The sequence below is a fragment of the Phyllostomus hastatus genome, unplaced genomic scaffold (assembly GCF_019186645.2).
Source record: "Phyllostomus hastatus isolate PE091 unplaced genomic scaffold, TTU_PhHast_1.1 phas_scaffold_21, whole genome shotgun sequence".
NCBI classification, from domain to species: Eukaryota; Metazoa; Chordata; class Mammalia; order Chiroptera; family Phyllostomidae; genus Phyllostomus; species Phyllostomus hastatus.
In genome coordinates this window covers 44,253,173-44,372,373 of record NW_025334017.1, presented here as the reverse complement: position 1 = coordinate 44,372,373, position 119,201 = coordinate 44,253,173, and the positions used below count along the sequence as shown (strand labels likewise).

At 46.8% G+C, this 119,201-nt stretch overlaps 2 protein-coding genes across 12 annotated transcripts; one reads left to right on the top strand and one right to left on the bottom strand.

Moving 5' to 3' along the window:
* Window positions 1–3,218: 3,218 nt before the first annotated feature.
* On the bottom strand, window positions 3,219–68,777 carry PHF20L1 (PHD finger protein 20 like 1). 7 transcript variants are annotated; one of them, XM_045861009.1, is made up of 21 exons: window positions 68,484–68,777; window positions 66,307–66,426; window positions 48,579–48,750; window positions 48,352–48,436; window positions 44,861–44,949; window positions 44,559–44,648; window positions 40,087–40,300; window positions 39,394–39,522; window positions 34,298–34,380; window positions 30,573–30,825; window positions 28,440–28,628; window positions 27,965–28,171; window positions 18,989–19,045; window positions 17,729–17,836; window positions 15,241–15,405; window positions 12,824–13,005; window positions 11,738–11,837; window positions 10,158–10,353; window positions 7,911–8,295; window positions 6,497–6,659; window positions 3,219–4,990 (listed from the first exon to the last, which is right to left on the bottom strand). In XM_045861009.1, exons 2-21 carry the CDS (start codon window positions 66,387–66,389, stop codon window positions 4,848–4,850), a joined length of 3,093 nt encoding a protein of 1,030 aa, XP_045716965.1. In that variant the 5' UTR covers window positions 66,390–66,426; window positions 68,484–68,777; the 3' UTR covers window positions 3,219–4,847. The 7 variants fall into 7 exon arrangements, with proteins under 7 accessions (XP_045716965.1, XP_045716968.1, XP_045716969.1 ...); XM_045861012.1 differs by having other exon boundaries at window positions 39,394–39,519; XM_045861013.1 differs by having other exon boundaries at window positions 44,559–44,636.
* Window positions 68,778–78,119: 9,342 nt separating this feature from the next.
* Window positions 78,120–109,560, top strand: TMEM71 (transmembrane protein 71). Of its 5 annotated transcripts, XR_006788173.1 has the most exons (11): window positions 78,120–78,231; window positions 78,322–78,446; window positions 79,820–79,902; window positions 81,149–81,209; window positions 82,960–83,172; window positions 84,661–84,833; window positions 92,135–92,320; window positions 95,953–96,028; window positions 99,269–99,330; window positions 99,421–100,825; window positions 101,280–101,533. XR_006788173.1 is itself a non-coding variant. In XM_045861211.1 (10 exons), exons 3-10 carry the CDS (start codon window positions 79,857–79,859, stop codon window positions 108,779–108,781), a joined length of 846 nt encoding a protein of 281 aa, XP_045717167.1. In that variant the 5' UTR covers window positions 78,120–78,231; window positions 78,322–78,446; window positions 79,820–79,856; the 3' UTR covers window positions 108,782–109,560. The 5 variants fall into 5 exon arrangements, 4 of the variants coding, with proteins under 4 accessions (XP_045717167.1, XP_045717166.1, XP_045717164.1 ...); XM_045861211.1 differs by lacking the exons at window positions 99,421–100,825; window positions 101,280–101,533 and adding an exon at window positions 108,753–109,560; XM_045861210.1 differs by lacking the exon at window positions 101,280–101,533 and having other exon boundaries at window positions 78,322–78,385; window positions 99,421–101,152.
* Window positions 109,561–119,201: the final 9,641 nt, after the last annotated feature.

Genomic DNA, 119,201 nt, shown 5'->3' with positions numbered 1-119,201 from the left:
AGAGGAAGATAGGCGGGGGATTTAAACCAAGCCTCAGCAGCCATTGGAAGGAGAACCTGCGGTTTTGGCTGAGTGGAGACTCCCGCAGCCATTGTGCAGAGAGGACCACATGGCTGGGGCAGTGGAGAACCTCGTGGCTTTGCCAGAGCGGGGACCCCCACAGCTTTAGGAGGGGAACAGCCACCCGGCTTTAGCAGAGATCCTGGAGACACAGCTGATGGTGCTGGGAACCGAGGGAGGCCTACCAGCCAAGACGGATTACTGGGAAGAACCAGGGTCTGCCTGAGCCACGGACTTCTGTTTCTTCTCCTGAGACACGGTACCCCAGACTGGGCAAACAGGGGAAGGAAGGATTGTGTGTGTTTGTGGGTGTTTTAAGGGACTTTGGGATTTTGATGAAGACATTAGGTCACCACTTTAAGTCTGTACAGCATTAAATAAACATTTTTCCTTTCCTTGTCATGAATCTCTGGCATTGACAGACGTCTTTCCTCTGGCAGCAGACATAACAGACCTGGGGGTTCCTTTTGGATAATAGTATGTTGCTCTCGGCCCTTTGGCCCCCCTTGGCCCCTTGTTGTTCTGGAACAACTTGGGGAGCAAGAGGGAGGCACCGCACACCCGCCAGCCAGCACAGGCCTAGTGGGGCGCCGAGAACCCCACCCCACCAGCAGGAACCTGGGTTTCTGTCCCCACCTGGTGGCGGAGGCGGTGCACCTCTGTCCCCACCACAGCGAGGCCAGTTGAGTTCTAACAAGAGAAGTTTAAAGGCGACCCACAGTGTTTTTCCACGACACCCACTGTCCCAGTTCTGGCCAGAAATCACTCATCACACCAAGAACCACCAAAACACCAACTTGCAAGGTCAGCTGCTTCAGACCGCGGTCGGCGGGCACCATACCTGGTACCGAGCAGACCCCCGGGCAGGGAACCCTCTGGCCAGGAGGGACGTGACCGTTTTGATGACTAGGACGCACACGAGGCTAGAACCCCAGCAGCGATAGTGCCGCGACACGGTCTCTATGAGAAGCGGTGCACTGCCCGTGGGAGAAGCAGGAAGCGGACCGTCCATCCCGAGGACCCTGCACGTGGACCGGCGGAAAGATGCGGGAACACGGCGGGTTGCAGGGCGGGCTCTCGGAGCGCTGCTGTCCCTGAAGAGGAAGCCCCCGGGAGACTGGAGGGGCAGCGGGGACCCTGCTTTCAACGTGTGGAGTACGAACGTGTGGAAGTCTGTCCATAGGAACGGGTGTCAGGGACGCAGGCTCTACCTGGAATGATGAGAATAACCATGTCCCCGAAAAGAGAGAGGGCTTTACCCTTATGTTTGAGAATCATAATCCACTGGTGTGGCTCAGTGGATTGAGCACAGGCCTGCAAACCAAAGGGTCACTGGTTCGAGTCCTAGTCAGGGCACATGCCGGGGTCGCAGGCCAGGTCCCCAGTAGGGGGCGCGTGAGAGGCAACCACACATTGATGTTTCTCTCCCTTCTTCCCTTCCCCTCTAAAAAATAATCTTTAAAAACACACACACACAAAAGAAAATAACTCAGTAGAACCACACACCAGTATGAGGAAGTGCAAATTCCATGTATCAGTAACACACTGAGAATGATCGCTTCTCACCAATGTCTGGATAGCAATAAAGTTATCTTTTCAAGAAACACCCTCTTCTAGTTTATTGTTTATATTTAAATGTATATCCTTGCGGGGTTTTAAAATTTTTTTAATTTTTTAATCCTCACCCAAGGATATATTGATTGATTTGAGAGGAACTTCAATGTGAGAAACATCAACTGGTTTCCTTGCGTACCCACCCCGACCAGGGATCGAACCTTTAACCTTTTGGTGCACAGGATGATACTCCAACCAACCGAGCCACTTGGCCAGGGCGCCTGTGGTTTTTTAAAGTAAGACTACGTGGAAGAAAAGCAGCTCATCTGAAACCTCTCATAGTACTGGACTTACACTCTCCTAAATAAGGAATGCTTAGCCCACTGGTTGGTCCAAGCCTTCAATCCTTGATACAGTCTTGATGCAGACGCCGGCCCACAGCATCCGTGTCACTATGGATGAAATGAGACATTCGCATGGACTGCTGAGTCTGGTGGAGGAAAAGGGACAGCATGGCTTTTCTCTCAAGGGGGCCCTTGCTGTGACCGGCCTTTATTGGGTTTCTCCGCCCATTACAGGATGGTCCTCATTGACTATGCCCAGGTTCACTTTAGGTGGTTACCTTTTACAGAAAACAAAGGAGCCAATGCTGCTAATCACATCACAGATGACGGGTATTTGCAAAGGAAAAGGCAAAAGTGGTTGAACTGGTTACACTCATTCTTGGAAGGTTTAGCATGGATTTTAGGAAGCTGCTCTGCAGTAAATGTCCTCAATTCAGGGTGGGGGAGGTTTTTTGTTTTTTTGTTTTGTTTTGTTTTGTTTTGTTTTTAGCAAGAGCAAGACTCAAAGCCGTCTAGGCACATTGCAGGCCTGATTCCCCACGGGAGAACCTATCCGTGGGCGTAAGTCCTGTGCATCTCTGAGTGGGAGCTGGGCCCACGCCATGCAAAACGGTCTCCTACACATTCTATATTAAATGGATATGTACATATAAATCATTTGACTTTGATTTGTTTTTAAAACCGAAATTTAAGAACTCATAGACTTCCAATTCATATACGTAGGAGCGGAGTAAAAACCTCAGCAATCTAACCCTCGGGAACTCCCAGGGTGCTGCCTGCTAACGAACAGCGTGACCTCACCGGAAGAGCACACGGGCCCTCGCCTGACCTCGGTGGCCGGGGGCTGAGAGGGTGAGGGCTCCCAGGTACAGAGGGGCTTCCTCAGGTGTGCCGAAGAGTCTAGGCACTGCCACTGTCAGGTTATAAAGTCAATGTCTAGGATTTAAGTGCAAGAGGGAAAAGCGTAGAGCTACTATTGTAACACGCGAAGGAAAGACACAGCATCGACCCTGAGACAGATACGTTAGCAAGTCTACTCCACACGTGGGGTACAGGCACTCTTTCTACTTTAATGTGAGAACTGAAGCAGCCATCCCAGAGTACCACCTCGACTAAAGCGTTTTATTCCTCAGTGATTGAGGTCTTTGACAAAGGTAACGCATCCCAGGGAGACACGCAGGACCGTGCTCTGTGTCCACTGCTCTTTGGCACATCGGTCAAATTAAAGAATCCCAAAAGGCAAGAAAAACTTTTCATGACTGTTTTGCACATTCTTTTAATCATGTTTACATCAAAATATAAGGCCGCAAAAAGGCAAGCTGAAATTTTAAGATATGTGGAATAGTTTTAATAAAGAGTTTTACATACAGTACCTTACATATAGAACAGTGTGTTTGCAAATTTAAATAACATCTGCATGTACAGTGGCGTGTGTTCTTATCAAAGATAAATCCGCGTCTACTGCCCATCAGTTCCCAAACGCGCTCAGGCAGACCGCCAGAACCGACGCACAGGACGAGGCGTGGAGTATTCGAGTGGGATGTGCCATCCAACAGCCTCCTCGGGAGTCTCTTCCCCCCTTTTTAAAAGAGTTTCAAAACCTGTACATACGTTGTTTTTAAAAACGGTCTGTTAAAAGGTAACATTTCATGTTAACCGCCAGTTCCCCTAGTCTACAGTAAGAAAACTAGATATGTGTGGGTATGAATACGCAGAGGCCAAGCGCGAATGCACGCCGAGCGTGGGTCTCCAGCACGCGCCCGCACGTCCGCCCGAGGAGGGCGGGCCTGGGCTCCGAGTCCAGCAAGAGCTAACGCAGCAACTTAGTTGCCTTTGGTTTCAGAAATGTGTCCATTTGTGATCAAAGCTAAAAGTTTTGAGTGCGCATGTATTTTTTAAAAATAAAATTCATCTTCAGAAATGAAGCTTTTCCAGTACTCCACCAACAGCAGTTTAGAAACCCACCGCCACGGACCCTTCTGACAGTGCCGCCCCCTCCTCCCGGCAGGGGCTCTGGGCACTCGCTCCTGAAGGCAAACGCTCAGCACACTCAGGGCCCAACGAGCGCCGCGAGCAACCCCACGCGTCACGTGCGGCGTCTGCGACACCCACGTCGGAGGGACCGGCGGCACCGTGTGGGACCTGAGGGAGACCCCCTCCCACCTAAAACCCTCGCCCTGGCGCTGTCGTCCCTGTTTGGCACACTGACCCTCTGCAACCCATTTTGTTTGCCATGAGCTCAATGCCCGCAGCAAACTCCCCTTGTCTGGTGCTTGTCTTTAGAACGTATTCGTGGTGAAGTGAGAACTCCAAACAGTGCCCCCAGGAGTGAGACTGCTACGGTCAGTTTTCTGATTAAGGACATCGGTCACCTAGGAAACAGCTCATGATCCTACGGGAGTTTCACTCTCCCGGAGCAGCCGCAGAGAAGACAGTTCTTACGCCACCTGTGGGCCCCTCCACAATTCCGGTTTCCTCCACGACTGTGTGTCTGGCCACGTGCTGGTGTGTCAGCGAGGGTTGATGGGTCTCCCTGTGACAAACTACGCAAATGCGCCCTCCGTCTTCCTGCAGGCGTCTCGAGCTTCACGGAATCACCTACTCAAGAACCCCGCCAGTTCCACCGCCTTCACACAGACTATATTCTACTCTCACCCTGGGCATATAATACAGTATCGTTTGTGGCTTGCTCATGAATTCTTTTTCCTCTTCACTTCCTTGATAAAGTTGTCCTTCACTTCCTTTTCCAAGGTACCACCCTACTGATGTCGCAAGTCAGGAAGCGACCGAACACCACTATGCTCGTGAGCCACCCACCCAGCAGGCACAAGGGTCGCAGGAGCGACGTGGCTGCCGAGAGCCAGCCCTCCCCGCGGGTGTCCGCAGCCGTCATACGGAGCAGAGGGTTGCTATCTGCTGCACTTTGCCCATGTCCATCAGAAGCTGCTTGATGTGGCGTTTCAGTTGGGGCAATCTTGTGAGAGGGTCAGGTGGCTCCAGCTCCCCCGTGAAATCCAGCCAGCTTTCCAGAACTGAAAGAGAGAACACACAAATTTAAGTGGGCACTAGAAGAACAGTCACAAAGTGGCGTAATTAGAAGGCTGGGCCCTGGCCGGTGTGGCTCAGTGGACTGAGTGCTGGCCTGCGAACCAAAGGGTCACCAGTTTGATTCCCATTCAGGGCGCAGGCCTGGGTTGTGAGCCAGGTCCCTGTTGCAGGGCATGCGAGAGGCAACCACATACTGTTTCTCTCTCTCTTTCGTCCTCCCTTCCCCTCTCTAACAAAAATAAATATATATTTTTTTAAACTTGGAAAAGTGATGGCGACCGAGTTCCCTTCCCGTCTTCTAGAAAGCCAGCATGTGCAGCCCTGGAGCTCCCTGCACAGCTGCTTATCCCACGAGGGCTCTACTCCCTCTTGGTAACCTCCACTTGCTGTTACTCTAGGTGATTTCCCCCGTGCAAATATGTAAATCAGCCTCATTTCGAACGTCCCCTTTTCCGCTCTTCCAGACTGGAAAGCCACAGCACCCTGAGCCGGCTCGCGCTTCTGCTGATTTAGGCTTAAACCATCTCTACTGCACTTTAAATGAACCTTAGCTACTCGAACTATTTTTACTTTAAATCCAGAAGTTCGTTTTAACAGAGGAAAGGAGGTGGCAATTTCTCAGTGTCCTTTTCAACTCTATGATTATCATTACTTTTTTAAAACATGCAAGCATATTAGAAGTCTGCAATGAATTTGCATTCTATACTTTTTACTAATAACAGAGGATGTCAAGTTGCATTTTTTTCTTTACAAAGCAACTCAAATCATTAATTCTACGGTTAGCTTATAACCAAATGGAAGATGCTTCTGAAATGAGTTTCCACTTCTCTTCTCCCAGGAAAAGCAAAGCGGTGGGAGCGCTAGCTTCGTCTGAGGTGAAGGTGTCACAGCCTTCTGCCAGTGGAAACGAGGGGGCGTGCGATCTGTGCGGTGCGGCGGGGAGAGGGTCGGCAGGCAGCGGGAAACAGTGCGTCAGGACCCGAGTCGCCGTGCTCTCGGTTACGGCGTGAGGACGCCGTCTTTCCTGTCTACTCCGCAGGCATCCGGGGCCGTGTACTTAAAGATACACGTTTTTTAAAAAACTACCTGAAAATCTGTTTGCAGACTTAGGTTGACCTACTCAACCTTGCAGGAGTATTTTGCTGTCGTTAGTCTCACCTAACAAATGTGACCAGTGTGAGAACAAAACTTCAAACTGCGCACTCCCAGACTTCACACAGGCCCGAAGACCTTAGTCTAACTACAACAAAAATACCCCGTATGTGCTCTACGTTGAGCCTGGCAGACGGGCAGTATTTAATAACTATCTACCTTAAAAAACAACTAAGACTATCCAGCAGTACGGCCACGAACTTCAAAGACCCCCACGCCCCGCCAGCCGCTGTGTGTCGAGCACTGAGTCCCCGTGGTCCCCACCCCGCACCGCCCGAGAACGCATCCAGCGACGGCACACGGCGGAGCAGCCGCGTGCCAGCCCTCCCGCAGATTACCGTCGACTTCCTTCTCTATCAGGTCCATCCTGCTGGTCACTTCGTTCTGCACGTCCTCTATGTGTGTCAGGAGGTTGAGCTGCCACTGGAGGTGCGAGTCCCCCGGGTCCTCAGCGCCCTTGTTGTCATGACACCCGGACACAGCACTCCTCTCGGCTGGGCTCTTTCCAGGAAACCGTCGGAGAAAACAGAGTGGGATGAAACGCGCCATCATAAAGAGAAAGATACACCAACGTCTCATCACCCGTAAGGATCGGAGAAATCCAACCAAACTCCTGGGATCCTTTTAAAGGAAGTTGAGCCCAGACTCCAACTACGTCTGATGGTTCAAGAGCAAACCTCCCCACCAGCTCTCCCTACAGTGCCAAGCAGCAGAGTGCTACACAGGGTCAAGTGCAGTGACTAAAGCACGCTGAATAAATGAAGTCACCAGCGATGCTCGATGATTAGGACGCCCAGCCAATGGAGACCGAGCCCCCCCCTCAGTTCATCTAAACCGGTGACATGCGCAGATGAAAGGGAAAGGCGATGATGCAAAAAAATCAGGACAGTCGGCAAAGACCAGTAACAAAGTCCAACCAACTGCAGACCGTCCCACGCTGATGCAGTTACATCAACGAGGCAAGAGGAAGATACAAATCTTTCAAAAATACAGAAAGTGCAAACTGCTTAATGCACACACACCAAACCTTAACTCAGAAATTACCCATTTCATAAAAAGGATATTAACCGGCAACATAATTTGCCACAAGTTTTATGAAATGCAAGCTTCCCAAATTCAAATACTTATTTATAGTGATTACTTGATAAAGGAAGCCAGACAAGTAAATAACTGATTTTAAAGTCGCACTGCTAATTGAAACTCGATTTTTAAAATCGAAGGCACATCTCTAAGACAAGCCCAGTGAACAGGAAATAAGCTCATAAACAGTCCTTGTACACAGAGCTCTGAGAACTCCACTTACTGCACAATGATGGGACTGATATGTGTATACAAACATGCTAACATTTTTTAAAGGACTGAGGCGCCACCTTTCATCTCAAGTGCATGAAGAAAGGAAGACAGGCTGTATCACAATACAGACGCACCCCCACGCACGTTCACGTTCTCAGACATTTTCATCTGCAATGAAGTGCGGCTCGTGTTTCTACGGGCATCTGGGTAGGCTAAGAAAACTGAAACTTCTGTTAGGACCCAAGTTTACTGAGTTACCACAGTTCTGAATTAGGGAAAAACTAAATGTCCAAACTGCCAGTGCTTTCTTGTAGAGAAAGCAAACCCCTCCTTATGCTAACGAGACCCCCGTGGACTCGGATGCAGAAGCGAGGCCTGGAAACGCAGCGGGTGTTATTTTGCAGCTCCCCCCGCTGAGCTGCCATACTTCCCGCACACAGACAGACAGAGCAGGCACACCTTGGCAGGCACCCCGTCGTGTCTCCCCGGCGGGCACTGGAAGCGGCTCTTCTTCCTCACGCAGAACTCGCGCTCCCCTTCAGAGCCGCTACCCTCGTCGTCGTCGTCGTCGTCGTCGTCCGAGCTCCCGGGGTCCACCGGGGGCCTGCGGTCCTGGCCGCAGCCCTGCGGCTTCTGGTAGCTGTGCTCGCTGGTGATGTAGGTCCCTTCCGCCTTCGGGGGCGCGCGCGGTGCTTCCTTGTGGTTCTGCACCTGGCACCTGCTCTCTGCCAGACTCACTGCGTCTTGCACAGAGGCTCTCTTCTCCGCCCCAGCAATGACCTGATCTTGTCTTTTCCGCTTCCCAGAACAGGCCCAGAGGTGAAGGTCAGGGTGGTGTTTATTCCTTCAAACAAAGTTGGAGAAACAGCAATTCAAAAAACATCTCGCAACACATTTACACCGAGGTTCTCAGCAGTACAGTTCTGCAGTTGGCCCTCGGCGCCGCCTGCCCTCTGTTCACGGAGCGTGCCTGCCGCAGGCCCCGGCCCGGCTCCCCGGCGAGGACCCGGCCTGCCGCCAGGGGAGCCAGGCTGGCAGGAGAGCGGAGACTCCAGACAGAAGGGAAGACAGCCCTTAGGTTAACCTGCCTCAGAATTTCACCCAGAATTTGAATTCTCACAATTTTATGGAAATAGTTCTCAAGGGAAGAGCAATAATAAATTCTGTTGATATTTTTCATCATTGAATATATGCACTTTTTCTACTGAATTTTCACTGTATTTTTAAATTGTACAACGTGAAAAACCTTTACGTGAGCATACTTTACAATCTTCAATCAGAAAGCGATACTCACGCATGACAGAAAGTCCCAACCACAACTCGTCCCGCGGGAAAAGCTCTCTGCCACGGCAACCCTAACACCTGAGCGTGACCTTCGAGACTCGCCTACACACGCGAAATTCTCTTCGCAATGGGCAGGCACACACTTTCCTCTGCACACAGAGTGCTCACGCGGTCTGCGTTCTTCCCGCGGGACGCGTGTGGGCGTCTCGCCGTGTCAGTGCACACAGCAACAAGATCCCCCTCAGGCGCCCCGGTCTAAGCACCCCGCCGACTCCCCGCGGACGGACGTGTGCGTCTCTGCACACAAGTGAGAACGGGTCAGACACATTTCTAAGGTGGGACTGCGGAATCCTGCAGGCAGTTTTACTCTGATGGGGGGGCCTACATGACCCCCAGGAAGGCTACTCTGGGGGCGAACGAAGGCCTGGAGCCAGGGGGCGGTGCTCTGGCCGGGCCGGGCCTCCGGGGCAGGAGGCCAGGGAGCCGCGGCAGTGGCCCGGCAGGGGGCGCGGAGCCCTGTCCCCGGAGCCCGGGGAGGCTCCGCGGCACCTCTAGCTGGAGAGAGACAAGCTCCCAGATGTCCTTTACCGAGACCACCGCAGCCACCGCGTGGGAACCGGACTGGAGAGGACAAGCCTGGCACTGCGGAGGCTGGGGGAGGAACGGCGCCCTGCCCCAGGAGGCGGGCACCCCACACACAGTGAGTCCGCGGGACGGGGCGCCGCAGGCACCAAGCCCACGCTGGACGCCGGGCGCCGGGCTGGGGACAAAGAACAGGGGACGGGCGAGTGGGCCCAAGTCAAGGAAATCCTGTGGAAGCCAGAGCTGCATCCTGCTTTTATACAAATACGTGTTTTTTCACTAGGTGCTGAAAGCTGAAAAGGACATGGAGAACATTCTGATGCGCTGTTTAGGGGGGCAAACCTGTTTTTATGGGATAATTGTCTGGGAAGACTAAACCACGCTTGGTGCACAGCGGCGGGACGGCTCACACGACCCATCAGCAACCGTCCAAGTCAACTGATGGTAAGGTGACTGGACAACACACTCCAGAGCCTGTTCACCGGGCAGCAGCAGCAGCAGCACCCCAGGCGGAGGACCGAGAACACAGCGCTCCCGGCAGCCAGTGCTCTGACTCTGGGCCAGCGCGACGCACCACGCGCCCGCGGGGACAGGGACGGGACTAGCGTCTGCTGAGACCCCAGACACTGCCCCTCCCCCCAGCCTCAGGCACCCACCCTAGTGCCCCAGGCGCGAAGCAGCCGGCCGTCCAGAAAGTTATTAATCTTTCCTCTGTTTTAGTTAAAACTTATTCAAAGAACGCTTCTGCCTCCCTAGCTGCCAGTCCGGGTCTTGGAAAGGCCGGGTGATCTAGCTCGCACGGGAATCTGGACGAGAGTGGCCGCCGCCCGCCCGACTTACTTGAGGATGCCGATCTTCAGCTGCAGGCCGTGCAGGACTTCGGTGACGCCACAGACGTCGGCGAGCAGGTGATGTGTGGAAACGATCTTTTTGGCATTTAAATGAGAATAATTCTCTTTTAAAAACGACAACCCACACATTCTCCCATTATTCAACCAGTCCTTATCATAGCGGTATTTTGCACTCCACCTCTGACCTGGGGAGGAAGTTGACATGAAAGTCACAAAGGAGCCCCTCATCCAGGGCGCCTCTCAGCCCCTCCTAACGTTCCTCGGGAAGCAAGGCGAGCCCCACGCGAAGCCACACTCTACAGAAGGGCGGGAGCCGGCTCGGGGAGGAGACTTCCTGCCCGCGGAGGACAGGCTCCATGAAGGAGAGTCTGCTGCAGACGGCACCTGCGAAGGGAACCTTGAGTCGCTGCTTCCCATTTTTCGTGCAGCTGTCATCTGTCCTCCAAAAGGGCTGAAAGGACTGGAAAGAAACTAGACAGGGGCAGCTGCTTCTCTCACTGACCTCTGTTTTGACCGGGATGACACAGTTCTAGGTAAGTGACAAGCGCCCCTCCCCACGGCCGAAACCTCTGAGCATCCCCTGCTGCACTCTGAGCCAGTGGAGGTGTCATCAGAAGGAACCACCTCACCCGTTACCAGGTTCAGCAAACAGAGGCATCAGTGAATGCTGCTGCGTGAACCAATGTCTCTGTGCACAGAGATCTGAGTAACGCCCCCTTCTTAACGTCACTCCATTTCTTTAATCCTCACCTGAGGACAGGCTCACTGACTCTTTATTTTTATAGAAGAGAAGGGAGGGAGGGGGGAGAGAAACACGGATCAGTTGCCTCCCATTCCCGACCTGACCGAGGATCAAGCCACAGCCCAGGTATGTGCCCTGATGAGGGATCAGGCCAGAGACCTTCCGCTCTGGAGACAGAACAGTTCATGAGCCTCCTAACTGAGACATCTGGCTGTCTTCTGCCTCCGGGGCTGAAAGTGCGCACACCACGCAGAGCCCTGCTGCCATGAGAGCCGGCGGCGAGGCGGCGCTGCGTGCACCACAGAGTGGTGATCGGGGAGCCCCCCCCCCACCCCGTGCGGGTGCTCCTCCTGGTCCTGCCACGCCCACTACCATCCTAGTCACCGGGTGCTCGGCCGGCTCTGTGCGCCCCAGGTGCCTCATCAGTGAAACAAAGGAACCACAGGTGACAATCTGAGACCCTCTGGGCTCTAAAATTCACTGGACACACAGCACTATCAGAAACTTTGTAAGACCACGCCAGGAACGTAAGTTCAAACCAGAGTTCCATTCGAACAGCTGTGCACGAACCTACCTAGAAATCAGCGCACAGGAGCACACTAAGGGGCTAATTCTTCTTCGGCAAAAAGCCTGAGCTCTGTCCTTCCAGTAAGGTGGTGACTCTGCTGATGGACTTACAGGAATGCTTTTGCCCAAGTTATTAGTATGAAAAATAAAACTGTCCCAGTGGGAAATACTTGGAAGTTTCAAGGTGGAAGCAGGGCCTCCCCGGCAAGGGCGGGGCGGCGTCTGGGGCAGCGGCACCATGGGCAGTGGGGGAACCTTACCGGGAGGGTCTCGGCAGACGTAGCAGGTGTACTGCTCCGGGATGCTCTCCTCCAGCAGCCCCAGGCACACGCTGTGCTGCCAGCACAGACACTCGTCACACTGCGGAGACACCAGCCCACAGTCACCATCCCACAGTCACCGTCGAGTCCCTGTGCGCGTGCGCCACCGCAACTCCCTGCACACACGCCCGTGTGCACGCTCCCTCCCGCCATGTCCCTCCGCACAACTAGAGCAAGTGCTGCGTGAGGAGGAAGTCTATTTTGGGGAGCTTCCTCTTGTTGCACCTATTAAACTGTGCTTTGATAGGTTATTTGATCCATAAACTCATGAAACTGCTTCTCTCATTTATTTCCCACTGAGTTTTTTAGGCAATTACATATTTTAAACTTTAAGAAGTAGCTTAGCAAAGTGTGCAGAAATTTTCTTTAAAAAGGCAAGTTTGTAGCAGTACCTGTAACAACAATCTCTTAAATTTTTAGTTCCCTTATTTGAGAAAACTAGTAAAAAGGGGGAGGAAAAAGGAGATCACTATTTTTTCATTCCTATAACACCTCCAAATCTTCCAAATGCCATCACAAAAATATGTGTTATACTTCCCTTTTTCTTAAACATACCCTCTCCACAGGGAGAGGCTGTTTGCAGTGGTTCACCCCTGCGGCAAGGCGTCCCTTTAACCTTTGAGAGCAGGGGGGACTTGCACGGTTCCGCGGCTGCCTGTTGGAGGGGGCCGACCAGCGTGACTAATCACACAGGGGCCCAGACCAGGAAGAGCAGGGCTGGGGCCTCCCTGTCGGGGCGGGCAGGCGCTGGCCCACCTTCGCGGCTCCTGAAACGCACTTCAGCCCGACGCCCTCCCTCGAGCGGAACAGCCCAGCAGAGGCAGAGGGCCCAGGAACTAGGGAGCGTCTCCCTCTGGGATGCAGAGATGCCCAGTCCCCACTGCTGTGCTGTGAGCCTTGCGGCCAGTTAGAAGCCTCCACCCCCGACAGGACGGTGAGTTAGAGGGGGCAACGGAAGCCCGCCAGGGCGTGCTCGCCGGGGGCCTGCGATCTCGGAGTCTGCCCCATGGGGAGGGGGGAGAGTACCTGGATCATGAAGCCGTTCTCCTCGTCCATCTCACAAATGCACCGCACGATTTCATTCAGCGCATCGTCTTCATCCTGAGATTCCTCGAAGTTGGTTGAGTCGAAGTCCTGATTGTATTCGTCCCCACTGAGAAGCAAACTCTCTGTTGAAGAGTCGTCTAGGAATTCCACATCTGTTAGGTCTGGAATATACATTAAAGTCCACTCAGCATATTTCCCCATTGTATGGGAAGTGATTACAAGCTATTACGTATCTAGCAACCAAGGGCAAAGAAATGGATAAATAGGTTATTTATCTCTGGACAGGGAAACAAATGATTTTTAAAGTTTAGGTAATTACAACTGCTTTACATCTTAATGCATACACACTATTACTCAGAAAGCATCCCCTAGTCCTGGAGTTTAGAGCTTATAGCTAAGGTTGACACTGGGTTGGCCAAAAAGTTCATTTGATTTTTTCTGTAAGATGGCTGTAGTAGCACTTTATTAACTTCGTCTGAAACAATTCTGTTAGACTGAATTGTGACAGCTGTCGTATCAACGTGCATTTAAACAACTTACAAAAATTAGTGAATTTTTGTGTAGCCATTTTAATATTGAATATAAGAAAATAGGCAACATTTCTGGCATATTATGCTTCATCATGTCAAGAAAGGTAAAAACGCAGCTGAAACGCAAAGAAAAGACGTGTGCAGCGTGCGGAGAAGGGGCCGTGACGGACCGAACGCGTCAGAGGTGGTGTGCGAGCGCCCGTGCCGCAGCTCTCTCCTCGCTGGACGGTGCTCCGCAGCCAGGCAGCCCGGCTGGAGTTGGTCGTGGTCCCACGGGGACACTGAGAACCACCAGTGTTCTGCCATGGGGCAGGCAGCTGGTGTACTCAAAACATCCAAAGCAATAGAGTTATTGGTGAAAATGAAAAACGCACATTTTATTTTGCAGAAAAAACCCTGCGGACTCACCGGCCAGCCCAGTAACAGCAATTTAAACCCGCATAGGCCCCAAGTGCGTCCGCACGCCGTCCCTTTGGCCCTCGCAGAGAAAGCGGGTTCGTTATCTGAGCTGCGACGGCACTCGGGGGTGGAGGGCTCGCCTGCCGGGGGTCTAATAGCCGTGTTCTTCTCCCTAGCAACGTCAGTGTTACCGACCACCAGCGCGCTTCACACGGCACTCCGCTGCTCCGTGACGCGGCCGGCTGGTGACGCGGCCGGCTGAACGCCAGGTGGGCCTGACAAAAGCCTGAGCCCCTAATGGCCCCCCCAGGATCTCGTCAGCTGGGATCATGAGTTCCCCCAGGAATCTAAAATGTTCATTTTGACAATAATCCTTAAAAAGTGAATACGTATATTCTAGAAATCAGATTACATGAAGGACCACTACATACGACCTGATTTAAATGTCAGGTTTCTTTCAGGTTTGTATTTACAAATGGGAAAAGGGTGGGAAAGGAGCATGACTTTTTCCTAATATGCCTCCCTCCATTTTTTTTTTTAATTAAAAACCTCCAGAGTGCAGAGTGCTTATTCAGGGCACAGAACATGCTCTTCTCCAGTGTGCGAGAGGAGTCGGTCCTGGGCGGTGGCGGGCAGCAGCAGCGCAGAGGAACCCACGGCCCGTCTCTGCCCTGGGCGCACCCGAAGGGAGAGAGAGCCGGGAAGCCGGCTCGCCAGGTCTCACGGGTCCTGCTCTGCTGGGACTCTAGTCTCAAGCCGCTGCCATCAAGGCCTGGACTTGGGGGATTCTCCGCTCCCACGCTGAGAACCTGAAAGGTCAGGGCGCACCACCACCCATGCGAGGACTCGCAGGAAAAGCTGCGAGTCCAACTGCGGGACTCGGTCACCCCCGAGGCGGCCTTCTGCCCATGTAAGGGCGCCCGGCACCTGACTGGGCTCCGGTCACTGCTCTGACCGCAGCCCCGGACCTTCGGTTATGGATGGACCCGCGAGCACGAATTCAAAGTTCATCTTTAATACTAGACAAATATTTAGATAAAAAGCATGATCTTTGGAGTTAAGATCGACCTTGGTTTGAGTTTTGCCTCTAACCAGCCCCAAAAGTTACTTAAATTATAATCCTCTGCTTTTTAATCTTACAGTGTGGATAAGAATATCTACTGTATAAGCTGGTAGTGAAGAATATGAAACATATGTACAAACACCCATGGAAAACCGGAATATGGTAGAAACCAAGAGTGTCCTCCTACCATCTGTCCTATAGCTAAGTATACAGCCATTTTACTTAATATAAATTAAATAGTAACTCAAAGTTCTGATGATGACCTTTCCTGGTAGTTGATAAAATAACTTTTCAAACGTTTGTGTGCACTGTCGTCAGGTAGGCCCTCAATGAAGTATGGTTTACACTCAGTTCTACATTTAAGAATCTTCAGACTTGTTTTAAACGTTACATGGCACACGTACTTTCCCCACTGAGATCAACCGACAGGATCGCCCTTGGGTACTGATACGCTGTGTTCTTCTCTGTGAACATGCTCCGCAGGGCCAGAGAACTCCCGGAGGGCCGCGTCAGTGGAGAGCAGCACCTCTCCAAAAATTCCAAGGAGCTGTCTTCGTAGTCTGAATAGTCTGCAATGTAAGACACGTACAGAAATATTAATAAAACGTCAGGGAACCAAGAAGAGTGACCACAAAAACAGTGAAAAAGTCAGTTTTAGGACTCATATGCCCAGACAGCACACAGGCAGCAGAGACCACGGTGCCCTAACGGTCCCATCGGGTTCTGGCTGAGTAGCCCGGAGTGAGCAATGCCGGCGTCAGCCTGCGCTGCAGCAAGGGGAGATTACCAGGGCTGCAGACGGGATTAAGATTGCTACTCGGCTGACCTTACAGCAGGGAGAGGACCCTGGCTATCTGGGTGGGCCCAGTGCAGTCTCAAGGGTCCCGAAGTTCAGGGAGGGGCACGAGAGTCAGTGCTGGAGTGACGTGAAGTGAGAAGGGCTTGCGGGGCCCCTGAGCTGGCTTGGAAGATGGCAGGGGACACGTCCAAGACACGCAGCAGCCTTGAGAAGCCAGACAAGGCAAAATGGATGCCCCCCTAGAGCCTCCAGAAAGACACGCCATCCAACTGACGCCTTGGCCGTAGCCCAGTGAGACCTGTCTCAGGCTGCTGACCGGCAGAACTCAAAGGTAACACATCTGTGAGGTCGTAGGTGGCTGATGTGCAGCAACCTGTGACGGCAGGCAGCACTGATACAGTGGTCGTCACCACAGAGACCACATGAGAGCCGCACTGGCTGGGCGTGCTGTGTGCCACGCAGGCTCCGAGTGCTTTAAGTGTAGTGACTAAAGGCAGTAACTCCCTCAACCCTCGCGACCAACCAAGAAGGGTGCCACAACAGCTGGAGCTCTTACACATGAAAGAAGGGAGAAGGAAAGACTAAATAAATTGCCCCCAAATACAGAGCTATCAACAGCAGAGCCAACATTCAAACCCAGACAGCCTAGCTACAGAAGCCTTATTCTTAACCAAAAAGAGTGGCCACTGGGTTTCCACACATAGAGTGCACACGAAGCAGAGGGTTTGTCCGAGCGGACTCCTGGGGCCCGCCCCCTCCCCTGCAGGCCCACAGGTTGGGAGTGGGGGTGCTCCCGGAGGATGCCGGTGCTGTCAGGCCGCAGGGCAACCTTCGGGCGCCCCGTACCAGCCCGCCTCCCTCGGCCTCACAGCAACCGCTCAGATGGCCCCACGCTGCGGGTTCAGGCGCAGACTCCGGGAGGGCACTCGCCGGCCAGGCACTGCGCTAGCCAAGGACTTCACCCAGCCACCTCCCTGCACGTCAGCGATAAACCTACGAAGCAGAAACTGTCACTTATCGCTTCAGAAGTGAGAAAACCGAGGCTGGCAGAGTTTAAGCATTGTGTCCAAGGTCACCCAACTATTAAATGCTGCAACAGGATCCGAACTCCCACACTCCACTTTCAACGCTGGCTTGGTTAGTTTCGCTCACCAGTTTCTATACTTTTATTTTCAACACTCCTCTGTCCTCTCTATCCTTATGTGTATATTTGCCTCTTAAAAATGACATATAAGTGGATTTTTAAAAAATAAAACTATTATGATAATGTCTCTCATACAGTTATAATCACTGATCTATTCAGATTATTTTCAAATATTATTTTGTAATTTCTAATTTTCTTCTTTTCTGTTTTTCTCTTATTGTCTTCTTTCTTTTGGATTTTTTCCATTACACACCCCCCTTGGATATTATACCCCATGTCTCCATTCTTTCAGTGTTCATGTCAGAAATTGTAAAATGCAGATTTGACTTATTTAACAATAAATTTCTTTTACTCTTCCAAAAAAATAGAAACACTGATATCTCAATTCACATGCTGTTATTTCGGTTACACAGCTCTGTTCTCCACCCTTCGTTTCTGTCTCCCCCACACAGGACGTGCGCACGTAACTGGTGTTTAGACGCACCCACAGACTCGCGCTCTCTGCTCGTGGCTTCTCCTGGCTTCCCAGCCCTCCTCTGTCATCGTGTTCCTTAGGCCTTTCAAGTACACGCGCTACCCAATAGGCTATCACTTCCTTTTCTCAAGTTTTTCTGAAAGGTGATTCAAGGCACTACACCAAATTCTAGATTAAGAACAATCCTTCAGTCCGCTAAAGGGTGCTGGGGCAGAGCATCTAGTCCACCATAAGGATGGAAAAGAAAGTCTCCAATTGTCGCAAAGATTCACGTACAGACTGCTTAATTTATAGATCTAGTAAAACATAGCCCCGTACTTTCAAAATTAGCAAGACGGAGGAAAGCCACAGGAACTTCTCAGTTCTCATCCATGTGGGAATCTCGCCCTACCTCCATTTGCTACAAGATGAGAGGAAAGTTGAAAACATCTTACAATGTTTAATCATTGGGAATCACCATTTTAACGTGCTTACCATGCTGCTTAGATTTCTTTTTCTTTTTCTTCTTCTTCTTCTGTTTTGGTTTGTAGTGATCTTTGTCTTTCTTCTCTTTTCTTTCCTTATCCTTTTCTTTTCTCTTACCTACACGACAAGAATAAGTCAGTCAGCCGTGTGGCTGACCCCGAGTCGCTCCTGTGCGGTCAACCTAAAAGCAGCATTTACGTTGTAATCAGCTATTCCAGTCACCTGCCCAGAGCGGACGGATTCAGTTAAACTGTTTCTGTCCTGAGTCTGGAGCTCCTGCTTAGCTTACTGGGCTATAAGAGGGGATCTTCATTAGCAGTGCTGAGAAATCCCAACTCCTGACACCTTGAAGTTAACACAGACAGCAGTTAAAACCTTTAAACGAGTAATGTAACTCCGCTTCCTGACACGGCAAGAAATAAGCTGCACAATTTAAGACCTGTCTGAGGAGGCTCAGCATTTCCACATTTAATTTAATAAAATGTCTGAGAAAATTTTGAAAAATCTTGATCTTTTTTCTTTGGAGAAATAAAAGACATCAAACCAACACATAAATTCATTCAGTCTTTCAATATTTTCCCCGTGTGTACAAGAATGAAGACTAAAAACACAAAGAAAAACCTTATTTCATTAAATGTATTCTTTCCAAAATTTTAGAATATTCCTTTTTCCAAATTATAATGCACTTTTAAAAAATAAATGGGTGTTAAAGGAGCACCCTGGAACGTTTTACTTTAAATTGATCCATCACACACATTCACTGCTGCCCCAGCCCAGGGTGAGTGAGCCTGCAGCTCATCGCCCGCATCTGATCGGCTCTCAGTGACCCCAGCTCCAGTTAGCTGGTCTGTAGAGTAAGGAGGACTATCATCCATTACTCCAAAAGGTTTAGGCATCATACCACAAAACTAGGAAACAATAGCAGAAAACTTAGTCACTTTTTTATACGGTAGGTTAAAGAAGACAGTCTGGAAAAAAACCTTTTTGTTTAACATCCCTTCTCGAAGCTTCAACAATATTAAATGGCAGCTTATTTTTAAATAGCTACAATTTTAAAGACGTTTAAAAACACGCGGCTCTCAGAGAAAGCCTGAAACTCCACGACAAAAATACAAACGACACGCTAGGGTGCGCCTCCCGGGACCCACGGGCCTGCAGGGCGGCACCGCCACCGCCGCCCTCCAGGCGCTGCCAGGGAAACAGGAGACCACGTCCTCCCACTGCCAAGCCAGCCACCGTCCGTGCGTAAAGAGTACTTTCCGTTCATACCCAATGCCGTGGAGCTTTTGTCTTCCAATTTCACTTTTTTTTCTGTTTTCGATATTCCTGCAGGTTTAGGGGGAAAATATGTAAGTTTAGTCAGGAGGGTTAAAAGTACGGAACCACGTTTCGCATTGCAATCGATCACGAAACTCTACAGAAGACTCTCCCCGCCTCCCAAGGCCTCCATTGTTTCATCGCCTGAGCCGGTAACAAAGACATGCGATTTCTGACTTCAAAAACGTGGTACGTGAAGGGTGATTTTTGTTCCTTCGCACCGCCAGCGTGAGACCCACCCCTACTAGCTGTGCGGCCTTGAGTAATTCCTTCAACCTCTGAGCGCTGGCTCCCTTGTCTGCCGCACAGGACTGAGACCATCTCCCTGCGTGGTTACCACAACTGTGACCAAGTCTGTACACCTAAGTGCTTTTTTTCACTTCTCTTCGGGGTGGGGGGACAGTCATTTGAGACGACAGCATTTCTAGAACGAATACGGGCCTGAACGTAAGACGACGAAACGTTAGGCTACGCACTCCGGGCAGCAGAGAGGATCCCCCGCGGCGCCACAGCAGCGGCCAGCCCCGAGACGCTGGCGTGCACCGGGCGCAGGCCCGGGCACCGGGCGCAGGCCCGGGCACCATCCCGGCTTCTGTGACGGCCCCCACGCGAAAGCTGTTCGGGCAGTGCACAGAAGTACTGAGCCTCCCCTTACAGCACACTGGCCTTCCACCACCTGTACAAACTTCTGAGCCCTGGATGGCGTAGCTCAGTGGATTGAGCGCGGGCTGCGAACCAAAGCATCGCAGGTTTGATTCCCAGTCAGGGCATATGCCTGGGTTGCAGGCCACGGCCCCCAGCAACCGCACATTGATGTTTCTCTCTCTCTCTCTCTCTCTCTCTCCCTCCATTCCCTCTCTAAAAATAAATAAATAAAATCTTTAAAAAAAAAAAAAAAACACTTCTGAAGTGACATTTAGCCTCTGTTGCCTAAAACAAACGTGTACCTTTGAGGGCCATCATGAATGTGGTGTCATATGATAATGAGCACCAAACAAGAAATACTTTACACACTTCTGGTCTTTATATAAATGTAAAATACAAAGGCTTATTTACACATGAAAATGTTCGACCTTAATGACATTTGGGTATTACTATCTAATTGTCCAAAATCCATTTTTAAACCAAGAGTGCACCTCGATAACTGTGCAGCTGACCCAGATACATTTAATGAAGCTTCTCGGCTCGCACTCAACTATCCCCAATGCTAGTGTCTTACTCGTGTCTAGGGTTAGTGTAAGAAAAATACTGTAACACATTTAAAATACAATTTCAGTCCACTAAATTATGCTTCAATATCACCATTTACGAGTTCTTTAATTTTTAGGTCATTTCAACACAGTACCAAAAAAGCTACCATTTTATTGTCTGCAAATATTGCATCTAATTTTATATAGTTTAACTTAAATGCAATAAAAATATTAAAATGCAGTTCAACTTGAATGAAGTTACTAACTTCTAATAAGTAGGTTTTATATTAAGTAAGAATACTGATAATCTCCATAAAGAAAAAGGACAGCAAAGAGAAATACAATTAAATTTGTTCATCAGGACTGTTGAAGAAACGTATCACTTCCTTTTACTAGTGTTTACTGACTAGTAGTAAGCATACCATGAAAATTCTACAACTCTGATGCCATTTTCATAAATGTGAGAAGGCACTTACAGTGCCAGCCATAAGAACTGGGCTTTCTTTTATTTTCTTTTAAGACTGTACTTATGTATTTCTACAGAGGGAAAGGGAGAGAGAGAAACATCAGTGTGTGCCTGCCTGGAACCCAGCATGCGCCCTGAGTGGGAATTGAACCGGCCACCCTTTGGTTCACAGGCCAGTGCTCAGTCCACTGAGCCACACCAGCCAGGGCTGAACTGGGCTTTCTAAATCCCAAGTGATATGTTTGGAAGCTGATCACAGTGTGCTGGGTAGGCCTCCAATCCCTGAAGCTCTGATGCTCCAGGGAGAAAGGTGGAGCAAGGCAGGGATCGCCTGGGGCGATTCTGATGAGGGAGCGGCCTTAGTGGGTTGCCTCCAGCGACTGCGACCGTGGAGTCCCTGGGGTGCTTGGAAGACAAATACAGTGGTCGGGAACCACTGCGCAAACACAGGTCAGCACCGCAGAACAGATATATCAGCCACTCCCAGAGTGCTTTCACCTCCAGACCGGGTTTTTCCAAACCTTTTTATTTCTCGATAAAATTTTCAGAAGTAAAATTGGGGGGCTGACAGACAAAGTGTTTGTCAACATTGTACACAAATAAGGACCTTAAAATAAATATTCACATACACAACGGCAGGACTTTATAAAACACTCATGCCCAAATACAAAAACAAGAGAGACCCATTCAAGAATTCAACAAAATAAACTTACTTTTATGAGAGGTTCACTACATTGTCCTCATTTCACCACGTGGCAGAATTGAGGAACCAAAGTACTAACTACTTTATAGAAGAGTGATTTTTAAACTAAGTTGTACCAACAAAACATTTTCTTCAAAAGAATAGTACACAACATCCAGTACGTAACACCCCCCCCCAAAAAAAAAAAATGAACAACAGGCTGAAAAAACAGGAGCTGTTCAGATCAGAGCAAGATCTCTGGAGTGGCCTGCGTGCACTCAGTTTAAAACCCAGTAACACAGTGAGTCTCCACCCGCTTCCTGCGTGCCAACACCTGATTCTTCCGGGGAGATGAGGCTCTCCCTGAGACTCCATGGAAACCCCGGGCTCTGCACAAGCCAGAACAGTTGGTGTGGGGGTGGAGGTAGATCACGGAGTCCCCGAGCGCGGTTTGGTTTGGTTTGGTTTGGTTTGGTACGATTCTGGGGGAGAAACTGAGAAACACTCTGAAACAAACAGGCTTTGAGAAGGCTGTGGGAAGTGGAGGGCGCCGTCAGACCGCAAGCTGTGGACCTGGGGTGCTAGCGCAGCACGGGGCACCCCAGCAGTTCACAGGTCAGAGCCTCTGGGGTTCCCTGCTCGCCCTGCACGCTTGGGCTTCCGTCTCTTTTAAACTCCTTCAAGAGCTTCGAGTAATTCCGTGTTTGTTACGCATACACTCAGTAGAAAAATAAGACAAGGTAACAGTCCCATGTAATAACAGGGTTCCGTGTTAACACTAACAGTAACAGAACTGAGACCGTCTCCTAACCTAAAACTGGTTGGCTCTGTTAGATAAAGCACTGATAGTAAAATGGACATACAGTCATCGGTTTTTATGAGGATACCAATGACGTAATGGTAATGCGGGCAGCGATTACATTCCTAACCTTCGTTAGTCATAATGTGGTATGCAGTGCAAGGTCATTATCTCCACTGGAAAAACAACTGAAAGCAAACCTTACCCTCTTAAGAGGTGTGTGTAACTGGGTAATTTGCATAACCTCATCAACCCTTTACCACGACAGCTAAACTCAGCAGTGGGCACATGCCCCTCACATTAAAAAAATGAGAATAATCCAACTCTGTTAAACTATTTCACAGGCAATTAAAACATCCTCCTAGTTCTAAAACCTAAGAGTTTCAATTTCACGAACAAAATCCACAAAATATCTTTGACACACGTTGTAGTAAATAACTACTAATGTTTTGTACAGAAGTTTTAAAACTCAACAGTAACAAAGTGCCCTTTTGTCATGAAGGTGGAACACCAAGCTACCAGGCACGCAAGCGCATTCAGAAAAACAGCGGCGGCAGACACAAGCGCCTGGGGCTGTGACTGTGCAGGAAGACAACCTGGGAGCCAGGGAAGTGCGATAAGCCCGCACGCAGGCCAGCTTCCAGGCCAGCTTCCAGGCGGCAAAGAAACAGGAGGGCGAGGGCAGTGGTGGGGCGGAAAGGGAGACAAATGTACTGGAACGACAATAAAGAAAAGTAGGGGAAAAAGAACTTGGGGAGGATCCCACAGAGGTAGAGTTCAAGAAACCTACCTAGGCTGAACGCCTCGAGAGCAGAGGCAACTCAGCTCAGTGAAAAGGAAAGACACGCAAGGACACCCACTGCCCCCGGGACTCGGGCAGACGGCGCAGACCGGAGGAGTGGACACTGCGTGACAGGTTGGGGATGGAAAGAACTCCCCCCTTGTTCAGCCTGTGAAGGCCTTGGATTTGGTGGGGAGGTAGTGGTGGGAAGACTGTCAGGGAGACTGGAGAGAGAGGACTACTAAACAGTGCTTCTGCTAACATGTTTAAAAGTCAAGACAGTTTAAGGACGAGTAAAATTATGCCAAGCCACGGTGGTGGCGGGCTTATTCTCAGCCATCTCTCTGGCCCTGAGTGCCCCTATCAGGGCTAAATTCCACCCTGTTGCACTTGAAGGGCCAGGGAAGGGATACGGAAGAGGAGGAGGGAGAGAGGACAGTGGGAAAGGAAAGGTGACAGTAATTACCAGGGGCACACTTTGGAGCCTGCTCAGGAGAGCAGCAGAGCCTGGGGTTACAAGTGCCGGCTCTGCGGTCGGCCCCCGGTCCCAGCGCTGTCTGCATACAGGCTGGGCAACCCTCCCTTTCTGGCTGCGGTGTCCTCTCTGGAATGGAAGCCCCATGAGGGCAGGGACTCAGCCTTATTCACTGTAATGCCCCTATGGCCTCACAGAGCACCTGGCAATACATATTTCCTTAAAAACAAACAAACAAACAAACAAACAAAAAAAACCGCCGAGAGAGGAAAGCATGCAGATCATTGGGGTTTCAATGCAAGTCACAGAGGTTCACAAGGTTGTCAATCAAAAGGAGCCCAATCAGAATACAACCTGAATTTTAATACTTCCATCAAAAAATAAAAATGAAAGGAGTAACGGAAATAAATTAGCGTTCCTCCCACCCTGCACTCAAACATTGTGACTGTGCTCAGCCCTCTAAAAAATTAACTTTCAATAAATTAACACTTAAAACCACACATTTCCCTGATTTCAACAATTAAACCGCCAGCCCTCGTCATGCCTACATGACCCCGACTCGATAAATCCATATCACAAACCTACGCGCCTGTCGACCTTTCCCTTTTCTAGAAAACTGTCTCACTGCTGTGACTTTCTCAAATGGTTACCTGTAATACTTACAAAGCGTTATCATGCCTTTCCTGTACCCTAGTACATTTTAACCATTGCGGAAATAAGAACCACATTCCAATGGTAATTAGCCATTATTTCTGTAAATATGCAAGATTCTGGAAAAAAAGACTTCAGTTAATGCTCCAATTGGAAGCAGAACCATCTAAACCAGGCGTGTCCGTGCACAGTCGCCACTGTGACGGTTTAGGACATAGAAGCTGGCTAACATCACTCTCCAGTTATGATACAGCTACTGATACGGGTATTTCAGTCTTGTCACTAGTATGTACATGTATAAAGAAAATAAAGATATCTTCAAGTGCACATCTAAAAATAATCTCCCCAATGGACACAGGACAGTTTAACTTTAACACCTTTTTCATATATTCAGTATGGCAACAAATTCCAGATTGGGAAAGACCACTAGGAGACCTTCAACAGGAAAAGTATCTCAAAGGGTCCATGTGGTAACTCCAAAATCTCATGGGAAGAGGGAAAAGCAAAATGAACTACCCTAGCATAGGAGGGGCTTAGAGAGGGAGTCCAAAGACAGTGGGTCAGACTTAGAAAATGACAAGCAATGCTTCAAAACCTAGGAATCCTCAGATACGGGTACTGACTTCTTAAAAAATAAACTATAGTAACACTACCAATCATTACTAATAATACGGAATTGTAGAAAACTATATATTTAATATTAATTAGTTTTTACTTTGAAAAAAGGAATAAGAATGTAAAAGCAGTAATTTAAAAAGTGTATGTTTATTTTAATATATACCACCACCAGAAAATAAGTGATTTCAGGGAAGATACTACTAAAGCAATTATCCTCAATATTCTTAGTTGCAAATCTTACTTTTTCTCCATTTCAATCTAGACTGCATTCATCCATCTAATATCAAGTTAGTAATTTACTGGAAAAACACTTGAAATCAGTGTTTGCCTTCTTTTTATTATATATACTCTTTAATTGAGGTTAAAAATCCATAACATTTCTAAATAAAACAATGTAACCTTATGAAAGAAGTATAAATTAATATCCTATTAGATTGAAATATCAATTTGATAAAACACCCCTGAATGGTTTATTACAGTATCATAAAATCATTCCCAAAATGTGCTGAGCGTGGCTGACTGTACATATAAGACTCCCAAAATAACATTATAACAAATTATACTTAAATTTGAGATTCTGCCCCAAAACATGGGGTTATATTTACGATACAGGTATAGTTAAATTTAAGGTGTTTTTAAAGCATTAAATCCTATTAAAATCCTTAAACATAGTTGCTGATCCCATTAAGTACTTTCTGTCTTGGACACCAAAAACTTTCGTGATAAATTTAACTTCAATTCCTTTTTTGTGAAAACAGGATGTGACAAACAAGCAGGGAGGGGACTTCCGGTCGGGATGACGGTCAGGTCGTGATGGCGGACAGGAAAAAACGCTCCGCCAACCTTCCTCCCCAAACCGCAGCAAAATCCCGACGGAGGTACACAACGACCGGCTTCGAGGACCACCCAGGAGCCGCGCAGAAGGCCTACAGTGGGGCAGAAGGCAGCCGCCCGCGGAGGCCGGTAGGACGGGCGGATATGGACGGTGCTGGCTCCGCACCGCACCGCACCGTGCGGGAGGAGGGGTGTCTGGCCTGCGGAGGCCCCCGCGGACGAGCCCGGTTCCCGGGCCCGACCCTCGCTCCCCGGGCCCGACCCTCGCTCCCCGGGCCGGGCGGTCCCCACTGATCGGGCGGGCGGTAAGCAGCAGCGGGGGTCCGGTCCAGCACGCGGCCGGCCGAGGGCTGCTGGAGCCCCAGGTGTTGCCCTCCGAGGACCCACGCCAGACTTACTGGCTGCGAAGCCGCACCCGGTGTGAGCCCCAGTGCCGCACAGCAGCTAGGAAGGAGTCAAGGGCTCCAGGGTAGGAACCCAACGTTCTGCCTTCGAGGCAGGGCGGGACGGGCGGCTTCCTCCGCCATCTTGTGCCTTGGCCCGGCCCTCCCCAAACCCAGCCCTCCGGCACCCAGAGCCAAATCGGAGCCAAATCGGAGTCTCCATCGAAGTCACCCGCCCGCCCGCCTAGTGCAGATGCGGGCACCCCTTTCGGGGGCTGACGCAAACAAGCGGTGCCTGCAGCCCTTGCTGTGGGCTCCTGTTAACCCTCTTAAAGGCCCACAGATACCAGACAAGCAGCAGCAGGCCTCAGCGTACACTGTATTTCCTGCTAACCGGCCCCAAGCCGGACACTAGTAGCCGCCGGCCTCAGGTCACAGCACAGCCTCTCCCAGGCACCTCCAAGCCCCGAACAGGCAACTACTGACCTGCGATCGCGTGGCAGCTCCCAGCGGGCAGCCTGGCCTGAGCCTGAGCAGCAGCTGATCTGGGCCTACACGGGAACCCCACCCTAGAACCAACACACGCAGCTTCCGGCTTCCGAACACCACCCATGCAGTTCCACAAAGGACACGCCCAAAGGGCAGACCCGGCAGGCACCAGAGGACTGCTCAAGGGAACCTACTTCATGGACTCAGCCCTCGCCGCCCCCCACCAGCTGCTCAGCTACAGTCAGGGACAGTTCTCACAGGCAGCCTGAGGGTCCAGCCCACTCACCGACGTGCCACTAGCAATCAAGGCTCAACACAACAGGAGGGCACACAAAACCCACACCAGGAACACCCAGGCGCACCTGGCCCAGGTGACCAGGGATTCTACCCTACCGAACCCAAAGGGGCCCATACAAAATACATCACAATTAAAATGCTAAAGACAAAGCCACAAGAGGAAAGCAGTCAGTTATACAGAAGGGAGTTCTCATAAGACTGTCAACTGATTTCTCAACAGAAACTTCACAGGTAGAAGGGATTGGCAATAAATACTCAAAGTGATGAAAACCAAGGATCTACAACCAAAATTACTCTACTCAGCAAAGCTATGTTTTATAACTTAAGGGGAAAAAAGGTTCCCAGACAAGAAAAAGCTAATGAAGTTCATTACCACCAAACCGGTATTATAGGCTTTATTTAAGAAGAAAATTAAAAATACTAAACTGAAAAAACTACATACCTATCAGTAATTACTTTAAACGTAAATGTTCAAAATGCTCTAATCAAAAGACACGGACTGGGTGGCTGAATGGGTAGGAAAACAAGACCCAGTGTCCACCGACAGACAACCATGTAAAGAAGATACAGTGCGCACCTAAAAACTAAACTCTTACTACATGCAACGACATGAACAGACCTAATGGTATTATGCTAAGTAAAATACATCAAAGATAAATACCATATGGTTTCACTTATATGTGGAAATCTAAAAAAAAAAAAAACAAACCCCAAAATAAATAAAACAGAAATAAACTCAGATACAGCGAACAAACTGATGGCTGCCTGGCGGCAGGGGGCCTGGGAGTGGGGTGGAAAAAGTGAAGGGATAAGAAGTACAGACGGGCAGCTCCAGAACAGTCCTGCGGCTGTGAAGTACAGCGCGGGGAACACAGTCTAACAACACAGTGGTAAGTGTGCGCGGTGCCAGGTGAGTACGGGGCCTATGGGGGGGTCACTTCCTAAGTAACTATAAATGTCCCACCAGTATTCTGTACACCTGAAACTCATATAATACTGAATGTCAACTGTTACCAAAATTCTTTTCTAACCTAAAAAATTAGAGAGAAACAATCAGATTAAAGTGAAAAGAGATATGTCCAGGGCATACGATAGCAAATGATGGCACAACAGAGCTTTACACAGAGAAACCCCATCTCCCACAGAGGTTACATAAAAGTATTTCCCAAGAGCAAGTACATACTAAAATAATGTAGTTAAACATCAACATGTTTGAAGCCTATAAATGAAAGCCTAGCTACTTGTAAAATCGAGCTTGTTTACCTGGTGCTGCCGGAGCGCCCCTTCCGTCAGCTAGTGCTTTGGAAGAAGGGTTTGTAAGCGTCTGCGTGTCTTCCTTTTCTGCCCTGGGACACTCATTGTGGTAAGAGGGAGCTGGGGGTAGCGGTGCTGTAACTTCCAAACCACGACTTAAGTCAAGAGGGAGACAGGGTCTCAGCTTCTCAAGTGACAAATGTGCAACATCAGGCACTACACAAAATAAAGAATGTAATACAATATTAACATAGATAAACCGGCTCAGTTAATATCCATGTGGGTTTAAATGTTGCATAAGCTCAACAGTGCCTGGCACAAAGCAGCAGTCAAGAACTATTTGTAGAACAAGTGAGGGTTTCTAAGTCTAAAAGGTGTAAGATGGAAAAAGCAGAAATTTCTTAATATTTTAATAGTCTTTGTCTCTTAGTATTTTCTTTATCTTCTCTTATGTTTGGTTCTATAGGAAATCAGTATACATTACCCTCTGGTCCTGAACGCTCTTGCAGATTTTGAGAACTGATGGAGAACACTTTCCCATCAGTGGCTGCACAGGGAGGAGGAACCTTTTCTACACAATCATCAGGCATAGGCAGGGTGGCTAAACGCTGGGATCTTCTTCTCCGTTCGCTATGCTTGAAAGGTCTAGGGGGGTTCACAGGCTGTGGAGGACCTAGAAAAAGATCTCCAATGTTCACGAAGCAGACACATTCTGGGGTCATCTTATAATATTTAAGAAGATAAATGGGAAAAATGATTTAAATACTACCCTCTGAATTTGTAAGGTATCCACAAGGAATGGCATGTTCCAAAAGTAAGCAAAGGCAAAAACAGTGCCCTCATTCGCAAAAAGTTAATCAAAACTTCTAGAATCAAAGCCTACTAGCATCAAAGGAAAGTATCAGGGAACATTCATTTCAGGTAGTTTCCCCATGTGACACTACAGTTCATTCTCTGACTGCAGCTGGTTGTGTTAGTTGCCATTTTTCCTTTGGGAAAATAGTCTCTGCATAGCCAAAAATTAAAATATATATAAATATAGTTCCTTTTGCTACATTACAAATATAGAAATTCTAAGGGGGAAAAAAGGCAGGGGCACAGGTGACAAAAACCTGTGACATGCATTGTAGAGTTAGTGCTCTCCTTGCCAAGTTTTATCCCACCCTCATTCCCCAAAATGGACTTTTAGAAGCATATGTTTTGGGCCTGATTCATTAAAAAAAATTGAACACCACTTTAAGTACCTCTTATGGGCAAGTGATCAGGATTTTAGAAGAGAATGACATTGTTCTTGGTGAAGCATTTAAGCATCTTCTAGCTATGTAACACAAAGTTTGAAAATCCCTGTTTGTTTTTTTTTCTTTAGTTCATTGGTTTTCTTCTTTCTGCCTGGCATGTAAATGATCATTTAGAACAGGCAGGATTACATGAGGCCCATACAGTCATATTAACTTAGAAGAAGAGTATTGGTGGTCATTTTACAAAAATCAAAATTCAAAAACATGGTGATAATTTTAAATAATAAAAGAATAAAGCTGCTCCAACACTGTGGTTATAATAACAAAATACAAAACAATTTCAAAATAATGTCATGTGACATTGTTGTGAGTCCTGACATCGTTTCATGATAATGCCATGAGGAAACATCTGAGTTTCTCTGTTCTCATCCTTCTATCCGTTTATTAAAAGAGAACCAAAAGAAAAAGCATCAAAACCTAATAAAAAATGGATAAATGCGGCTTAGTAGAAAATATGGCAACTGAATGGAAGAGATTAATACATTTGATGAAAAAGGCTTCTCGATGCCACCATTTTCGTTTTGTGGAAGGTGCGCCGCCGGCAGGGCCGTAAGGAAACACGTCCTATTTGTGACCGATCAGGGTGCTGATTCATGTATCAATAGCCAAAGAAAGGTAGCTTTTACCAAGGGCTTTTCCAGACTCACTCTTTTTCGCATTTTTCTAATTGAAAAGCACTGAACTAGCATGAGTAACAGCCAATAAAAATCTTGTCATATATATCTAAACCCATGAGGAAAGGCTGTTTTTAAAAAGGCTAAATTAACTCTGGAATAATTAGTGGTACTGAAACTGTAAAATCTTTAAAAACATATCAAGGAATCCTCCTTCTTCTTTCACTAATTAATAAGCTTAACTGAAGTCTGCGTTCTAAACCCTAGAATATGAACGAGTAAGAGGAACTGCAGGGAGGAAGGAATAAGAAAGTGGGAACAGTAAGTGCATCTATCCAGAACAGTCTCAGGACTTGAGGGACAATATCCACCACAGGTCATGTATGTGTATTCATCATTATCATTATTTTTTGTAATGAATCAGGCCCCGTGCTGTGCTCGGACCGAGGTAGCAGAGAAGCACCCTGCAGCGGGACGCGCGGCGCTTGGCAAGGCTTCTCACCGGCCGCCGTCCCTGCACAGTCCACCACCAGACAGGTACAGGGATTTTGCCCCGGAATAGTTGCCGGCCTTCCCTAGCAGAGCCACGTAAGTTTGAATTCTTAAAAAACAACTTTATAAAAATACAATATAACTACAATCAAACTGTTTTTCAAAAATGTATCTTACAGGATAAGGAACTATTTTTTAAAAATCTGTGCTCACTAGTTTTATTTATCACTGAAGAAGAAAGCTGAGACACAAGCGTCAAATCCTCGACTTGTATTAATTCTGGGGGAAGTGGTGATTTAGGGGGCTTTAGACACCCGGAAGAATCTCCAGATTCATGTTTGCATTTCTTGCTGCGAGCCTTCCCTGAAGACAAAGTTGAGGATAACAGTGCAGGTTTCTGAGTGTTGGCAGAACTGCTAATGTCAGCTTCATTTTTTTTCTGACTTTGAGGTTTAGGTGAAATCGCCTGAATAAATAATAAAAAATTGATATTTTTATTTTGGTTTCTTCATTTTTGTTCTTGTATTCTATTTTGACTGTTAAGCAACTTTAGTATCCAAAAACATTGTTAAGCAACATATAACATTTCTATTACAAATGAAAAACCAAAAAGAACCCCACAAATTATTAACTCAAAGTTGAAGAGGCTGTCTTTAAAGGGATGCTGCCAACCATGTCCCAGTTTGGCTTTTAAGAATGTATTATTCATAACATTCTCAGAATATAAAATGTTCTCTTACTGAACAAATTCTTTAGTATTGAATCGAAGTACATCTCTTGTGAAGCCATAATTACCAATGACATTAATAATAATTAGGTAAATAAACAGCACTTGCATGTTTTTGAGCATTAGGGAAATACATTTAAACCTCTGACTTCAGATGTTTTCTCATAAAATAACCTCCTTTATCAAGTCGAATGCAGACGTCTAAGTAGACAGTTCCCCTTTAAAGAAAGATCTTAACAGGAAAACAATGATCAAATTAATGAAACATTATCTTTAACTCGTTTTAGTGCTGAAAGCTAGAGTTTCAGAAGCATAATGCATCATGAAATCAAGCCACCAGCAGTTCAGAGTTAAAAGACTAGAAAAACAATACAAAACAAGCAACAACAACAAAAAAAAAAACCAAGGAGTAAAACCAAGTGTAAGTTAAAAACATTGGATTTAAAAACAAAATACGTCGCATTCGTAGATGAGAATTTTTACCTTCTTCTTGCCAACTGATACTTTTAAAAAAAAATTAGAACTTTGTCAGTTCTTTATTTGGCAATAAAATTTCCTACATGTGTAAAAATGTACGTGAACGTGTCCAAAGACAACAGAAAATAGCCACATTGGATGGACTTGTAATCTGTGGTGTTAGAATGCCTATACTGGATTTTTTCTGATATGAGAATATAACATGCACTTTTTTGTTTTGCATCTACACTAGGTAGGCCTCTGTGAAGGAGCACAGTGCCAGCACTCTGCACAGCACACTTGTCCCTAGGAAACCTTTCAACTCCCAAGGCTTCTGTGAGGGGTGACAATCAGGCCTGCCACCTGCAGCCCTCCAGAACATGAAGGGTCATTGCTGGCGACCAAACAGCGTTCCTTTCCTGCTAACGTACAGGGCATGCAAATTTGGATAGAAAATACCGACAGTGTCTACTTGGTATGGACAGCAGGGCAGCTCTGAACGCTCCACAGCAGGCATGCTGGACATGCCACATAAAAGGGCCAGTGTCAGGTGTCCCATTTACTTGTCATCATTTCTACTCTTGAACTTACTCGTCACACACACATGTGTTCAGGTGCAGATTAGTCATTTGAAAAAGTACTCCATAAATGGAAAGGACTCCTAAGCTTATCATAAAAGGTGTTGCCAGAAAAGTAATTAGAGCCATTACTTGTAAAGAAACAATTTTATTGTTCATCTTCACATATGTGAGAGACATCACTACAGCATCCATTACTCTCGAGTTACAAAGTTATAAAACAAGATTTTGAAACTTAAATTAATATCTTGATAAGGTGCTTAACTTCTAAACAAGGACAAATTAACATTTTTAAAAACTGAATTATGCATCTAATGCAGGTTTTATCCAAAAGTAAACATAACATAACAATTCCCTAATACAATTAAGTAACTTATAATTAATAATCTGAGGATCAGGGTTCAAGACCGTAGAGTCTGAATGTTTTTAATGTAAATAAAATAAATCCATTATTAGCACAGTAAATTTTGGCTGTAGGCCTGTTAGAAGTCTATGTCATGAGTGGCATTATTTTACTCATTAGGACAACAGAGGTTAGTGACAATCAACACCTTTCCTTTGAGTCTACTGTTGATACCAATGAAGATGTTATTAAGAGTTTTATAACTCGGCTTTTTAACTCTGAAGCAGAGCAAAGAGCATAAAAATTAAGAGTTTGGTTTCAAACCATTTTCACACTGAAATCAACCTGAATGACAAAAAATGAGGAACAGCATTATGTTCCTTAAAAATCTTGAAAGAATTTACATTTTTATTAATGATTATTGGTCTCTTTGTTACAAAACTGGCAAGGACTCTCAAAAATTTCTTAAGTTATGCAAACAGAAACAGCCGAGTTACTCAATTTTTCTTTTTCTTTTTAAACTCAATTTCAAATTCGCTTCAGTTCGGCTCTCTGAAATGGGCGCTGCCCTCCACACTAACCTCCACGTCTGACGTGTGAGCCTCACATTCACCTCAGCAGGACTGTGCGTAATGAGAGATTGACATTGTAATGAATTTTCCAGAAACATTTTATTACCCATGTCCCTGATTTATTGCATTCTGAGAATACCATAAACAGTGGTGAAAATACAAAATAATGTTGTATCTGGGACTTTGAATATAGTAATACACAGTAAAAAAAGTCACTTAAAATTTGGTTGGTATGCTGACAATAACAGCAAAGACTTAACCGTTCGATGATCATAGAAAATCAGAAGGTATGATTTGCTGACATATAAATCAATTTAAAAGACCATTGATTTAATACAACATAATGGAGGCACCAAAGCAATGTACTGTTATCAAATCAGGACTGAAATAACCCTGAAAAACTCAATACAATATCAATTAAATTTGGAGTATTTTTTAAACGCATATAGGTAAGAGCAAAAGATACTCATTTAGATTCTTCTTTATTAGGCTATTGATAAAGAAAATGAAAATAATACAAAAAGCATATATTAAAACTACATTAAGGCTCAGATTTTAAAACAGGAGAACCAAGGAAATCCAGTTATGGCTATCACTGTGTTCTTAGAGTCTTACAGCGCCCGAGAAGTTAAGCCCTTAGAGAGTGTGAAAGCATGCACAGTTCATTATGTACAGGTGTTGTGGACATCTGAAGGCAGCCAAGGCAAAACCTAGCAACTGCAACCTTCACTTTTAAATTCCTCTAGTAGGTGGTTTAAAGACAGACCCTTAATAGTTTTTTAAAATTTTTTGTAGTTATTAAAATATACATCCTAGCAAAAAATGTATGGCTCATTGATCAATTCATAAAACACATAGTCTACCAACACCAATTGTTACAATATAAAAGAAACTTCTTACAAAAGAAGCTTTATTAAGATGTCAAAAACCCTGTTTTAACTCACAAATGGAGAGTATCTGTGTGAGGGTCTTTTGTAAGCTAGTTAAAGGCGATCCAGCTGGAAGCTTACACCCTGGGAGGCCCGTGTGCAGGCCTTCAATGTGGGAGGCGAAGGCGTTACTGCCAGTCTATTGAAAACAAACATGAATGAAGTCTGTGGTCCGTGTGCCTTCGAGAAGGCAGAATTAAAAATATACCATCAATTACTTAGCTTCCTACCCCCATCTCGGACCAAAGGGCAATTTCAATTACGTGGGTACTATAGCTCCGTGATCGTTCCAGTTGGGAACCTTGGAAAATATCAAACGCTACCATTCCATACCTGCTCCAGCATTGGAGCCGTTTCACTGCGGTCTTCCTTTTTTTCAGCACCGTCCACCCCAACGGCTTTGGATGCCAACAAACCTTGAGAAAGATCGCACAGAAATTGCTTATTAGAAAAAAGGTTGACTTTCACCTGTGAACTTCACAAAAATTTTAGCAGCTGAAATCCCCCATACTTTTTAATATATAGAAGTAAATATTCTCAAAAGTTTACTTGTCAAAAATACAATTACCCTTAATAATGACTCAAAGAAATGAACCACAATTTGAAAGCTGCTTACATAACTAGTTTTAAATATTACTACTAAAGATACTCTTAAAACACTACACACACACACATTTAATTCGTAAAAATTTAAAATTCTATGGCTTAACATCCAAAACCTGATGGTACTTAGATTATTAATATTCTTAATTATGGGCTTTGTCTATACAAAAATATAAAATTAAGATGAGAAACCATCCCAAATATCTAGAATGTGAAATTCTTTTCTTAGTGTTCTATTAGCTACAAAAACCCTTCCGATTCTTATTTCCCCCGGACCCTTTAACCCAAGCGTGCCATATGGCCCTGTGCTCACTGGAGTTTGTCATCCCGCAAGGGTGCTGGAACACCCACGGGCCCATTCTTTGCTGGTGAAAAAGGTGCGGCTGCTTCCTACAGTGTTTGAAAACTGAATATTAGAGCCTCCATGAACGATGAAATCATTTGGGAGTTCCAGTTTTCTCCAAAGTATACCACTAATTCCCAATTTTAGAAGACAGAATATTTTATCTGGAGTAAGTATAATTAACTTGACAAGACATTCAAACTGCTTTAATTTGTAAATTAAAGGCACTTACTTGACAAGTACCTTCAATGAAGCCAAGTTTATAAGGCTTGTATAATAAGTATTTGTTTTTGCTTATAGCCATCGGATACACAAAAGGCCACCAAAAATCATTTTTGTGTCACTTCAAAGTTAGCCACATGAAACCTTTGCATCAAAGGATGCGTAACAGTCAAAAACATAATAGTAACTTACTACAGCAATTATACCAGATGTTACAGAAGCTGCCCACGGCGTATTTAATAGGAGGAAAAAAGTGCCCCCCCCCAATGCCACAAAACTTCAAGAACCACAAGGCAACCTCTCTTGACTTTTTCAGATCACTATCTCTGAATGTTAAGCAATCTAAGTAGGAAGTCAAATACTAAAATTGTATTCTTAAAGTAATGTTTGCAGTCAAATGTTAAACTAAGCAAAAAGCACTCTTCCTTTATTAGAAAGTTGTCTCTACTACCCAGAACTATAATTTAAAATAGAAACGGTGAAATGTAAAAAAAAAAAAAAAAAAAAAAGATGCCAACACATCAGTGATTGGTATTGAAGCAGACGTTCAATCCAGTTTGAGATAACAGTCTGTACGTAGTTGTTCAAGTCTCACGTGGTGTCAGGTGTAGATTTAAATGGGGAAAAAGGGAATATATAAATTGTTTAAAACTACATTTGCTAGGTTTTTCTTCTCTAGCTAATGTTTTATTATTGTTGAGAATCAATACTACTAAAATAAAAAGAATAATTAGAGAATCAAGTTCTTTTGTAGAGAACTGAGAAGGATTCTGCATCTAAGGGCTAGTGAAATAGGAAAGATGTTTGCTACTCAATCTATTAAATACATCTTGTATTTTGTTTCCTTTCATGTATGACATAGAAATACTTTTTAAAATCTCATCAATAGATGGACTAGATCCCAAACTCCAAAATTAAAAATAAGGTACTATACATTAAAAAAATAATTTAGTTGTACTTTGTGAATTGAAGTTAAGATATTATAGACCCAATTAATTAAAAGTAATTCTCACTTAATGGTTTGTGAAGGAAAAATAAAGCTTATAATGTTCTTATAAAAAGCAATGGGGCATTTGATAAGAATGACCTAAAATTAGATTAAAAATACAATACTTGGGGTCTAGGGAATTCAAAGGCTCAAATGCGATCAGAAAAAGCGTTCACATTTACATGCACGCCACCTGACAGAGAGCTGAAAACATAAACTGTGAAGAGGCGGTCCACAGTCTGTTCTCTTCACCTGCTGGTGCTCTGGGGAGAAAGGCAGTATGCTCCGAAAATGAGAATTAATTGGAAGAAAACAGAGGCAAGTGAAAATAACTCGTTATTTGCAAATACGCATTATCAGCATATCACTAACAGGTCTTCCTGCAGAAGAATGTACCTATAGAGTACCTTAACGAAATGTGTCTGTAAGATATTAAATATCAAGTAGAAGCGGAATATCAAATATTCATGAATCCCACCCGCCGAGTTATAACTTCTCAGCGCTCCGCACTCCAGCTGTGAAGCACACAGCCGGTCCCTGGGTGCCACCGGGACCGAGCGGCGCAGAGACCGGAGCCCCGGGAGGACAGCAGAGGGAGGGAAGGCGAGCCGAGTGCCTGCCTACGTCTGTGACCGCTTTCCATCCGCGGGTTCCCAAACCCAATATTCTTCCTGGGATTCGAACCAAATATTCTTGATACTATTACCAGTAACGTATTACTGGCCAGTTCAAACTTCTGGGTTTTTAGAAACTACTTTTAAAATTCCTTCAGCCTCACAAACAAATCTCAGCTGGCGGATCCGGTAGGAACTCCTGGAACTATGAGAAACGAGCCCCGCACCTACAGCTGGCGTTCCTTCTACTCCTCTGACAATGTGTGCTTCAAAGTTATTCAAATTTGCTTGCAGCTTGCTTGCAACTTTGTCCAAAATACGGACTCCTGATTCTCCCTGTGAAACTGTCTGTTCTAAATCATTATGTGTAAAGTCTCTACCTATCCATATAGTACATTCCATAATGAAAAATAAGGCTCTAGAAGAACATATATATATTGTGCTACTAAAACTTCAATGTCTACTCATTTGGAAACATGAAAAAACCCATCCTACACCACTCTCTATAAAAAAGTCAGGTTTTGAATCTCTACGTGTATATGGGGAAGAACAAGAGTGAATACAACATGAATTCAATTTATCCAACTTATCCCGTGGCTGGTCCACCTAACTCTGGCTTGAATTATTTAAAGACAGCATGCAGGGCAACCCTCAGAGCAGGCCGGGACGCTGCTGCAGGCGCAGCCCTGCACCTCTCCGCAGCAGAGGGACGAAAGGGCGAGTATAAGCGAACCTGGTAAATTTCAAGTACACCATAATTCCATACAAAAATCACTATTTCTGAATTAGTTCCCATCTGTGTTCACGGACTACAAACAAAATTTACTGCGCAGAGGCAAGCTTGAGTTTTACTCATCAAAGACAAGCTCATGTCTGTTGTCTTCTTGCATGATATAATTGTAACATGAAATCAGAACTAGATGCAGAGAGATGAACTAGTAAAAGGATTATCATATATTTAAATCTTCTGAGTAAAGAAAGGGAATTACACTGGTTTCACATTCTAAAATCTTATGCTCTTCTACCGCTGCCGGACTATCCCGTCTTCATCTGGATTCCCAAAGGCAAGTGAAGACCAAGTGCCCCACAGAAGACGGGTGTGACTATGCAACCAGTATCAGCATTTCCTCGAGGCACACAGCAAAATCACTCCTCCCCCACCCCACTGTCTTTTCAAGGCCATGCAGAAATAATGCATCAGTGTGGAACAAGCTGTTGTTCTTTCTTCACTTCTTGAAATGTTGAGCTTGAACTTCTTAGTAAGACACGTGTATGCGCATGCTGGCTGAAACTGACAGCAGGTAATCTGGAGTGCAGGAAACCCGGGTGCTGGCAGCCGGCAGCCACGTCAGGCCGGCGCCCCTTCCATCTTCCTTGACTTGGGCTCCGCCACCAGTGCTGCTTCCGCCTCGGCGTCCCAGGAGCTGGGGGGCCAGTCCACTTCTGCCACACTGCACCGCACCTGCGTCCGTCCTTCCGAGCAAATGGAAGTCTCAAGTTGCCATCATAACAATTCCCTGGACAAATTTTGGCTTTCTCCAAAGCTAACAGTTTCTAAGGAGAAGGTGGAATGAATGAGTTGATTTTTAAATATTTCCTGTCCTGGGACCAAATATATCCTTTATCAGAGAAAGGCACAAAATCAATATTGACAAAGGGAAAGACGAAGAAGTCTCACCTGCTGAAACCATATAATCACTAAATACTACAACAAAACGGTGGTTCTGAAGAACCCTCAGCCCCAGGGTCATCCTTCGGAGGCCTCCCACTCTTCAGAAAAGGAACAAAATGTTTCATTTACGTTTATTCTTGAGCCTGACAAGGAAACCAAGCTTCTTCAAATTATTTAAAAGAATGCCAACAAAGGTTTACATAGCTTTATTAAGCCAAAGGCACTAGAAACCATTCTGCCCTTAGAATGAGAACGTACGACAGAGTAATTAAAGTGTTTTAACTGCCCTTTTAACACTGCGCATGAGATTATACACGTTCACAATTCCTTTTAGAGACTAGAATCGTCACGTTGAGTAGGCACAGGAGGAAATGGGCTTCCATTCTGACGCCTGAACCCCTTCTCCCACGAACGCTAACCAGGACAGGATTGTCAGTGTTGTTCGTCATCCTGGCACGGTACTGCTTAGAGCACGGCAATGCACAGGGAAATCAGACCCACTTCTAGAGATCAGCCTGAAGATACGGACAGACATTTTAAAAACTTATAGAAGTACTTTCACATCGGGAATTAACAGCTTCGCTGTTCATCTCTCCAACCACCCTTAATGACGCTGATCAAGAGTGGTACGGATGTACAGTATTCAGAACCCCAGACATTATGTCACTGCAGGCCGCCAAAAGCAGGTAGCTCAGTTGTTACGGAAACCCTTCCCGCCACCGTGTGGCCTGAAGACTATGGGACTTCGTAACTGTCGATCCCATCAACCCTCACAACACCCCTGTGAGGTAGGTGAAAGACGTGTGATACCTCCGCATCGCACAACACAAAACGCTGAGTTTCGAAAGATGTTGACCTTGAAGAACATAAAGAAACTGTCTTTCTGATTAACCAGTTATACAACCCAAAAGATACTTGACTTTATTAAAGACAAACTACTCTAAAACCAAACCCTCCATTCCCCCCAAAAGAATCATTGCAGTTTACCAGTAATCTTGTTAAGTCGAGCTCTCTTTGCCTGAAATGAGTTGCCTTGATTATTTTTCCTCTTGTGTGATAACGTGCTCTCTGGCTGTGGAAAGACCATCTTTGGAACGTTCTCTACATGAAGTCCTACTTTTAATAGAACACATATATGAGAGTTTGTATAGACTCCAAGTTAAAACACACGATTTCTTTAAAACAGTAAAACAGTAACACTGCTTAGTCTAGGGCCTGGCACGGAGCCCGGAGCACAGGCAAACCCCCCCCCGACCGGGGCGCCGCGGCAGGGGTGAGAACTGCCGCACTGCGGCCGGCCCTCAGGACCGCACAGCAGGGAGAGCCTGGCTTGCTGCATTCTCCGTGTTATACGTTACACATGGGAATGCATGCAGAAGCATTTAAAAGGTTTTAGAAAACGTAGAACAAAGAAAACCCCAAAACCTACTACCAGTAAGTTACAGATCAAAATCTCCTTTCTATTCAAAAATATTGACAGCATCCGTTATCAAGTACCCATATTAGACCATTAACCTTCCGATCTGTAAAATACTAAAGGTTAACCATTATTTATACTGGGGGAAAAGCCTAATGATTTAACTCTGTGTTCAAACTACAGGCAGCCAAGGGTTTCGACTTGCTTGCTATTCAGTGGGAATTTACCGCCGCCATAGGAATGAACGTAAGAACATTCTGTACCAAAGGCATCACTGGACGTGGGCAGATCTTCCTTCTTCTCGACTTCCGGTGTGCTTACAGAAGCTGAGGTTTCTTCCTTCTTTGAAGGTACTTTAAACCATTTCCTCTCATCTTTCTCTTTATCTTTATTGCTGTTAGCACTGGTTCGAGGTTTGCCCCCTGTTTTATTCTTGGCTGCAGCTGCAGCAGCTGCTTTGACTAAAGCTATCCAGTCCTCCAAAGGAAAAACACAGAACATGTGAAACATTAAAAATTAATCAAAATTGAATTACACTAATGAGTAAAAACATGAATCACATTTTCAAAGCTAATTCCACATGCACACAAATTTAAAAATCTAATTAACTATATTTACAAGATAGATCATCAACATGGTAGATCACCAAATTTAATAATCTAATGGATTAGTTGGATTTATAACCTTACATAAAAGGGAAAAATATTCAGTAACAAATAAGTGTTCCTTCGGTGTATTTTCTCAGGAATAACAGGAAACTATGACAAATATGGAGTACTATAGGACATTCTGCCTTAGTACTTTAGGGTTTAAATGCCGAATTCCAATTCTTTTCTGAATACAAAAGACCATAAAAGAAATGAGAAAAATGTTTATGCTGCAATTCTGCAAAGATGAAAAGAAATGTGCTTCATTGAGTAAATTGCTCTTCCTTGTTAATTACTCTTCCTTGTTGGGAGAATGTACCACTCAAAGTATGGTCAATTTCGTAGAAATCAAGGTATGATTTTATTCAATTTTAAAGCGTTTAAAGCTCAGGTACCAATCTGTTACAACCGCTTTATATTAACATAGGGTAAAAAAAGAGCGCCTGGGCCGCCGTGGGGCCCCACCGTCAGGGCCCAGATCCATGTCCCTCGCCCCACAGCTTCCTGGGGCCTGTGGTGGTTGCTGTTCTCCTGTGGTGCGAACATTTATTTTTACTGTAGTATATGTCTTTGTAGTTTTGCTAAATAATGTTTACTCTTTCATTTTTAACTAAAAATATGGAAAGATGTAAAGAGGTGGTGCCAACATTTAAATTTTCACAAGTGAAGATTTAAAAGAAAAACAACTGTCTGTACTATCTCCAGAGAGCAACCCCTTCCTCTCAGGCCACCACGCTGTCAAACAGACCACCAATTTAGGTTCAACCAAAATGAGTAATCCATTAAATTCTCAGCCCGAGCAACTAAAAACAACTTCCCGGCATCCAATGCATTTAATTCACGGCTTACGTTAACAAAATGGGATAGCTGCTCAGTCTTGAAAATATATGATGAGGCCAATAAGCCACGGGAAACAATCTGTGCCCCTCACTCTCCCGCCTGACCAAAATGAACCGAAAACACAATGCGACTGAACCTAACACCCCACTGCGGTGTGCCAGGAAGCAGGCTTTGTAGCCAGCAGCTGGTGGAAGCTGCTTCCTGAGAGCCCCAGGGATGCACTGGCCTCGGAGCGACCACGTCCTCGCTCCTGCCTGGAAAGCACCCAGCATGCATCTAGCTTTCCCAGTATTTTAAACTATGTCCGAATACATGTCTTACCAGAAAGTGAATTCTGACACAGTTGGGAAATAAAGGTTTATATTTCTAGTTTATAAAGGAACACAAAGACAAACACAAGACGCACCAGTATTGCCCAACCCGTTTTCCTTACAACCACCCGCTATTTCGGTCCTGCCCATAAGAAACTAAGAGGCAAAAAAACTAACTGCAAGACAACGTGACAGGAAAGACAGTAGTGGGATAAACAAAGTATCATGGGAGATCGAAAAAGAAAAGATTAATTTTGACTGAAGAGGAAGGCCAGCGGAAGGCTTCAGGAGAAGTGAGGGGCAAGTGCAGCTGGAGGTGGACTCTGCTGGGGGAGGGGCAGAGGGAGAACACGGGCGCTCGGAGCGGCAGGAAAACCGCCAACAAGAGCGCTGCCCGCAGGCCAAGTGCACTGGGACGGGAAGGGGGGCGCAGGTGAGCCTCGAGAGTGGTGGTTAAGTAGGAAAGGGAACACTACCACCAGTGAAAAAGACTGAAAGAGCAATGAATGCAGCAGAAAGAGAAGCGAAAGTACCATCGGACAAAGGAAATAAAAGTGCTAACCCAGCAGAGATACGTGTTCATAGACTTATTAAGAGCAGAACATTTAATTTTGGGCTGCATACTACGGGGAAAATTTTAAGTTGTTAGAAAAATGCTGAAAAATGCCAGGTATACATTCCATTTCCAGTGGTTTCCCATCTCCAATAAAGAGAAAACTAGGAGAAATCAAGATTCAAGCTCTACCTTTGAAAACTGAAAGCAGATATGAAAAATAGTTTTTGATTACATGACTTGTTAACCATAGGATCACTGTGGTGGTGTGATTAAAGAGTTCTCCCACTATTCTGCTGTTCCATTTTTAAGCAGGAAAGATTCACTATCAAAAGTAACTGGCGTGCTCGCTGCACGAGTCAGAACTAGCGCGTGTTCCGCAGGTCCCTGCAGACGCCACAGCGCTCTAGGACGGGCACTGTCTGAAATCAAGCCCGGGTCTGGAGCCGCCCTGCACACTACGGCTGAGTGGGATTTTAAGTCCCTCAATTCTCTGAATTCCAAATTGCTCAACTGTGAAATGGAAGTATCAGCCATGCCTATGTCAAAGCATTTGCTGCAAAAATCCAATAAAACAATGTATGCAAGATATGTTTTAAAAGTAGTGAAAGGACCTTATGAGCCAATCCTTAACATGACTGAATTACAACATAAAGTTTTTTACTGGCACCCACTCAAGAAAAAAGAGCAGGGGAGAAAGATCCATAGAGAGCTCAGAGGAGGGCATTTGTATAGTGCATTTATTTGCTAGTTTAGTGAAAGAAATTTTATTGTATGTCTTATTAAGAACTTCTCGCCCTGGCTGGCGTAGCTCAGTGGATTGAGTGCAGGCTGCGGACCAAAGTGTCGCAGTTCGATTCCCAGTCAGGGCACATGCCTGGGTTGCAGGCCACGGCCCCCAGCAACCGCACATTGATGTTTCTCTCTCTCTCTCTCTCTCTCTTTCTCCCTCCCTTCCCTCTCTAAAAATAAATAAATAAAATCTTAAAAAAAAAAAAAAAAAGAACTTCTCAAAGCACTAAAGATGTGGAAGAGAACACACAGAGTTGCATTCTTTCAGCACTGCCCAACCAACATTTGCTTCAGTGTGTTCCCGGATGAAAACAAGCCAACAACTTGTTGGAAAAGAGACTCATAAAATGAGATAATTTTATTAAACAATTCTATAAATGTTTTAATGTGCTTGTAATTTAAAATTATAAAGAAAAATGCAGAATTAAAGAAAATATACTGCCACTAATACTATATTTCAGTAGTTTGTATTTTGGCATTGGTTTTAATTTAACTTACATCATGATGTGACTGAAATACTTACTAAAACTGAAATATCCAATAAATTAATTTTTACAACTTGTAATTTTACCGCAAACTAAATTGGCTCAATGTCTCAATTTGGAAATTAAATAGTTTTAGGGCTAGAGCCATCTCACAAACATTTGAATCACCGGAATAATAAAATAATAGTTTTAAAGCACCAAAGAGAGAAAGACAGAGATAGGGAGAGAAAGAGAATTTTGTTTAATTAAATGGGTATATTTCAAACCAAATTCACAATGTTTTACTTAATGTTTCTATACAGTAACCAAGAAATCACACCACTGAGTGCTTAAAAGAACATTTTATTTATACATACAGGTAGAAGAACACAGAGCAATTTACTGATCAAAAGCATTTCAAATCACATTTCTTATTAGAGGGGAAAAAACTCTGCTAGCTGATCATTTCAAAAGTAAATTTTTGAAAATCTGGTGATTTAAAACAATCATACTTCCCTCAAGATATCCAAAAATTTTTTTTTTTTTTTAATGAGATGGTCTACATTTCCAGATTTCTAAACGTTTACCCTTTTCTGCAGCTGACCAGCTGATTTCAACACATTTCAGGATGACATTTTTAACTTCATGGTATGGAACAAATATGTAGCATATTTCCACACTAGACATTTTCACAGCTTACTTTCAATTTCCTAAAATTAATTGTAGGTCCAGGTGCTGAAAATCCCAAATAACAGCAGAACATAAAAGAAAATATTTTAAATTTCTACTGGCACCTTTCTTTCCAGTATTTCAGGAAGCAGAGTCAACCAATGGAATCGGGGTTCTGACTGCACCCCAGACTCTCCTGCAAAGGCACCCCGCTCGTTCCCGCTGTGAACAGCGCCGAGCCACGTAACACACTGCCCACGCCGCACGGCTCCGAGAGCCCTGCCATGCACAGCCTACAGAGTGTCAGGTAAGCGCCTTTTAAAGAAGACTAATGACTATGATTTATAGAAGGAAAGAAGAGGATAAGCAACTCAATATAAAGTTTATTATTAAAAATTAACTTTCTAAATGATACTATATACCAGGAATAACAAAACGAAGTTAAAAAAAGGCACTTACCTCACTTCCCATAGACTGGTTACACGATCCAGCTGGGTCGATAGGACAACACCAGCTTAGTGGATGCTGGGATTGCACCTGGAACAGAAACTAGTGACCTATAACTTTAGCAGGTCTAACACCAAAGGAGCAAAAATCAAGTGTATGATTTACATTCTAAGCTTCTGCGTCTTGCTGCTATTTGGGGCTATCAGCACATAACCCTACAATTAGTTCACTTTATGAATACACGTGTACACTTTGATCGGTCACCATTCAAGAAGACATCCCTGCGGGGAGCTGGGGATGCTGCACACTCTTACCTGCCCCTTAGCATCCTCGGGCATGGCTTTAATGTGCATTCGTTTTAAACAACGAATGACTCCATCGTAAAACTGAACTGTGAATGTTCCTGAAAGAGGAGCAAGTCAGAATCGTTAGAAAATAACATCCATCCTTATTACAGCAGCACTTGAAATCTGACAAGCAATGCCCTGAGAGATGTAAGCATCTGTGATTACAGTAACTGCAAACATACGACCCTGTTCAGGACTCCATCAAATTTAGTAAGTGTGTTTTCTCTTTCTGTCTAAAAAGTACACAAATTAAATCCTGATAAGTTAGTTGCATTTCTGATTTTTACTGAAGTATTTCAAAATTTACTTTGTAATAATTTAAATATGTTTAAATAATGTCAAATATGTTATAATACACCTGGACAAAAAGTAAAATCATTACTTACAAAAAATGTGTAATATTTCTATAAACGTGTACTCCCTTTCTAAGTCTCTCCCTAATTAACAGACAGAAAGATCTGATAACGGAAAAATCCATCTCCTCAGGAAAGAATCATTTCTTTGACGACAATGGACTGGCAAATAAGAATTACAGATTCGCAGGCCTTTAAGCCAGGCAATACTTCGCAGGTCATCAGACGGAAGTCCCCCAGTGCAGACGACATGCTGCGTCGTCTGGAGCTGTGAAGCTCACCTGACGCCGGTCAGCCGGGCAGCGAGGCCAGCCGGGCAGCGAGGCGGCAGCACAGCCGTCACTGACTCCCAACCCCTCGCCCCCCCTCCCCACCACCGCCCCACCCTTCTTCGACGACTGCGGACCCTGTGTGCGTGGCCCGTACAAAGCATGATGTCTTTCTTGTAACAGGCCACGTGCTGGCAAGGCACTACAAGTCAGCACTATTAGAAAATATAAATTATGTGCATTTTATACCTATGGAAATCCCAGTATTTTTCTATCACTTCTAGAAATGAGAGTAGAGTGCCACTTTAAGTAAATAGACACCTGACCTTTACCAAAAACATATAAATAATAAATGTGATAATTGGTATCACTGGCTTTGAAGATGGCACACAGGAAATGACATACATGTACAAAAGTTTTCTTTTTTTATAATCTGAATTTCATATTTTCCTATAATGAGTGTAATACATGATATTACAGATATAAAAATGTAAACCCAAGTTGTGAAAGAAACTGATCGGTTGAACAGCCGGGAGACAGAGACACCAGAGGTCTGCGAGCACACTGCGTGCACACCCTCCGCTGCCCACGCCCCTGCAGCCGCCCCTTCCTTCTCCGACACAGCTCTGGGAGGAGAGAGGCTGCTCAGCGCACCGAATGTGCATCCCTGCCCCTCGCACTGGCTGCTCTGTTGTGATGCCTCCCTCCTTTCCTAATCCCGGCCGGCTCCTGCTCCTGCTCCTCACAGGCCCATCTTCAAACCCCACACGTGGTCTGAAAACTGCCCTGACTGCTGCAGTGATACGCCTCTTCTTTTCAACCCAAGACATAGTACAAGTACCTAAAACGTTCACGTTTCTTTACTTCTGTCAGACTTTTGCAGTGAATAGAGGGCTTCTTTTGCCTTTTTTTCTCTTTGTCCTTTTCTGGGGGGTGAAGGGGCAGGCTTGCCCACCATGTGGGGCATACAGAAATCACAAAATGAGTACCTCTAAGAGGAGATTTTCAAAAAACAAATTGTATCTGCTCACGTTCCTCTAAGGGCTCGCTTACACTGCTCCCGAAATGGCAGCGGCTTTGATCAGTATCATCCCTCTCCACTAACGTGACCCTGATGTTCTGCACTACGTGCCCGCGGACATCAGCAGAGACCAAGGATGCGGGCGGTTCTGTTTCCGAGCTGGACATGCACGCTCCCGCTGCACTTTAAGCGTGGGAGGAGAATCGCAAAGCTCACTACACTTAAAGCAACTGCTCTTAATGAGAATGACATTGTTTGGTTTTGCTGTGTTTTGTGTTGTTTGGGGTGGATACTATTATCCAACAGCATTGATTCATTACTCCTTCCTTTCCTTCTACAAACGGTTACTGCCGGCCTGCTCTGTACTAGGCTCTGGACTTGACCCTGCGAAAGCCCAGGTACAGAGAACACAGGAATGTGGGCGCCATAACGGAGCTCTCCAGAAGCCCCAGTGCAGCACAGTGGGATCAAGGCCCCCCAGAAAAGGAGAAGTAGCTCACAACACTGAGATGTCCCTCAATGCTCCCTGCAGTGAGGTCACTCGTGGTGATAAAATCATAGCCATATCTGCTATTTCGATTTATTAAAACAGTAAATGGAATGACACCTTTGTAAAGTTGTAATCATATTTCTAGCTAGATGACTGACTTACTTTTTCACACCTAACATTAATATAACTCTTTTTAAGTGTTTTTCTATCTTCTTACCTATTTATCTCATTTATTGTTAAGTTTAAAACCTCAGCTTAAATCCCTTCCATGGTTCACCTCCAAATAAAATTCAAATTCTTCAGCAAGACTGTAAGACACACCTATCCTGACTTCTCTATGGAACCTCTTCTCTGGCTGTTCTGCCCCCTTTCAAGGAGTCCCTCGCTCCAGTCACATCGGCGATGGAAGTTCCTAACGAGCGGCGTGCCTCTCTCCTTCTGCACACACCACTTCTTCCACCAGAAAGGCACTTATACTCCCTCTGCACCTAGCTGACTTGCTTGCCTTTCAGGATCGGTTTAAAGGAAGTGTCCCCTTACTTAGATTAAATGCCCTTCTTGCAAACAAGCTGTCATTCAGTGTGCTTCTTTAGTATTAGAAAAAATGAGTGGTCAAGTTTGAGAAATAATTTAATAGAAACACTAATGTATTACCAACTTGAAAGATATATTTATAATTATTTCACAATTGTTTTTAAAGGCTATTTTAAGTAATAAACTTTAAAAATTAGTGTATTTTCAATAGTTCAGATAATAGTTCAGTACTTTTCAAAGTAATTGTTCTACAAGTGTTTTGTAAGTTCATTACCTGTACAGTAGATTGACTGACCTTATGCCACACTGACACACCTGAGCTCTGGGTTATTTTCAACAGTTCTAATCAGAGCAGTATCAATATCAGATACCACCAAAGGTTACTAGAGAACAATCAACCCTCAGTTATCTACAGAAATTAAGAAAAAGTGCCGGGGAAAGATGCAACAAAGGAAACCCTCACACTAATGAAGTTCCATACTCCGTCCTCAGGAAACAGCGCAGTCTCTCACTTCCAAGTCAAACTGGTCTGACTCGCCCTCTGCCTTGAACCTGGCCTCACACTGGCTGAGGCGAGCATCTAAAAGTAGCTCAGACAACCAACTGGAAGTAGGGAAGTAGAAATAAAAAGCATACAACATAGAACTGTGAACTGAAAACGAAAACAAAATTAACCATCTGCCTACCTCTACCAGCTGAAACAGTGTATTTAGGCATTAATGAACATTAGAAATACATTAAAACTTTACTGTTAACCCCATCTCAGATCTCCGAGCACCCCAGACACGCACCTTCCTTGTTAACGGCCTCGATCTTGGCAGGGTAATAGCGGCAGTCCGTCCACCGAGCCAGGACCTCTTCTCCAGCTTTAAAGTCCTAGTTTAAACAACTTTTAACATCAATGCCGTGTACAGTAATAAGAGTTTCCTTAATAAAAATGAGCTTTTGTAAACTTCAACAGAATTCCTTTTAAAATACATCGTTACGATCTAGCAGGTGAAAAAAGCTTGCTACTTACAAAGAAATCTTCCTCGTCCTTCAGACCCTCTTTCCTCAGCGCCGGCCTCTCAAGCGGCCGCAGCCTGTTGCTGTCCCAGTAGATCCACTCGTCGTAGCGGTGACTCCAGCGCTCGAAGTGGACCAACATCTTGCCTTCCTCATAGTCAATTTTTTCAATTCGTGATGGATACCTCAACAATAAAAAGGAGCTTCATATCAAGAGAAAATTCTTACATTTCTTTACACAGAGTATGAAAAAGTATGAACTATCATTTACAGTGAAAACCACAAACCAAACAATATGGGTCCATATTTTTAAACTATTCAGTCAACAAAGTTTGCTTTCTTATTTTTGTCTTTTTTTAATGATTATTCTCAATACCTGATAAAATCAACACTCTGATAAACTCCCAATGTAAATAATTATTGCACAAGAGTCCTGAACATTACCCGATTAATTCTAATCCTAGAACTACCTACAAAATATTAATAACAAAGAAAACAGAAACCATCTAAAATATGGTTAGAAAAACTGAAGACTATTTATGGCTATACAAACAACAGTATATCCACTGAATGGAGATTTTTTCTTTATTTTTTAAAATGATTTATGGTATTTTTTCTTTTTTTATTGTTGACAATCATACATACAAATGGCCCCTTTGTCCCTTCCATGAAAGGATTCTAGTATTTAAAGGTGGTGTTTACAAGTCATTTTTCCATATTTTCCAATATTTTATGAGAATCAATGGTGGTAGAGGAAGCACAGTTTCACCTTAAATTTAAAAACATAAAAGTGACAAAAAATGACATGTTGTTCTGTCTTCATGTGTGATGATTCTCCCACAATTCGAAAATGTTAACTCTAAACTTTTAAAAAGGCAAATTGCTTCATCATTCCTCTTTTAAAATTTTATTTTATTGATTATGGTATTACAGTTGTCCCAGTTTTTCCCCGTCCCCCTCCACTGAGGGCACCCCCACTCCCACAGGCAGTCCCCACACGCTGTCCCTGCCTACGGGTCATGTGTATGTTCTCCGGCCACTCTGTCCTCCGCTGTGCTGTCCAAGCCCAAGCCTCTTCTGCAACTACCGATCCGTACTCCCTGATCCCTCCACCTTTTCTGCCCATCCCCCTCACTCCCTCATCTGACAACCATCAGAACGTCCTCTGCATCTGTGATTGCTTGTTCTGCTTATTTCAGATTCAATCATTGATACGTATTTATGCCATTTTATTGTTCATATTTTTGATCTTCTTCTTCAAATAGTCCCTTTAACACTTCATATAATACCGGTTTAGTGGTGATGAACTCCTTTAGCTTTTTCTTGTCTGGGAGCTCTTTATCTGCCCTTCAGTTCAAAATGGTAGCTTTGCTGGGTAATCTCGGTTGTAGGTCCTTGCTTTTCATCACTTTGAATATTTCTTGTCAATCCCTTCTAGCCTGCAAAGTTTGTTTTAAGAAATTAGCTGGCAGTCTTATAGGAACTCCCCTGTGACTAACTGCTTTTCTCTTGCATTCCTCATGTACTATGTTAAATGTTCACAGCCGATTCCATTTTTTTTAAAGAATTAAATAAACTTAAGAATTCAATAGCAGCACATGGTAGATGATTGTGCCATAATAGTTTATTTCATATTTTTGCTAGTTTTGGAGGAATCTGAAATTTTCGTTTCCTCTGGAAAATTAGTTTTGAATATATAACGTGATAGGCCTTATGTAACTGAAATTCCGAAAATTACTGCCTACTTTACAGACCAGTCATGTGACTCAAGGCTCCTTCCACAGCCCAGGGCCCTGGCTCATTCTTTGCTGTAGCAGAGCTGCCTCCCCTACTTTGGTTTAATAACACTCAACTACGTGGAGTTTCCCGAGACACACACACCATGCTGTCAAGCATTTGTGCTTCCGTACATTGTTTTTTCTGCCTCGCCCTAAGCTGCCCTTCCCGCCCTAAGCTGCCCTTCCCTTCCTTTGTACGCTCATCATTCCAAACTCGGTTTAACGTGTAACCACTGGTGCGAAGCCTTCCCCGCCTCGCCTCCCTCCCCGCTGCCGACGACACCCACCTCCTCACAATCAGCTCCGTGCAGCTTCCCAAGCCGCGTGCTGCACAGCCTTCTCAGCCCTTGAGATGTTAATATGTGCCCCACAAAAGAAGGGTCCTGTGGTCAATAAACTCAGAAAATACTGGATTTGGAAAAGCTAAACCACTTTCTTTATTCAATGACCTCCTGGTCCCATCACAAGATGGAGATAAAGCATTCACTATTATCGAACTTATAGGACTGTATAACCTTTTGCCACGGAGTATTTATTACCATTTCTTGGGATGGGGCAGCCCCAGGGAACACGAGGTAAGCACACTCTGGCCTGTGAGCTTTGGGGAATGAGCCATGCCCATCCTTGCATCCCCCAGCATCTAGCGCGGTGACAGACATACCGGCCACGCAGAAAACGCTGGACGTGAAGAAGAAAAGATGATGTACATGCTTCTCCGGAGCCAAGAAGTCTGTCCACCCAGTTAGATCTTTAAGTTAGATCTTACCCTTAGTCTTTCGGGGAGTGGGTGAGGGTGAGAAAGACTCTGTCTAGAAAAAGCATAAGGCCAAGAACACTGAGGTTACCATATCCCTCCGGTGGACACACTGAGCGTGCCCACCCACTTAGAATCTACGCTGTAATGCTGGTCTTCGGCAGTGTGGCTCAGGTTGGTTTGTTTCTGCTGTTCTGGCTTTCCACAACGCAGAAATGTCAATAGCATTAAGGGAAACGTAGGAGTAAGGCTTTCATTTATTTTCCAACACTCACTAGCCACTTAACTACTGTAAAGAGATTTTCTGTCAGTTACAAAAATTGGTAAATCTCTCCCAAAACATAAAAGCCTCTAATTTCACATATTTACTTTCATATCTTTTAAATTTTGAATAAAAAATAAGGAGCTTACTCTTAGGTTCCTTCACATTCTAAATATACCCAATCCTATATACTTGAAACACTTCTCAAAGTGAGAACAGTCACGAAGAGAGAGTTAGACATTATCTTTACTGCCACAAGATTCAATTCAGTAAAAAATCAGGATCTGCCCTGGCTGGTGTGGCTCGGTGGACTGAGTGCTAGCCTGCCTGCAAACCAAAGGGTCACTGGTTCAGTTCCCAGACAGGGCCGGATCCCCAGTAGGGGGTGCGCAAGAGGCAGCCACACATGGATGTTTCTCTCCCTCTCTTTCTCCTTCCCTTTCCCTCTCTCTAAAAATAAATAAATGAAATCTCTAAAAAAAAAAAATAAAACAGAGTCTGAGTTCAAATAATTTAAATCTGGATCGCATTTTTAAGTAACTTATACTTTTCCTAAAATATTTTGAATCTTTTAGCTGAAAGGATACCAGATATAACAAGGCTAAAAATTACATTCTAGGGAACTTCTTCAGGATAACTTACAGCATGTTATACTCTTTACGTAAACATCCAAAGATGTGTTAACTTTGGATGATGGTCAAGAACTAAGTAACAGGAATACCTAAGATTATCTATTTTAATTTTTATAATGTTTACAAATCCAACTTTGAATCTTAAATAAAAGTGTCATAAATATTATTATTAGCAAGAATGTCCAAGTTTCTGTTCATTCATTCATTCAACATATATTTGGGCATCTACTAAGATTAAGGCACTTGCTAGGTAGTCTGGTAGGAAAAAGGAAACATCATTAACGCCTACCTTCCAGGAGCTAAGCTTAGAGTCGGAGGAGCAGACAGAGAGAGAAGAATCAGAGTCAGATGAGCATCAGGGCCTATGTTCTTTCAGAGTGAGTGTCAACGGCTCTTTACAAACCTCCTCTCGTTGGATCCTGGGGACCATCCAAGGTATAGTACCACAGTCCCCACTTAACAGATAAAGATAAAGACTGACCCAAAATACGTGTGAGTAGAGTATTCGAAGCCAAACTAATTGACACAAAAGCCTACAGAAGAAATGGGATAAGGCCTATATCAAAGCGATTATATCATACACAGTACACTGGTAAGTATACACAAAAATTTTACATAAGATGCTATTATTAATAGTTCAGAGAAAATTGGAAAGTTCACCAAAGGTCCTTGGGAGACACTGTTTACGTGGGTCTTGGGGAGGGGGGACTTGGAGGATTTACACTTAGCGGACACTGTGCCAACAAAGGTAAGGTGTCTACACAGAGCATTCCTCATCTACTCACTCGGTGTTCATTTACCTTAAATCACCGTGTGACTCAAGGCTGGGCAATGAGCCAAGGCATAAATGAAGATTCAGAGACAAGTCCAGGCGTCCAGGACCTCCTGATCAGAGAACGAAGGGGCACTTCAAAAAACAGTAAGGTGAATGAAGGAGAGCTGTGGGATGCAGACTAGCAACCAGTTAACTAGATTCCAACTACTAAAGGGCTCTGAAATAGCAAACTAATAAAACGATCCTTTATTCCACAAACAACAGGGAATTCCGTCAAGTTTATACTTCATTTGGTTATCAATTATACCCTAGAAAAAAAATCCCAACATCAAGATCTTTGCTATACTTGTTAAAATGCACAAAATGGCAGTTTAACATACAGTTTTACACAGTGAAAAGGTTTCTCTGTCCTAGCATATGGCCACAGTAATAATGCTTTGATATACAAAATGAATGAAAAGTACTGTTGAACAAATATATTCACAAATGCCTCTCCATCTTGAATTACAGCATTATTTTGATGCACTATTTATGTTTTATAATAATTTTAGTGTTGATGGGACATTGGATTTTTGGCACTAACTTTGGAAGATGTAGTGATAATGTTTCCATTTTGTCACTGTTTAAAAGGCTGAATCATGGAAAGCTGTTTGATAACAGTGACTAGGCTGAGTCCCGGGCATTTATGAAAGATGGTTCAGGGGTAAGACCATCAGCGACATGAAAAAAGAAAACACCATGGTTGGCATCGCTCGACAGCTCAAAAGAAAGAAATGGAGAGAAGGCAACGTTATTAGCAATATGACTGGCAATTAGCATTGCCAAAATCGACATACAACTCTCTCACCCCTTATCATCCGTTACTGCAAAATGCCACAAAATTCCGCTGCCTTCCCTATTACATGCATGTATCACTTAAATAGTATTTACTTGTGTATAAGAAAAGGAACTGCCTCCATTGCTCTGGGTCTACCTCATTCTCACATGTATTTGAATCCTAGCAAACAGAGTTCACTCTAAGCAAACTTTATAAAAAAAACGATCCACCCTAAAACTGGGTCTTTCTAGTTTACTGTGCTTAATGGAAACAACTGGCACTCAGAAATACTGAGCAGCCTTTATAAAAATTCTTGCTGAATTTAATAAAATTTTCATACATGCAATTCTACTACTATAATCCCTCAACTGATTTCTTGAATCACTGCGGTCACTCTTCTCATGAGCGAGAAACGCAACATGGAAATGACCATCACAGACGAATCCCGACACTGGCTCGCACTGCTGTTTCCACGGGCAGGTCCTGACTCACCCAGCAGACCAGGGGACTGTCATCCCCTGAAGCTGTACGCAAGATGGGTGCTTGGCTCGGATGTACACGAGTACTCTTTCGAGGTGGGGTTCCGAACTTGAATCAGACTTTCAAAGGGGTTCGTGATAAAAAAAAAAGCCTTCTAGAAGGCAAAATCATCTATTAACGCTCCAACTATGGTGTGCCATTGTTTTTGGCAGGAAGAAAGAAATGATGAGCACACAGCTCTGCTAGAACTGTAACCTGATAGGTTTCTTTAAACCCCTGTATAGTCAGTGTAGTAACAGTAAAACAAACTGTCTTTGAATTTAGGGAACTCATCCTGATTTGCCATCGAGTTCGATATATCCAGATTTTTACCTTTATTGCTAAAGAAAATCAACCACGAGAAAATGACCAACAAAATCCTTGGTACACTTAACAACCTAGGTTATCAACCCAGGATATCCTAGGTTTAAGCCGAAGGACAGGGTTGTGAACTACTCACTGATAGGTTACAATGCACTAGGCAAAGCCAGACAATACTGAATATGCATCAGAATTCACTTGGAGTTTCAGCTAACCATTTAAATAAATGCCATATTAATCAAAAAGGCAAAGTATTTTTCAAAATTGCCCCTATTTTCAATAAATTACTCATTGAAAATATATATTAAGGTCTGTCTGGAAAAAGTCCATCTATTGTTAATATAACAAGAACAATTTGCATGACTTTGATGTGACCTGGCAGCCAAGGAGAGTGGACTGGAATGCACATGCGTGAACAATGATTCCCCCACTGTACTAGTCAGTGGGGGCAGTAGATGCCACTGAGTGAGCATGTGCACTGTGTGGCCGTCACATTCAAAATGACTGAGCGAGTAGTGCAACAAACCTACATCAAATTTTGTGTTAAGCTGGGAACGTTCCTCCATGGAAACTATTCAGATGATTTAGAAGGCTTTCAAGGATGATGCAATGAGTGCAGCGCAAATAAAAGTAAGGCACAAACACTTCAAAAGATGGCTGAGGATCTGGTGCAACCGACCCACACTCTGGAAGGCCTGCAGCAGGCAGAGCACCTGAGAGTGCTGAACACGCATGGGCTGCAGTCAACGAAGATCGGTGACTGACAGTGCGAGAACTAGACGCTGACCTGGGGACTCCAAAAACTACTGTGTCCAAGATTTTGGCATGAAACGTATCATAGCAAATACGTTCTGTGACTTCTGCACCCAGAGCAGAAGCAACATTGTGCTACAGCTGCTAATGACTTCATTCAAACCACACTAGTGAACCAGATTCCTCAAGAAGGTTGTCACTGGAGATGAATGGTGGGTCTAGGCTGCCATCCGGAAACGAAGGCCCAGTTGTCCCAATGGAAACCACCAGGTTCTCCATGCCCGAAGAGGGTGCAGCAAAGTCGCAGCAAGATCAAGACCATGTTAACAACGCTTTTTGATTGAGAAGGTGTTGTCCATCAGGAGTATGCCCCTCCAATTAATAAGGAGCACTGCCTCAATGTTCTTCGGCAGCTGAGAGATGCAATACGACGAATTCACCGCAGCTATGGGCAACTGGTGATCAGCAGCTTCGTCACGACAACAGGCCCACTCATGCATCACATCTCAGGCAGAGCTTTTCAGTAAAACACCAAACCAGCAAGGTGACTCAGCCCCCCTTCAGCCCAGATTTGGCACCCTGTGACTTCTGGCTTCTCTCAAAACTAAAATCACCTTTGAAAGGGAAGAGATTTCAGATTCAGGAAAATACAATGAGGCAGCTGACGGTGATTCCAACAAAGGATTTTGCGGACTGTTTTCAACAGTGGAAGAGATGCTGGAAGAACTGTGTGAGCTCCCAAAGTGCCTGCTTTGAAGGAGACTGAGGCACCATTGTTCTACGTACAATGTTTCTTATATCTTGTATCTTTTTCAATAAATGTCTCTATCTTTCATATTACATGGCTGGATACTTTCTAGACAGACCTCATATTTTCAATAAGTACTTTTGTTTATACTGATAAGACAAAAATTTTCTAATTTATGTAAATTTAAGAATTGATACTTTCTCATTCATTTCATGTAACTCAACAAATACTGTCTCTAATTCACTATGGGATAAAGCTACATATACAAATAAAATACTATTCTAATCAACCAAATTCAGGAGGAAAGGAAGAGAAAAAGGGAGTAAAATAAGTTAATGCAATCACAATATAAAGTAATAGCTAACTCACACAATAAAGATCTATTACAGCAGCATACAGAAAGAGCATGAAAATTAGATGTTCTGAATAAGGGAGTTCTTCAATTTTCAAAGAATGAAATACACTTGAAATATGATTTAAACATAATCTAAATGTTTGCAGAATCTTAGGGAGTTAGGATTAACAATTCAAAACAGTTCTGTGGATAACATCTTCATAAGCAAGAAACTAACACATACAAAATGACTAATACATATTAAATACATATTAAAAGAGCGAGAAATAGGAAAGAACTTCCTTCCATATGACTGTCATGAGAATTATTTGCCAAATAATAAAAATTAATGTAGAATGTATCCAAAGCAAGCATAATATCCTTATAACCTAGTAACCTTCTAAAACTTTTAGCTTCCTGGGAGCACTTTAAATTTACATTATACTTTGCAGTTTGCAAAAATGTTTTCTCATCCACTCATTGATTAAACTAAAACAACAATGTCACCTAATAATACTATAATATTTTTAATAAAGTAGGTTAATCTGTTTACACTTAAGAACACACTGAAAAGAAAAACTGTTTTGATTCAAAATCTGTATTTCAAAATGAAGTATAAATACAAATGACTCTGGGCTCTCCAGAGCATTCTGATGACAAGAGGCCCAAACCACGTCCTCTCTCACACTGAGTGCTGAGAATCCAGTCACATCCCCCAGCACACAGACCCAGTGCAGACTTGCCAGCCTCCGTGCTTCCTACGTGTCCACGACCTTTGCAGGAGACAGTGGGTGAGATCGGAGTTAGCTGTGTATTCTCCTGTGGAACCTGCCACCCTTCAACCTAAGGTTTCATTTCAGATCACTTGGATTCAAGCTCCCATTCCTTTCTACCTCCTTAGCACCTGAATCTCCTGCCAGCGGTTCATTCATACCGTGAGTTCTAACCAAATCGAAACACCTGCGCCACAGCGTTTATACTCATTACCATCTCCCACAATGAGAATCGGACCATCCACAATTCCTTTCCTACTCTACTAAAAAATGCCACCAGTATTTTACTCAAAGCTAACATACGACATATAATCCGTTCAGGCTAACATGACCAAACTCCTTATTATTTACTTTTGTCACAAAACACGGAACTCTAGCAGGGTGCAGTCCAACCTGTTCCTGTTTAAGATTCAGCACTTGAAAAATTCCTTTACTACTACAGTGTCATACGTGTTTATATGCCCACTGACTAAAGCTGTAAGAATTTACACTGACTTCTTTTCCATTAGGCGCTATTTTCTTAGAATAACCAATGTTTCTGACAGTACCATTACTAGAGCCAACTCACATATTAAGTGCATGGTGGCAAGTGGCAGAAACCATGACAGGCCCCTAATGCGCTGTCTTGCTCAGTGCCCAAAGAACCCCACGTTAGGGTCACCAGAGAGGTCACCGAGGTCTGCAAGGTTAAGGAATTGGATCCAGTAAAAACAAGTGGTGGACCCTGAACTTTGAAGGTTTGCCTGTCCTTGGGGACTGTTTTCAACCAAACTATGTTCTGCATCTGGCAACTGATGACTTCCGGCTCTGCTGCAATGCCCACATACAGGGGCCCTTACCAAGAGCTACTGAAAACAGATAAAAAAACTATCAAATTATGCTGTCTGTTTATTTTTTCTTGAAAATTTAATCTTTTGCTTTTGACACAAGTAAAATTCCTACGGTTTTTGTGGGTCTAAAGAATACAAAAAACATTTTATTATACTGTATAAAATAAACAAGCAAAAGTAGCTTAACTTTCATGTTTGAAAATTGTCATGATATAACTTTTAAAATTAAGATAGGAAATCTAGGATGATGTGTTGCAAAACTAAGAAAATCAGTGACTTCAAAAATGAAATTAAACTTGTCAATCTAGTTTGACAGATATGTATAGTTTTCCACCAATAAGTCAGAGCTCATTTACCATAATTTGCTCCAATGGAAACCAAATTTTATGGTATCCCCAAAACTTTTGGGGGATACCAACTTATTTTTCATTCTTTACCAAGTCACCAAAGTTCAATACATGGGCACCTTATGTGAGTACTAGGGGCCAGACCTCGCCCACCAGACCACGTCACTTCCTGTAGGAAACTTACCCCTCAGCACCTTACCTAACCACCGTGTGCAATCCTAGAAACATTCGTTTGGTATCGAAGAGGATTGGTCATGGGGGGTGAGGGGGGACAGATTTTTAAGATGCACTGAATGTTACATAAATATCCACATCCTTTCTTCAATTTTATTATAACAATTCTCTCAAAGTTGAGTTAATTATAATTACTGAAATAACAATATTTGCATATCAATGTCTAATTTAATAAAAAATATTTATGTGTTGACTAATGGTCTGTGGGAGGTAGTGGTAGGGGTGGTCAATAGTTCTTCAAACATAAAGTCATATAAAAAGACTAAAAAGCCAGAACTCATGAAGAACAGCAGAACTAAGCTGCCTTTTCAATACCATATTAACTCTTAAAACTAGACTACTGATATTTAAAACCTAAAACTAGTACAATGTATTCTCCCTCAGTTTAAAAAAAATCATTTAAAAACAAAATTAAAAACCTTTAAGCAGTTATTCATAACAATATATATTCAGCAAATCTAGAATTACTAACATTCTTTTTATTAGGAAGCATTTTACTTCTCGTCATTTTTTAAAGACTTATTTTTGGAGAGAGGTGAAGGGGGGAGAGAGGGAGAGAAACACGCATCTGCGGCCTCTCCGCCCCCCGGTGACCGGAGGGCTGGGCCTGCCACCCCACACGGGCGTGTGCCCCGACGACAGGGGGCAGCGTCCGACCGAGCCACACCGGTCAGGGGGCAAAACATTCTTTTTAGTAGAAATGACTTCCATCACAGGTAAACTATTTCCCAACTAGTGGTTTTAATCAATGCCCCACCACAGAATAAAGCATTATGTAATGTGATGTGACAAGGGTTAAATCTCACAATTCATAATAATAATATTCAGCAGGAATGATGTAACAAATAGGGAGCTGGATGCCTGTTGATATGTGATGGTTGAGCTTCAACCAAAAGTTACATAAATGGCCCTGGCTGGTGTGGCTCAGTGGATTAAGCGCCTGAGAACCTAAAGGTTCCTGGTTCGATTCCTGGTCAGGGTACATTCATGGGTTGCAGGCCAGGTCCCCAGTAGGGGGTGCACAAGAGGCAACAAAACACTGATCTCTCTCTCTCTCTCTTCCTCCCTCCCTCCCTCTCTCTCTCTAAAAATAAATAAATTCTTTAAAAATACTTTCAAAAAAAACTTTTTAAAAAGTCAGAAAAATAAATAGAACTGTCTTATTTGTTGGCCCAGCCTGTGCCATCATATGGACATGCAGAGCCCAGCACAAAAAGCCTGAGGCTCCTGGACCTTACACTACCGTCCACTTGTGAAGCAGGCCGGGAAACCATCGGCATGGAGGTTGGATTCGAAGTGAAGTTTGGGAGGAAGACTCTGGGGCGGGCAGACCTGAAATGAACCGGCCTCGCAGAGCGCTGCAACTCCCTGGGACAAAAGTGACATGGGCACACTGGATCCCCCGGCCCTTTCAAATGCCGACACCTGCGTATCGCTGGAGCAAGTCAGGAGGGCAGCTGGCCTGTGGACATGGAGACCGTCTGCTCCTGGAGCTGAGCCTCACAGCTTCGGGGCACCGATATATGAAGCAAAGGGTTAGAGTAAGAGATCATGAGGCTTGGAGCCAAAAGACCTGGCCACAGGACTTGACTCTTTTGGCCAGACGAACTGCAATTTAACAGTTAACATCACAGAACGTCAAATCTGTCACTTCTAAACAGGTAAAGATCATCCTTACCTGACAGGCTTCTTGTAAAATTCAAGTGACTTAATGAATATATTCTAGAAACCCTAAATCATTAGAGATCATCTCTCTTAAAGGTCAATCCGAGATTAATTAAGACCACGGACAGTGTTTTGTCTTTAGCAGCAAGGACCTGAACCACCCCAACTACCCAGCCAGGCAGGTAGGGCTGGAAATTGCAGATGAAGGAAGAAAAAAACTGAAGCACATCAAAGTAAAAGCAGGTCAACAGATCCAATCTGTGAAAAAAGAGCAAAAAGTATTTCTGGATAATGCATCACTTTGTGATATACTTACATCTTGTTTCCTCTAACGAACATAAAGAATTAAAAACAGAGTATAAATCCTGAATATTTCCATTGCTATTCACCTCAAAAACTTTATGTTCAGGGTAATAATTCTGTGCAATATAGACTAGCGGTTCTCATACGTGGGCCGCAGACCAGCAGCATTAGTGCGACCTGAAGACTGTCAGGAACACAAATACGGAAGGGGCTCCCTCAGACCTGCCCCGGCGGGTAAGAAGCGGTGGGTGTTGGGCCCAGCCATCTGATCTCACTAACAGACCCTCCAGGGGAGTCTGATGCAGTTTAAGAATCACTCTTCCAGACTTCACCTGAATCACTTGAAAAACTTTAGTGTCGATGAACTTTGTGAGAGAATGAATTTGTTAGTAAACTGGTACCACACAGAAAGTTAGGGAGCTAAAGTATCCTACTGGACAAATATACTTTTTAAAATCAATAGTTATGATTGTAACTTCAAAATTAAACAAGTAATGGAAGAGCATTTACATGATAGGGCAGGCTGGATAAAGGGTAGTAACCTGCCCAATACCATTAAACTCCAAACAGTTCAAACCTCCGTATTTTTGTTCCAAAATACATTCACCTTTCTCCACTTCTTCCAACGTCGCTGTCTTCTAGTGACCAGCAGTCCTGAACAAACTGCGTACAACTTCTCCCCTCTGACTGACTCCTGCCTCCCGTCTGTGATGTACCCCTAGGTAGGGTTTAACAATCTGTCACCACTGAATAGGTGGAAAGTAGATGAAAAACTTTAAGTTTCTAATTTAAGGGAACTGAAAGATCACCCAGTGAGGCACGCCCCTTCACTTTTAGGGACACTCAAGCAGAAAAGCAGCTCTCCAAAGTCCCACGGTTAGCTCCTGGCGGAACCGCACTTACAAGTCGGGTCTGAAAGTCTCTGCCATTCAGGTCCTCAATCTGGAATCCATGGACAAGCTTTCTACGAATTATTTTCATGTATAAAGGTGATTATACAGGTTTCTGAGCCTATAGCTGAAACTGAGTTTTCAAAGGTAGTGACTCAAATTTCTACAAATTTCAAACTCACCTAATTTAAATATGATTTGTTTTTAAATTTGATTTGCATACTATTTTCAAGAGTATTCTTCTCCAAGTATAGATAATACAACTTACCCCACTAATATTTTCTTTTGAATAGCTAAGCCCAATTAGAAAAAAGCAATCCTTTTTATTCAGAAAACATGTACTCTTATTTAAATCAGAAGGCACTTGTACTTTCTACAATCTAAATTTCCTCAACTTTCCCACTCTATTAAAATTCTGTTCACGAATATTTTAAAAACGCACATTTGCAAATGTTCCATACAGTTCAAAAACCTCCAAATGTGTGGAAACAGCATTTGCCAATTCAAATTTATACTGTTCTATCAAACTCTGATACTTGGAGACATCTCCACATTTTTTTAATCTTTCATTTTCCTTTCCTTTAGATCTAGAAGAGAAACATTCCCCAAAAGTCAGAAGAGCATAACTTATCTGAATGTTTTAAGCTGGCGCTATATCTCTAATTTTTTTTAGGAGTAACACAGAACACACTATGTGATTTGTTTTCCTAATTAAATCACATGCTACAGAGTAACTGTTGTAATTTCAGCCACAAGACAGAAGTTACATCAGCAGTCAAAACCAGTCTGATTTTACCACTTTTCTTACTGAACAATATGTAGAATGATTAGATACTTTAATATTGGCAAGAGTGCTTTGTAAACTATAAAACTCTAGAGAAACAAAGATTTTATCACCTCAAAAAGAAGGATTATAGTTTGTTGCAATGACAATTTTCCTCTTACATTCCAGGCCATTCTCATGTTCACACTAAAGCTACATTTAAAGACATACACACTTAAGTCTTCACATCCCCAAAGATTTATTTTTCAGCTTCCCATCTTCGCTTGCATGTACCTCAGTGCTTTATAATTATGAATTATTGTGTAGAATTTGAAGCAGGTTTAAACATTATTTTACCCGGTCCTTAAAATAATCCCGTAAGTAAATGCCGGTAACACTGCTTCCATTTTGCTGGTAAGCCAGCGAAGGTCAGGACTTACCGACGTTCACAAGATCGGAAAGGGACCGTCTGAATTGGAACCCACCCGAGTGTGTCCCCAACACAGCTCCAACACTGACCCTTCCTTCCCCCACACACAGTCCGGTGCCAACAACCTGCATCCCTGGCCGTCCTCCCGACGCTACCGCACAAAGAGGGCGTGAGACTGACACGTCGAGGTTCGGACGTACGGATGGAGCTCACGGTGGGCACACGGCGGCGCCGAGAGAAGACGGCTGCTTGTGTTCGCTGTAAACGTTCCCATATTAAAGGTCTTTTAAAGGACTTGTACATTAAATGGCTATTAAGAAAGAAATTAAATGCTTTCAGTGAAATTACAAAATTTTTAGAAAGCGCAGCAGCCTACACTGCTCGGCAAGCGTTAGGTTTAGTCGGAGTAGAGAAATCCAGGCCCCGGAACCCAAGACACCGGCCTGCCGCAGCGGCGAGGGCGGGGGGGGGGCAGTCGCTAGGACCAGCGGAGAGCCAAACCGTCAATGAGTGTTCTAACACAGCTGTCAGACTGCTTTGAAAGTAAGTAATAAATCACTACTTAAAATGTAGAGTGTATTTCCCAAGCTCAAATATCTTTATGAGCTTTAAAGACCATGGGATATAATTCACTCGAGCAGTAATAATGTACTTTTCCTAAGAAAAATACATTGAGTCTTCCTACTAAACCAAAGCTACCCCAAATATAAAAGTGGGAGCTTAGCCTTCAGTTTATTTCTACCCACTAAACTGAGAGCTCGTCCTTTTATTTATAGGGCACATAACAAAATTACTGTCCTTTTGTATACAGGACAAACTCTGTACACATAGGACAAATTCGCACTTTAGGGGCTCGACTACTGCAGCTGCCCCTTTGCATTTCTCTTTAAAGGTAACATTCCAGCCTGCGATAAGCTACTTCCTTAACAAGAGACACGGCATTGATCCTATTTGGCCTGAGTGCAGTGACAGTGAGTGGTATTTGCATTCCTGCTCCTCTCTCCCTATCCCATTCCTGCAGTAATTTGAGAGACAGGGGTGTCAAACGGGGCCTGAATACCTCTCCAAACGGGTGAGTGAAGGTGGAAGGGCGCACGACCAGTGTGGGCACAGCAGGGGAGACCAGGAAAGAAAGCAGGGAGAGAGGGTTACGAAGAGAGGGTTTACGAAATAAACACCCTTATTTCAGTGTGTTTTCAGGGATTAACTATTTTGGCCTCATAATATCAAAGTTTCTCAGCACTCAAGCTTCTATACTTTTACCTGATACTAAAGCAAAAAGATATAAAATTTACACAAAATACAGAATGAGACATGTTGCACTCTTGCAAATATTAAAGTTTCTAATCATTCTGTATATTGTTCAGTAAGAAAAGTGGTAAAATCAAACTGGTTTTGACTGCTGATGTAACTTCTGTCTTGTGGCTGAAATTAAAAAATGGGACAACATGAACAACGTTTATCTCATTTAGAAGTAAAATCTGTTAAGTCTCACTGAACAACTTTTGTGCCCCATATAAAACTCAGTACATCTTAGCAATTAATTATCACCCTACAATAAAGCACTTTAATACTAAGTTATAAGGTCACCCAAGTCTAGTTCTTGAAACTGACATTAATAAATAAACTCACAATATTTCAATTACCTAGGATATGTACATATAACATACTTAATTCCTTTTTAATTAGTTGTAGCAGAGTGCTAAAAATGTTCACATAAATAAGCACATAAAAAAATCAACCTGATGGCAAATTCCAGTAATTGTCACATGTAATTATTTTGGTTAGTGTTTACTTAAAGAGGCCATTACTCTTGGGGTAACTGAAATTAAATCTAAGCTTAGTGAGTATATATGCAAGTTATCACCCTACCTAAGCACTTAAGAATTTCTTGGTTGAGAAGCATAAGACAGTGAAAATTTAAGCTACAACTTTCATTTGTTCTCTGAAATTCCGTATACTCTAAGGGCACACTCAGGCTGAACTTTAAAAGTGGTTCTCTTTTATAATCTTTTTACTTTAACTACTGGATCACCAATTTAACAACTGTTGAATAAGTAAACAGTTCATCACAAACACCGGTGTTAGTGATTTCTCACTAACACCGAAGTTAACTATGCTAATATCCCTGAAGTCACCGAGAAAGCTAATAAGGTGTGTGCTTCTCCAAAAGTGGGTGTTAGTTCAACTGCAACTTTGTCAGTTTGAAAGCCTAAGAAAACATATTAATATGAATTAAGTAATAATTCAAAAAGCCGGTAATTAAAAAGAATAAAAAGAACTCCAGATTAACACCAAAGTAAGAAGTAATATTTCTCATACTCTTATATCACAGAGATTCAAAAAGTGGGCCCTCACAGTAAAAAGCCTCCTGTGGTCAATCAGACTCCCAGACGGCCCATGGCTGACTAAACCAGCATCTTTTGCTGCAGGGGCTAACTCAGTGGCTCTCGACAGGAGCGCGTGTCCGATCCCCCAGCGAACACCTGGCAATGTCTGCAGGTGATTTTTTCGAACAGGAGGGATGCTGGAGCCTGGTTCCAGGTGCTTCCCCAGCCCTTCCTGGGAACTACCATGTACACTTTCCACCCGAGTAACAATTATGCCCCCTACAAAGAAGGAACCACTGGGATGGAGCTCGAAAGAATGGGGCCAAACAGTTGTGCCTTCCCACTTCAAACTGCACTTTCAAACTGTCCCAAAGCAGAGGCCCAGACAGAGGCCATGAGCCTGGGGGTCAGGGACTTGTGGAGAGCTCCAGCGCCAGAAGCTAAGAGACAAAAACCCCTGGTTGACCCAAAGTCAGATATCACAACAGAACAAGATTTCTCTACCTGCCACTGACAGCCCAGGGAGTCGACTAAACACACATCAATCAAAGGCAAACCTACAGAATGCCCAGTGTCTCAAAGGGCGTTACAGTGAGAGAAAACGGCAGAAAGCCCGCCAGACAGACAGAAAGTCCCCCAGGTGCTGAACAAATGGGTGTGGACAGGGACCGAGGCAGCGACGCTCCCGGGAGAGATGCCCTCCAGGGCCCCCCTGAGGGTGCAGGGCTGAGGAGGGCAACCAGACGCCGCATTTCAGAGAGCAGAACTAGGCGCCAGGGAGGCGAAATGTGGACAGAGGACCCTTGTTATCCCACTGTGGTCTGGTGACGTCTGTGTGTGTGTGTCCCCTTCTCTCCTTTCCAGGTGGTGATTTCACCCCACGTAACTGATTTTTCCCACCACTACGAGGGGTGAGGGGCATCTGAACTCCCCACCTACCACGGCTGGCCTGGACAGGAGAAGGAGGAGGAGGGGTCTGAGAGGACTGCCCATTTCGTGCAGAGACAGTGCCCACCGGCCCCTAGGCCGCTGCTCTCCGGGCAGGAGGAGGCCAAGGGGTTTCCGGTTTTCGCTGAACTCGTGAAGAATGGCTGTGCTAACCGTCAGCATTCCTGTGTTTTGAAAGTTTTATCCAAAACTTGGGAAGCTGGTTACCTGGACAAATCCCCTCCCTCCCGGCACAATACAGCTCGTGTTAAGTATACAAGGATATAGATACTCTTTATATCCCATTTCCTAGTTAATTATTTGTAGTTCTCAAACACCTAACCTGCTGGTGACCAACATGACTCTGACTAGCCACAGTGTTTAAATGCTAAACCTACAAAGTCTGTGGAAGAGTAGAAAAACTAAAAAATAACGCATATGCATATACAAAAGGCGGACACATTAATGTTCCTGCCCCTGTCAGAACAGCAACAAGCCAGCATGTGGCAGACTAGAAATAACGGGCTCCAGGTCAAGAGCCCCACGCTCTCCGTACCATTTTTGCAGGTAGTCCAGTGCCTCCAAACGAGCACCGATCTCAAAAGTGATTCCGGGACGATTCGGGGGCTTTTTACTCATCTTGAGATCCTATTCTTCAGTATTCTCTTTTCACTACCTCAAGAGGAAAAAAAAAAAGTTAGATTCTGACACATCAAATGTGTAACAAATTAAACAAAATTTTAAAAACATTACGAGAAGTTAAAATAACTGCCAGACTTTTAAGAAATTTGAATGGTGATTATCAAGATCTCTGGGTGAAATACTGTGCAATTTACAGGCATTAAAAAGATTAAGTTCTTAAAAACAATAAATAGATCGGCCTTAAAACTAGCTAATGGCTAGAATGCTTTAAATTTTAACTTGGAAAATACCCGAAAAAAACTCTCCACAAAAACAACTGAAAATGTTTTTCTGTCTTTAAAATGTCAGATGGCTGAGTACCCTGGAATACAAGTACTGAAATTCTTAGGAGAATAAATTAACCACATATTTCAGCAGATATTTACTGTCTTTTAATACAAAAAACTTCTGGTAAGACACTGAGGCACACGTGGAGACAGGAGAGGCAGCAGACACACTCCTCTGCCAGCGAAGACTTGAACAACTAATTTGGGGATCAGGGTCTTTCATTACTTATGATTTTCCACCTTAGTAGCAAAGGACTCAATAACTTTAACCTAACATAAAGTTGCAAAAGAAATTTCTTTCATACACCTCACATTCAATAAGCCGCAATGACGGGGATTTTTTCTTTTAAACCTGAGAATTCATTTCTGCAACACCTCGGGGTAGACAGTGACAGTGGCTGCAACGTTCAAACAAGAAAATGACAAAGCTGTGTCTCTTCCTCTCCGGGGCACCATGTGGAGCACTTGTTATCCTTCTGGCCACGCAGGCCACGTGGGCCACACGGCACACTCGAGGTAGCCTCTTTTTCCCTGAGTCCCTAGTGCCTCAGTAATATGGATGCATGCATTTTGAGACAGCTTTATCCAAATGTAACAGGTAGTCAGGAGTGCAAAGGGATCCCTAAAACCTTTGATATTTACCACTACTAAAATGGCAATGCTCTCTCCCAGTTTAACAAGAACACGCACACTTAATTTGTTTTTAATGGTCGGGTCAAAATTCAAAAGGGACAAAACCTAATAACAAACATAAAAACCAACCACCCCTTACTCTTTGAAAAAATCCGACAGGTAAGGAGAAACATAACACCAATTGTGCCATAAAAATGTGTAAAATCAAACCTAAGTACTCTTGGTTGGGGGAAACTATCCTTCTGCCCAGGCAGCAAGCAAAGCTTAGTGCACTAAAGTTTAACAGCAAACTCGGCCAGAAGGTTATTTGGTGTAAAAGGAACAAAAATATGAATATTTTTAATAGAGGTCTGGTCAGTTTGCAACATATAAGGCAGTTACTTAAATGTCTGGGTAGCAATCTAATCAACCTTTCTGCTGTTCGGCACAGCAAGAACTTACTAAGGGGTTCATTAACGTTTTCTAGGCTCAAACTTAACATCCCTAAGAATTAACACAGTCAAGGCTTATCATTCCCCGGTGATACTTCGGTGTGAGTAAACAGAAAAGGCTCGATTTCCTCGTTCTTGGGTGGAGAGCGGAGGGTGAGGAGGGATTTGAATTAAGGAAAAGTAAAAGGGTGTGTAGCGGGGTGCCTGGGGCAAAAAGAGAAAGGGGGGGGCAGAGAAGGGAGAGGGGTAAGCAGGAAGAAAAGCGAAAACTGGCGGGAGGAAAGGATGGTTCAAGTTGTGAGAGATGACAACTGAGTGGGAAGAGAAGATGAGAAAGAGGACGCTACCCTGGGAAAGTGAAGCACTGGTCAGAGAATGGCCGCGGAGCCAAAAAAAAAAAAAAAAAGGTGGGGAGCGACGCGGGGCGGGAGGAGGGCGGCAGGAGACAGGCAGGAAAGGCTCGGACAGGGCCGGCGGGGAGCAGGAGACGCCTCCAGGTTTGACAGCCGTCCGGCCCTCAGCAGGGGGGAAGGAAGGGAGGGGTGAGGGAGCGGCGGCGCCCAGACAATAGGGGCGGCGAGTTCTGGGGAGGGACGCGGGAGGGGAGCGGGCCGGGGAGAGACACCAAGCGTCGGGGAGTCCCGGGCGGGCGGCCAGGTGGGGCCGGGCGGCCGCCAAGCCCAGCTGCCACCGCCTCTTACCGACTCGGCCTCCTGTCCGCACAGCAGTCGGGCCGTCCGAGGCCGAGCCGGGGCACGAGCAGGGCGGCCAGCCCGGGCCTCCGCCACCGCTTCCAACTCCGCCTCCGCCCAGGCAGCGCCGGGGAGGGCGCAGGAGCGGATCAAACTGGGGCCTCCGAGACAGGTCGGGCCACGGGTCGCGCGGGAGGGAGCAGGTCCGAACCCTCAAGCCCGCTCCGTTTCTGCTGCCATCGCCGCCGCTGCCACCGCCGGCCAGCCCAGACGCGACGCCGGTCCCCGGCGACGTCAGCCGCCCGCGACGCGCCGGAAGCGGGCCTGGGAGCGCCCGTGACTCGCGAGGGTTGGGCTCGGGCGGCGCAGCCGATTGGAGAAGCGCCCTGGGAGGCGGGGTTTGGGGCGGTTGGCTGACAGCTAGCGGGCGGGGCCGTAGTTAGCGATTGAAGGGAGGAGAGCTTGGGGAGCCCTTTGGCAGTAGCGAAGTGTTTGACCTTTGAGAGATCTGGACGAAGCCTGTTGAATATTATCAGTGTTGATTTGACGGAAACTAGGTTCTCACAACTTTTCAACCCCAGCACCTTCAACAAACTTATGTAAATGCACCGCACGCTTTCTTAGATGCCCGCCCCTTTCCACATTAAAAATAGAGCAAATGGTTACTCTTATAAAGTCAATAAACCTGTATTGAGTGAATACCTTGTGGCAAGCACTGTGCTTGCTGTAAGTACATCACATGACAACCACAATCACACATTTGTCTAGGAGATCCTTACCAAAGACAGATACAGTATTACTAAGATGTGTGTGTGTGACTTCCTCAATACTACACAGCTAATGATAGCAGAACTACTTTTATTGAATACCTACCATGTCCCAACTGTGCACCAGGCACAAAAGAAAGTGTCCCCACTGTAGATGAAACCAACAAATGAATACATTCAAAGCCATGTTGGAATGAAGCATCTTTTTTTCTCTTTCCAGTGTACTACTCAAGCTCTCAAGCTTTCCAAATGCAACATTGCATACAAATAACACTTATATTTATCATGCTTTGCAGTGTGGAGTTAAAATAGCAAAGCATGTCTCGTTAAGCTTCAATTATAGTGAATTTTGGAAAGTTAAACAACCGTATTCACATCCTTTTATTCAACAGACATTCACTCGTCGCTATGTTACCAATAGTTACTGAGCTGGACTGAGCATGGCAATATAGAGAAAAGATACATAAGACAGCCTCTAGTGGATATTTGTCCTCGTGTATTTTGATTGCCCAGCATCTAAACTCCCTTTCCATGTTTGGGAAATTTCGCATCATAGTTATACCATGTATTTCCAGAATCTTATGGAAATGCAACAGGATTATACTTTCCACCCTCAGAATTATGTGTACCCATGTAATGAGCCCAGAACCAACTGCTAATTTACACCTGATATATAGTATAAGGAAGAAATAAATATTTGTTGTTTCAAGCTATTGAGATTTGGGTGGTTGTATGTTACACAACTTAAGCTAAGCCAACTGACAGATACACCCACCTTATGAGTCTGGAAGGCAGAGTCAACCTCACAGTAAATAAGATAAAAGTGTTAGCAACTCCCATTTCCAGTCTCCATCGCAGCTAAAGGGCTGTTTTTAGCCAGGCTAATTACTGTCCAACTGAGGACTGTGTATAAGATGCTACTAGTGATGTTCAAAGCAAGGAAAGCTTTCTCCCACAGCTGGGCAGTCCAGTGATCAATATCTGACTTTCAACCTCGAGTTAACTAACTGAACCCTGGCGCCATCCCTGCTGACCCACAACTCAGTCAGTGAGAAAAACAAATAAATAAAATACGTACATAAAGGGTACATAGATTCTATCCACTAGCCACTGGTTGTTTTTTTTTTTTTTTTGAGAATGCACCAAACTACCCTGAAAAACAGATTGTTTCATTTAAATTGGAACTTAACAAGGAAGCTCTCCAACAATTCAACTTGGGAAAAAATGGAAATCATTATGTAAATGACTCCTGGTTTGGGTGCTCTGTATAGGTGAGTGTTCTCCATGGAGTTAGAGCCATCCCCTTAGAGGACACTTCGAGAAAAGGGATGCGTGTATTTTTAGTTGTCACAGGATTGGGGGGAGGCACAGCTGCAAGTTAGTAACGAGGGAGCAGGGCTGCTAGACGTGCCGGAATGCATACCGCAGTCCTATATCTTTAAGAATTACCCCAGGCCATACGCCACTTCTGAATGTCCCTCTGGACATGCATGTAGAAAAACCTGTTTATAATGGAGAGATCGGTGGAAAACCCCATTTATAATGGTCTGAGCCCAGAACTTGGTTTTACAAATAAGAGTAAAGTATCTTTGCAAGATTTTAATATGCACTCAGTTTTCCAGGAAAAGCTTGTGTGGAATATGAGGGAAGATTGTCCTTTTTATGAACATTACCAAGAGTTTATCCCACTTTTAAAAGTCATATCACCAGTGACAAAGCTACTCAGAGCCTTTGAGGCACTAACAGGAGGGGCCTGTGTTGCTCTGCTTTTGTAGCTGTTACATTCAGGGTAAACCTCAATGTAGGTCCAAGCACTTGGCCACTTGACTACGTCTCTATGAATCATGACCAGACACTTATGAATTGAAATATGTTCTTTTTATTATGAATTATATCCATAAAGTTTGTTCCTATATTAGGTTATCATTTTATGAATGTTTAAAAAGATGTACATGCACACATTAACTATATTGTGTGTGAACTGAATTTCAGAAAAGTGCAGAGGGTGTTCCATAATATTAACTCCAAAGTGGGGACATCAAGTCTGATGAAACCGGTTAGGTCACGTAGGCTACCATTGCCTCTTTAGATCATGCCGAGACAAAGGTCAGGACCAGGGTCGGGTTACCAGATACAGAGAAGTCTAGAGATGATGGCCCGACCGCGCAGTGAGGCTGTGCACTTCTACGGCCCCTCCCCTCTCTCCCACCCGCACACCCCCATCCAGATGGTTAATGCTATCCATCAGTCGCTCCATCTCTGAATATAGAAAGAAAGAACTTACAGCTGTGTTTGAGCAGAACCAAACAAGCAGTTTGGGCAAATTATCTTGAAACAACAGTCCTTAGGCAGAAATCACTGAACTAAAGTCCTCCAACATTAAAATATGAAAATGGAGCTACCATATCTCCTGGAATATTTAACAATAGTATACACCTACTTTAAGGAAGGAAGAAGTCCCTACTAAATACCAGATATCCCCTGAGTACATACAAAACACGAGAAAGTTATTTTTTGTGTGTTGCTTTAATATTTATAATCACCACCAATGAAGGAAATCAAAGCAATTCAAAGTTTTTTTTAATAAACTAGCTTAGTGAAAATTTAAACTGCTGTCATAGACAACTTTGACACATCACTTGATTCCAGGTGCTTGGAGTCTTTGGAAATGGCTCTAACGTCACTTCCTGCACCTGCCCAAGACCTTACTCATCTCTCTGTCACCATATCCCTTTATCTCCTGACCAGAAGTGGTCATTGTTTCAGAATTCACCTCCAGCTGCCCGACCTCTAGGCCAGGCACGAACCCGACAGGGAGGCGCCGTCTCGCACATCTGTCCACACTGTGTCCTGCCCACACACTCTGTTTCCCATTGGTTTCTGGGTTCTCACCCTGCATTCCTAGAATGAGTAAATTCTAAGGACGATGGGACAGTCTAGAGACCTTTATTTTATTCATTTATTTTTTTTTACTGGGAGTTCATACTATTCAGAAGCTATTGGGTTTCTGAGATTTTTAAGAATTTTAGACTTGGCAGGAATGATTTTAAGATATCAGTCTCCACTAACAAAAGGCATTATGTATGTATATAGCTCAGCAAAACCTGGTAAATGTAGCAAGAGGCCTGAATGACGAAAAACTTCTTTTTGTGTGCAGATTGCCCTGAAGCAACGGGGTGACCATACAATGTCTCATCCAAGCCTGGACACTTTCAAGGGTGGAAGGAAGTGCTATTAATGATTATACCAGAACAACAGGTGGGTTCCCGGGCAGCCCCAGGTGAACCGAGACATACAACCATGCTGCCTAACCCAGCGTGAAACAGGAACGAGACATCGGGTGAAGATTTCCTGAATGGGAAGGCATTGGCTATGGAATCAACTTCTGACTCCTCAGTGGGTCCTCCTCTGCGTACCAGGACCAAGCCTGGGCTCTTTCAGGTGTTCGGCTGATACTTCTTATCTCCTCTGATTTTCACGGTTGACCGTTATATCGCCCGTGAACTCTATCAGTGTTTCTCATGTGTCCTTCCACCAATCATCTGTATTAGACCTTCTGGGGCTCTTTGTTAAAACGCAAGTTCCCGGGCCCTAACCTGTATCTTGGGTTTGGAGACTGGAAATCTGCATTTTAAAAGCATTCCTAAATGATTGGTACATACAGGAAAGTTTTGAAACGTCTGCTAGGAGTCTTCTAGTTGCACGTGACTGGAATTCAATGCAAACAGACTTGAACATAAACGGAATTTGTTTATGGAAGGAAGATGAGACGGAGGGGAGTCTGACTTCTGGGGCAGGGCTCAAATGATAACACCTTTCACTCTGCTTCGTGTGGTCCGGCTTGATTCTGGGGGTCCTCATCTGGGCCCACAACAGCTTTAGACTTGTCGTTACACAGCCTGATAAAACAAAAACAAGTCCTAAAAGTCATTCTCTCATTGGCCTACATGAAGTCAGGTGCCCATCTCTGAACCAAGCATGGTGGCCGTGGGAGCAACTTGTACTAATTTTTCCTGGACCCGAGTCCAACCCCCGACTAGGCAGGTAGGAGTCGAGACTGGCCCTCATGGGCTGACACATGGGAATGAGTAGGTCCTTTAAAGACACTTGGGCTGCTGTTACTTGAAAGAAAGAGAATGGAAGCTGTACAACAAAAACAAGGTTCATTACAACTGATTTACACCAACTGTCACTCCAAGCCACCACGCACAGCCATCCAACAAAGCTGAGAATACTCCTCCTGGTGTGCAAAGCTAGAAAGGCAAACCCAATGAAAGTCAAATCTAGGGAGAGGTTGACTCAACATTTGCATTCCTGATTCCTTCGGTGCTCGCTTTCAGAGGCAGTCCCTACAATGCAGAAACACATGGCAGGGATTGTTAAGCCTGGGGGAGGAGAGGGTAGGCGACAGAACTCAACAGGTGTACAAATTAACAGTGACCAAAGAGTCAACACCTTTAACCTTTTAGTGGTCGTGATTGTCCTTGAGGATGAAGCGAGCTGCAACCCAGTGGCATCCTCGAAGATGGCAGACAGTGAGCCTGCGTGCATTCTTCCTTCGTTTGCTTCCTGGTCCATTCAACAGACTTACATCAGCTTCTACCTAATGCTGGAAAATGGGTGATGCAGAAAGAACAGAGAGAAAAATCAAACTGGGCACCCAATTCTAAGGTGACCTGCCATGCTGGGGAGGTAGGTGCAGAAACAACCAAGTACAATAGAAAACTAGATGTTAATCAGCGTGAAATAGAGATAACACACGGTAGGAGTGTGCTCATTCTGACTCAGCAAATCAAGGAAGACCACACAAAGGAAGCGGCATTGGAAACACCTTTTGAAGGATGAGTACACTTCAAATAAGAGTTCTATGCAGACTCCAAAACTATTGTTGCCCTATAGTTCCTTAGAGTTGTGATTCGAGCTCTGACGAATAAAAAACATCATCCTACCTCCGTTTCTTTCCCACAAGCATTTATTGAACATGTGCCAGGTACAGTGCTTAGGTCTAAGGAGCACAGCAATGAATAAACTCAATTCCTGATCAGAAGGCACTTCGCGTAGTCAAGGAGACCGACACACCAAGGGGTGATTTCGATACAGTTTAAGTATCAAAAATCAAAATTGTAAGTAGCATGCAGGGTGAACGGGGTTGGAGTATGTGCTCTAACTGGTCACTTGCAATTTGTCTAAGCGTCTGTCCTCTTGATCAGGGACAGAAAACAATACCAGCATCTCCAAGGTAAGCGCCTGACATTCGGATGAAACAATTGCCCCTGTGGGAGAGGGGAGAGGGTTGGCGGGGGGCAGAGGCTGTGGTTGCATTGGTGTTGCCACAGCCCTTGGTTTTGCCATAGTAGAAAACATTGAGGCAACACAACTAACTCTGTGGTTGGGGGCTGGATTGCTTCCTCTTTTGTATCTTTGCAAAACATTCAACAGAGCCAGTTTCACCCGACTGAGGGTAAACGCCCTTTGATTTTCATCTTTTCTTTCTTTCTTTGTCTTTTTTTTTTTAACAATAGGTATCATGAAGATCACAGGAGACTGTAGATTTGAAAGAAATCAAGAGATTAACTTGCTCCTCGCTACTGTTTTTAAATAGCAGCTTAAAATAAGAAAGCGAGTTAGGGCCAGAGGTTTGGACTGGGATCGGGACCGGGAGTGGTAAATCGGACCTGACGCTGTTGCCAGAGCAGTCGGGGTAGAGACACTTCCCTGGTGCCCCTTTCCTCACAGGTAAGTGGGAACTTCAACCCACTTCACAGAGTTGTTCTGAGGATTAAGTTAAATAGAACAAGCCTTATGTGTTGGGCACATTATAATTGATATGCAAATGCAAGGTGGTCCCCAACCCTCCTTTCCCATTAGTTGCCAAGGGGGGGGGGGGCTGTGTATCTAGTCATTGTCATCTCTGAGGGTTGTCCCGGTTTCCCTCTCTCCTAATTCCACAAAAACACACATTTTCTGGGGACTGACTTTGTGGCAGGCCCTGAATGTGCTCCTGAAGATTACAGAGATGAATGAGTCACTGTTCTTGTCACCAAGAATGTAACTTCTATTCAGACTTCATCACAGGGTTCTCACTAGGTAACCAGTCTCTCTCGGCCCTCCTCCGCCCCACCCTTCATTTCTCAGTCTGCCTCTCTCTTTCTCTCTCTCCCTCTCCTTCTCTCGCTGTCTTTAAAAAAATATATTCCCACTGCAATTCAGATATGAACCCTGAGCAAACACTAAGGACATATCTGCAACATTTTTGAGAGACAGCAATTCTTGCAGTTGCAAGAAATACTGTATAAATCCTTGAAAGACACAACAGCAACAGCAGATAAAAAGCTTGAGATCATCAATGATAACAAAATCAAATCTAAAGGCAAATAATAAAAGTACTGCAGTAAATCTGTGTGGAAATTGCAGATTCTAAAAATCAAACTGAAACCTTTAGAGATTTTATTCTTCCCTGGCCATCCGAACGTGAGCGACTCCAGTACCATTACAAGGAAGCTCAAGTGGGCCAGTTTCAACAAATCCCCATCCATCCTGGCTTACCGTTCTCTGATTTCTTTGTCTTTTCTTAGTATGCCACTTAAAATTAAAATGTTATTTTCTCCAAATATTTATATTGTTACCCCTACCCTCACGTCACCTGCAGGCAACATAACCCCAGTGCCATTCTGATCTTACAATCTGGTCACAACCCATATTGCCCACATCATGTACTTGTCGTAAAACCAAACAGTTTGGAAATTGCTCCAAGGCCGTGCCCATGAATTACTCGAGTGACACGTGACAGATACCCAAGGAGTGGGCCGTCGAGCTACCAGAGAGAGACATAGGTTTCCAAAAATGTAGGTATGAATATTGGCACAGATAGCTGCTGGGAGTCAAATAGACAAAAAGATGTCGACTGTTTTTGTACAGCCAGAGACATGCCGGCTTGGCAGCAAAGAAATGATGACAATTCGAGGCTTCGAAGGACCTCCCCACTTTCCAACGTCTGGGAACAGAAGGTAGACGGAGTGCCGTGGGCATAGGCGGAGTAGCGGGCCTTGAAGAAGTCAGAAGGAGTTTCCCCTTCTCCTCTGGACGGCAGCAGCCACCACCGGAAGGAGGAGGGTGACAAATAAAAGAGTGGGAGGAGCAGGAAGAGGATGAGCAGGAGGAGAACTATGAATTACAAGGAGGAGCATTCCAGGCTCCCGGAACAGCTGTAGAGCAGGAAGGCTGGCTATCTGGTAAACCCAGGCAGCCGCAACTAGACGTAGCCTTGAATAACTGTGCCCATGTTCTCATGATGGCACTGTGGCAGCAGAGACACACTGACCATGTAGCCTGGGATAGTGGATGGCTCAGAAGGTCACCTTTATTAGGACTATATGTTATTAGTTATCTATTGTTGTATAGAAGGTTCCCCCAAAACTTGGTGTCTTGAAACACCGTTTGTGGTCACACAGTGTCAGTGGATCAGGAATCTGGGCAAGGCTAAACGGGCTCCTCTGCTTCTGGGTGTTTCTCCGGCTGCGATCAAAGTGTCAGCTGGGGCTCAGCTGCAGGCGGATCCCCTTCCAGGCTCACTCCCCTGGCGGTCGGCTGTGACGCCGAGGGCCTCAGTTCCTCGGACGACCATCAGATCTCTGCCGTGTGGGCTTCTCCAGCCGTCAGACCATGCAAACCGAGAAGGTAACAGAGGTCCCAACAAGACAGAAGGTGCAGCGTTTTGTAGCCTAATCGTGGTGCGTTATGACCCAGCACTTTCATGTCATTCTGGATATTAAGGAGAAGTCAGTTTCAGCCCACCCTCAAGGGGGCGAGGATTACAGGAGAATCCTTGAGGGGCAGCTTTGAAAGCTGCCTACCACAGGCTAGGCAGGCTCTCCTAACAGCTTGCGCTGTCTGGGGTGGGTTTTAGAGAAGATACTGCCTGTGGCATTATCTGAGGGGGAAAGGGAACCCCAAGAAACAATGGGGTTAACTTTTCCACCAGCCTGACCAACGGGGGCCTCCGAAGCTGGTTTACAGAAAAAAAAGAAAGAAAGAAAGAAAAGAAACACATCCCGCACATCTGAGCTGAGGACTTACTTATTTCTCATTTTTTTGCTCTCATTTCATTCTCCAAGCTGTCCTTTGTAATATATTAATATGCCATTATGCTGGTCATTGAGAAAATTGCAGCTCAGACGGGTTAGGACGCAAATCTGCGCACACGCCACTGGTATGGAAGAAGGAGTTTGAACCTCAAGTCTGTGTGACTCCAAAAGCCACCCTCTTCCTGTGACTTGCTTTGCCCCAGTGTTTGCCTGAACGTGTATATTTCTTTGATCCCTTACAACAGCAGAGGTCTGTAGGCACCCACCAAGATCAAGTTCTTTGAGCTCTACTATAATGTAAATCGTAAAATGTAAACTGCCACTCACAGGTCGTTTCCTGTAAAGCCCAGCCTTGGGTGGATCAGCATAGGTCCAGGGCAGACATCTCACAAGGTCAAGCTCCTGGTATTCAAGAGCATCGTGCATTGAATAGCACCAGTGCATTATCGCTGATTCGAACAAAGCACTGCTATGCACTGTTTATGCTGAAAATGGCCAGAAGATGATCAGAGGGAAGCGGGACTTCCCTGAGTTCCTCTCGTGCCCTCGCAGCTAGGGGTGCCGAGTGAGCTCAGAAAAGTGTCTCCCTCGGTGACCACGGTGTAGCCAGCTGGTCTGACTCAGGGGCTGCGCGCCCCCCGCCCCCACCTCCACTGCTGGTCCAGACAAGGATCTTGAGCCTTCACCAGGCTCCTTGGGGTGAGTGTCACTATGTGAGCCCCACAGGAAGTGTGACCTCATTCCGCCGCTCAGCCTCTGGTTTCGCAGGCTGTTTTTGAAAGAAAACAAGAGCGGTTTGAAAAGCTGACTTTCCCAAGAGCTGCGTGCTCTTCTATTCTAGGAAACAGCCGAGAGAACAAGAGGCGGCTGAAGACAAAGCTTCTCTGCAAGCGCCTGCACGCGGCGGTGTGTGAGGGCATCTCTCAGGAGGGGAAGATGGGATTTCCCTTCATGAGGAGACATCTGCACCTGTTGACATTCTGACATTCTTTTCAGCTGAAGAACTGCTAAGTCCTGGATTTCTGCACTGACTGTCAGACCCAGGAAGCTTCGTATTTCAGTAACTATTTCATTATCTACCAGTTGGAAGGAAGACTGGGAACTCCCTTTGGAAAGAACATGTATGGGCAAATTATTTTTCAAAACAGATTTGTTGCTTAGAGAGGATCTGTCTCTTTGAAAAGTTTTAGAGCTGTAACTGAAGTCTTTTTCAGTGTAACTAATAACTCAGTTAACTGTTTGTGTGCCGCCTGTAGCTTGCTACATGTTTTTGTAAGACACAGACATGAGACCTTGCTTTCTGCCCGGGGACTTGTTAGCTTCAAATTAAACTTAATGCTTGGGGGAAACTAACAGAGGGTCATTTGGGCTGGACATGTTCATATGATATTGATCAAAACTCAAAAGGACAAATGATATGCTATTACATTACAGTGAGACAAAATTATTTTATATTCCAGACAAATGAAATCTATGAATGTGTAAATCAAATGCTTTGATGTAGAGATCAGCCCAGGAATGCCAGAAAGGTCTCCTGACTTATCTAGAGGTGTCCGTAAGTCAGGATCAACATTTTCAAACAGGTTTTATATATAACTTATTGGAAGAATTGATCTAGAGCTATGGAATTATCCTGGTTTAATTTCATGTATCGCCGTGATAAAAGCAATGCATGACTAGTTATCACATTTAAAAAATGTGGATAGGGGTGGTGAATCAGAAAAGCATCTAGTCCTACCTTAGAAAGCTGTTAGGCTAGTGATAGCTACACGTTTAATAACAAATAGAAGGTAGACCTCTGTGATGAGTGGTAAATGATCATAGTTTACGTAATTCTCACACTCGGATGCGTGTTTAATTTGTAATTGAGAATGTAAATAATATGTGCGTGGGAACTGAGTTTTGAAATCTGCCCAGCGGTGCACCATTTTTTGTGCAATGCTGCTTACACAGCTCGGACATGTCCTGGCTGACAACGAGCACTGGACCAAAGACCGCTGGCCCTCTCTCCGGCTACCTGTCCATGGTTCGAGGTGCTGGACAAGAGACAGACACCAGCCCGAGCGTTATTTGAAACTGGATAATGAAGTGGATGTGTTTCGAATGATGAAAATATAAATAAGTTTGTTGACAGGGCTCTAGAACAGATCTTTTTTTTTTTCAGATTTCTTAATCAATGAACTCATTTTTATTATTTTATTTCGATCATAAGTCAGCCTTTGCAAATCTAGCTTTCCCGAAGCATATGTTGATCTTATTTACAGCAAAAAATTCGTTAGGCGCACCGAGCCAGACCGTGGAGAATGCGATACAAAATTGTAGAGGCAGGCCCAGGCTCAGGGGCCCATCCGTCTGGCCTCCAGCCTCCCATCCCGTATCTCTGTATTATTGCAGCCCAGGCATCTGACTAGTGCAATTAGTAGATGCCATCTGTTTTGGCATCACTTTTCTATTTTTAATGTGTAATCCACCTTTTTTTTAACATCTTTTGCAGAAAAATCTGTGAAGTTTGAACCAGCAGCTTTCCCAAAATGTACCGAATATCTCAACTGATGTCAACACCAGTGGCAAGTCAATGTGGGCGAATTGCTCTACGCAATTATCCTCTGAATGATTAGACTCCTTTTAGCAATTTCCTTGCTTTGATTTTGCTGATACTCATGCCATTAACCATCTGTCAGCAGCGTGTGCTTCTCAAATGCCAGTGTTCACTTTGGCAATGATTTTGGCTTCATTTCTTTCCTTGAGAGAAACGTGATATTTTTCCCTTTCATAGGAAAAAAAAAAGCACGGTTTTTTTTAGATGCCTGTGCACAAAAGTGAAAGAAGATTGTTTATCAGCTACTATTAAGATGCAAAACTGTTTGTCTATAAAAAAATACTAAATGATTTTGATAGCGACGTGCAGAAAATAGGGCGTAACTTGTTAAAACGGTAGTGGTTTCAGGCTTCTTCCTTCCTCTTGTCGTTTTCTCCCCCAACCCTGCTTCTGCCCCCCCCACACACACACACCTACTATTTTCTCCGTATAAAGCAGCCAGCCCAAGCTAAATGTTTAAACTCCTTCCTTTACTTAGATAGTAATGGTCCATCATGGAATCAAGTTTCGCTGAGCTTGTCTAGTAGAAGTATGCATACCATTTCTGCATAACATAAAATTCTGCTTCAGAGTTTAGAATATTAATTGACTACAACTTTCCCCCAACTGAGATCTGTTGCCGGGCTTTGGGTTAAACTGGAATGAATAGATGGATTTTTTTTTTCTTAATTAAGAATACTCACAGGTTTCACACATTAGAAAATCATTTATATAAAACAAAACTTTATTTCTTTTCCCTCCATGACTCCCTTTTGCTCATTGCAATAGAAGTGCCTTAAAACGCACACATCAGAGAGATTCTGAGCAGAAGACTGAATCCCTCAAAGTACCGAGTTAAGCTAAAATAACCTGGGCGGTTGATCTTGGTTTTCTGTAGCTTCACACAAGATGGCTTTTTCCTCCTTGTCATGAGTCAGTGTGATGCTAATGACTCCTTATTGCCTCATCCTGCACTAAGGGACCTTGAAAGGAGTGCTGAGCAGGGGAAGCGACAGAAGACAGAAGCCCCTAGAATATTCCTGGCTTCCCGTGGAGGCCTGGTGACAGGTTGGGTTAGTGCCGAGTCGCTGGGTGGCCACACCAGTCCGAGTCTCCGCAGAGGCTGGACGTCCGAGGTCCACACCTTCCTCACAGCCTCCACCGTTTGCACCGTGCGTGTGTGTGTGTGAGTGTGTGTGTGTGTGGGGTGACAAATGTCCAGTCCCCTCTCGTTTGCTTATGCAGGTTCTTCCGGGTCCGACAGAAAGTATGCTGGAGAGCTGTCTCCCACGTGCATTTTCCCAAGGTATTTTATGGGGCTTTTCCCGAGAGAAAAGAATTAAATTCCCTTCCTATATGCATTATTTTGTTGTCTTCCTGATTTAAAAACATTAATTCTAGGTATTGTCCAGTCGGGGATGGGTGTATATTTTCACTCTCATGCACACACAAAACGAAGGCTTGTCTAACCTGATAATGGATTTTGGCGGAGAGGGAGGTGTGACTGTGTAGGCAAACGTGAATTGTTTGTTGGTTTAGTGAAAGGAGAAACTACTGAATAATGATGCATGGTTACTTTTTCTCAAATTTACATTCTCTTAAATATGCTTTTTCGGTCTCGCTTTCCAAGAGCAACAGGATTTTATACCAGTGTACAAGCTGGCCGAGTTTCCTGTTCCACTGAAATGTGGGGAGTCTACCGTTTCGTTCGGTTTTCTGCACTGAGTCTCTTTTCCTTCCTCCCCTCCCCGCCCCGCCCTCCGTGTCTCCATCCGTCTTTCCCTCCCTGGGCGGGCGCCAGCTGGACCGGGCACTGGTGTTGGAGCCTGCCCTTTTCGTCGGTTCGCAGCCTCCTGCCTCTATTGGTGAACCAGCCCGGCAGGCGCAAGCAGGCCGTGTGGAAAGAGCACGTCCTTTAGAGTCGGGTGGACCAGGGTTCAGACCCTCACCCTGCTGCTTGCTGGCTCTGTAAAGTCCCTGAGTCATTTGCCCTTCTACAGGTCATTCCCCACCTCCCCCCCGCACCCCACCCGTGCACAATGAAAATAATACGACTTCAGTTTTAGGGAGGTCTGTCTGAACCAGATAAAGAACGAAGGATGGGCCAGGCCCCTAGTAACTTTTCGATACTAAATAATATCCATTTAAAATAGTATTAGTAGATTCAATGCATGTGTTAATTATGAATAGGCTTTTAAATTTAAAAATGTACCAGAAATTCAGTAGTGCGTGAGGCTGCCTTCCAGTCGTAGAGACGAGTGATTGTTTTTTCAAACCTGAGACACATACAGGTTCACGTAACCAGACAGGAGGCGTCCCCGACACTGAGTCAGGAAAGGTGACCGCACAAACGTCGGTGTGGTGGACTCAGAGCGGAACCGGCAAAGGCTGAGGCTAAGGGGATCTCGCTGGCTGCGTGCTCACCCTGTAACTCTCATGTGTCTGCGGGCTGTGGAGTGATAACCCATCGATTACTATGAACTGCCAGCACCCCAGACAGGCAATTTGCCATCAGAAATGGGTCAATGTCAAGGGTGTAGGTGCATGGCAGGGTGAAGGAATGGCGTTTAAAACAGAAAGAAGCCCCAAATGTTCTGTAGTCCGCGCTCTCACCGGTGAGGGGATGAAACCCGGACGTTACGAGTGACATTCTTAGGGCCGCCGACGTAACCGTAGCCATGAACACAAAGAGGCCTTTTCCTTCCCGGCGACCAGAGGTGTGGATTTTGTGTGACTGGGTGATCTAAACAGAGAATTGAATTAAGAAGGACTTTCCTTCTTAATCGCTCCACCTTTTCCACTGAACCTCCCAGCCCCTGTCTGGCAACCATCAGTCTGAACTCTGTGTCTATCACTGTTTCTGTTTTGTTTGTTCATTGACTCTGTTCTCTAAAGTCTACATGTAAACAAAACCATGGCATTTGTCTTCCTCTGACTGGTTTGTTTCCTTTATCATTATACCTTTTGAGTCCACCCATGCTGTTGCAAATGGTAGGATTTCATTCTTTTTACGGCCAAGTAATATTCCACTGTATATATCTTTGTTCCCTCTTTAGTTTTGCCTGTGACTTCCTGGATGGTGACAGTTCCTTTGACTGCTGCTCCACAGACCCCCTGACGGGCTCCTACCTTCCCTGTCGCCGAAGTCCCAGGCTCCTCACCAACGGCTACTACATCTGGACAGAAGACAGTTTCCTCCGTGACAGAGACGGCCACATAACTCTGAGCCCGTCCCAGACCAGTGTGATGTACAAGGAGAACTCGGTTAGGTACGCAGAACATGATACACAGAAAGAGCAAAAGTCCGATCCATCCACCGAGGTACTCACTGGTTCATTCATTCGTGCAACACGAAGCCCAGCGCTGCCCCAGACAGTGGGGACCCACAGGCTAGTGAGGGGCAGGTAGAGCCGACACGGAAACAGACAGAAGGCAGGCACAGACGCGGGGCCAGGGTAGGCGTCCGCTGCCCAGGGCAAAGCGAGGGGAGAAGGAAGAGGCCGATGTTACCCAGGCAACAGGCTAAGACAAGCTTCCTAGAGATGATGATGATCGATGTGAGTCTTGAGAGAAGAAGGACGTTAATTAAAGTAGACCTGGGAAAGGAGACTTCGGAGAGAGTTCTGAGCGACCCTGATGTAATTCGGGGAACCCCAAGGAGTTTGGTAGAAATGTAACTTAGGGTGAAAAAGGCCAGCCGCCAGAAGACGGGGCTCAGAAGCGGGGGCCAGGCGCAGGGGGTTACGCTCCGGGCTAAGGAGTCTGGGATTGATTTCGTAGATGAAGAGGAACCGGTGATGAAGTGTCAGATTTCTCCTTAGCAAGAGAACACTGAGCACAAAGTAGAGGATGGATTGTGGGGTCTGTGGACGTGTGGGAGTGGTCAAAACCTTTCAGAAGATGCACACCGTCTTTCTCCCCGCTGCCGCCCCGTCCCCTTGACATACTTCAGGAATCTCCCTTTGCTCAACCCTTAAATACCAACTCCATCACCTAACATTCAAGGTTCTTCACCATCAGCCTTTTTTTTTTTCCCCTTTACCTTTCTAGCCTCAGTTCCCAGCATGATCCAATGTGGGACCTACTTGTGCCTCAGTGGGCAGCTCAGGTCACCCCGTGTAGCTCAGAGCTCAGCTGCCTCACGAAGCCTCCCTGGACCCCAGAAAAGCCCCGCCTCCCTGCTCTGACAGCCCCGCCCCTCGCTGCTCTGCCAGCTGGGGCTCTTAACTAGCAGCCTGAGGCAGTTCTGCTGGCGCTCACACCCCTCCCCAGCACGGTGACAGAGCAGAGACTCTGGAGCCAGACTGCCCAGGTGTCTTCTCAGCTATGACCTCAGACAAGCTACCCAACCTCTTTGTGCCTCGGTTGCTCTGTTTGAAAAATGGGATAAGAATGGTACCTTCTTCCCAGGGCCATTCTGGGGGAGAACATGAGTTACTATACATAAAGCACTTAGAAAGACGCCTGGCCCAGAATAAGCTCTATGAAAGCATCAGCTCTATCTGCATTTTTTTTCTTTCATACTAAACTGTTTGTACCCAGGGTTTTGTCTTTCGTCTTGCTATCCTTGCCATTGTCCCACACAGAAACTTAAGAAACTTCTGTGGACTTAACTGAGAGAACAAACAGCAGGAGCTTCGTGGCCCTGAATTGTAGAGACGTGCTCTGTTCGTCAGATCACGTTCACGGGGTTCTCCGTTTTGACCTGAGGTGACCGCTGATTCCTTACTCACCATGCGACTTTCCTTTCTCTCCAGGATATTCAGAAAGAAAAAGAGAATTCGCCGTTCGTTCTCTTCTCTCTTCGACCTCAGAGCCTCTAAATCCTGGCTGCATGGAAGTATCTTTGGTGATGTCGACTCTTCCCCGGGGGAGGACATCTGGTTGGAGGGAGTCAGCAGGCTGGACGTGCACCATGGCAACGGAAATGGTGAGTTTGTATCCCCTTTTCCGCAGCGAAATAGTTCCAATGGTCCTGGACCAGCGTAAGATCCAGAGACGACAGTCATTTTGATGGACATGGTGGGCCACGTGCTAACCATTCGTCTAAGTTCTCTCCAGTACTTGCACGATGCAAACACATATGTGTCCGTGTCCTGCAAAAAGCCTAAAATGTAAATGGGTAAATTAGTAAGTAAAACCTTGGAGATACTTGCACATCTGCAAGACACCTTTTCTATGCGGTGTGTGGGTGGAGGAAGGATATTGGAATCAGAATGCAAGTCTTAGTTTGGGCCCATTGTGACAGTTACTTAACTTGGCCAAATCTCAGTTCATTTTTAAAACAAGATAGGTGTGCATGGTGTGCACAAGATAATATGTGGGGGGGCTCCGCCCGCAGAGCCCCCCCCCCATCCGCCACAGATGAGAATAAGTCTACCAAGACATGATCTGCTTGGGGAGGAAAGGTGGCCGATCTCTCACAGGAGAAGGGCCAGGAGCCTTTTCCTCAATGGCTTTTACTGGGTTCATTTACACAGGAATTCAGGTAAAGCTCATTACTCATTGCCAGGAAGTAAGGATCAAATAACAAGGAAGTCTGAGGGCCTATTTTGAGTCAGGGTCAAAGAGCTGTAAAACACTTTAAGGAACAAACTTACTTCTTCCTTGGACCCTTATCATTCAATTGAGAGCATTCTAAACAAAGCAGGTTTCACAGGATTTTACATATTCTTTCTGAGGCCTGATCACCTGGGGAACCCGCCCTTTCCAGCACAGGGCGGCACCACCCTCTGTCATTGTTTCAGGCTTAGGTGGAGCAAGGGAAGTAAGGCAGCTAAGAAATTAGGAGATTTTCTCGCAGACAATGAGGACTCAGGCTTTGTCAAAGCTGAGGGGCGAGGGTCCATCACCTCCTTTTGCTGTAGCCCCCAAAGTCCTCCCTTGGGGGCCTCCCACGTGATTGTGCCTGTCTTAGATCATTCTCCCCTTGGGGAATCTTACCCATCATTGGCTAACCAACCAAGCACTGGGGGCCAGGCAGGGTGAAGCAAAAGGAGCAGAAGCAGTGCTCCTGCCAGGGAGATAAGCTTTTGTCTCCTTGGTGGCTTACGGTCCAAGGTCGTTCCCTCAGCCTTAGCCTTAGCGGGGGTTACAGCTTCTGATACCAGGCAGGGCGGTTCCCAACAATAATATATTTATAGATTATAATCTATATCAGTATATATGATACTAATATAGGAATTGTCCTATTAAAATATGCTGTATGTATATATTAGATATCTCAAAATATGTGTATTATGTAATATATATGATATTTTATGTAAATATGTATATATAATATATAGGAATGTAAAACTTGGTAGTGGAAACTCAAAGCATATTTTAATATTAAATGGGACAATAAGTATCAGGGATAGTTCAATGCTTGGTCCTCAGTAAGTTGTAACTATACTTACTTTTTTTATGGGGAATGAAACAATGAATATTTATTGTGCACCTACTATCTGCCAGGCACGGCACTAGGTCTGGGGGTACAGGGTCAATAGAAACAACACAATCCTTATTTCTAGTTTACTGGGTCGGGGTGGGGTTCAGGCCTTTGTTAAATAATTGCACAAACAAATACAAAACAATAATTGTAGAAAGTGCCATGAAGAAAAGTCATATAATGTAACGAGAGATTCACAACAACACAGGGTACATATTATTCTACACCCATTTTACAGAAAGGAAAACTAATGCAGATTAGATACTTTTCATGGGGCCTCACACCAGTAAGTGGCATAGGCTGGATTCGAACCCAGGAGTCTTGAGCAGGTGCTCACTGTGCTGCCTCCGGGAAAGACTCTTTGGGGAAAATGTCTCAGGCAGGGAAGCGGAGGAGCATGGCATCGCCAGAGAAGAGAATATAAAGAAATGCCTAGAGTCAGCCCCAAATAAAGGTGAGACACTGCCATTTGGGACAACGTGGATGGATCTTGAGTTACATGACGAGTGAAATAAGTCACATGGAAAAGGACAAGAACCTTATGATTCCACTTATGTATGGGTTATAAAGCAGAAGGCAACAAATGAGAAACAAAACAAACACACGAGCAAACAATCTCACAGACACAGACGACAGAAGGGTGGTTACCGGAGGGGAAGGAGGGTGGGGGAGGGTGACGGGGGTCCAGATACACGGTGCGCAAGGGAGACTGGACCCGGGCGGTGAGCACACAGTGAAGCACACGGGTGCCGCGTTGTAAGGTCGTGCGCCTCAAATGTACGTGATGTCGTTGACCAGTGCTGCCCCAGTAAATTCAATAAAAATAAAAGTAGAATTCCATTTTCAGCCTCATGAAGCTATTAAAAAAAAAAAAAAAGAAATGGCCAACGGTGTACGGCTTAATCGAGAGGCTGGTGCCAGTGTCCTGCCGCCTTAAAGGTCGCTGGTAAAGAAGCTGAGTCTGGAGTCTTCAGTCGAAAGGCTGCACGGAGCTGGCTCATCTCGCTGACCGCCAGCATCCCTGGCCGATGGGCACGAACACGCACGGGAATAAGGAGCGCTCATGACTTTTTAACTAAGTTATAATTCGCACATTGTAAAATTTACCATTTTAACCTGTAGAAGAGGGCGATTTTCTAAAATATGTTTACAAGGCAGGTTAGGCCGTCAGGACCACTTTCTAAGCTCAGAGCACTTTCATGACCCCAAGAGAGACCCCACTCACAGTGGTCAGGCGCTCCCCACCGTCGAGGGCCCCTCCCCACCCCTGACAGTCACGGGTCTGCTTTCCGTCCCTACGGGTTTGCCTGGGTCGGACTTGCACGCCTTTCCACGCTGCGTCTTCCTCTCACTGGGAGCCCTGCTGCAGGAGTGGCTGCTTATGCGCAGACCTGTCTTACGGCTTTGAACGTCTGCATCCCCCGTTCTGGGCTGGCTTTCTGCGGCACGAAGGGCAAGCCTGTCCTCAGCCCTAAAGCCGTACTTCCTGACGTGTGGGGTGGAGGGCAGCCAGTGCCTCTGGAACCCGGGGGTGAGGAACAGCATCTCACGGCGAGAGAGCGGCCAGGACTCCTCTCGCAGCAGCGCTGCCAAAACCAAGGAGGGTCAGTTTGGAGCCTCAGTAGCTAGCTGTAAGGCCCTTGAACTCTGTCTTTTGTTTGAACAATATTCTTTTAGCAGAGGGCAGGCTCAGAGCTTTCTGCTAAAACAGCAGTTAGTGCAAATTAAATAAGGTCTCATGTTCGTTGCACTTACTTTTGCATTTATTTTCTCTCAAGGGCAGTTAAAGGATTGACGTAGAGTTCCCTTTAAAGTAAAGGACTAAAACGGGACAATTAGAGGAAAATGGGAAAAGGCTAAGGGCAAGCAGGCTGTGGGATGTGCAAAAACCGGGAGAAGGATGCTTGGGTGACTCGAGTTTGGGAGTTTCTGTTCTAAAGGCCGTGTTTCACAGAGATGGAAATTCACGTCTAGTTTTCCCGTAGCTGCCTCTTCAAAATAAATATGTCCAAACAATTTTAAAGCAGTTGGACCACAGCAGAGCTGCACATGCATGAGGTGTCTTGTTAAGATTCTCCTGGTTTCCAAATATCTTCTAAATATAACAAATCAAACCTCCCCCTCCGAAGTCGGTAATTAGTCAGCCCGGGCGCACGCACGGCTTTGAAGCCTCTAGTCTGGGCTGTCAACTCTAATCAGATCTCCCCAGACTCCTCTTCCGGATTTGCCCCAGGCCCCGTGACTTCCATCAGCAATTTACTTTCCCCTGGAAATGTCGCCTAGTGAGAAGACTCGAGAATTCGAAATTGTTTTGCTGTTTTCTCTCTGGGCAATGGATGCAATCAAAACTTACTTCCCCTGATTTTCTCTTCCTTTTTTTTTTTCGGGCTAAAAAGACTGTTTTCGTTGTTGCCTGTTCTGTTTCTCCTCGGTTTACCCCTTTCGCAGCTGTGTTGGGACACCTTTCCTCATTAGCAGCAATTCATTCTGTAGCCAGGTTCCTAGACCCCAGGACCGCCACTGGGGACCAGTCCCAGGGCCCTGTGGGGACCAGTCCCAGGGCCCTGTGGGGACCAGTCCAGAGCCCTGTGGGGACCAGTCCCAGGGCCCCGTGGGGACCAGTCCAGGGCCCTGTGGGGACCAGTCCAGAGCCCTGTGGGGACCAGTCCCAGGGCCCTGTGGGGACCAGTCTGGAGCCCTGGGAGTCACACAGCAAAGGGACAGAGGACTTGCCCGATGCAGGGAAGACCGGGCAAAGCTTCCCACTCTATCTCTGCAGTCCTGGGAGAGAAAGACAAGATGACCGAGGCATGTCACCCCAGCTTCAGGTCTGCGGCGGTCCCTAGAGCTAATTACTGCTTCTCCCAAGAATACCTTTGATGGAAACTTCTGTATAAGGCTTTGTGCTTCCTTCTCTGGCAACAGTAATGCCCACTCTCCTCACAAGCACATGGAAATGTGCTCGAAAGAAATAGATCCACCTCTCTGACACAGACGTAAACTACCCCAAATCAACCAGGAGACACAGGACGAAATTAATACCTTCAAATCTAGAACACAAGAGCCGACTACTGAAATGTTTCCTGCATTGTGATCCTTTCATTTATGATAAAGGGTGGAGAAAAAATTAAAGGTCAGTGAGGAAAACTGTAAATTGGGGGCAAAAACATGTCTTTTCAGAGACGAAAAATCCTTGATCTTTTTTTAATGTTAAGATTTTTTTTGGGGGGGGAGTTGCCCTCTTGAATGCCATCTCTTCTTTCAGAAAAGTCTGTGTAGTATTTCCAGGACTCCATATGGGATACAGCTTTTCTTTTATTTTTTAAAGATTTTATTTATTTATTTTTAGAGAGGGAAGGGAGGGAGAAAGAGAGAGAGAAACATCAATGTGCAATTGCTGGGGGTCATGGCCTGCAACCCAGGCATGTACCCTGACTGGGAATCGAACCTGTGACACTTTGGTTCGCAGCCCGCGCTCAATGCACTGAGCCACACCAGCCAGGGCAGGATACAGCTTTTCAATTTCATCCGCTCTCAGTGGCAAAGCCCTGAGTTCAGCAGGGCAGCCTGGGGCAACAGCACAGGGATTGTTTATACTGTGGGCACAGCCTCCCCTACCTCTCTCCCGCCTGCAAGGAAGTGCCTTCATGAATAATTAATCATCTATGGAAGTTCCCGGTTCTTTCTCTCGTCCACCTGGACACGACCACACAGCCCCTTCTTTGTGTAAAACAGCTTTGTCGAGGTATAAGTGATACAGGAAGAACTGTGCGTATTTAATGTGCATACTCGTCCTGCGGTGAGTTTGGACAGAGCCAACACCCACAATCCCATCACCCCACTGAAGGTAGCAGATGTCCAACACCTCCAGGGTTTCCTTGTGTCCCTCGTGGTTTGTTTGTTTGGGTTTCTTTGTCTGTTGTACTGAGGGCATTTATCATAAGATCTGCCTTGCTGACACATTTTGAAGTGTGTAAAACGCTGGGTTGTTAACTATGGGCACCGTGCTGCCCTGCAGACCGCTGGGACTTACTCATCTAGCATAACTGAAACCCTGTCCCCCATCCCCCGCGGCAACCGCCATGCTGCTCTCTGACTCTGTGAAAATGATGATTTCCGATACGTCCAGTGCTATCTGTCCTTCTATGACTGGCTCATTTCACTCAGCATAATGTCCTCCGGGTCCATCCGTGCTGTCACCAAGGACGGAATGGTTTGGACGGAGTGGTTCACCTATGGGTGAACCCTTGGGTTGTCTCTGTATCTGGGCTGTTGTGAACAGCGCTGCAGCGACCGAGGTCCGGGACCTCCCCTGCTGTGCCGTGTGGTCATTTCCTGGACCGTCTGCACAGTTCCCTCGCTGTGGCTTTCTTCACTATGGCAACTGGAGGGATGCTTCTGCCTCGAGTGGCTGCCAGCGGTGGGAAGAGCGCTGGGAGGGAGCCTGCAGAGTCGGCAGGGATTCCGGTGTCCGAAAGCACCAGCTAGCTCACTGGCTCTGTCTCCAGGCTGGGCAGGAGGGCCGGGCCTCCGGTGCAGTGAGCGCACCAGGCGGGGCCAGGAGGCCGTGCTACTTGAAGCCTTCAGATCGGTCAGCTCTGGCCTCTGTGAGGGGGGACAGCTGACCGCTATCTCCATGGTTACCGTAGCCCTGGCTAGCGGGCCCAGGCTAGACTCGGGGCATAGCAACTGCAAATGTCTCAGCCGGCCCCCGCTGGAACGCTTCAGGTATCTGCATATCTTACTGAGCGCTCGCTGTAAGCTGGGTGTGACTTGCTGGTGTCTGGGACAGACGAGGTGACGTTTTCTTCATGGAGCTTCTAGTCTCGTTAGAAAGGCAGATTTTAAATAAAAAGTCACACGAATTACGCATTGTATACAGTATGTGTTTACATAGTAATCGCAAGATCACAAATTATAATCTGCCCTCCCAATGCAGACAGTGGGGTGCTCTGACAAGACGGAGATGCGAAGACACAGAACATGCGGGAGGATCCGGCGTCCTCCCTGGGGGCCGGTGTGTCTGTCCCCTCCATGGGGAGCAGGGCACGGCAGGGTCTCTTTGACGCCCCACTCCCAGCCCCTGGCCGTGCAGTGTGTGCTGCCACACAGTGACTCCGCACGGAACAAAGGCGCAGCTCGGCCTGCCCCGCGCCCGCAGAGCGGTGCCTTCTCCCGTCCCGTCCCCTCGCTCCAGCTTCCGGGCTCCTCTGGCACGTGGGGTCTTCTCTGGGGGCGTCGCTTGTGGGCGGCCTCGGTCTTTCCTCTCCGCTGTTATTTCCTTAATCACTTTGCCCACACACCATGGCAGCCATCAACGCAGAGAAAGCCTTTCCGACTTTTGTTGATTTTTTTCAGAACCACCTGGATTTTTATCCCATCACGAACCACACTATTTACATAGAAATGCACAGAAGGTTGCCTAGGGCGCCACCCCCACCCTGAGAGGGTCCATCACTTCACTGGCTGCAGCATAAGTTCCAAACTCCTCAGCCGGACGTCCAGGCCTTCGGTGGCCTGCCCTGCATCTGGCTTCCCAGCTCCCTGCTCCACGGGGTCCCCTCGGGCACTTGGTCTCTTTGCTCCAACCGCACTGGCTTCCTTCTCCGAACCCTGGTGCCTCTGGCCTGGGCGGGTCTCTGAACTGAAGATCCTTTTCCTCTCCAGCCTTCCAGGATGATGACAGGTGGAGATGCCGTCTCATGGAGAGACTATTGCTAGGATCACTAGCTGCAGGGCATGCACTGAGTCGCTGCACACGCATGTGCGCTCACACTCACGGAACCCTTCTGCTTTTCCAGGAGGGGACGGTGACAGTTCTCCGACCGCTGACTGGGAGTGGGAGAAGCCGAGAGCAGAGTCTGTGGACGCCTCCTCTTCGGGCCCCGTCGCACCTGAGACTCCCAGGAAAGGTTCCCATGGCTCGTCCCTGCAGTCCCAGCTGATGGCTTCTGATCATCTCCAAGGGGACGTTTTGGATCATTCAAGTGAGTTTTTTTTTTCTCTTCAATCTTTGCCACACCCAAACCATTCTTCCTTCCAGGGCCTGAGGGTGACGTAGCAATGAGTAATGTGCACTTGGGAACTGGCATCAATCTCTGCCAGGAAGGCAGGGTTTGGGTGCAGCCAGCACCCGTGTGACGCATTCACAGAGGAGACGACTGTCTTTGGGGTGTCACCTTAGGGGCGTCAGAAGGACTGACCTTGCAGTGTTTTGTTTAAAAAAAAAAACACCCTGAAGACATTTAGCAGAATGTTAAGCTTTGCTAAAGCTGGGCGGTGCATGCCCAGGTGTCTGTTATTTATCTTCATACTTAGCTGCGTATCCGACATTGTCCACATGAAGAAGAAAAGAAAGGAAGAAAAATATCCTTGAATGCTATGTCCCTGGCAAGGAAAAGTCAAAAGACTTAGTGAGATTTCCTTTCAGGAGTCGGTCTGAACCAGATCCGGCAAGCATGTCCCTTAATCTCCAGTTGGCTGATACCGGACTGATCACGTCGGCACCCAGCGTCACACCGCGTCTCTGCCACCAGCTTGCCAGGGTTCAAAGCCCCGCTCCCCACTTGTTAGCCGCACCTCAGAAACAATTTGCCTAACCCTCTAAACTTAACACGTTCCTCTGTGAATGGGGACCATCAGAGTTCCTAGCTTCTACGGATGAATATAATTCAGGTAAAGCGCTTAGCATCCTGTGTCATGCATATTAAATACTCAAAAAATGTCAAGCTATGTCTACATCAGGCTGAGGTTAAACGGAACACTGTCTTCACTTCGTCTGCATTCACAAAGCCATGGTCAAAGTCACTGACCACCTCGTCTTCTCCCAAAGACCCATGTTCCCTGCTTCATACTGTTTTATTCTCAGGGCAGCTATCCGAAATACATGTTAAAAAGGGGCTTCCAGTTTCCTTTCCAGGTTTCGGGATGATCGGGGAGCAGCTTTCACTGTTTAGACAGTTCCCAGGTGATCAACACCTACTAAGGGTCCATGGGCACCTCCTCCAGGGAGCCCACCGTGTGCTCTTGGGGAGGGCCTGTTAAGTGACCCCTATGTGCTCCCAGCACTCCCCACTCTCATGCTTGTTTCCTGCTGCACGCTTACCTCTGCGTCTCGCCCACCAGACTACGAGCTCCTTAAGGACGGGCGCTACTACTGTGTCCTAGTCATCTCGGATTCCACAGTGCCCACGTAGTGCCAGGCACACAGCGGGGCCTCCGTGACCGGGGTGGGACAATTAAACGCACTATCTGCATTTTAACTATAAGAATTGTCAAGTTCAGACAGGTCCAGGGAGCCTGTGCCCGCGTTCTTTGCCGTGTCTGGGATGTGTCTCCCGCTGACTACCGCTAAGACTCCAACCCCTTCTATAAGGTTGAAATCAACCCAGCCCTCCCGTGTGTGGCGTTCTCTGGTGGGCAGGGGTAGTGCTTTGCTTCCCTGTGGTTCCCTAGTGCTCTGCATCTCTCTCCACCGGAACTAGTTTCCTCTTCCTCGCCTGCCTTGGAAGCCTCGGGTGGGCAAGGTCTCCACCGAGTCCCGTTTTACCTCCTGCACGGGTGGGGTTTGCATGTGCATCCTGTTCCAGGCGCCCCTGCACATACCATGGGTGCAGGCACACGTGACATGTGTTTATTGGCCGGGCACGTCTGAGTTCCAGCAGCTGGAAACCCAGCTCCGAACGCACCGTCAGCAACAGAACTTACTGCTTCGTGTTCGTGACGATTCCAGGCGTAGATGTCAGGCGTCTGTCGGGGTCTACTCTCCTGCCCTCTTCTCTCCGGTGTCAGCTTCATTCTTTCAAAGGTTGCTGGCCTGTGGTGGCCCTCCGTGGCCCTCCATGGCCCACTGCCTGCAGCTTCCCAGGCGCCAGTCCAGCAGGAAAAGATGACAGCCTTCTGGAGCAACGTCACGGGGCCCCGTTTCGTTGGTTCTGGAAGGGTCACAGTCACGTGACAAACCCAATTGCCATCAATAAGTACACAACACTCCAAATGGCTCGGAGCGGGCCGGATGCTGGAGAGAACTCAGTCTCTCACACGAGCCGTGAACAGAGAGAGGCGGGCAGGCGATTCCCACGGAAATTATGGGCGCTGCCGCCAAAGAACAGCAAGCAGATGTCAACTGTTCTCAGTGAGCTTGCAGTCTAGTGGGGGAAATATAGAGAAATGAAACAGCAATTTTGACTCATCGAGAAAACAGCACCAGAGGGGACATGCATGAGCCACGGATCTCGGCTAAGGGCCAAGGGGGAGTTGAAGGAATCAAGGAAGGCTTCCCGAAGGAGGCCACACTCCAGCTAAGCCAAAACAGGTACTAAGTAAATGGCCACTGGTAGAACTGAATCAATGAACACCTTGTCCAAAATTGCATAACTCATATCTTTGCAGAACGTGAGTTTAAACCCAGTCATCCGTTAATATTTGAGTCTAGTGATCTTTGCAGTTTGTCAAACTAGGCTTGTTTCCGTGAGAAAACGTTTTCCACATTCCACATGGCATCGGAGGGGGCTAAGAATAGAAACAGACTTCAGGAGGATGATCGAGTGCTCAGCTGAACCCACAGTAACCTATTACACGTGAGTGTCCATGAGATTCCGCACGGCCGGTCTCCAGGGTCCTGCCCACACCGTGGACTGAGCGCATCCTGCACACTGACTCGAGTCTTCACAGCATCAGTAACAACAATAAATGCATTCGTAGCAAAGTCATTCCGCGTTTTCCACAACTTGGAAACTTGTGGGAGTGACCTGCAACTGTTGAAAACTTGGGCTTTTGCAGCACTGGCAAAAATAAGTCTCGGGGTGTGTTTATGTGGTAACCCTCAAGCCAGCTCTGATTTCTTTTAGGCGATTAGACTCATCCTCAGGGTTTCCGTGGGTCTAACTCACGCTTATCACTGCTGGAGAATTTGCAGTCAGTCCCCCTGTGGCTTGGCAGCAAGGCTTTGCTGATAGCAGAGGGCTTTGCTGTCAGCCCATGAGATATGATCCTCTTGTGCCCTTGAGAGACTCCCTGTATGCAAAGTTGCAATTCTCCCCCGCTCCACCCCGCCATCTCAGGCAAAGCATTATGTGCTGGCTGGAGGGAGTTCCTAAACCTTGGCTCTGGCCCCTCAGAGCTGTGTGACCTTGGGCAAATTCGTCATTCCTCTCCGTCCTGGACCTCTCATTTCCAGAGCTTATGCTGATGGTCCCTGCCTCCTAGGTGTGTCGCGCGGATTAAATGAACCGGTGCATGAAAGCTCTGTGAATTACAGGCCACTCTACAGATTCGGGCGTCATCATCATTGTCGTCGTTATCATCATTGCTACATTTCTGACACTTGCATACACTCTACAAACCCTTTTCCCTACAGCAAACTAAAAGGCAAGCCCCAAATTGTTTATGTAGCAGAATCATTTATTGTTTTAATGATACAAAAAAATCTAATTATTTGCAGTATTTTTTCTAGCATTTCGTAATATTATTGTGTTACTTCCAACAAATTGTTTGGGATGACATCCATCTTAAAACTGATTTTGGTATGTAGAAGGGAAGTTTCAGTGTGATTTTGCCGTTCCGGCATTATTTAACCAGCCATGATTTCTAATTCATTTATTTCTACTTTTCCTATTAGAAACCAGTTTGTTGGGAGAGATCTCTTTTCAGACAGTTCTGCTTGCTGCATGCTTGATCATGTCTGCATGTGCAAGGTAATTCGGATTTTATTTTCTTGCGGTATGTTTCATAATTAATGAAGCTGTAATTGATTGGTGATTTACTCGCCTTATTCCACAAAGCATTTGGAGGTAGCTCCGTGGTTAAGATGTGCTCATTTGCCTGTGTGCTCCTTTTTCTGTCGCCTCCCTCCTCTCATCGTTTCACAGAGCATACAAAAGCTAGTGCATCTTGCTGGAAGTCGGAGTTTACAATGTATCGTCCTTTGTTTAAATCCTCAGAGACTCTGTTACAAATATAGACTAAGTACCTCTGCCTGGAGTTCAAGGGCACTTAAAGTTCCCACTAGGGGACCTGGAGTCCTGCTGGGACTCCACCTTTTCCATTATATTTTTATATCCTAAAATAAAGTTCCTGTTCCAGGGGGGCCTACTCAGCATCTCAGAGCACTTAATGCTCTCGCCTGATTACAACCCTGTTTGTCCTATCCTCTGCCAGGCATGGCCCTCCTGTCCTTTCCGTGCTCAGGTCTCCAGGCCAGTGATCACGTCCCTTCTGCGCTGGGCCCACCTGTGCTTCCGGGCCTTTGCACTCGCTGTTTGCTCCGCTGCCTCGTGCAGCCGTCTCCAGAAAGCCTTGTGATGCGTGTCCTTCCTCTTCTCTGGAATCTGCTCCAGTGTCCCATCATCAGAGAGCCCTCCCTTCATAACCCTGTATAGTAGCATACCAGTGCACTTTGCTGTTGTCTAGAGCACTTATTACATGTTCCCTCGTATAAGTGTTAATGACTATCTCTCCCTGTAAGAATGTGAGCTCCCCGAGAGCTGAGACATGGCATGTCGCCTTCACTACTGCAGCCCCGGTGCCAGGGGCTGGTCAGCCTGTGTTGAACCAGTGAAACGGGGAGGAATGGCACAGTCCCGGGGTCTTTGCAAGTGCGGCTTGCTCTCAAGTCCCGCCTCTTGAGGGGCAAATGCCTCACATCTCTCTGGGGAGTTGTGTTTTCAAATTCAAAGTCCTGGATCCCATCCCTTGAGATCTACTAAGCTAGAGCTAGTGAGACTCAGTATTTGAAAAGTGAGCTTTTCAGATAGTCATGAGGTTTGAGAAGGATTTTTAGATCACAGTGGGACTGAAGAACGGAAATGGGGGAGACCCTGCGGTTAAAACTCTGCCTCCTGTACCACGTGGGAGGATCACATGGGCTTCAGCGTGACAGCCACAGTGAAAGAATGTAGTGTGGAAACACATTTGGCTTTATGTAACTTGGCATTTCCTAGCCAGAGTGACCATGGAACACTTTCCTTTATCTCACAGGGCTGTTAATGTAACATTCCTCTCAGGTTAATCTCTGTGGATATTCCCTCCTTAACAGGGGAGCTTCACTCCCCACCCCTTGAGTGTGAGCTGCACTTAGAAACTCGCTCCCCAAGAGTAGAGTGTGGGAAGAGGAAACAAAGGTAGCTTTATAGCCGACAAAGCTGACAAACAGGACCTCGCATGGTCAAGGTCAGCATCAACACGGGTACGTTACGCTGAGAGCCTGTACCCGTGATACGATGAGATAAGAACGGCACCTCCCCTCGGTGGTTCCAGACCCCAGCCTAAGCACGAGAAGAACCCCAAATGAGGGACAGTCTATATGTGATGTGACCAGCCGCCCTCGAAACTGGCGAGGCCCGCAAAACCAAGGAGCGTCTGAGGAACTGTCACAGCCCAGAGGGCCCTAAGGAGACGTGATGACGAAAGGTGCTGTGGTGTCCTGGGCTGGGCTCCTGGAGCGCGGGTAAGTCAGGGACAGCTGCAGAGTCCAGAGGACATGCAAAGCAATCGAACAGTGAGGCACCGCTGTCGGCCCCGTAACTACGGCCGAGCACGTGCATCGTGAGGTGCTAGTGGTCGGAGGGGCTGCGTGAGGGTACGTGAGAACCCTCGGCGCCATTTTTTGCAACTTCTTTGTATAGCTGAAGTTATTCTAACCTAAGAAGGTTATTTAAGAAAATGATTGGTTAAAAAAGAACTGTTCCGCCCTGGCTTGTGTAGCTCAGTGGATTGAGTGTGGGCTGAGAACCAAAGTGTCGCAGGTTCGATTCCCAGTCAGGTACATGCCTGGGTTGCAGGCCATGACCCCCAGCAACCGCACATGGATGTTTCTCTCTCTCTCTCTTTCTCCCTCCCTTCCCTCTCTAACAATAAATAAATAAAATCTTTAAAAAAAAGAACTGTTCACACGGGCAGCAGCGTGGATGGACGTCGTAGTACCATGTAAGGGAAATACGATAGGCACAAGTGTCCATGTGACTGCACACACATATAAACCTCCAGAGAAGGCACAGGAACCGGTTGTTATTCAGATGTAAGAACGGTGATCATTTTGGGTGGATAGAGTGGGAGGGGCCAACGAAGGAAACCGTACAGGGTGCTGGAAATATTCTGTATCATGATTTGGGTGGCAATTACAAGGGCTTAAGTAAAAAAAAATAAATAAAAAAAAATATATATATATATATATATATATATATATATGCATTTTATATGCTTTAGTGTACCTCTCCTAAAGCATATAAAATGCTTTTCAATGAAAATCCTTTTCAATTTCAAAGCATAATTTAAAATTAAATTAAATAACTTAAAATGAAAATGCTCCATTTAAAAGTGCATATAGAGAGATGCCTAAATGGAGACACATCAGATTTGCGTAACGGCTGCTTCAGGGTGATGGAATTTTTGATATTTTCCTTTCCCCCTTTGTATTTCTTTGTAACCTCTTTCAGTAAGTCATAATTTGAACACAAAAGCAATAAAAACATTATCCTTTGAAGAAATAAACCCACCCTGTGAAAGAGTCATTCATCTGATTGGCAAAACCCCAAACGCTTAGCATTCTTTGGGGCGGTAGGCACACACATTTTCTCCTTTGTTTTCTTTCCAGAAGTTTTATACCTTTGTGGTACCCTTGCCAGTTCATTCTTTGCCCGTGAATAGACAATTGTTTCAATACCATTCGCTGAAAAGACTCTCCTTTCTCCACTGAACTGCTTTTGCAACTTTGTTAAAAGTCACTTAACGTCTCCCTTTCTGGGCTGCCTCCCCTCTTCCACTGATCTGTATTTGTATCCCTTTGTCAAGACCACACTCTCTTTGTTACTGTAGTTTTTTTACACAATAGCACTGATGAATCCTAACATCACGCGTCTAGAATCAGGCTAAGGGAACGCCCCACGCGCTGGGAATGCCTCATGAGCCCGCTGACCCTGAGCGCTTCCTTGTTGCAGGTGGTTTCTGGGCGGGATGCTGGCCAGCGCCTTCACGTGCTCCTGCATCGTCACTGTTGCTTGTAAGTAACCGTCTCCCAAACGCCTCCTCTGATTCCCGTGTTCCCTTCCAATTTTGGTCATTTTACTGGAGTTTCTCTTTCTCATCCAAGATGTTGTCAAGTTACTGTTTCTCAGCCTCGCCGGCTTCTTCAGAGCCACCCCCTGCGCTAGGAGAGTGTCGCCTGTGTTGTCATCATTTAGACCAAGATGACGGTCCTCCGAAACCTGGGACTTTGCGCCGAGTGAGCGTGGCATCGACTGCATACAGGAAAGGACCGGATCATTTGTCCTGAAGAAGACTTCCTATTAGCACAGAAATCTAACAGTCTTGTCTTCCTGTGTGTAAATTCTTACATCAGAATAGATAGAGTTCACTTTTAAGGCAGCAGGATTTAGGAAGTCATGTGAATTTTAAATTTTTAAGTAGTATTAAAGGCCTTTTATAGATTCATAGCACTGCATTTTAACAATGGCTCCTACGAAGAGGACTTTTTCCTATAGTTTCTCAAATAACCGGCAAATGGCCCACGGAATGGACTCAGTTACAAACCGCGATGTCTCCGCTGTCTCTCAGGCACTTAGCAATCCCTCTGCAGGCTGATGGCCACGCGTTAGCATATTTCCCAGGGTGACTGGGGTCTGGGTGAGAGGCTCGTGGAATTTCAAGCAGCCCGCAGAGCAGGATCCCCTGCAAGACGGATTGTGTTAATTACCTTCCACACGGCCGCCCGCCCGAGGCCAACTCCCAGAGCTGGGAGACAGAGGTCTGTGATTCAAATCAGTTCACAGGCCTTTGCTCCTGCACCGTGTCGCCCCTATTTACACACTCTCGGTTAATTCTGAAATCACAGTGATGCGGAGGGAAGGCTTATTTTGTTTAGGACTCCGGCCAATGTTGATCTGCTGACACTTTGAGTGATGCGTCCCTCAGTTTCCTAGCATTCCAGACTTCTGGGTGCAGGCATTCATGTGGCTAAGTTTTGTTTAATCCGATAGTTAGGAAATTGGGTCCTGAGGCCACCTGCGAGAGAAATCCTTATTCTTTAGCCCTTGTCACCGATTGACATTTGTTTAAAGCTCTTCTAAGGTAGGCGCCCCCTCCCTGGGGCTGCAGGCTGCTCTCCGCCTCACAGGCTGTTAGCTACAGGTCTGCTTTCCTGCTCGGCTTTCTGGGCGGGGATGTTGCCCTAGGCAGGGCTGGCCTAACCAGGAGTGTCTGAACAAAAGACTCTCACCCAGACAGTCCTTTTGTGACCCAACTTTCAGATGTGAAAGCGTCATTTTTTTGTCAGATGGGGCAAATTGTATGCATCCGTTCTCTGTGGGTTTGACGATGAACATGTACCATTAGTAGGAAGCTCTGTAAGGAGGGCAGAGCTTCTGGGAGGGTGCCATGGCAACAACCCCTCTTAAGTCAACTGGGGAGCTTGTTTAAGGAGCAGATTTGTGTACCCTGAATCCAGACCTTCCCAGCCCAAACTTCTGAGGGGTGTCCACTTTCAACAGCCTCTCCAGGTAATTCCTTGTACACTAACTTTGAAAATCTTGGAAAGATGGTTCGTAAAACCCTACAGTGGCCTCCCTTAACCTACTGAACCTTTACTGAGGCCGTGCATGCTCTGTGCGGGGCTGGGTGCCCAGCTCTGCTCTGCAGACGTTCATGGTCTCTGCCAAGGGTCAGACACTGTTGCTAGGTGACCGGGTTGCATGCCAAGGCCTTGAGAGTTCAGAGTCTAATGACAAGAGCATGGAAAGGGCAGAGCGAAGGTGACTTTTAATATGAAATGTGGGAAGTGCAGGTAGAGAGGTAGCAGAGAGGCTATGGGGATGCCAGGGGGGAGGTTTTCCCAGACCAGGAGCAGGGGGAGGTCGGGGGGTGGGGGAAGACCTAATCTGCTGCTGCTTTGAGGGTGGCTCCGGCTGTTCTGAGCTCCTCGTTCGTTCGTTCTCTCCTGAAAATAATTATTAGGTCAGGACCGCCATGCCACTTCCTCTGCACCGCTGTCGTCCACAGCCTCGGTTCTGGAACGAGATGGCTTCTCTGATCGTCTGTGTACACACTATCAGCTTGCTCTCTGGTTCCCGCTCCGTTCTCACCCACTCCCTGCCCACCACGTACACACGCACTCCTGCGTGTACGACCTGTGAGCACAAGGACTTTGGATTTCCTTTTTGCCTCCACCTCCATGCCTTGGAAACAGTACACATGCCATAAATATTCATTACATCGAAGGTATTCGCTGCATCATTTCTTATTAAACCCAAGGGCTCTGTGCCTATGTAGGACAGATGTTGCAACCCTCTCCCTCACATATAGACATGTCCAGAAACCAATGAGCCAGAGACATGGTCATGACCATCCAGAGTGTAGAATGACTCACACGTCTGTTTCAGCCATCAGGGATGAGGCTCTGAGGGGCGGAGGGCGGGCTCTGAATCCTGTTCCACAAACTGTGATGGAGGGGCCCTCCCCCACCCGCCCTGTGCTCTGCGTGCCTCAGGTTAGGGTCCAACCCTGACCCTTTAGCACCTTATGCTTCTCAGGTCACGTCCCTTTTCATCCCATAATGCAGTTCTCATTCAACTGTCTTCTTTGTTCAAGTCCGTGGGTTTGGGACTGTCTTCACTGCTCACCTTTGGCCAGAGTGTCCCTTTCACACGAAGGTCATCACAGGTGTCCCACCTGCCAATAATGTGTTAGCATCAGCAGTCTGCATTTTGCAAACTTACAGTTTTAGGGAAACAAAATGGGTGGCATCTGTTCTCTCTACACTTACGTACAGGAAAGTATGTGTACATAGGTGGTGAATGAATGAATGCATGAACCTTAGGGAGTAGAAACATGAGGAAAACCCACCTGTTACCCTACAGGCGTTTCCGTTGTAGGGGCGGTGGAGAGAGAAAGCAATAGGGAAGGGTACAGAACTGAGTACCAGGCTGGGACGAGGGGCAAAACCTCTGTGGCCTTCCTGAGGAAAGGGAGAGAGCTGAGACCTGCGAAGGCAAGAAAAAAAAAAATACAGACAAGTTACTCGAAGCTCCACTTTCCTAGTAACGATCACTCAAGCTCGTTTGTCGGTGTGCACGCACGTGTGTGTGTGTGTGTGTGTGCAGGGATGAGCACAGACACCGCCCTTCCTGGGCATGCAGATGAATTATGCATTTCCTCTCTCCTTTCTCTGAGCTGGGTTCGCCAAAGTTTGACAGCCATGCAGGAGAGCCTCTGGTGAATGTCTTCGATCTGAATATCTGGAAACTGTCCGATTGGCAGCCCGCTTGGGGTCAGCTGCTTTATTGGAAGGGAGGGAGCAAAGGATACTAGAGAAACACCTTTATAATTTGGTTATGTGATCATTTAGAAAAAAATCTCAGTTTTGCCCACGTAATATGTTCATGAAAATAATAATCAATTCATCCTCCCCTTGCCAGCACTAGCGGGGGAAAGGGAAATGGGATGGAGAACAGACCCCCCGGGGAAAATACTGCCCTGTGATTCCCTGAGGCCGTGGTGCTGGAACATTCATTTCCACCTGAGAATTCTCAGGGGAGCTTGTAACGGGCAGATGCCTGGGCCCGCCCACACGGACGGCTCTTCGCTCAGCCGCAAGGGTCGAGTAAGGAAAGCGGGTTTGCGTAACCGACACCAACTCGGAAGTAAACCAGTGCAGTTCGTACTTAACACAGAATGCAGACAAAGTCCTTCTTCTTCCTGAAGGAGTGGCTCGCTGTCTGGTGGCGACAGGGGTAGTGGCTGCTGGAAAATGGGCGGCCCGGAGCCATGTTCGGGAAGGCACGCTCTTCTTCCGACCCGTTTCCTTCGCCGAGGTTCCAACCTCGCTGGGGCCCCTGGGTGCGTTTCACTGACACTGCAGTTCAGATTGAACGCAGGAAAATTCCTCGAGGGGAAAACAGAGGAGAAACGCCAGGGCGCTCTGAAAGATGCAAGAGTGGTGCCGCTGCAAAACCGGCCGTGGGTCGCAGCCTGTGACGCCCCCTCGCCACCCCTCCGGCTTGGGACACGTTCCCGGGAGAACGTGCTTGCAATTCAGATTTGTTCCCTGTGACAGCCTCTGAGTGGAGACTTGTGTGGGGAAATTTGTCTTCGCTTAAAACTGTCATGACAAAATATCAGTTCTTATTTTATTTAGAGCATTTGGGATTGAAAAAAAGTGGTGGTGTTCTGATGAATGGAGGCAACGGCAAGCTCTACGTGCATGTTGCAACACGAGCCATCACAGGGTGGGGGGGGGTGGTCGCTCACGGAGCACTGTATCAGTTTCTCATGACTTCCGAAACAGGTGACCACAAGCCAGGGGCTTGCACAACACGGATTCGCTGTTTCACGTTTCCGGGGGTCAGAAGCGGAGATCAAGGCATCAGGGGGCCCTGTTTTCTCTCGGAAGGCTTCGGGGACACAGATTCTCCCTGCCCTGTGTCCCCGGCTGCCTGGCTACGGTCCTGCTACTCCCGGGACTGGGTGGCCCTCCCCTGCCTGTCCCTCCCGGAGCCTGGTCATCCTTCTAGAGTCCCCTCAGTCTTCACCGCCACTTGCGAGGCTTCCCGCGAGTCCCCCAGGATGATTCACAGATTTCCCCCTGCTGCCGTGCCCTTGATCACAGCTCCTTCAGGGCATGTCTAAGGGTCTGTAATTCTCGTTTGTTTCTTCAAAAATAGTTGTTGACTATGTTTGAAGACCATGTGGTCATCACGGCCCCAGGCTGGTCCGGATCTTCGAGGCCTCTGCTCTTCCGTTACTGCGGAATACCTAGAATTTCTACCCAAGTGTTTTCCGGAGCGCCCCACGTGGCCAGGCTGGAGCTCTCGCTCTGGAGGGTGAAGCGCAGGGAAAACGACTGGGCGGCTGTTGGCGTGCACACCCGGGCCGTGCCACGGCCCTGGCCGAGTCTCCACGGGTTTCACGTTCACGTTTCCACTCTCCTGGCTTCTCAAGGAGGCCGGGGTTTCGTCGTCTGCTGACCTTGCTGTCACACCTCGTTAAATGTTAGTGGGGAGGCTCCACTAGCCACATTTGACTTCAGGGTTTCCACAAAACTTTCCTGAACATTTCAGTGTGTCGGGACGTTCTTGCTCCTCACTCGGACTGCCGGGACCTTCGGGAACGTGGTGACACCTTCTCGGCTCGGGAGACAGCGGACTTTGGAGGAGGACATGCAGCCCCTCCCTCTCTGCTGGTGGAAAGACCTCCCACGGTGGGGCAGTCCATGCCTTGGCCTTCCAGCAACTCCTGGTCGGTCCAGGTCAGCTGCTGAGTGGTCTGTGGTCACATGGGCACCTGGGTTCCCTCCTCTCCTCTCCTGGCACCCTTCCGGCCCTGCAGCCTGCCCGGAGGCCGCACCGTGCTTGCAGCCCGGTCAAGGCCGGCCCATGTCCCCTCCAACAGCATCGCTGACTCGGTGTACAAAGGCTGGGGTGGTTAGGGGAGCACAAACACAGATGGACCACTTTCACTCTGCTGTTTAAAGTTCCCGCGTGGACAAAGCAACCGTGATTTTTAAGCTTCATTTACAGCAATGCGAAGAGGCGAGAAGAGCTTCAGAAGGAGCCCAGAGCTGGAACGGAACCCTGCTCACCGCTCACTCGGTGAGGTTCCTTGACATCTCTGAGTCTCCGTTGCTTTATGTACGAAGTAGAGATGGCAATTCCTACTTTTCAGCGTTGCTCTGAAGGTTCCTGAGAACGCGTTTGGTGAGGGGATGGCTTTGACCCTCCCCGTGATGCCTGCCTCAGTCATCTGTCTCTGAGTAGCAATGTTAGCACACACGTAGCAGCTCAAAGCAGCCCCCGTGCATTCTCCCGTGGCGTCCATGCGTCAGCAGACCGACACGGCTTAGCTGGGACCCCTGAAGTCTGCGATCGAGGTGCCAGCCAGGGCTGGGGAAGGTTCTCCTTCAAGCTCACGTGGTTGTTACATCAGCTCAGTTCCTCTGGCCCACAGGCTGAGGCCTCCCCAGCTGAGCCTGGGGATGGGAGCCCAAGCCAGACGTGTCTTGTCTGCGGCCTCGCAGAGCACCCAGGGGGACTGTGTCCAGACTCCTGGCCCCCGGAACTGTGAGGCAATAAATGTGCCTCCTGAGCTGCCGGGTTTGTGCTAACATTATGACGCGGCGTCAGATAACACAATACCCAAGAATCTCCACCGAGTTACTCTATGAATGTAACACAAGTAAAAGCCGTGAGTTGCTCTGCAAAGTGACTTCAGAACAAGTCCCCTTGCAGCGGTCTGGAGCCAGGCTGCTGCCCCTGAGCCTGGCCACGGAGAGCAGCTATTCCGACCTTGAACTCCTGAGCTCCTCCCTTGGCGGGGGGTGCAGAGTCCGACTGCTGACCCGTGTGCGGCCAGGAAGACTTATTCCTCGCGGGCTGTCAGCCTCGCTGACGGCCAGCCCGCTTCCTCTGAGCACCCCCTTTGCCAGCGCAGCCCCGGCAGCGGGCGACGTAGTTATGCAGACCGGGGTCTGCAGCACATGACAAATTTGCCGCTTTCCGGGCGCGACTGCCCTCGCTGGGGTTCATAATAGTCGTCAGAGTATGCCCTGAGGTGTGTCTTTGGTCCTGCAGCCTCACCGACTCATTCATTCGGCCGATACGTGTCTAGTCCCTACCACGTGCGGCCCAGAGCCAGCCCAGCTCCTGGGGATACAACAGCGAAGCAGACAGATCAGCGTTCTGCTCTCATGAGCCTGGATGTTTACGTAGCTTCCCTTCACTCTGAGAAATAGGCAACATTGCCGTTGAAAAATTGTTCATGGTTAAAACGACATGAATCCAGAGAACAGTGTAAAACAAATAGGCAATTGAATAAAGTCCTATGAGGCAGATGCCTTCGTCAGAGCCGAATGGGAGAGAGGACAATGCCTGCACCCACACCAGGAGCCCCCGGGCCCCGTCCCCACGACTCACCCTCACCAGGGTGACGCGGGCCTGGCTGTATGGTGACCACCCCGGTATCCCTCCGTGGAGTTTTAGCACCAGTGGTTATTCCTAAAGATTGTAGCATAACCTTATCTACTTTGTTCATATGTCTTCTGGGTTTTTTTTTATGTAAAGATTCTCCCCCCAACTATCTCCCTACCTTTGCAGTTTGTCTCTTGTGGAAACTGGGTCCTTTGTCCTGCAGTGTTCCCACAACTGCAGTGTTGCTGATGGCATTGCTGGGGTAAAGGTTTGCGTCTTGCTCCGTCCTCTGTACTTCCTGCCAAAGGGTGGTTGATGATAGGGGCTTATGAAGTTGCAGTTTTGAATTTCTTAGGGGAGGGGGTACAACTATCTCATAGGTGATGTGATATTTCTCAGCAGGAGGCACATAACCTCTCCTTGTGCTGTCGGTGGCCATTTCTGTCCGATGCTTGGGGCCTTCGTCCAGTAGGGTTGCAAGTTGATGATATTCCCATTTGATTCCTTCATTTTCCTGCTGGGCTATGTCTTTACCGAGAAATACCTGCCATCGAGTTACCTGGTAGTTCAGGTTTTATGGGAAAGGAAGGATGGATGCTTGAGTCTTTCCCTTTATTTATAATTTTCACACCAGAGTTAGTTCCTTAGCATCTTTCAAAAATGACCAGGATACTGCTCTTTTTTTTTTTTTTTTGCATGTTTAAAGACTTCACTTTTTAGAGCAGTTTTAGGTTTAAAAGAAATTGAGAGTAAGGTACAAAGATTTCCCATGTACTCCGGTCTCCACGCACGCACAGCCTTCCCCTTTATCCAGGTCACTCCCAGAATGGTACGTTTTCTGCTGCTTCTTCTTCTTTTTTTTTTAAACCCAAAATGAACCTAAATTTGTTACAGTAGGTAGTGACTAGCAAAGGAAGGGAGCAGATGGAATCACATGCTGAGGCTGCTTAAGTGTGACCCTCCGGGGGACGGCCACAGTGCCCTGCCGGGGGCGGGGGTGTTAGCTTCCCTCCATCCCTCTGAGTAGAGGTGAAGGTCCAGCCTTCCAATCTCCCTCGGGAACAGCTAGCCCGTTAGCCAGGACTATGGCGAGGGCTGGGGGGCAGCGTGGGCAGTGGAAGCCAGGAGGGCGCAGGGGGAGGTAAGGTCATGGCCCACAGAAGCCAGATGACGAGGCAGAACTGGGAGGCCTGTGCGGCAGGAGCCAGAATGGTAACATAAGGGGGAGGAGTGTGGCCTGGGAAAATCTGGGGGAAAGACCAGATAGGAGAAGGTCACAAAGCCCTGGAAGATCCCGGACAGGGATTGGGCTGGGGGAGGCACGAGCACAACAGGCCCACAGAGAACTAGGAGGAAGATGGGCTAGTTTGAAAGGAAGCTTACCCCTTCCCAAACCCAAGCAGATATAATCAGAGCTTAATGGGACTCACTCATCTGAGGGCTCTCACTGGGCAGCGGCCACGTGGGCCTGGCAGCTGCGCGGGCCAGAGAGTGGGCCCGAGTGCAGCGCGGGGCAGGGCCCGGGCGCCGTCGGGCCTTGGTGCATGGGGTGTACAGGTGGGGACACGAGGCACAGAGAAGCCTCCCTCTCTGCGTCTTGGCCCTCCTGGGCCTGACAGGCACAGGTGTGGGCCTGAGGCCCCAGAGGCTGGCCTTCCCCTGCAGCCGGTGGAGCTGAGCCACCCAGTCATGGGTGGGACATCGGGCCCTTGGGGGCAGTCCTTTATGGCTTCAACAAACATTGCTGTTACTGCTCCCATGCTCCTGTGCACGAGTTCCCGAAATGCTTCTCTCATGACTCTGCCGGAGAATCCTATTTCCACGGGCAACAAATTGACACATCGTACTCACCCAAAGTCCATAGCGAATGAACCTGAGGGTTCCTTCTTGGTGGTGTACCTTCTATGGGCTTGGATAAACTGATTCTAAAATTTGTGTGGAGAGGCACATTTTAATAATAAATAAAAATGAGAATTTTAAAAGTCTGTGTTTAAGTGCCCCCCCCCAAAGCCCAAACTCGCCCCGTTCAAGGGCCCCACTGTATTTTGCATCCGTGGTGGGGAACCCACATACGGCTGAACGTGCAGGTTATTTCCTCTCCTGGGGTGGTCGGCGCCCCAAACGTTATTCAAGGGTCAACTGTGCATCTGTGCGTAGCATGCTTTGTACTGGTCCTGTTTCTCTGGAGAACCCTAATATGGCTGGCTCTATCATCGCTATTTTATGGATAACCTTAGGGAGGTTTGGCAGCGTTCCCGTGATGCAGAGGGGAAGTGGGAGGAGCACGCCCAGGCCGTGGACCGGCAGCCCCGGCTCTCCCAGGACTGGCGGCTGCTGAGCAGGGTTATGGGAGGTCAGGAGAGGCCGGGTGCCTTGAGGATCCGCTATTGTCCGAGTCGCTCTCTCCGGAAATACTGACTCAGGAAAATGTTTTCCAGGGGGCAAGAGATTCCATGAAATGAGCCATTCGTGTATTTATTTATTTTCAGGGACAACTGTGACCTTTATGCTTTCTCTTGTATTTCAGGTTTCTCAAACCTAGACCCAGAGATTTGACGTGAGCAGGCTGCGTTGTAAGAGAGAAATCACCAAACATCGTCCGGCCCACTGGAGGACCTTTGCTTGCAGAGGCTGCAGTAGCTGCAACTGGCTCATAGAAAGCGCTGCCATTTGACGAAGCGCCTACTGTGTGCCAGATGCTTCATCTGCCTTATCTATAATCCAGGCCACAGCCCTGCCAGCGATTACCTTCTGCCTCAGCTGCCGCACCAGGCAAAACCAGGTGATGCCCGGGATGTGGGGCAGGCCGCCCGCCTTCATCCTGGGGCAGTGCCATTGGCCACACGCGGCCTCCAAGCCCGCCTGCCGAACTGCCTCTGACAGGGAGTGGCTTACCCCTTCCCTTAGCGGCCAGGAGGGGAGGCTTAGTCACAGGGCCCCACCTGCACCGCGGGCTGGGAAGTGCAGGCAGGCATGTGGGCCTGTGGTGAGCTCCCCAGACTCTGCCGCGCCCTCATTTTAAAGGTGAAGAAGGCGCATCCGGGAGAGAGTGCGTGGCTTGGCGTGGGCACCTCAGGTCGCGGAGGCTCCCGTGCCGTTCCCCACACCTCCCCTCCGACCCGCAACGCCCCCCCAGGTCAGATGCCCTGTAGTGACTTCAAAACCACCCAGACACAGAACAGTCTGCCTGTGACACCGGACACCCGCTCCTCCCGGCCGGTGAGAGGAATCCCGGTCTCGCTCACACAATGCCGCAGAGCAGGCACCTGCTGACTTGGCTCACGGAACTCACGTCGGCGCCGCAGATCCCGACCAGGCCGTGATGAGAGACCGATCGTGCGTTTTTTTAGAAACCTGCCCCGCTGTGATGGCCGTGTCCCCTCCATCTGTCCCATGCTGGGTAAAACCGGCTACAGCTGCAAGCTACACCTGCTAGGGAGCCAGACGGGTACCTTGGGGGTGAGGCAACTTAGCAGGTGGATGCCAAAATCTGGCAACCACTTGCAAACATTTTACTATCTTTCTGTAGCCTTAATAAAAATTATTTTAAAAAAGGAAATGCAATGCAGGGGTGGGGTGCGTGAAACCAAAGACTAGCTTTTCAATGCGAAATGTCATTTTGCATTTGCGTTGGGGAAAGAGAGGGGGGACCGCCCTCCACCCCAACCCGAACTGAAACAGCACACTTTCGTGTGGGTGGAACTCAAGTTCAGGCTCAAGTGATCGGCTCCAGCGGCTTCATTACCCCCTTATTTTTAGTAAAAGGAAAAATCGAGGACCACATTCCAGAGCCTTCGACCTTCCTCATCTTCCTGGAGCCCTCCCCAGCCGATCAGATTCCTCGAACACCAGCACCACAGCCCAGTATGACATCCCCGCGCTGGGGCTGGGCTCCGACTCGACTGGGTCTGGGCTCCGACCCGGCTCCGGAACTGCCGCGTCCCTCTGGACACGGTCTTTCACTCCTCAGCCACAAAACGGGATAAAAACGCCGCCTAAATCATAGCCTTGTGATGAATGTTAAATGAGTCTCTGCAGAAAAATACTTCAAGCTTACCCGAGTGCTCAATACAGAGTGAGCTCTTCCAAAGCGGGAGCTGCCATTATTATTATTATTATTATTATTATTATTATTATTATTTATGCTAGTCACGGTAGCAGTAGTGGAAGTAGTTTTTCTGACCTCTGGGGCCACGTGGAGTGTCCAGGTACCAGGGGAGAAGGCAGAAGGAGGAGACAAGCCGTGGGCCGAGGCCGCACTAGGTCCGTCTAGCTCGGTAAACACTTGCCCCATGATCTCGCACGGGGCAGAGTGGCACAGAGACCACACGGGTGTTGAAGTCAGACAGACGTGGGTCTGACCGGGCTGCTCCGCTGTCAGGCACAGCGTGGTGACGGTGGGCCCGCCACTCGGCTTCTTGGAACTTCACGAGTTCACGTCTTGTGGTTCTCTCTGAGCTGGAGTACAACCTTATTGCCACGGAGAAAAGACCAAACAGGAGAGGGGGGAAGACAGAGGGGCATGAGAAAGGACTCGCTTTAAAAAGAAATAATTCGCCCTGGCTGGCGTTGCTCAGTGGATTGAGCGCAGGCTGCGAACCAAAGTGTCCCAGGTTCAATTCCCAGCCAGGGTACATGCCTGGGTTGCAGGCCATGACCCCAGCAACTGCACATTGATGTTTCTCTCTCTCTCTCCCTCCCTTCCCTCTCTAAAAAATAAATAAATAAAATCTTAAAAAAAAGAAATAACTCGATTTTCTGGATTTTGAGAGTGATTCGCCATTAGTTTACTTAAACAAAAATACGAAAATTCAAATAAGCAAAAAAAAAAAAAAAGTTACCCACAATCCCTCCACTGGGAGACAGCCCTGCCAACCCCTTGGTATTTATCCAGGAAAACTGTCTTGGTTGCAAGGTCGATGAGACAGGAAAACAGGCCACCCGGTGAGGACTTTGAACATGGGGGCAGCCACCATCTGGGGCGAGGCGTGTGGCTGTCACCCCGTTGGAAGCAGAAAGACCCAGCAGATGATGGGCCCAGCCCCCTGCTGTGATTTATTTTAAGGGCAGTGCCATCAGCTGCCACCCTGGAGGAGGGTCATCCCACTGCCCACCCCCAACATGGGGTCAAAGACCACACAGTTAGTTCCAAAGGCCCTTTGTCAAAAGGGAGGCGGGACCCAAACTCAAGGCTAGTGTGTCCAGTACGTCAGCGTGTCCCTGCCTCCCCGTGTCCCCTCCTTCGTTCAGCTCTTGCCCCTGAGTCACTTCTGAGCTCCACGCAGCTCAGGGCTCACCATTTAATGAGCACGATCGACAAAGAGGCAGTGACATCAGTGACGAGCAATGAGACAGAGGGGAACCCAAGCTATTATTCTCATCTCAGAGCTGAGGGTCCCCGAGGGAACCGTGGCCACCTGAGGTCGACTGTTAACCCCTGCAGGAGTCAAGATGCGGCCCCCAGGTCCAGCTCCGAGCCCGGGACCCTTCCCACCGGCACCTCCCGGCCTTCCTCCCCCCGGGCTGCTGTGGTGCTTCACTGAGAAAGAGAAGCACTTGCATTCAGCGTTCTTGTATCACGGAACCCAGCCGTAGTGTAAGTGTCCTCCTTGCTTCTCGCGGCTGCTTCTGGATTGTTGCCCCCCCCCCCCTCGCTCCTTCCCCAGAGTGAGTTCTGGAGCTCGGGCCATCAGACGGTGCCCTCTGCTGCTGTTTCTTGGTGCAGTCACTCACCCTTGGAGACTCACCTCTTTCCTCACGGGCTCGCCCTCCAGCTCGACTTCCGTCGTTCTCGGTGGTTCCAGCACATCCATGGATGCCCCTCCCGTACTCCGGCCACTTGGTGTCTTTCTTTCTTTTATTTTTCCTTTCGAAGCTCCAGGAAACCCCTGATCGACTTTCTGTCTCCATAGACTTGCCTTTTCTAGACACCTCGTCTAAATGAAATCGTACAATAAATGTGAGGCCTTCTGGGCCTGGATTCTTTTTCACTTATCAGGATGTTTTCAAGGTTCGTCTATGAAGGAGCATGAATCGCTACTTCAGTACTTTTTATGGTAGAATAATATTCTGTTATACGGATACAGTACGTTTGGTTTATGCATCTGCCCACGGACGGATATTTGGGTTGCTCCCCTGTTTGGCTGTGGTGAGCAATGCTGCCGTGAGACTCACCCACAAGTCTCTGTAGGGACATATGCCTTCATTTCTCCTGGGTAGAAACCTAGAAATGGAATTGCTAGGCCATATGGTCAAATTTATATTTAACGTTTTAAGAAACTATTTTTTTTTTTGTCTAAAGTAGCTTCACCGTTTTACATTCACACCGGCAGCACAAGGAGGTCCCAGTCTTTCTGCGTCCGCACCAACACTTGGGCATGCCGGTCCTCTCATTGCAGCCGTGCCCTAGGGGAGCAAATGGCACCGGCCGCGTCTGGTTGTGCACGTCCCTGGTGGCTAACGGTGTGGAGCGCCGTCAACGTGCTTCCTGTCTGACCCTCACCTTCCTGATGGGCCCTGTGCTTGTCACCTGCTCTCCTCCCCCATCAGTCACACAAGCGCACAGTCAAACCCTGGACCTGTCATTCCCTCCGTCAGAGTCTCCGTTGGGACCATTCCGCTCTTCGCCATCACCATCTTTCCAGCTCGCTGCCTCTCCACCTCCCACAAGTTTTTTCAGTGTTCTCGGCATCCGATGGTATGGATCTTGACTCCTGCTCACTGTCTCTCGGGCCTCTGTCACGTCTTCGTTTTTGTTCTTCTCCTTGGACTCCAGGGCCTAGCATTAAAGTCACTCCCCACACCTCCCCCTGTTCATTGTGTTCCCTGGTGAAATCACGACTCTGGTTTGTTGGGAATCGCCCTGCCTGGCTTCAGAAGCTGTGATCCCCCGTGGCTAAGGCTGAGTGAGAGACCTTGGGACCATAAGCCACTAAGGAGACAAAGCTTATCTCCCTGCTTGGCTCTGGACAGATGACTGGTTAGCCAATGACGGGTAAGACTCCTCCAGGGAGGGATGACCTAAGACAGGCACGGTCACGAAGGGGCCCTCAGGGAAGGACTTGGGGGGCTATAGAAAAAGGGGGTGATGGACCTTTGCCCCTCAGCTTTGACTTAGCCTGAGTCCTCATTCTGTCTGCAAGAAGTCTCCTAATCTCTTGGCTGCCTTACTTCCCCTGCCTGATTTAAGCCTGACACAATGCTGGAGGTGGGTGTGGCCCTGTGTAGGAAAGGGCGGGTTCCCCAGGGCAATCAGGCCTAAGAAAGAATGCATAAAATCCTGTGAAACCAGCTTTGCTGAGAAGGCCCTCAATTTTCTGATAAGGGTCCAAGCATGAAATGAGTTTGTTTCCCAAAGTTTTATAGCCCTTTAGCTAACTGACCCTGACTCAGAATAAGCCCTCAGAGTTCTTTGTATGTTATCTATTGTTTGATCCTTACTGCCTGGCAATGACTGATGAGCTTTACCTGTGTTCCTGTGCAAAATGAACCCAATAAAAGCCCGTTGAGGAACAGGGTCCCGGCCTTTCTCCTTTGAGAGATCAGACACCAAGCAGACCATGTCTTGGAAAGCTTATTCTCATCCGCGGTGGACAGGGGTTCTGCAGGCAAAGCCCCCCCACACCGGTTGCTTCCAATGCTACATCTATTACGCAACTTTACCCACATGGGACAGGGCTTGAGAAAAGCACACACACGATCAAGCCTTTCTTCAAATTCGTGACACAAACCCCAGGTGTGCTGGGCGGCACCCCGCCACCGTCTCATCTCAGCCCGCCCTGTGTGCTCAGTCTCCCGTTCCCCCGGGTGACTCTTTCATACCTTGTCCTTTCTCCTCACACCTCCGGGATGTCCCTTCCGAGTCTCCTTCTTGGCCAATGTCCTTGCTTCCCATTCCACTGAGAAAAGAAAAACGGTGATGAAGACACAGCTAGCCACTGGCAGCCTGTCTACACACCCACAGGCGTCTGTTCCTACTCATGTGCCTTCCTGCCCTGAGGACAGAAAGTCCTTGCTGCTACCTGGGGCCAGTGCACCCCTCACGGCTGCCACCCACCTGCAGCAGCACGCCCACCTGCTCTAATAACACCTGCCTTGATTGAGCCCCCTTTGACTCCACACACCTTATAACCACTCCCTCTGTCCACTTCTCTGCCCCCAGTAGCAGCAAATGCCTTGAGAGATCTGCCTTCTGTACCTCATTTGGTCTTCAAGGCTTCCCCTCTGAGTCTTCCTCGAACCCCCCCCAGTGAGACTCCCCCCCCCGCCCACCCACACAGCAGCCCCTCCCCCGTCAGTGTTGCTGAATCCAGGGCGTAATTCTGAGGGCTCATTGGACTTGACCTACAGCAGCATTTGAGAGAGAGTCCCTCCCTCCACCTTAAAGCACTTTTCTTACTTGGCTTTTCCTATTACTTGACTGATTTTGTCCCTTCTGCTGATTCTTCCATGCTTTTGCCAGCTTAGAAATTCCAGAGGGTCCCCAGGCTTGGTCTGCGGACCTCCTCTCTGTTGAAACTCGGCAGTCTCGCCCGTGCGTCTGAGTGTCACTGCCTCTCTAAGCCGTGACCCCTCCCACGACTCTGCTGCTGGGCGCTCTGTGGCCTCACACTCCCAGGTGCCCCCTCAGAGTCCCCAGAAGTCTAGAGCACATCTCAGACTTAACCTGCCCAAGACAGAGCTTCCAATTCCAAATCCGCCCCTCGCTGACCTCACCATCTCCGTTAACAGACACGACCTCTTTTTTTTTTTTTCAGTTTTCCAAATAAAAGATTCGGGCGTCATCTTTGATTCCCACATTAGTTTGCTGGAGCTGCTATCGCAAAGTGCCACAACCTGGGTGGCTCAAATGACAGAAATTTGTTTTCTCGGTGTTCTGGGGCTAGAAGTCTAAGATCAAGGTGGTAGTAGATTTGCCTCCTCTGGGGGCCTCGAGGGGAGGTTCCAGGCTGGCAGGGGCCCCCTGGGTCTTCACACGGTCTTCCTTCTGCTCCTGTCCGAGTTCCGTCACTGGACTCACGCCCCGTCCCCTGACACGCTCCGGCAGGCGTGTGCTCCTTCCAGCTGCCCCTCACCTCCACATTTCCTCTCTGCTCATCCGGCCCCTCACCCTGGCTGCCTTTCCCCGTTCCTTTCACATGGGCCAGGGCTCCCCAGGCCGAGCGCCTTTGCCTTCTCTCTCCCTGGCCAAAATCTTCCTTTAGCTCCCCCCTAACGGGCTCCTTCTCATGCTCAGACCTCGCCTTGCACGTGAGCTACTCTGACTACCTAAGGTAGCCCTCGTCCTAACCTACTCTATCAATGTACTTGTCTTTCATTACGTGTATCATCGGCAACCACCTCATGTAGAATGTATTTGTTTGCTTGTTTACTGTCTGTCTCTTTCTATGAGTATATACGTTGCTTGATGATCAAAACTTCTCAGCCTTGGTCACTAATCTACCCCCAACCCTAGGGGCTCAATACATGTTTACAGGGGAAATATGAATGAATGGGTTAGTGGGACCCTCTAATGCCACGGTCTTTACACAAACTGCATCATGTACTTGAAACAATTACTTGGACACACACACACACACACACACATTTGGGTGGCGGAGAGGAGACAGACAGGTTGAAGATCTGATTGAAAACAGAGTTTGGAATAGACTACATCCATCTTCTTCCTTCGGGTCACCAAAGCCTTGAAAACATGACTTTTCTTAACCTGCAATGCAAAGCCGTGGGTTCTAGAAGGTTCTGTGGGGAAGGTCGCTCTCTGCCTTTGGACAAAGGGCGCCCAGCCGAGCCGTGTGACAAGGGAGGTGAAACCACTTCCAGCAGCTGCCACCCAACTTGAAAAGGGTTGATTGATATGACAGAGACTTTCTAGAAGAACACGAATCAAAGGCCATGACTGACAGCGGAGTAAACAGGTTAGCACTAGAGTAATTAGGCATATATTAGCAATTAAAATAAACTTATTATCATTAGCAGAATTGGCAGTTACTTGCCATTTCCCCGGGGGCCTCATTTCAAGTTTATCCTCGCAGATTATATTAAGGCAGAATTAATGTTTTTGGAGATACAGTTTTGATTCGTCTCATTACTCGTCACAGTGCTTAGTACGGGGAAGGCACTCGATGAATATTTGCTGACGGAAGGGAGGAGGGAAGGAAGGGAGGAAGAAGGGGAGGAAATAAGGGGGGAACTGGAATTCTAGAGGGGCTGGCAAACACGGGAGCTGGTTCACCTGCCACAAAGCTGCAATGAGAAACTCTTCTGAAGGAAAAGTAATGTAAGTACGGTGGAACTGTAGCCACAGTGTCAGTCACTCAACATAAGATACCCAATTATGTACAATAATTAAGGTAATCAGAATAACTTTCTAGGTCCATGTCCCTGGCGTTTGTTCAGCACGAAAGAAGTAGGAAGACTGTTGTGCTGTTATTGGAATTTCAAAACACTCTCTCCGAGATTCACTTCTCCCACTTATGTGCACAAAAATGTAGCTAGCACTTTCCTCAGGAAGTGCACGCGTCTTGTTACATTTCCAGGAGCCAGAGAAATGAGCCTATTTTGAATAATGATTTGCATAAACAGACACACACCATGACTCCTTAAACGGTCTCATTTGTTTGAGTGAAATGAACTTGACTTTGCTTGGAGCTGTCACCTCATGTGAGTGATTTCCCAATTTCCCGTCCTGTCGCTGGGCTGTGGCAGTCACGGCCCATTTGTACACCTGCCCTTCACACCCCACGGGTGCTCTGTCTGGGAAGCACAGTGACTGTGATGCTGGCCTGAGGAAGGACACAGCACGAGCAGCCCGGCCTGGCCCGTGACAAATGACTGAGTGAGATTCCTGGTTTTGCTGATTTATTACCCAAGGCTCTTCTCTGTGTCGCTAGAGTGGTGACAATCCGTCAAAGCCCTGCTCCTGGAAGGAGCCCTTATCCTCAAGTTTAGTGGAAAGGTCCCAACGACAAGGAAGTGTCTAATGACCAGAAGGGGGCACCCTCCCAGGGGATCCTGCTAGATCTCCTTAAACAGCGAGCACCTTTGTGACCATCCCGCTGAAGTCACACGAGTCTCTGCATCCAGGACAGCCACGTTCTCGGTTCATCAACTCGCTCATTCAGCCATTCGGCAAACAGTCGCTGGGCACAGAACGGGAGTCGGGAGGTGGGCTGAGAGCTGGGCCTCGGAGACGAAACACAGACTCCCTCCCTGCCCACAAGCAGCTCTCCGTCTCGAAAATGATGCAGCACAGGATGCAGGCTCAGGTCCAAAAGCCTGGACCCACTATCCCGCAATCCCACTGGGCCCCGGGTTTCCTTTCCTGTGATACGCAGAGGGCAACACCGCCTGCCCCCAAGGGCTGCTGTGAGAATTAACTCGCACCTCAGAGCATTTGGGCAGCGTTTAGGACACATGCAGGATGACAGTTCCATCGTTTAACGCGAGTGTGGTGAACCAACAGAGACCCCCGTTTCATTGACATTGAGTTTTTCAGGAAAAGTTCAAGGCCCTGTGACCACCAGAGAGTAAGAGTGAGGTTCCGGTTCAAGAGTGAGTTTTTCTGAAGGTGAGGATAGAAGCTCAGCGTCAATATATCAGACCCCTAGGTGGCCGTTGCTCTCCAGAACTTTCTAGAGCCCTGGACTGTCTTTCTCTTTTAACTTAGACGCTGAGACCCTTGATACGGGACTTGACTTCAGGCCTCTGTTGTCTCAGAAACTCTTTCTCTATCTGGAATCTGCCCCCAGGCCCAGCTTCCTGCCAGAGGCCAGATCACTTTCCGCCCGGAGGAGCCCTGTGCTGTCACAATGCACCCGTTCCGCACAGGCACGTTTGCAGAACTAGCCGGCCGCTCAGGGCCTGGCATCTCCTCCAGGGGTCATCAGACACCAGCGCGCATGCCTGCCAGGGGCACAGCCGCGGCCGACGGTCTGAACTGTTACCTGCATGTGGAAACGGTGAGTTTTCGCTCCGGAGGGTGGCGTCGCCTGTGTGATGCCACACGAAGGTAGGTATGTGGGTTTGAACTAGATCTCCGAACCCAGGGGCCACATTCTGCACCCCCGCCACGGCCCTGCTTCCAACAACAGTGAGATGACGGGAACCAGGCTTTGGGGGAGAAGCGGTGGATAGTACCTACAATTACAGTTTGAGAGCTTTTGGGCACCTCCTTGGAGCTCCAAATACTTCTCCCACCGCGGGGACACAGTGCCTGAAATCCCACCATTCCAGGTCCCTTCCTTCCCCCGAGGGCCTCCATGACCCTGGGCGGCTAACTTCCCAAGCAGTGGTCTCTGCAGTCGTCCCCGCCTTCTCTCTGGTTCCCCCGCCCTTCCCTCCGCCCGGTTTGCCTCCGCCCCTGCTCTGCCTCTACCCTGCACACCTAGGAACGGCCCACGATAAACACGGAACGGGAGTCTGCTTAAAGAATACCTTTCTTTGCACTCAACTTTGCCCCACGAATCTTCTCTGAAATTGCAAACATACGTGCATATGAAGATAAGGCAACAACTGGGATGGGAGGAGGTTTTTGTTTTAATCTTTTACATACTGCTTTTTTTTTTTTGCAAATGGGGTACAGGGCAATACGTTTCTCATAATGATACTTAAACACAAAATTACTTTTGGGAGGTCTCAGACATTAAAGCGCCGCCATCAGGACGATCAAGAAGAATGTGTTTACTGATGCCCTTCCTAGTCCAGACTTGGGGGACAGTATGGGGGGGGGGCGATTTGGGAGAGGCTTGGGTTACTGTGGGCGGAGCAGTGAGATGGCGCAGGCAGACTTCCTATACTCTCTGTTGGGACTGCTGCTTAGGGAAACGTGAAACACAGTGGGTGGGGTCTTCTGAAAACTTTTTGGCTGGAAACTGATTGGTGTTGGGCGGTGACTCCGAAGAGAGGACGACTAACCTTTACACCGAGCCCGTTGTTTTTGAAACAGTGTCTCTCGGTCACTCAAATTTTCTCGTTAAAG

Coding starts and splice junctions, on each gene's coding strand:
- PHF20L1 (XM_045861009.1), bottom strand. CDS start 66,389: ATGAGTAAAAAGCCCCCGAATCGTCCCGGAATCACTTTTGAGATCGGT. Junction 39,523..40,086: donor CACGTCCAGTGATGCCTTTG/GTACAGAATGTT, acceptor TTCTATTAAAAG/TAGGACTTCATGTAGAGAAC. Junction 19,046..27,964: donor GGGCGCTCCGGCAGCACCAG/GTAAACAAGCTC, acceptor CTAAACCTGCAG/GAATATCGAAAACAGAAAAA.
- TMEM71 (XM_045861210.1), top strand. CDS start 79,857: ATGTACCGAATATCTCAACTGATGTCAACACCAGTGGCAAGTCAAT. Junction 92,321..95,952: donor GGACGTTTTGGATCATTCAA/GTGAGTTTTTTT, acceptor TTTTCCTATTAG/AAACCAGTTTGTTGGGAGAG. Junction 96,029..99,268: donor ATCATGTCTGCATGTGCAAG/GTAATTCGGATT, acceptor TCCTTGTTGCAG/GTGGTTTCTGGGCGGGATGC.